General features: G+C 37.3%; 3 protein-coding genes and 1 long non-coding RNA gene across 7 annotated transcripts; 2 read left to right on the forward strand and 2 right to left on the reverse strand.

Moving 5' to 3' along the window:
• The first annotated feature begins 35,852 nt into the window (after nt 1–35,852).
• LOC104238509 (mitogen-activated protein kinase 9-like) lies at nt 35,853–44,553 on the forward strand. The gene is made up of 12 exons (XM_009792881.2): nt 35,853–35,997; nt 36,576–36,635; nt 37,672–38,080; nt 38,178–38,305; nt 38,584–38,643; nt 40,433–40,582; nt 40,679–40,834; nt 40,925–41,062; nt 41,156–41,229; nt 42,928–43,026; nt 43,116–43,431; nt 44,240–44,553. Exons 2-12 carry the CDS (start codon nt 36,633–36,635, stop codon nt 44,309–44,311), a joined length of 1,605 nt encoding a protein of 534 aa, XP_009791183.1. The 5' UTR covers nt 35,853–35,997; nt 36,576–36,632; the 3' UTR covers nt 44,312–44,553.
• A 3,394-nt stretch (nt 44,554–47,947) lies between these two features.
• LOC104238507 (uncharacterized) lies at nt 47,948–50,510 on the reverse strand. The gene is made up of 8 exons (XM_009792879.2): nt 50,390–50,510; nt 49,929–49,972; nt 49,775–49,827; nt 49,267–49,361; nt 49,059–49,121; nt 48,790–48,853; nt 48,274–48,366; nt 47,948–48,162 (listed from the first exon to the last, which is right to left on the reverse strand). The coding sequence occupies exons 2-8, from the start codon at nt 49,952–49,954 to the stop codon at nt 48,137–48,139; spliced, it is 420 nt and encodes a 139-aa protein (XP_009791181.1). The 5' UTR covers nt 49,955–49,972; nt 50,390–50,510; the 3' UTR covers nt 47,948–48,136.
• A 2,546-nt stretch (nt 50,511–53,056) lies between these two features.
• Nucleotides 53,057–58,269, reverse strand: LOC104238506 (uncharacterized). 4 transcript variants are annotated; one of them, XM_009792876.2, is made up of 6 exons: nt 57,911–58,269; nt 56,046–56,144; nt 54,695–54,837; nt 54,338–54,419; nt 54,067–54,183; nt 53,057–53,461 (listed from the first exon to the last, which is right to left on the reverse strand). In XM_009792876.2, the coding sequence occupies exons 3-6, from the start codon at nt 54,814–54,816 to the stop codon at nt 53,411–53,413; spliced, it is 372 nt and encodes a 123-aa protein (XP_009791178.1). In that variant the 5' UTR covers nt 54,817–54,837; nt 56,046–56,144; nt 57,911–58,269; the 3' UTR covers nt 53,057–53,410. The 4 variants fall into 4 exon arrangements, with proteins under 4 accessions (XP_009791178.1, XP_009791176.1, XP_009791179.1 ...); XM_009792874.2 differs by having other exon boundaries at nt 54,695–54,848; nt 57,911–58,268; XM_009792877.2 differs by lacking the exon at nt 56,046–56,144.
• Nucleotides 58,270–69,117: 10,848 nt separating this feature from the next.
• LOC138888990 (uncharacterized) lies at nt 69,118–72,719 on the forward strand. The gene is made up of 2 exons (XR_011406521.1): nt 69,118–69,346; nt 72,496–72,719. It is a non-coding gene; the product is annotated as an uncharacterized lncRNA (long non-coding RNA).
• Nucleotides 72,720–144,179: the final 71,460 nt, after the last annotated feature.

The following is a 144,179-nucleotide window of genomic DNA, read 5'->3' on the forward strand; positions in this document are numbered from 1 at the left end:
CTTCTATTATAATAATTTTAAAACTCTCTACTAATATTCAAAAATATCTTATCTTTTTATTATCTTTGAATTAAAAAAAGTAAAGAGTTTTTTCGAAATAATTTGTTTACATTTAAAAAAAAATATTTCACGTCATACTAATTTTTTCTTTATATATACTTTTTGTTACACTTAAAAGTCCCTATAGAAACTATCAATTAGAAACCAATTTATCTCTTATTGAGTTTGAAAAAAAAAACTTTCACATAATCTAATAATTCAAAATTAATATTTTTCAATGAAAAAATATTATACCCTTGCAATATTGGCTTGACTACAGTTAAATGAAGGGGTTTCACCTTTAAATTCCTTGAATGTGCTAAATTGAAATTAATGATAGCAATTGTATAGCTAAAGTTTTGTTATTTGTTTGATGTCCATTTATGCAAATTGACTCTTCAAACAAATATTCTTCAAGAAGAAAAAAGAAACAACTTTTTTTTTTAATATTGACTGATTTGTGATGTTTCTTTCTCCAGCATGTATGTTTACTTTATTATATATGTAAGCAAACTTTTATTTGGTTTTGTAAACTCTCTTTTGTTATTTAGATAAACATAGACATGTACCCTATATATTACATTATTTTAAAAGAATTTCGTTTTATTCAAATTTAGCTACAGTGTTTCAAAGAACTATACTTATGATTTTAAATGTGAAAGAGTTTTATAGTTATATGGAGTATTTTTTTTTGACTAGAGGCGAAATAGCATGATTGCATATGATCATTAACCGAATTAAGTATGATAACATGATAAAAAAGATAAATTTTATTTTTAATTTAAATTCGAATTTTAGAACTTTATCTATAAATTCAAAATTATCTTTTAATTAAAATTCCGTGTGTGTGTGTATATATATATATATATATATATATATATATATATATATATATATTATAGTATATTATATTATGTTATATTTGTATTTAACTAAAATAGCCAAATATAGAATAAAGTTATCATATACTATTGACATTTATTAGCTTGCCACTTAGCTTAACCATAATGTCAATTATATATGGTAACTTTCTTGCTTTAATATATATACTACAATTAGCACTCGCGCGATGCGCGGACACAAATATCAAATTAGAATTTGAATTATTGGAATTACCTTAAAATTTAAAACTTTCAGATAACATATTTCTTTTTATTTATATTTATATTTTATATCTGTAACAATCTAACTCCTTGATTTAGTACTTGTATTTTATTTTGTGGTAAATATTAAATAATACTAAACATATCACGTTTGTGATATGTCTTGTTTGAGCATATTATTTAACAAAATTCTTACTACCACTTTATGCTTCACCGCAAATTCGAATAAGTCTTATCTGTGAGCACGTGATTTTTGTTTTCGCGCGACAGTCACTCCAAAAGAATAAAATTGGTCCTGCTGTAAAATTTTTGGATTTCTGTGCGGCACTTTGTTGATTTATTTGTGACTTTGGCCCGTTTTTATTTATTTACTTTATTAAAACAAAATTCGAAAAAAAAATGTGTGTACGTGTCATGCATAATCTGAACCGTAACACGGTTTAAATAGAAAAGCATAAACAAGCATCTTTGTCCATGATTTTGTTTTATTTAATTTTACCTGTTTTGAATTATTTTAATGTGTGTGCAAATAATTGTACTAGGTGTTTATTTTTAATTTGATTTCACTTAGTTTTGTATTTTTATAATAAAAGGAAAAAGAAAAAGAAAAGAAAAAAAAAGGGCCTTTCCCTTCCCTTCCGGACTTGGGCCAATTTTAACAAAATTGGCCCAAGCAAATAGCCCAATCCACCGGTCCACACAGCCCACTCCCCAGGCGTCAAAACGATGTAGTTTAACACCAAAACTACGTCGTTTCAATGCCAATCCATCCCAACCATTCAAACCAAACTGATCCAACGGTCCGGATCTCTCACCCATAACCCCATTTGCCCGACCCGTTACCCGAACCAACTCTGCCCCCAACACTTGAAACGACACTGTTTCCCTCAAGTGGAAGGATCCTGGCCCTTCGTCATGCCTCATCCAACGGCTGAGGTCCATCCACTCACTCCATATATAAGCTGCCCCTCATACCCCACCCCCTGTCCAAATACCCCTGCCCTTCATCATCCTCACAAAGAACCCCGGAACCCTAGAGCCTCCCCCATCTCCCTTCACCAGAAACCCGGCGGCATGAACGCCGGTGACCCTACCCTTAACACCATAGAACCCCCATGCCATCCTGAACCCAAATCTACCAACCACACGCTTCGAATCTTATCCCACCTTCTCGAATCTTCATTTGAAGATTCGAGTCGGAACCTAATCTACACCGATCTGCTTTAAATTCATACCAGACACTCCCCAGACCCCCTCGTGACCAAACCATACTTGGTTTGGTCCGAATCTGATCAGGGAAGCCTGAATCCCAGATCTAAGTTTTGAAAGTTTTGTGTTCCTCCGTCACTGGTTCAACCGAAGAGATTAAGGTCTAATGGACTTTAATCAAAGTGTTTCTCATCTGAGAAACACTTCGTTTAAAGTCCGTTCAGCCTTAAGAAAGGCCTGACCAAGTCCGAGTTAAGGTTTTGATCTTTTGCGGTTTAAGGTGAGTTTCTTTCTTTTCTTAGTTGTTTTGGTTCGTTTGATTGTTGTAAGGGTCTGTTCGTTTTCTGTCCTTGACTTCTATCAACTGTGCTTCAACCGCTTTGCCTGAACCTCTGTTTGTTTGTCTAAAATCCCCCCTCCTATTCTGATAGGACATATGTATTTGTTGTACAATAATTGAGCTTCAAATGTTGACTGAGCAATTGGTTCCTCGAGTACCACTTTGCTCAGTCAGTATAATTCGAATTATGGGTCGATACTGTTAAATGTCAGATTTTTGGTTACGATTGTGTATGTTAATGCTAATATAGTCGAGTCGACATGTGTCGTAAATTAGTTTCAACTGTCCGAACAATAACAAATCGATCTACTTCTGCTAAGCATTTGTTGAGTCAATTAAGAACCAGTTTTTGTTTACTTATAGCTGTTTGAATTGATCAGTAATGTAAAAAGGATTGGTTGGTTTAAATTCTGAATTGGAAGGCATGTGCACTCGTGCACAGCATGTGCATTGGTGCACCTCATGTGCTTTATGCACAGCCTGTTTCCTGCATAAAAGGGCTTTTGATTTTAAAATGTTTTGACAGCATATGCTGTCAGATATATCCTACTGCCCATACCTTGCTTTAGTTTAAAAGTATTAAACCCTTTGAAAGTTGAAGCCTGCCAAGGGAATGATGGGGGGTTAATACTTAAACAACTAATTGGAATCTGAAAAGTTTGAAGGCACATGGGAGGGGACTGTGATATTCTGAAAAACAGGCTGTTAAAAGAGATAGTTTTGAGGTTTATAAGGGAGGAGATAGATATACAGGAAAAAAGGAGACTGGACCTAGAGAGCTGAAAAAGAAAAACACATACACAGAGAAGAGATACACAGAAAAAAGGCATACAGAAATAGAGAGACACTGAGAGGGAACATCTGAGAGTTTCAAATTCTGAAAACAGAAACTAGAAAAGATTTCTCTTTGATAACCCAAATAGACTTCAAATTGAGGACTGACATTAGAACGTGAAAAGAAAGGAGATAGGGAAAGGGATATCACAAAATCAGGAATTGTCTTCTTCTTACTGTTTGTTCGATTCTCATTTTGTTCAAACTGTCCAAGTTAGTCCTGTTGTCCTTCAAGTGTCAGTTAAGTCTATTGTTTGGATTTGTGTGGTCTGCTTCTCCTGGAATTGGATTGCCTGATTCTCCGACTCCATACTATTGGGAATTTGCCTCATTCTGCCTTTCCTCCATTGGCTTTACTGGCCTTTTGCACTGGAATTTCTGTTCTATTGGTACCTGCTGTTACTGCTGCTGTTTGGTATCACTTCTATTGCCCTACTGACCCCTTGCTTCTTCTGTTGTATCCAATATCCAGGTACATACTAAGACTCGCATTTGATGTAACAATGAAAGCATGAACCAAAAGAGTTGAAGGAGTTATAATCACCTGTTGTATTGCTTATGAAATTTTTATGTTGTTAAGATATGCAGTTTCTTGGTCTGTTAGCCTAATAGAGACACATTAGTAAGGTTGTACTTAATTAAAGTTTATGCCAATCTGAAACTGTGACATTTTATTCGTTTAGTAGTACATAAGATGTAAATACAATCCATGAAATGTGCAGCCATTTTAATACAATTGTTAACTCATACTCGCTATTTAAGCATGTTTCGAATATGTAAGGGCAAATGATTGTTTAGATCTAGCTAAAGACAATACAGTTTCAAACTCTTGAGTTTCAGTTTGCGTGAAGCAGTTTACAGGATGAGTTTCAAATACCACTAGTCGCATTTCCCAAACAAGCAATTTTAATTAATCTTGTCTGAATAAGTTAAAGTTAGGGAGCTCTTGTAACAGTCGTAGCATTTCGTCAATCTCATATACTTTTCTTTTATCAAGTTCAAAGCATGTTTTCATGAGGTACCATGCTTCTTCATTCCGTAAATAATTAATCGGATGATTAGCTAAAATCTGGATTCGGCAAAAGCATATAGTTAAATTAGCATATACCTTTTCTTCTAGTTTTAGAGACAAATGCATTAGAAATGTAGCCACTTTAGGACATCCTTTCTAAAATAGAGATAAGCCTCGCCAAATAAAGATGCAAAATTGCGGGGCCCTCAATAAATAACCATGATAATTATTTGGAATTCAGGACAGGCCGTTTAGCGAATTTTACGGCCTTCCCAAAATAACAATACGCTAGTTGCTTTAGGCGCACCTTTAATAATTTAACCTTCTTAAACACGGGTGCACATTGATGTGACCCAAATCCGAATCTCAACGGAGTCAAAATGTGTCGACGACCACGGGTGCATTGATTGTGACGTGGTTCGAGATGCATTTTCACGACGTTGCAATTCTATAAAAATAAATGATAATAATAAAAGCGGTTTAAACTTAATAAAAGCACATAAGTCACAACATGTATTTAAATCAGATATTTAGCCATTATAACAATTTAAGCGACCGTGCTAGAACCACGGGATTCGAGGGTGCCTAACACCTTCCCTCGGGTCAACAAAATTCCTTACTTAGAATTTCTGGTTCGCAGACTTCATTTGGAAAAGTCGAAAATTTCCTCGATTTGGGATTCAAGATAAACCGGTGACTTGGGACACCAAAAGCCAAACCTTTCCCAAGTGGCGACTCTGAATTAAACAAATAATCCCATTTCGAATATTGTCACTTAAATTGGAAAAACTCCACCCGCGCATTTAACCCCTCGGGGGCCGGGCGCGCAAAAAGGAGGTGTGACAGCTCTGGCGACTCTGCTGGGGTATATGACCCAGAACCACTGGTTCAGGGTCCAAGAATTCGAGCTTAGAATAATTGTTATATTTGGCTTTATTATCTGATCTTTATTACATGTTTTGCATAAAAGTGCTAAATGTTGTCTTTTACCGCTTTTGATATTATCTGAACTGTATATAAACTGTGCCGAAACCCTTCTTTTCTTACCTCCGGGGAGAAGCTCGCTGGTCGAGACTCCCTATTCTGTTAGTGTCAATACCTGAAATAAGAAAGAGGTCGGACAAGTTACAAAGCCGGACGATCTCGCGGGTCCCCGGTACGTAGCCCCCTCCTCGACTCGAGTTGTCCGCTCGGGTACACAGTCTAGAACAAATACCAAGGTTTAAACCTAGTATAACGAAACTTCATGCCGGATCCCTAGTAGGAACGCTTATTTGCATCATATTGCATTTGACTTAGGGGACTCAACACAGGGGTTGGGTCCGTCTAGGACAGGCAACCTGAAATGGAAAAGACCATCATGCTGCATTCCTATCTGTGTTGTGCATTTATTTGCTTCGGTTCCGCATGTCGACCGGTTCCTAAAAAAAAAGGGGAAAATAGCAGCGTAGGGGAAATAATTACTTATTTTTGGAAAATAAAACCAATGTCCAAGTAGTGTCAAAACCTCGCCGGAATTTTTCTAAAAAAAAACTGTCTTGTTTATTGAGAATTATTAAAAAAAATATAAAAATTTTCTTTTATCACTATCAAAATCAAAAAAAAAGAAAAGGTATTTATTTTAAAAGTAAAAAAAAATCGAAAATTCATAATTCAAAAAAATGTGTTGTTTCTTTCGTAGTACCCCTTTTATGAATTCAGACTAATAGTCCAAATTTTTCCTAAAAAAAAATAATATAAAAATAAATAGTTTCTTTAATCTTTATCTCTTTTCAAAAAAAATGTAAAAAAATACGCATTCCTGATTTCTAGGTTTATTCGATTTTTTTCCTATTTTACGATAGCCCGAACTACGCCGGTTTGATTCTCACCGGATGTGAGATACGTAGGCAACCCTCGTCGGGTTCAACCCCATTTTTGCTAAAATAGCTAAAATCAATAAATAAATAAAAAAGTGTGTCAAAATTTTAAATAAGTCATAAATAAATCAGGTGACGCTATTTTGTCATAAATAGCCAAACGTTCCCGAAAGGGACGCCGGAAGGCTGACTCTGCATAAACAGCCACTTTTGGGTCTTGTTTAGCATTTTTGTCCAGTTGACCCGCACAGCCTTAAACTCTTCATCCCCGAAGTGTTTAAAGGCCGTGTTCAAAACTTGATCCCCTCTGTTTAAAATATTTTGAGTCAAGTCGCTTTGTTAAAATCACCTTAATAAATGTGCAGGATGAGCACGATGCAAAATGAACATTTTTCAATAATGACCAAAATCCTTGTCAAGTTACGGCTATGGTGGAATGATCTAGGTGTTGAAGGACAAAATGAAGTTAAGAAATATCTGAAAGGTCTTGTGGGTCTGTTGGAAGTCCAGCCTCGGGGAGATATCATAAGAGCTTTGATTACCTATTGGGACCCGGCGCACAATGTTTTCCATTTCTCTGATTTTGAACTCACCCCGACTTTGGAAGAAATGGACGGATACATCGGGAATACTGAGCTTCCCTTAAGGGAAAAATACTTGGTCGCCCCAAGAGTCGTCATGGTATATCGATTCCTAGATTCATTGAAGATACCTAGAACAGTCCACAACCCGGACCTGGCAGCCGGATTTTGTACTCCATGCTTCATATATGATAGGTACGGTCATGAGGGGGATTCAATAATCCAATCAACAAACTGTGCAGCAAAGGAGTTCGTCAGAAGTGGGACGAGCACAGACGGGTAGCGTTCATGATAATGTTCCTGGGTCTTCTGGTATTTCCAAGGAAAGATGGAAACGTTGATTTAAAGATATCTGGGGTCGTCAGCACTTTACTCACGCAAAGTGACAGTACTCTCGCGCCAATGGTGGTATCCGACATCTTTCGAGCTCTCACAGCTTGTAAAGCTGGAGGAAATTTCTTCGAAGGTTGTAACTTGCTCCTACAGATATGGATGACCGAGCACCTCTGCCATCATTCCGAGATTTTTAGCCATGGTTCCTCGGAAAAGACATGCATAGAAGAATCTTACACGAGAACCAAAGAGATCAGTTGGCCCAAGGGAGTCCTGGCATGGACCTCGTTCTTTCAAGCTCTTACCGCCAGCCAAATACAATGGACGTTGGGGTGGTTGCCTGTTGATGAGATCTTATATATGTCTGCAGCTAAAACTCATTTCTTATTGATGGGGCTTAAGAGCATTCAACCTTATGCACCCTGCCGAGTCTTGAGACAGTTCGGAAGATGTTAGACAGTACCTCATGAGGAAGATCTTAGCGTTCAAGCAGTTGAGATAAGTCCTAACGGACAGTTCCCAGAAGCAAAGATTCGCCAAATCTGGAATCAGGGTCAATGTTTGAAATCAGATACTTGCGTACGGGATCGAGCCAAAGGAGAAACGGCGCCAGGTTACCTTGCATGGTACAGAAGGGAACTTGAGCATGAAAGGCCAGCTAAGAGACCCCACATCCGGAATTTCGCCGAGTCATCACAAAGGCATTGGGATTGGTTAGCAAAGGAAAGAGGCTATTGTGCCGAAATCAGCAGGTTAAGGCAGCAAGTAAAAGGCATGAAATACGAGCACAACGTGCAAATTGCTACCGATCTGGGAGAGCGGAACAGGTTAATTCAAGAAAATGAAATGCTCAGAGCCCAGATCAAACAGACAAGGTTGGATGCAGATAAACAGCCAAGGCGTCGATCAGACAAGCACCTGATAAAAAGGCTAAAAAGCGAGATCAGAGAATGGCAAGATGGTTTGGAGAAATCTGAAAACGTCATAGCAGAGCTCAAAGCACAGTGGGATACAAAAGCAGATAAGCATCGTCGATACCTGAATCAATTGGAAGACGACCACGAGAAAACTGTTGCTAAAATAAAGAGAGAGATGACTGCACTTGAGATCAAAGCAGTTAATCAGGCCAAGGATTTCCAAATTGAGAGCAGATACTGGTATGACTCAATAGCCCGGATGAAGTTGGAAGTACGGCGACTGAAGCATCAGCATGTACAAGATGCTCAAGTTTTCAAGATATGCAACGATCAGATAAAACGCCTACTCATAGAGAAGAAGCAAACCAGAGATAGGATCAAGGCCATTGCCCATGCCATCACCAGACGATGTCTACGATGTGAGAACATGTCCAGCGTTACCGTCCTCTCGGCAGTAATGGGTTATGTCAAGCAGACTATGCACGAGCTGGAGCAACTTGAGAGGGATCTCACGCCTAGGACCGCGGCGAGGCCGAACGATGCCCCGCGGACACCAATTTTCAAAACCATAATGCACTCATAAGTCAAATCTGTATCTTAGCTTTTTCTGCCTGTTTTTCCCATCAGGGTGATTGTTTAGTCTATGTTGAGTCTAGGTTTATTTTCGAAGTTTGCTTTTTCTTTTGCAAAATATAGTTTGTAATAGACCGCTTCAACAATAAAGAGTTTGCTTCTTTTACGCTCATTTGTGTTTTTCGAACTACGTAATGATCTGATTCACGTAGGCATCGTGATACGTAGGCAATCCTCATCGGATCCGGTCGCATTTCTTTTACTGCAAAATAAAAAAAAACATAAAAGAAAAACAAAAGAGAAAAAGAAAAAGAAAAAAAAGAAAACTAATAAAAAATGCCGGAATGACGCATGCTCTCGTAGCAAACATATAGTAATCCACTTAACTGTATAGGTGCATCATGCCCAACGTGAGATTAACTATCTGTTACTTGCTACAAAATTAACCGTGCGTTTGTCATTGAGTATTCCAGGGTTTTTGAAAGGACGGTTGGTTTGGTGAAAGTCTGGCCTCGCACTCATATTTCACGAGGTCAAGGAGAAGTGTTCAACTACCTGTTGTTAGGGCCAGAAGCAGTACTCACACTTACTTCACCAGGTCAAAAGGAAGTGTGGAAATGTCTTCAGAAATTCCATTGCAAACGATCCCTGTTTCTGAGGAGAGCTCAATCTCAGCCGTCCTCACACCTGAATCCGCAACTGCGGAGGAAAATAGAATCCTACGGCTCCGCATGCTGGAAATGCTGGACGATTGGAATAATGGGAAAGAGCCGCCAAGTGTCGTCCCCGGATTCCCTGAATTATTCTCCAGGTCAAGTGGAACGTCTAATGTCCCCATAAATTATCCTGCTACCCCATTTGGGTACCCGGCCACCTCAGCCTTCTCCGCTGGATCGCCTTCTGAGCCTCATCCCCGAATGTCGGCCACTGATGCAAACATGAACATCTTTACTGCATCACCTTGCCCAGTTACGGCACAACCTACCACGTACAAGTCAAGCTTTGACTCATCCTCTTTTACATTCCAAGCCCCATCGTTCTCAATGGAACCAACTAGGTTCGCTACCAGTACTAATCCTCTACCGCCTCAGTGCGAGCTTGCACCCGGGCAGGATCAGAACCCCAGAATTGCAGAACAAAATGAGATTGCCAAGAGAATGAGAAGCCTTGAACAAAGTTTGAAGAATATGCAAGGATTGAGCGGACAAAAGAGCGTCTCTTACGCCGACCTGTGCATGTTCCCTCACGTGCACCTGCCAACGGGTTTCAAGACCCCCAAGTTTGAGAAATACGATGGGCACGGTGACCCCATTGCACATCTTAAGAAATACTGCAACCAATTGCGGGGAGCCGGCGGAAAAGAAGAACTGCTAATGGCATATTTTGGGGAAAGTCTAGTAGGGATAGCTTCGGAATGGTATATGGATCAGGAAATGTCCCGATGGCATATATGGGATGATCTCGCCAGAGATTTTGTAAAACAATTCCAGTATAACATCGACATTGCGCCAGACCGAAACTCTCTGTCGAATTTGAAGAAGAAGCCTTCTGAAAGCTTTAGCGAGTATGCTATTAAGTGGCGTGAACAGGCGTCGAGAGTGAAGCCTCCCATGGATGAAGTGGAAATGGTCACTACCTTTCTCCAGGCTCAAGAGTCTGACTATTTCCAAAACATGATGTCAGCCATGGGTAAGCCATTCGCGGAAGCGATCAAGATTGGAGAGATGGTGGAAAATGGCTTGAAAAAGGGTAGGATTCTGAGTCAAGCAGCCATAAGGGCAACTTCCCAGGCCGTCCAAATCGGATCTGGAGGAACGACAAGGGGGAAGAAGAAGGAAGAAACGACTATGGCAGCCTCCGAAGCAAGGGAGTATCGTCGTCCCAGGCCCCATTTTCCGGAAAAAGCCCCACATCACTACTATCCCCACTCAAATTTGGCATATGCTCATCAACCTTATATGGTCATGAATGCCCAACCTTATAACCACCCACCACAACAAGCCAACCGAGGCCCAGCTCCACCTCCCAAAAATCAGCCTCCTTACCGCAACCACTATAACCCACAACCCCCGCAGAATAACTACCGCCCCCAGGAGCCACCTCGACGGTGGACTTTCATGCCCATCGGTGAACAATACTCTACTTTGTTCCCTAAGCTAGTCCAGTTGGGTTTCTTGCAACCAATTCCCCAAACAAGGCAAAACCCAACATCACCTTCTTACAAAGCCGGAGTCAGATGCGCCTATCATTCGGGAGCCGAGGGACATGATACAAACGATTGCTGGTCATTGAAAAGAGTGGTCGAAAATTTGATAGAGCAGGGGAAAATAGTGCTAAGGGACGAAGAGATCCCAAATGTGACTAACAATCCATTGCCCGCTCACAATAATGGGCCGCTGATCGGCATGATTTGTGAAGACAAAGAGTTCGACCCTGCTTTGAAAGCCATAATTGCCATTGTCGACACGGGGAAGAGGCCCGAAATGGACCAGAAACCAGAAAAGGGGGAAGAGGCCACAGCTATAAAGACAGTGCTTGAGAAGAAGGTAGAGAAGAAAGTGGTACCAGCAAAAGGGGGAGTTCTTTACATACCACGAGGTCAAGCTGAGAAGACGCAGAAATCCGGGATCAAAAAGACAAAACCTATGTACGTGCCAAAAGGGGCCTATGTGGTCCGGGGGACGATTCAACCACCTCGGCTGAATGAGCCAGTGGTTATCGGACGCGTGCCACAAAAGCCAATGACCAACCCGTCCACAGTGCCGTGGAATTATCAAAAGACTTTGGTAATGTACAAAGGTAAAGAGGTCATGGGAGAACTTCCAGAAAATACTTTCATTGGAAGGTATTCAAATACCCAAGAACTGAACAACGCCACACAAAGGCGCTTCCCGCCAAAGAAGCCCGTAAGTGTTGAAGAAGCGGAAGTGTTCTTCCAACAAATGAAAATGCCGGATTACGAAGTGATAGATCAACTGCGCAAGTACCCCGAGCAAGTGTCCATGCTATCATTATTGATGAGGTCGGCCGAGCATCAAAAGATCTTACTGAAGACCCTGAATGAAGCATATGTGCCAGTTGAAACCTCGGTGGAGCAACTAGAGCGGATGACAGAAAGATTCTTCGCCGCCAACCAAATCTCTTTCAGCAAGAATGATTTACCCCCGGAAGGAGCAGCACACAACAAGGCCTTGCATTTAACAGTTAAATGCGAGGACTACTATGTCAAGCGGGTAATGTTGGACGGGGGATCAGGTGTTGACATTTGCCCGCTCTCCACGTTACAAAGAATGGAAATTGGGACAGGAAGAATCCGACCCAACAATGTCTGCGTAAGAGCTTTCGACGGCATCAAGAGAGATACCATGGGAGAAATAGACCTGTTGTTGGTCATAGGACCAGTCGAATTTCGAGTCACCTTCCAGGTGATCGACATGGACACATCCTACAATTTTCTCCTTGGCAGACCTTGGATCCATGCGGCAGCAGCCGTTCCTTCCACTCTTCACCAGATGGTGAAGTTCGAGTTCGAATACCGAGAGATCGTGGTCCATGGGGAAGACAAGCATGCCATTTATCGGGACCCATCCATCCCGTACCTTGAACCAAGAGAAGGAAGCGAACATACGGTCTATCAAGCTTTCGAGATTGTACTGGCAGAGCAGCACGAAGAGGGAATGCCCTGCCCCCAGCCTTTCCTGTCTAACGCCTCGTTTATGGTGGCCAAAGAGATGATCCGGCACGGATTTAGGCCAAGGAAGGGGCTTGGACGAACCCTTCAGGGAATAACAGAACCTATTACTTCGCCAATCATCAAGAAACCTTTTGGATTAGGCTTCAAACCTACTCCAGCAGACGAAGAATGGGCAAAGAAAAGGAGAAATAAGGGTTGGAAGCTACCTCAACCACTGCCGGATTTATATGCAACTTTCATCAGGCCGAGGTACATTGAAGAAGAAGATGATGAGGTCTTCACAGCTGAGGAAATCGAGGAGATATGTGGGGCAATGAGAGAGATGCTCTACGAGGTCCACATGGTTCAACCAGGTGAAGGCACAAGCACTGCTGGGATGCTGTACATGGGGCCGAACGCCCAACTCCAAAATTGGGAGGCTACGCCATTCCCGACTAGACGGAAGTCCGGGTAGACCTGTCCTGCCACCTTTCCTGTGTCACAAGTTATCTCCAGGACATAACTTGAACGTTTTCTTCTTTGTTTGTTGTTTTGAATCCCTAGTTGTAAACATTGTTGTCTTCTAACTTTCCAAAGAAAATATTAAAAAAAATCATCATTGCTTTCCTATTCTTTCTTTTTTTCTGATTTTTATCATTTTTTCCTTTTATCTTTCTTTTCAGTCCTAATAATGCGGCTTTAAATATGACATGCTTGCGGACTTCACGCCCAGATCACAATGAGTTATTTAACTGCGAATTAATGAACCCAGAACCAGAATATGATGCGGAAGAGGCTTTTAGGGAGATAAACCGAGAGTTGGAATATTTCGAGAATAAACCTAAGCCAAATCTGAATGACACTGAACCGGTAAATTTAGGAACCCCGGAAGAAATCCGGGAGACCAAGATAAGCATTCACACGGACAAGAAAACGAGAGAGGCGATAATTCAACTTCTTTTTGAATTCAAAGACGTGTTTGCTTGGTCATATGATGACATGCCGGGACTAGGTGTCGATCTAGTGGTTCACAAATTGCCGATTCATCCTGATTGTCCTCCAGTTCAACAAAAGCAACGAAAGTTCAAAACTGAGGTCAGTGACAAGATTAAGGAGGAGATCACCAAGCAACTGAAAACAGGAGTGATCCGGGTAGTCCAATATACAACATGGTTGGCGAATGTGGTTCCAGTACCAAAAAAGGACGGGAAAACTCGGGTATGTGTAGATTACCGAGATCTGAACAGAGCAAGTCCTAAAGATAATTTCCCGCTGCCCAACATCCACATCCTCGTTGATAATTGTGCCAAACACGAGATACAGTCTTTTGTAGATTGTTACGTTGGGTATCACCAGGTATTGATGGATGAAGAAGACGCCGAGAAAACTGCCTTCACCACGCCTTGGGGCACCTACTGTTACCGGGTCATGCCATTTGGTCTGAAGAATGCTGGGGCTACTTACATGAGGGCCATGACTGCCATTTTCCATGACATGATGCATCAGGAAATAGAGGTGTACGTAGACGACGTGATAGTCAAGTCCAGGACGCAAGACAATCACATCCAAGACTTGAGAAAGTTCTTCGAGAGATTAAGGAAGTATGACTTGAAGTTAAACCCAGCCAAATGCGCTTTCGGAGTTTCGTCGGGCAAACTTTTGGGCTTCATCGTGAGCAGGAGAGGAATCGAGCTAGATCCAACTAAGATAAAATCCATCAGAGATTTGCCTCCCCCAAGAACAAAGAAAGACGTGATGAGTCTGTTGGGCAGGTTGAATTACATCAATCGGTTCATTGCCCATCTGACAAGCACGTGCGAGCCCATATTCAAGCTGTTAAGGAAAGACGCGGCGATCAAATGGACAGTTGAATGTCAAGAAGCCTTTGATAAAGTCAAAGAATACCTTTCGAATCCCCCGGTCTTGGTCCCTCCAGAACCGGGAAGACCACTTTTCTTGTATCTGACAGTCTTGGAGAACTCTTTCGGCTGCGTCCTCGGGCAACACGACGTAACCGGAAAGAAGGAGCAAGCAATCTACTACTTGAGCAAGAAATTCACCGGCTACGAGGCCAAATACACTCTGCTGGAAAGGACATGTTGCGCTCTCACATGGGTTGCTCAAAAGCTGAGACATTATCTCCAAGCCCACACTACATTCCTCATAAGCAGGTTGGATCCTTTGAAGTATCTATTTCAGAAACCAATGCCTACTGGGAGACTGGCTAAATGTCAAATCTTGCTTACGGAATTCGACATAGTTTATGTCACTCGCACGGCCATGAAAGCCCAGGCGTTAGCTGATCATTTGGCCGAAAATCCGGTCGATGAGGAATACCAGCCATTGGATACCTACTTTCCAGATGAAGAGGTAAACACCGTAGAAGTGATCTCGGAAGAAGCTCATGTTTGGAAGATGTTCTTTGACGGAGCCGTGAACGCCAAGGGTGTAGGGATTGGGGCAATTTTGATCTCGCCTTCCGGTCAGCATTATCCCACCACAGCTAGACTGCGTTTCTTTTGCACAAACAATACAGCTGAGTATGAAGCCTGCATTATGGGCATGCATATGGCAATCGATCAGGATGTCGAAGACTTGCTGATTATGGGAGATTCTGACCTGATCATCCGGCAGGCTCAAGGCGAATGGGAAACTCGGGATGTCAAACTTATCCCGTACCGACAACATGTGGAGGACCTCAGCAAGCGCTTTACATCAATAGAATTCAGGTACATTCCGAGGTGTCACAATGAACTGGCAGATGCACTTGCTACTTTGGCTTCAATGCTGCCCTACCCGGGCAACGCCCATGTCGATCCTTTGGAAATCCAAATCAAGGAAAGACACGGTTACTGCAGTATAATCGAGGCAGGATCAAGTACGCAGCCTTGGTACCATGACATTAGGAAATTCCTGAAAACGCAAGAATACCCAGAGATGCTACTGGAGATCAGAAGAGGACCATTAGGCGACATGCAAGTGGTTTCTTTCTAAGCGGTGAATTGTTATATAAGAGGACCCCGGACCTCAATCTCTTAAGATGTGTCGATATCGAGGAATCGAGAAAGATAATGCACGAAGTGCACGCAGGTGTGTGCGGACCTCACATGAACGGGTATGTCTTAGCGAAGAAAATCCTCCGAGCAGGTTATTATTGGATGACCATGGAAAAGGATTGATTTAGCTTTGTCCGGAAGTGTCATCAGTGTCAGGTGCACGGTGATTTGATTCATGCACCTCCCACGGAACTGCATCCCGTGTCCGCTCCTTGGCCATTTATCGCTTGGGGCATGGACGTCATTGGACCGATTGAACCAAAGGCTTCGAATGGACACAGGTTTATACTGGTAACCATCGATTACTTCACAAAATGGGTAGAAGCTATCACTCTCAAGTCGGTCACCAAGAAAGCTATGGTGGATTTTGTACACTCAAATCTTATCTGTCGCTTCGGTATTCCTGCGACTATCATTACAGATAACGCAGCAAACTTGAACAGTCACTTGATGGGAGATGTGTGCGAGCAATTCAAGATAACACACAGGAATTCCACTCCTTATCGGCCAAAAGCCAATGGTGCCGTGGAAGCGGCAAACAAAAACATCAAGAAGATTCTGAGGAAAACGATCCAAAGTTCCCGACAGTGGCATGAGCAGTTACCTTTTGCATTATTGGGGTACCGCACTACGGTACGCACATCGGTAGGAGCGACTCCGTATCTTTTGGTTTATGGGACCGAGGCTGTAATACCGGCAGAGGTAGAAATTCCTTCGCTTCGAATCATTGTCGAAGCAGAAATCGAGGACAGTGAGTGGGTCAAGACTCGGTTAGAGCAATTGACGTTGATTAATGAAAAACAGATGGCCGCGGTCTGTCATGGACAGTTATACCAACGAAGGATGGCCCGTGCTTACAACAAGAAAGTCCGACCCCGGAATTTCGAAGTAGGACAATTGGTACTGAGGCGTATTCTGCCGCATCATGAAGAAGCAAAAGGAAAGTTTGCCCCAAATTGGAAAGGCCCATACATCGTAAGGAAAATATTGCCAAGAGGAGCATTGTATCTAGGTGATATCGAAGGAAATGACCCCGACACAGCAGTAAATGCAGATGCAGTCAAGAGGTACTACGTCTAAATCATACTCCAGTGGTCCTGACACGTTTGAAAACGGCAAAGGTGTTTATTCCCTGCTACTCCCCAAACACTACCCAATTCCCTCTACCAACTTTTGAGCCGCTTACAAAACCAAAAAAAAAAAGAAAAAAAAAACAACAAAACCAAAACAAAAAAAAAAAAAAACAAAACAAAATTTGATTGAGGCCTGAACTACGTTTGACTTGATTCCGAAAGGATACGTAGGCAGCCTCTCCCTGAGGTTCAGTCGCACCAACAATAAAATCCCATTCACCCTGAAATTGAAACCGGGGCACGTCGAGCAGTTTAGAAGTTAGTATCATCTACCTCTCTTTACCAAGCACAAGCCTTCAAATCAATTACCGAATATGGTGGGGAACCAATAAGCATCACAAATGGAGACCAGCACACTCTGAATTGAGAGAGATAAAATGAGAGAGTCTCGGCGGTGAAAACCTTCGGGCACCACGAGGCGACGGGAGTAGAGAAACCAAAATGAGAGAGCTTGTTTAGTAAAAACTCGCAAAGAGTGCTATCAAGCGATGACAGGAAGAGAAATGAGAGAGGTCAGCCAGCGAAAACCCGCAAAGGGCGCTGTTGGCCGAAAAGGAATGACGCCACCCCAAGAAGGTCTCGGCAAAGTTCCACCAGTTTTGGAATCGCAGATCTGTTTTGGTTCAGGAAAAGCAAGTTCATGGAAGGTCGGACGTCCAGTCCAAAGAGCATGTCATGTCATTCAAAGCCAGCGTTATCTTCCTCAGATAAGTCTTTCTCGTCCCGAAAAGGGTATTCCTTTTCTGATTTGTTTTCCCCTTTCTTTGTTTCTTTTCGAATCCCTTTTTGCATTTTTACCCCGAGTTCAGGACACACCGGAAAGGACAGGTGGCATGGTTTATTTGCACGGAATCCCGTCTCATGAAGGAAAGCGCCTCATCTCGTTGGTATGATTGCCCAAGCATGATGAATCATGACGTTTGATGGCGTTTCAGAGTAAAGAGGAAAGAGAGAAATCTTGAAATCTTCCCCAGCAAGTCCGCCTTCGGACAAACCCCCACAGAGTCTCCCTCTGTACAAATCCCCACAGAGTCTCCCCTTTTGAACAATCTCCCGCAGGGTCTCCCCCAATATACAAAAAAAAAAAAAAATCCCCAGCACATCCCCAGCGAGTCCTTTTGTAAATATTCCCCAACAAGCTTACTCCAACGAACCCTAGAAAGCCCGCTTTGAAACAAATCCCCAGCACGTCCCCAGCGAGTCCCTTTGTAAATATTCCCCCCACAGAGCTTCCTTTTGTACAAATCCCCACAGAACACCTCCAATAAAATCCTCATTGAGAACCTTCAATCAAAACGGGACAAAAAAAAAGGGGCCTTACGAGGCAAATCATCGCAGAATCTGGAAATACAAGCCTGAACAGCCTAGAAGGGTTTCGCCATTCGAATCAAATCAATGGCGGAACTTCACAACAGAAATAAAGACGCAAGAAAGCAACTGGGAACGATCAAGGTCACCAAACCGACCGTCATTTCCGAACTAACAAACGATTCTTTGTTTGAAAGGTTGAAACAGGTCTAATCCAAGACAACCGTGCAAGAAGCAAGTGTCGCCCAAAAAAGAAGGTACACGGGTACAGGAAGTACTTCGGCAATGATGAATTCACTCAAAAGGTAAGTTCCCGCAAAACTCCCTTTTATCTTCTATTAAAACAAGAAAACTCAAAAAATAGATCGTGTAGTATTCTCGAGCTTTATCCCCAGCCAATCAGCAATAGGGTTTTAAACCCTAAACTGAATTTTCCTTTTAGTCAGCATTAGGGTTTTAAACCCTAAACTGAATTTTTCCTTTCAGCCAGCATTAGAGTTTTAAACTCTAAACTGAGCTTTTTCATGCAATCAGCATTAGGGTTTTAAACCCTAAACTGAATTTTCCTTTTAGTCAGCATTAGGGTTTTAAACCCTAAACTGAACTTTTTCCTTTCAGCCAGCATTAGGGTTTTAAACCCTAAACTGAATTTTCCTTTTAGTCAGTATTAGGGTTTTAAACCCTAAACTGAACTTTTTCCTTTCAGCCAGCATTAGAGTTTTAAACTCTAAACTGAGCTTTTCCATGCAATCAGCATTAGGGTTTTAAACCCTAAACTGAATTTTCCTTTTAGTCAGCATTAGGGTTTTAAACCCTAAACTGAACTTTTTCCTTTCAGCCAGCATTAGAGTTTTAAACTCTAAACTGAGCTTTTCCATGCAATCAGCATTAGGGTTTTAAACCCTAAACTGAATTTTTCCTTTCAGCCAGCATTAGGGTTTTAAACCCTAAACTGAGCTTTTTCCATGCAGTCAGCATTAGGGTTTTAAACCCTAAACTGAATTTTCCTTTTAGCCAGTATTAGGGTTTTAAACCCTAAACTGAGCTTTTCCATGCAGTCAGCATTAGGGTTTTAAACCCTAAACTGAACTTTTTCCTTTTCAGCCAGCATTAGGGTTTTAAACCCTAAACTGAGCTTTTTCCATGCAATCAGCATTAGGGTTTTAAACCCTAAACTGAATTTTCCTTTTAGCCAGCATTAGGGTTTTAAACCCTAAACTGAGCTTTTTCCATGCAATCAGCATTAGGGTTTTAAACCCTAAACTGAATTTTCCTTTTAGCCAGCATTAGGGTTTTAAACCCTAAACTGAGCTTTTTCCATGCAGTCAGCATTAGGGTTTTAAACCCTAAACTGAACTTTTTCCTTTTCAGCCAGCATTAGGGTTTTAAACCCTAAACTGAGCTTTTTCCATGCAGTCAGCATTAGGGTTTTAAACCCTAAACTGAATTTTTCCTTTCAGCCAGCATTAGGGTTTTAAACCCTAAACTGAGCTTTTTCCATGCAATCAGCATTAGGGTTTTAAACCCTAAACTGAACTTTTCCCTTTCAGTCAGCATTAGGGTTTTAAACCCTAAACTGAATTTTTCCTTTCAGCCATCATTAGGGTTTTAAACCCTAAACTGAGCTTTTTCCATGCAATCAGCATTAGGGTTTTAAACCCTAAACTGAACTTTTCCCTTTCAGTCAGCATTAGGGTTTTAAACCCTAAACTGAATTTTTCCTTTCAGCCAGCATTAGGGTTTTAAACCCTAAACTGAGCTTTTTCCATGCAATCAGCATTTGGGTTTTAAACCCTAAACTGAACTTTTCCCTTTCAGTCAGCATTAGGGTTTTAAACCCTAAACTGAATTTTTCCTTTCAGCCAGCATTAGGGTTTTAAACCCTAAACTGAGCTTTTTCCATGCAATCAGCATTAGGGTTTTAAACCCTAAACTGAACTTTTCCCTTTCAGTCAGCATTAGGGTTTTAAACCCTAAACTAAATTTTTCCTTTCAGCCAGCATTAGGGTTTTAAACCCTAAACTGAGCTTTTTCCATGCAATCAGCATTAGGGTTTTAAACCCTAAACTGAACTTCTTCCTTTCCGCCAGCATTAGAGTTTTAAACTCTAAACTGAGCTTTTCCGTGCAATCAGCATTAGGGTTTTAAACCCTAAACTGAATTTTCCATGCAATCAGCATTAGGGTTTTAAACCCTAAACTGAACTTCTTCCTTTCCGCCAGCATTAGAGTTTTAAACCCTAAACTGAGCTTTTTCATGCAATCAGCATTGGGGTTTTAAACCCTAAACTGAATTTTCCCTTTTAGCCAGCATTAGGGTTTTAAACCCTAAACTGAATTCTTCCTTTGTTCGGCGTTAAGGTTTTAAACCCTTGAACTGAACCTTTCCCCAGCTAGTCGGTATTAGGGCTCCAACCCTGAACTGAGCATGCATATCCTCTTTCATCAATTTTATGAACTTCCTGGTGAATAATTAACGAAATTTTCCTAGTGAAACTGGGGCAGAAAATTTCGTTCGTTTGTTTTCTCCCGCAGGTCTGACCTCGAGCCACATGGATCGAAATGACCCACGAGATGAATCCCAGTTCGGAATCAAAGAAAAAAAAAAGAAAAAAGAGAAGATGTCCCGAGATATCGGAGTAAATGCAAGGAAGATCGACTCCAACATTTGACTAAGGTCCTAAACCCTGCCAATTGCGTCTCACTCAGTATCCCAGAGGTTAAACAAGTCGCCGCAACTCGCAAGCATCAAGATTCAGATCGGAGTCTACAAGCAGAATCAGCTAAGACCCAAGATCAAGTCGTAAAAGAATCATAGATAGGAATCTTGTAACTAGCAGTTGACATGCATATAAGTAGTTAGTTCAGTTTCCAATTTTCGTTTGGTTGTAATAAGGCGGTCAGTGACGTAGCAGTGACAACAGCAACAGCAGTAGCAGCAAGCATTGCAATCCCATGGTAGTCCCAGCTACCAAAACTTCTCGAACTACATTGACCTGATTCCTGTTTAGCCCAGGATATGTAGGAAATCTTTGAAGCAAGATTCGGTCAGATCTTTCAAAAAAAAAATGCTTCATACGGAGTGGTCTATAGGCAAAAATCGCTCATACACGCTCACTTTATCTTTGCACGAAAACCCTTCGTGTTTCCGAACAAAGAGGGGCAGCTGTGAGCACGTGATTTTTGTTTTCGCGCGACAGTCGCTCCAAAAGAATAAAATTGGTCCTGCTGTACAATTTTTGGATTTCTGTGCGGCACTTTGTTGATTTATTTGTGACTTTGGCCCGTTTTTATTTATTTACTTTATTAAAACAAAATTCGAAAAAAAAATGTGTGTACGTGTCATGCATAATCTGAACCGTAACACGGTTTAAATAGAAAAGCATAAACAAGCATCTTTGTCCGTGATTTTGTTTTATTTAATTTTACATGTTTTGAATTATTTTAATGTGTGTGCAAATAATTGTACTAGGTGTTTATTTTTAATTTGATTTCACTTAGTTTTGTATTTTTATAATAAAAGGAAAAAGAAAAAGAAAAGAAAAAAAAGGGCCTTTCCCTTCCCTTCCGGACTTGGGCCAATTTTTAACAAAATTGGCCCAAGCAAATAGCCCAATCCACCGGTCCATACAGCCCACTCCCCAGGCGTCAAAACGATGTAGTTTAACACCAAAACTACGTCGTTTCAATGCCAATCCATCCCAACCATTCAAACCAAACTGATCCAACGGTCCGGATCTCTCACCCATAACCCCATTTGCCCGACCCGTTACCCGAACCAACTCTGCCCCCAACACTTGAAACGACACCGTTTCCCTCAAGTGGAAGGATCCTGGCCCTTCGTCATGCCTCATCCAACGGCTGAGGTCCATCCACTCACTCCATATATAAGCTGCCCCTCATACCCCACCCCCTGTCCAAATACCCCTGCCCTTCATCATCCTCACAAAGAACCCCGGAACCCTAGAGCCGCCCCCATCTCCCTTCACCAGAAACCCGGCGACATGAACGTCGGTGACCCTACCCTTAACACCATAGAACCCCCATGCCATCCTGAACCCAAATCTACCAACCACACGCTTCGAATCTTATCCCACCTTCTCGAATCTTCATTTGAAGATTCGAGTCGGAACCTAATCTACACCGATCTGCTTTAAATTCATACCAGACACTCCCCAGACCCCCCTCGTGACCAAACCATACTTGGTTTGGTCCGAATCTGATCAGGGAAGCCTGAATCCCAGATCTAAGTTTTGAAAGTTTTGTGTTCCTCCGTCACTGGTTCAACCGAAGAGATTAAGGTCTAATGGACTTTAATCAAAGTGTTTCTCATCTGAGAAACACTTCGTTTAAAGTCCGTTCAGCCTTAAGAAAGGCCTGACCAAGTCCGAGTTAAGGTTTTGATCTTTTGCGGTTTAAGGTGAGTTTCTTTCTTTTCTTAGTTGTTTTGGTTCGTTTGATTGTTGTAAGGGTCTGTTCGTTTTCTGTCCTTGACTTCTATCAACTGTGCTTCAACCGCTTTGCCTGAACCTCTGTTTGTTTGTCTAAAATCCCCCCTCCTATTCTGATAAGACATATGTATTTGTTGTACAATAATTGAGCTTCAAATGTTGACTGAGCAATTGGTTCCTCGAGTACCACTTTGCTCAGTCAGTATAATTCGAATTATGGGTCGATACTGTTAAATGTCGGATTTTTGGTTACGATTGTGTATGTTAATGCTAATATAGTCGAGTCGACATGTGTCGTCAATTAGTTTCAACTGTCCGAACAATAACAAATCGATTTACTTCTGCTAAGCATTTGTTGAGTCAATTAAGAACCAGTTTTTGTTTACTTATAGCTGTTTGAATTGATCAGTAATGTAAAAAGGATTGTTTGGTTTAAATTCTGAATTGGAAGGCATGTGCACTCGTGCACAGCATGTGCATTGGTGCACCTCATGTGCTTTATGCACAGCCTGTTTCCTGCATAAAAGGGCTTTTGATTTTAAAATGTTTTGACAGCATATGCTGTCAGATATATCCTACTGCTCATACCTTGCTTTAGTTTAAAAGTATTAAACCCTTTGAAAGTTGAAGCCTGCCAAGGGAATGATGGGGGGTTAATACTTAAACAACTAATTGGAATCTGAAAAGTTTGAAGGCACATGGGAGGGGACTGTGATATTCTGAAAAACAGGCTGTTAAAAGAGATAGTTTTGAGGTTTATAAGGGAGGAGATAGATATACAGGAAAAAAGGAGACTGGACCTGGAGAGCTGAAAAAGAAAAACACATACACAGAGAAGAGATACACAGAAAAAAGGCATACAGAAATAGAGAGAGACACTGAGAGGGAACATCTGAGAGTTTCAAATTCTGAAAACAGAAACTAAGAAAAGATTTCTCTTTGATAACCCAAATAGACTTCAAATTGAGGACTGACATTAGAACTTGAAAAGAAAGGAGATAGGGAAAGGGATATCACAAAATCAGGAATTGTCTTCTTCTTACTGTTTGTTCGATTCTCATTTTGTTCAAACTGTCCAAGTTAGTCCTGTTGTCCTTCAAGTGTCAGTTAAGTCTATTGTTTGGATTTGTGTGGTCTGCTTCTCCTGGAATTGGATTGCCTGATTCTCCGACTCCATACTATTGGGAATTTGCCTCATTCTGCCTTTCCTCCATTGGCTTTACTGGCCTTTTGCACTGGAATTTCTGTTCTATTGGTACCTGCTGTTACTGCTGCTGTTTGGTATCACTTCTATTGCCCTACTGACCCCTTGCTTCTTCTGTTGTATCCAATATCCAGGTACATACTAAGACTCGCATTTGATGTAACAATGAAAGCATGAACCAAAAGAGTTGAAGGAGTTATAATCACCTGTTGTATTGCTTATGAAATTTTTATGTTGTTAAGATATGCAGTTTCTTGGTCTGTTAGCCTAATAGAGACACATTAGTAAGGTTGTACTTAATTAAAGTTTATGCCAATCTGAAACTGTGACATTTTATTCGTTTAGTAGTACATAAGATGTAAATACAATCCATGAAATGTGCAGCCATTTTAATACAATTGCTAACTCAAACTCGCTCTTTCAGCATGCTTCGAATATGTAAGGGCAAATGGCTGTCTTAAATCTAGCTAAAGCTAATACAATTTCAGATTCTTGATTTTTAGTTTCATTAGGCAGTTTTATGGGATGAGTTTCTAATATCCTTAGTCGCATTTTCTAATAAGGGGTTTTAATTAATCTTGTCTGAATAAGTTAAAGTTAGGGAGCTCTTGTAACAGTCGTAGCATTTCGTCAATCTCATATACTTTTCTTTTATCAAGTTCAAAGCATGTTTTCATGAGGTACCATGCTTCTTCATTCCGTAAATAATTAATCGGATGATTAGCTAAAATCTGGATTCGGCAAAAGCATATAGTTAAATTAGCATATACCTTTTCTTCTAGTTTTAGAGACAAATGCATTAGAAATGTAGCCACTTTAGGACATCCTTTCTAAAATAGAGATAAGCCTAGCCAAATAAAGATGCAAAATTGCGGGGCCCTCAATAAATAACCATGATAATTATTTGGAATTCAGGATAGGCCATTTAATAAATTTCATGGCCTTCTACAAAATAATAACGCGTTAGACTCTTTAGGCGCGGCTTAATTAAATCATATTCTTAAATTCGGGTGCACATTGATGTGACCCAAATCCAAATCTCAACGAAGTCCAAATGTGTCGACGATCACGGGTGCATTGATTGTGACGTGGTTCGAGATGCATTTTCACGACGTTGCAATTCTATAAAAAATAAATGATAATAATAAAAGCGGTTTAAACTTAATAAAAGCACATAAGTCACAACATGTATTTAAATCAGATATTTAGCCATTATAACAATTTAAGCGATCGTGCTAGAACCACGGGATTCGAGGGTGCCTAACACCTTCCCTCGGGTCAACAGAATTCCTTACTTAGAATTTCTGGTTCGCAGACTTCATTTGGAAAAGTCGAAAATTTCCTCGATTTGGGATTCAAGATAAACCGGTGACTTGGGACACCAAAAGCCAAACCTTTCCCAAGTGGCGACTCTGAATTAAACAAATAATCCCATTTCGAATATTGTCACTTAAATTGGAAAAACTCCACCCGCGCATTTAACCCCTCGGGGGCCGGGCGCGCAAAAAGGAGGTGTGACATTATCCTTCTACATTTTCACCCAAAACAACTCTCTCTTTAATCTTTGCTTATAGTTATTGCATTATCTATTACTTAATAATGTTATATTCATGTGATCTTTTATTAGCTTACCAATTGACTTGATATCTTGCTTATTACCCTTTTGATAAACATATATAAATATAAAATTTTTATTTATTTTTGTACTTTTATCCTCTTACTTGGAATTCTATTTTCATTTAAATCTTTCAATAATATTTGTGAGTATTATTTAATTATTTAATATACTTATACTTAATTAATTCAAAGTATAAATATTCTCACACTATCTCTATTTTCCTCTTTATACATCCTCTTCCCTACTATGAATTTTTATTTAGTTTTTTACATTAATATTTTACCAATAAACAAAATATATAAAATCACATTTTATTTTAAGTTATAACTTTGAATTAGTTTAAAATATTAATAGATAATTTTTTTATTATTATACTTTAAATCTATTGAATTTTCTTATAATTATTTTTGTATCACGTGTAATTAAATTTTCTTTCTCTTTTAACATTAGGATACAAATAGACTTTAATTTTCGTTCATAAAATTACCCACACGAGATATTTATTTTGTATTTCTTTAATTTATTATCCAATTTTTATTTTTTTTATCTAGTAAAACTTTAATTTTGTAGTCCTATCCATAGTTTGACCGTTTCACCATAATTTTAATCTAAATCTCAAGTTCAAATCGTCTTTCCCTTCTATTTATAATATTAAATATTTTTAAATTTTTTATTATTGCTATTAAGTTACCTAATATATAATATTTTATTTTCTTATGGCTTTCAGTAACATGCCTCTTTATTTTATATCATAATCTATTTATATCCTTTAATATTATTATATAAATAGATGTATGATTTTTTAATCTTGAAATAAATATTTATTTTATTTAAAATTAATACCCAAAATTATCAAATTCTTTAAATTTATTAATAATATTTTTAAGCATTATATATTTACTTTATTTTATTTTTTATACTAATTCTTAGTATAAATAACCTCACATTATCTCTAATTTATTAATATTTTGATTTTTTAAAATTTTTTAATCTATTAAACTTCAGTTATGTGGCCTTATCCACTTCATGACCATTTTTTATCATACTTAAAAAACATTTATATCAAATTTAAATAAGTTTTATCCTTTTTCGTTCTTTATGATAGAAATTTTTATTAGTTTACTTGAATTTAATATTCACTTTTATCACATTCATTTTAATATAATACAAATGATAAATAAAAATTATTTCAATGGTAACTTTGACTCTATTGCTCATATTCTTAAATATGAATTTTCTTATCATATTAAAAGAAAAGTCCCATATCAAATTCAAATATATCTTATTCTTCTATTTTATCCATTGGACCACATTTCCAAAAATCATCTTATACTTTCAAACTTAACCTAGCAATACTCAATTCAAATATTAATCGTAAAAATTCTAATTGTTGCAACAATATTTTCACTATTATTTTAAGAAATATTTGTTTATGTATAAAATATTTATTGTCTGAATTGTCAATATTAATATAACCTCATTATATATATATATATATATATATATATATATATATATTATTTAATTATTTTTCCTACCATAGTTGAATTATACACAAAATTTAATTAAAGATACCTATAGTAATGTATATTGCTCACAAATAAGATCAGATACAAAGCTTGTACTAAATAAAAAATTATTATTCCAACTTAAAATTAATGTGTAAGATACAAAATAAAAATTTAATTAATTCTTTCTCAAAAAAAGATACCTATCATAACTGAATTATACACAAAATTTTAATTAAAGATACCTACAGTAATGTATATTGCACCCAAATAAGGTCTGATACAAAGTTTGTGCTAAATAAAGAATTACTATTTCAACTTAAAATTAATGTGTAAGATACAAAACAAAAATTTAATTGATTCTTTCTCAAAAAAGGATACCTACCATAACTGAATTATGCATAAAATTTTAATTAAAGATACCTACAGTAATGTATATTATACTAAAATAAGGCCAGTTACAAAGCTTGATCAATTAATTAAAATTCGTCCCTACCATAATTTATTTCGTCCCTACCATAATTATACAAAAAAATGTTAACTAAAGTATACTACTAATAGAGATTTGTATCATAATTAAAAAATAATTCTTATTGAACTACTATTTCCATTAATTATGTTTCCATTTATAATTCAAATTTTTACTGTTGTCTTAAAATTGCCAAGTGACTTTTTTTTAGCTTGCCACTTGGCTTAACCTCATGCTTCATTACTCTCCTTTTAATACAATATAGATAGATAAATATAGATATTTAATTATTTTTTACATTGTATGTAATTTGTATATTTTATGTAAGATATTATTTTGTTGCTTGAATTTTTTTAATTTTTAAAATCAATAAATCTTTAATATCTTAAGTAAATTTTTATTTTATTTTATATTTTAACTTACTCCAAAGTATAGATAGTCCTATGTTATCTCAGTTTACGTCTTTCTATATTTTTTATTTTTTTCTACTATAGTTTTTAAATTAACTTTTTTACCTCCATATTTCTAGCTAATATAGAAGAAAATCTATGAGTAGATCATTATATGATCTAAATATAGTAGATATGAATATAAATATACATATAAATATACATATAAATATAAATATAGATGATAGATTAAATTTGTCTAAGATCTATCTAAATTATGTATAAGATTCATTCAACTACTTCTATTAATTATGTTTCCATTTATACTTTGTAATTATAAATATTGTCTTAAATTGCCAAGTGACTTCATTTTAGCTTGTCACTTGGCTTAACCACAATGCATACTACTCTCCTTTTAATATAATATAGATATTTAATTTTTTTCACATTGTATATAATTTGTATATTTTATGTAAGATCTTATTTTGTTGCTTGAATTTTTAAAATTTTTAAAATCAATAAATCTTTAATATCTTAAGTAAATTTTTATTTTATTTTATATTTTAACTTACTCCAAAGTATAGATAATCCTATGTTATCTCAGTTTACGTCTTTCTATATTATTTTATTTTTTTCTACTATAGTTTTTAAATTAACTTTTTACCTCCATATTTCTAGCTAATATTGAAGAGAATCTATGAGTAGATCATTATATGATCTAAATATAGTAGATATGGATATAAATATACATATAAATATAAATATAGATAATAGATTAAATTTTTCTAAGATCTATTTAGATTATGTATAGGATTCATTAAACTACTTCCATTAATTATGTTTCCATATATAATTTCTAATTATTAAAGTTGTCATAAAATTGCCAAGTGGCTTCATTTTAGCTTGTCATTTGGCTTAACCACAATGCATACTACTCTCCTTTTAATATAATATAGATTATAGTTTTTAATTAATTTTCACCTCCATATTTCTAGCTAATATAGAAAAAAATCTATGAGTAGATCAATATATAAATATAAATATTGAATTATAGATATAGATATAGATATAGATACAACTATACATATAAATTTTTTATAGATATATAGATTAGATTTGTCTAAGATCTATTTAGATTATGTATAAGATTTATTAAACTACTTCCATTAATTATGTATCTATATATAATTTCTAGTTATTAATGTTGTCCTAAAATTGCCAAGTGACTTCATTTTAGCTTGCCACTTGGCTTAACCACAATGCATACTACTCTCCTTTTAATATAATATATATAGATATATATATATATATATATATATAGAGAGAGAGAGAGAGAGAGAGAATATAGATATATTTTATTTTGGAAGATTTGCACAAATAGGATGATTTGAGGAGGCTATTTGAATCTGTCTCCATTTAAGAAATTTGTACAAAAATAACCTCGATGTTACACTATGAAGAATGAAAAAAATACCCTCTATCGCAGAGTATAACTTTAGTATAATCTTCATTCTACATATCTTATTAAACTGTTCATAAATCTTGCCAGATTATTTGCGATACTTGCCTTGTTCGCAAGTGGGCATAATCTTTATTTTATTTATCTTGCTAAATTATTTACAAGTCTTATCGGACTGACAAAATTGTGTTCAATTGTTTACAAATCTTACTGTATTTGTAAGACATGATTCTACTTATCGACTAAACTAATATTATAACTTATAAGCATTAATATTGTAACTTTTTTTAATTATATATTATTGTAATTTAATCAGTTATAACGAGCAACTTTCTATTTTACTCAAATTATCCATCAATAACTTTATACAGAGTTGACTCCGTTAACACAAGGAGTGCAGTGACGTGAAAAAAATTCTTTCATCTTTATTTTGAGGTTTCTGATTTGAGCTATGAAAATGGGCATTTGTATTGATACCCATTTTTTAGGCTGTTATTGAAGTTATACTTGTATTGTATAAAAAATTATAAAATTTATCCACCGAAATCTGAAGTAGTCCTATCCACCCAATGAATTGAGTAAGGAGGGCTCTTGGGAAAATTGCCTCTAGGGTTCTCTAGGTTTGAAATTTTTAAGAAATGAGAGAAATCCCGTCTACTTTTACACAGTTGCATATGTTGCAATTGCGATATCTTGTTCGCAATTGCGAACTCCTCTTAGAATCCCAATAATCGCATTTGCGATGAAATGCTAAGCAAATGCGAACCCTGATGCCCTTGCAAATGCGTACCTTTCTTCGCAAATGAGAAAATCATCACAAAAGGTACTGAGTCGCAAATGCGACTCTGCCTTCACAAAAGCGGAAATGGCAAGTTCGCAAATGCGAACTTTTACTTCGCAATGTGAGTATCCCCTGTCATGCCCAGGCTCGCAAATGCGAGCCGGATCTGCAACAGACACCAGAAACTAAATGCATCAGCTATGTTTCTAAGTCCAGACTCACTCCGTAGCTTATCCGAAACTCACCCGAGCCCTTGGAGCTCCATACCAAACATGCACACAAGTCTAAAAACATTATATGAACTTGTTCGCACGATCAAATCACCAAAATAACACTTAAGACTATGAATCAGACACCAAAATCAAATGAATTTTTAAGAAGAGTTTAGAATTGCTATTTTAACAACTGGATGTCCGAATCACACCAAACCAATTTCGTTTCTCAGCGAACTTTTTGTCACGACTCCAAATACCCAGTCGTGATGGTGCCTATCACATTACCAGGAAAGCCCACCCAAATCATTAACCACAACAAGTTCCTTTTATAAAACCATTTTCTAACACATGTTTATATACCAAATTTTCATAATAAGTGTTTAAAACACAATTACATACGCGGAATGTCAAATAAACATGAAAACTACACAGTCCCAAATATCTGGTGTTACGAGTCTAGAGCATCTACTACATAACTGACTGTATGATACAACATAAGTTTAGAAAATGCGGAAAAGAACAAGATAAGAAGGAGAAGACAGGGATGCGGATGCCAAACCTCTGGATCAGCTGAGGACCCTCACTCTGCCACTCGGGCACCTGGATCTGCACACAAGGTGCAGGAAGTAACATGAGTACGCCAGCTCAGTAAGTAACTAAAGTAAATAAGGTCTGAAAGTAGTGACGAGCAGTTAAAAATCATATAATAGAATAAACAACAGGAAAGCAAGTCCATTTCACAGTTTAAAACCAGTTTCGTCGTAAAATTATCAACTTGAGTTTAAACACTTGAAATCATATACTTGGCAATTTTTCAACTGAGGCTTATTTTAAAAGAAGAGCGAAATCATTGAAAATATCATAAGTGGGCCCCTCGGGCAAGGTATCACTCAGAACATGGCCTCTCGGGCAGCCTCTCAGTCACTCGTGACTCACTCTCGTCACTCAGTACTCACTCTCAGCACTCAGGCGCATTAATATCTCATAATAATAGAAATCATAGTAACCACTGCGGCGTGCAGTCCGATCCGTAATTTATAGTCGACTACGCTCACTGGGGGTGTACAAACTCCGGAGGGGCTCCTACAGCCCAAGCATCATATCGCTGCGGCGCGCAACCTGATCCAATATATATATCGTTGCGGCATGCAGCCCGATCCAATATATATATCACTGCGGCATGCAGCCCGATCCATAATATATACATATAATAACCTCACTATTAGGTTCTCAACCTCTCTCAGTCATTAACCTCACAGCTTCTCGGGCACAACAATAGAAATTAGGGAACTCAGCCCAAACAGTCCTCACAATTAGAAGTGGAGTGATAAAACCAATTTTAAACATTTAAACAAGTAAAACATGACTGAGGATATGCTTTCAATAAGTAGAGTGAGGAAAACAGTAAAAATGCCCCTAAGGGTCTCAACAGGTCAGCACAAGGCCCCAAACATGGCATATAGCCCATAATATAGTATAAATAGCTAAAGTACGGAATATCATAAGGTTCCAAATCAAATACGCGGATTAATAGCCGCTACGGGACGCACCAAGTCACAATCCCTACCGGTGCACGCCCACACGCTCGTCACCTAGCATGTGCGTCACCGTATTTATAAAAAACAAGTCAAATACTCAGTTCCAGATTTACAATGGTTACTTACCTCAAACCAGTGAAAATACTACTCTGCGACGCCTTTGCCCCTCGAATCGGCCTCCACTCGCATCGAATCTATCCAAAATCAGAATCACGCGTCAAAATATGCTAAGAGAACGAAGCACAAGCGAAAACAATCAAAAAATACCAAAAATCCCGAAATTACCAAAACCCGACCCCCGGTCCCACGTCTCGGAATTCGATAATTTTTACATCAATAGATTCCTCATCTCCTCACGAGTTCATACATATCAAAAGTTCTGAAATCCGACCTCAAATGGTCCTTCAAATCCTCAAGCAAAGGTCTAAGTTTCAAAGCCCTAGTTTTCCCCAAATTTTCACCCTTAATTTCCATAATTTCTAGCTCTAATCCGTGAAATAATGGCATCGGAACGAGTTTTAGGTCCAAATTCCTTACCTCAATGAAGTTCCTTTGGAATCCCTCTTTCAAATCGTCCCAAAAGCTCCAAAGCCGAGATAAAAATTGTGAAATTAGCTAAAATTCGCGAAGGCCACAATTTATACCTTCTGCCTAGGCATTTTTGCATCTGCGGCTCTATTCACCGCTTCTGCGGTACCGCATATGCGGCCAACTAACCGCTTCTGCGGTTCTTCACTTAACGGTCAAAACCGCTCCCGCGATTAATATTACGCACCTGAGCCTTCGCAGGTGCGGTCCATCAACCGCATCTGCGGTCCCTGACTTCCCAGGCATTTTCGCTTCTGCGACCTCCCTTATCGCACCTGCGGCATCGCACCTGCGGTCCCCAATCCGCAGGTGTAGAAATACTAGAAGCAGCAAATTCAGCAGCTGCAACAAAGTTTCAAACTCCCTATCAACCATCCGAAATCACCCCGAGGCCCCCGGGGCCTCAACCAAAGGCACCAATATATCCCAAAACCTTATTCAAACTTGTACCAATCTTCCAAACGCCTCAAACAACATCAAATCAATCAAAACACATCAGATTCAAGCCTAAGTTTCCAAAATCTTCCGAATTCCACTTTTGATCAAAACCCCAACCAAACCACGTCCGAAAGACCTAAAATTTTGCACACACGTCTCAAATGACACAACGAAACTATTGCAACTCTCGGAATTCCTTTCCGACCCCTATATAAAAATCTCTCCTACCAACTGAAAATCGCCAAAATATCAACTTCGCCAATTCAAGCCTAAATCTACTCCGAACCTCCAAAACTCATTCCGATCGCGCTCCTAAGTCTTAAATCACCTCCCGAAGCTATCCGAACCATCAGAACTCACATCCGAGCCCTCTAACACATAAGTCAACATCCGGTTGACTTTTCCAACTTAAGCTTCCTCAAAAGAGACTAAGTGTCTCAAACATTACCAAAATCATTCCGGATTCGATCCGACCAACCCGAGACCACATAACACGGATAAACAAAGCATAAAGAAGCAGAAATGGAAAAAACGGAGCGGTAACTCATGAGAAAATGGCAGGGTCGTCACACTTTTAGATTCATTAAGCCTTTAAACTTTTAAATTTCGACAAAAAGTGATAACTCGAGCTAGGGACCTCCGAATTCGATTCCGGGCATACGCCCTAGTCCCAAATCATGATACGGACCCACCGGGACCATTAACACACAGATTTGGGTCCGTTTGCTCAAAACGTTGACCGAAGTCAACTCATGAATTTTAAAGGAAAATTTCATATTTTATCAGTTTTTAACATAAAAGCTTTCCGAGAAAACACCAGGACTGTGAATGCAAATTGAGGAAGGCTAAAATGAGGTATTTGAGGTTTCGAAATACGAATTAGGGTTTAAAATTCTAGATGACCTATCGGGTCATCACAAACATAAACTTGTTCTTCGAATTTCAATAATTCAACACACGATTCAATGTCCAAATCAACTCTAAATAAGCTTAAATTTGAAATATAACTTTTAAATACCATAAAAAAACGAACCCCAATAATCAAATTATCACAACAACAATAAATATAATAAACTTATTTTGGAACTATGAAGAAGAAGAAGAAATCTTAAGCATAACCTACAATGATATTTTGCAAACTAAGAAGGAGAAGAAAGAGAAACCCTAAGCATGCATTGATGTGTTGCAAATTAAGAAGAAGAGAAAAGAGTATGTATATGAAGTTACCAAAAAGTTAAATATCAGTTAATTTTTTTTTAAAAGTTGATACAAGGTAAATGAGGGTGACCAAATAGGGTGACTTATGAAACTTTTAATCTAAAAATGAAGAACCCTACCAAATGGTTATAAGGAAAAATATGTTGTTATTGATGTGTAATTAATGTGATTGACTAAATATTTTTTAAGTGCATAAAACTTAAATTATTAAGCAAGTTGGATCCTGTGGTTTGAAGAGCAAATGATTAATCATCATAACAACTTGCATATCACAGTAATGGCTGCGGATGATCTGCCTATTCTATAGGTTATTAATATTAAAAGTATTTGACGCGTTATTCTTAAGAATTTATCAGACTTTCCTCTATCCTTCCTTCCTTATATTATTCTGATTCTGAAACTGAAACTGAAGGAGCTTAAGCTTAGGTCAGTTAACTTGCTTAAACTGAAGGACACAGACAAGTTGTCAGGAAAAAAAGAGGGAAGATAAGATAAGGCTCGCAATTTAAGGTGTCGGACGTTCCACTGTTTACGCATTCAATTTACAACTCTTGTCCTGTAGTTTAAGCTCTGCATCGGATCCTACTCTTTCATTATTCATCAATTCTCCATTTCTATTTATTTTATTCGATTTTTTTTTTATAAATAAAAATATAGGTGCACCCGGATCGTTTGGTTTGTAATAAATTATAACTACTAAATTTAAATTGTCGAAATTTTAATATGTAAAAATAAAATTAATTAATAGATCTAATTTTATTATTTTTTTAATAACCGTGGTGTTCGTACCTTGACTAATTCCTCGGCATACCTGTCGCGTCCCACCATTAACAGATACAAGATAACTTTATCCACCAAGACTTAAACAGATGAAAAGAAATAACCTACTCCATCCGGTCCACAATGAGTGATTTTTTCGCCTTTTTTTTGTGGTCCAAAATAAGCGATTTTTCTAGATTTTAAGAATGAATTAATTATTTTTTTTCTACATTGCCTTTAGAGTAAATAGTGTTGAAGTATGTGTTAGGAGTGTTTATGTGAAGAGATAGAAAGGTTATTATGGTCAATTTTATTGCTAATTAATGTTAAAAGGTGAATTTTTTAATCTGCGTGAAAATAACCAAAAAATCACTTATTGTGAATCGGAGGGATTAGTATTTTTTGCTTTTGCTGGAATTTGAACGTAAGAGCTTATGATTCTCACCTATTTTATTGACTAAAAATAAGACACACGATCTATAATATAAAATGGGCATTTTTTTCTTCATAAATTAGGATAATTCTACATTTTAATTTTAACCTGACTCTCTTGAAAAACTTTAACATAAGAGTTTTCGAAAAGAGCGTCTTTGTCATTTTAGTGTTTTATCTCGAAATTAATAATTCCAAAATATTATCTCACATTGAACATCTTATAAAAACAATACCTCAATTAAGGATCATTTGGTTACGGGACAAGAATTATGGGGTAAAATATGAGATTATACTTATCTAGTATTTAGTTATGGGTATTAACTAATGGTAGAAACTTTTTTATACAAAACTGGTGGATTAGCTTATCCCATATAGAATGTAAAATAGCTAATCCATGAAATATTCTCAGGATAACTTTGTCTATCCCACAATTGAATCAAACGACCTCTTATCGTATAAATAATTCTAAAATTAATACGTATTTTATTACGGAAGTTATATCCTTTATCCGTTCAACCAAAACATCACTACGTATTTATATGCTGGATTGGATGGCGAACGATGTATGTACGCCCATTTCGTTGTTTATTTCTCCCTATGTTTTTCTTATTTATTTAAATCTAAACATCTCTGTCCCCACTCTAAAGCCCATTTCTTTATTTATTTTCTTTAAAAAAAACAGCTAGTGGGAAAGATTTTTGATAAAGACAGCTGACATATTCAATCTTGGCTTTTTCTTCAACTTTTATTTTTATTATATTTAATCAACTTGCCATAAATATAAAGCGTTTTCAACTGGGGTTGGTTTTACCTGTTCATTTCTGGAGACTTTGTACCTTTTCCTGGAATTATAAGTAATACATATATAATAATTGTCAATCCCTTAAAGCTTGGAACTTGGAAAAGGAGTATCAAATTAATAAGCTGTTTTCCCTCTCTTTAGAGACCCATTATTGAGGTGAATTCTTTCATTCAAGATCTAATCTTTTGTTTGTTTTTGCTTGTTAATTTTGTTGTGTTTTTATATATAGTTTTTTACATTAGAATTACTTGTTCATTTTTTATGCAGTTGGATGATTTATAGAGGTATTCTTTGATTCATGATTCTAGTTTTATTTTCTTGTTGACTATACTCTGAATATTTGGAATGTGGTTGAATAGAATATGAATGTTTATGGTTGGCGTTTTTGCTCATTAAAAAGATTAATTAGCTGATATTTAGAGATATCTGTTGTATTAGTACTTAGCCGAGTTTCTATCGGAAACAGTCTCTCTGCCCTTCCAGGATAGGGCTAAGGCGGGGTAATGCGGCGTATATCCTACCCTCCCCAAACTTCACTTGTGGGATTACACTTTGTTGTTGTTGTTACTGGGATTACACTTTGTTGTTGTTGTTACTGGGATTACACTTTGTTGTTGTTGTCGTTGTTGTTGTTGTTGTTGTTGTTGTTGTACTCAGGGTTTTTAATCAGTGAGTAATTAGCAACTGGAGTACTTAATTGTTATTTAGTTCTAATTTCATTTGATGCATTGCAGGTCTTGAAAGTGGTTTAAACAGCATCCATCTTCTTTACAAGTCTAAGTACCAAAAAAATGGTAAATTTTCTTATTCTTCTTCGTCATCATTTAATTTATCTTTCTTTTTCATAGTTGGTTGGGGGGTGGGGGTGGTAAAGCGAGCAATTCCCCTGAGGGCGTTCAAGATTTAATATATTTGTGTAAAAAGTAATATTTGACATATATATGCATAGTATAGTATTCCGGCGAAGGGTGTTCGACTGACCACCCTAGAGAACCTTGGGGGGTTGAAGCGAGTAATTCCCCTAAGAGTGTTTAAGAATTAATATATTTGTGTAAAAAGTAATATTTAACCTATATATACTTAGGATCCATGTCATATCCTTAACTTCTATCTGTTTCATGTACTTTTTGTGACACAGTGTTAAGAATGTTCAGTAAAATTATATTTGTTGCACTGGAATATGTTGTTTAATGTGCGGGATAGAGCTTGGCATTTAGACCATAGTTGCAAGAGGAAAAGAGAAGATTTCACTCCAGATTTATATTTTAAAGTTATTCAAAAAATGTGGGATATTGATATCCTTCTGCATCTTTTATGGACCTTGCCAGTTTGTCTAAAGAGGAATTCTAATCTAAGTTACTCACCTGTGTCGACACAACAATGGGTGTGGGTGTAGGATCCGTACCGGAACTGGTCAACTGATTTATGGTACTTTGACCAAAATTGATGGAGAAATTCCGGAGATATAAAATGATTTCTCAAATCAAAACAAAAGCTGCAGTGAAAGTGAAGTAGATGGAACAGCTTGTATATAGAAATTTTTTTGTCAATCCTTTTTCTTTTATCTCCTTCTCGGATTCTCCTCTTAATCAATATTTTCTTCTTCTCCGAATATCTTGTAAGTTTTTCCCCTAATGCCCCATAACTTTGACATATTTTTATAACTCTATTTTTAGATATTTGAATAATTTTTAGCCGAATCCCTGCACCCGTACCTCGAATCTTAAAATTTAAGCCATGAAGGATCCGACTTCTACATCTGCACCCGTATTGGATACTCGACCCGAGTCCGAGCAACATAGATTCTAATAGTATCTCATAAATCTGCAGGTGATGGATTTCAAAGAATTCTTCACTGAATATGGTGAAGCCCATCAATATGAAATCCAAGAGGTTGTTGGAAAGGGAAGCTATGGCGTTGTTGCAGCAGCAATTGATACTCATACCGGAGAAAAGGTAGCAATAAAGAAGATTAATGATGTTTTTGAGCATGCTTCGGAAGCCACCCGCATCCTTAGAGAAATAAAGCTACTTCGGTTGCTTCGGCATCCAGATATTGTAGAAATAAAGCATATATTGTTGCCTCCATGTCCGAGGGAATTCAAGGATATATATGTTGTCTTTGAGTTGATGGAATGTGACCTTCAACATGTAATTAAAGCAAATGACAGTCTCACTCCTGAACATTATCAATTCTTTATGTATCAGCTTCTTCGAGGTTTAAAGTATATGCATACAGGTTGCGATTTTCTCTTTCTGTTTTCTGGTAAATTGAAGACCTTTTCTGTTTTTACATACATTATGATGACTCATTCTCACATTTGTTGATTTAACAGCAAACGTGTTCCATCGAGATTTGAAGCCAAAGAACATTCTAGCAAATGCAGATTGCAAGCTGAAAATTTGTGATTTTGGGCTTGCTCGGGTATCACTTGGCGATACCCCATCTGCTGTTTTCTGGACTGTATGCTTCATCTCTCTACTTCTAAATTTTTCTTGGTCTATCTTTATTACAAATAGCCACTAAAAATATCTCAAGGCTGTCAGTGAACGTGAAGTGTTACGTTAGTATACCTGCGATTGATGCCTGATTCTTTGTGCTTTCAAAGATGAAATGGTCTTCTCTCTTCTATTCAGTACTTCACTATAGTATGGAAAATTATATACTAACATAATTCTTTAAGTTGTTAATTTGTTACCCCTGTAATTCCAAGTAAAATGCTTCATGCTTTTTCTCTAAAGGACTACGTGGCAACTCGTTGGTATCGTGCTCCAGAACTTTGTGGTTCCTTTTTCTCCAAAGTAAGTATGATTTTATACAGGTAAATATGCATGTTTGTATACATTTAGTTCTCACTCTGTTCTCATCTATTGCTTGTAATGTTCAGGTGCGTGCTCTCATGTTAAAATTGGAAACTTGAATTTCATATTGTGAAACTTCTTTAGTTAGCATGGGATTTTACTTTTCAATATTCGTTCATCTAATGAATTAGTGTCATTGTTCTTTAGCTTCCTCATTTCTTGTTTGCAATCTTCATTTTTAAGTGTGTGCTCTATATCAAGTCAGTTTGAGAGTGAGTGATCAGCTAATATTTGAAATTGATGCATCAAGATGTCATACCATTGTAGAAATCCTTTTCAACTGCTTAGGGAAAATTACTTTTATCCCATGCTTCCTCTTGCTCTATTTTCTGATGTTATACTTGATTTTATGTTCTCTAAGCAAAAAAGATGTTACCTAAAAATCTTGTGATATAGCAATTGCTTGTTGCAGAGAAATGTCTATCGTTAAGCTTCATAAAAAAAAAGAAATGTCTATCGTTAAGGAATAAGTATACATCTAATCTCCCTGTCCTTTACCATAGCGTGGGCCACTTTTGATTTGTAACTGCTGTTGAGAAACTGCTCACCACTTGATGTTTATAAAGATACTCTGTCTTCCCTTGACAAAGAACTCAAGAACGGTATTTTGGATGCTGTCTCAACAATTTGATCTCGAGTACTAGCGTCATCCTCTTCAATTCCAAAATGATATATATTTTATAGCTCATAACAGTAGATGTACGGCTGTAACTCCCTGATTATGAAGAAAGATATCCTCTCTCGTTTCTTTTTTCATTCACCTCAGAATAGCAAGTAGGTAGTTCTATTCTGTTCATTTTTATCTTTTCTGTAAACTGATGGGGGATGCAAGACCAGAGGTGGAGCCAGGGTTTTAACTTTATGGGTTTTGGATTTTAGAACGATGACTTCAAGTGCTAATAACTGGGTTCTAAATTGAATATTTGTACATAGTTGGCAGTGAAGTTCCCTGTTTCTACTTGTTGTTTTTGCTCATTTAAGGACATAGTAGTCCGATGGAAAATATCACATCATTGAAAGAAATAACAATCATACAGTAACACTATTAATTTAAGTGTGTCAAAATTTTGGGATCTCCCTAAACAGAAATTTTGTCAATGTAGGGAGAGGGGAAATAGGAAGCTAGGCTCATTGGAAAGTTTGACCTTGGGAGATTGGAGTAAAAATATCCTCTCTTATATGCTTTTCTGTGTTTTTGAGAAGTTTGTCCTTACGGGCAAAGGGAGAAGATTAGTTTTATGAAAACTGTACTAGTGAGATGGCACACTTGACACGATTTAATGAATGCCCGATATTTGAGCAGAATAATCTGTGCACGAGAGTGAGAGAGGGTGTGTGTGTGTTGGTTTATTTTTTTTTGTTTGGGTGGTGGTTGGGTTGGTGGTGGTGGTGGTGGTGGGGGGGGGGGTTGGAGCTTGCTACTGTGCATATTCCATGAACCTTCAAGGACTTTTTCTCCTAATCTTGGATGAGTTTTCAACAGTTTTCAGTTTCTATGGTATCCTTGTCATAAGTGGAAAAAAGAGAAGTGCAAGAATGTTAGATAAACTTCTGCTTAATAAAGTTAGACTGTGCCAATGAGCATTAGGTTTGGTACTCTAATCTGAACTTAGCATATGCCTAAGGAGATGGTGTGTACGCCATCAGTGTTTCTCACTTGTGGTAACTTTATTATGCAAATGATCTTCAGAAATTTGTACAAATTCTAAAACAAAAGGCTTAATTGCAGTACACCCCAGCAGTTGATATCTGGAGTCTAGGATGTATATTTGCAGAAATGCTTACAGGAAAACCATTATTTCCGGGAAAGAATGCGGTTCACCAATTGGATGTCATAACTGATTTGCTTGGTTCGCCGTCGACTGAGGCCATTTCAAGGGTTTGTTCTTTCTATCCATCTGTTACAATTGATAAACATATTATCTAGTAACAAATCTTGAATATATCTTGTTTCCAATTTTCCTGATATCTGCAGATTAAAAATGAAAAGGCAAGGAGATATTTAAGCAGCATGAAGAGGAAGGCACCTATTTCTCTGTCAGAGAAATTCCCGCACATTGATCCACTAGCTCTAAGGTTACTTGAGCGTTTGATTGCATTCGATCCCAAAGATCGCCCTTCTGCTGAAGAGGTAGGATGTAACAGTGTCATTAGGCATTTGTTTTTAGTTTGTAATATAACTTATCTTGTACTAATACTAGCAATTCATTAATCCCCTCAGGCGCTAGCACATCCATATTTCCGTGGTTTGGCAAACAAGGAACAGGAACCATCATCGCAGACTATTTCAAAATTTGAATTCGACTTTGATCGAAGAAAACTTGGAAAAGAGGATATTAGAGAGCTCATCTATCGGGAGGTATGTGCATTAACAACCAATCTCATCCTCTCTTGACCTTCATTTTGCACTTTGTTCTACTACTTACAGTGTGCATTGTTCTCAACTGCGCAGATTCTGGAATATCACCCTCAGATGCTGAAGGAGTATCTTCATGGCAATGATCACACTCACTTTATGTATCCAAGGTACTGCAAACTTTTTTCTCTAAGTAGTATATACAATTTCTAGCAAGCTATGGCTCAAACACCATTTTCTCTGATGATCTAACTCATTTCACCATAGTCTTGGTGAAATATGTCCTCCCCCCCCCCCCCCCAAAAAAAAAAAAAAAAAAAAAACACCTATATGCTATCATACATTAACGAGAAATTCATGATCCGTGTATTGTACTTCCAATAAATACTTAGTTGAACCTTTTAGGATGAGGACTGGCAGCCCTATAGTAGTCGAAGTCATAGACCTCTGTCAATGATTCTACTTTCATATCCTTCAGTCTACATCATTGCGTACTAATGTTCTCATACAAAATTTATTCTTCATTTACAAACTTAACATATTTTTCTTACATTGGCACTTCATTTCCATCTGATGCTTGACGCATATAATCTAATATATCTGTAATGGATACTTCATGGTGATACGAAAGGAGAAATCTGCTGCTAATGAGAGTTACAAGTGTTTCTAGTTTCTGATATCATTCAACACACGTGTTGACTTTTTATTTTGATCGGTAGACGTAATGGACTTATAGAATAATTGTGGCTTGTGATAGAAAAATATTCAGTGTGTTGAATGAATGGATAATAATGTCATTGGAGTAAAATGAAGTTATTAGAATACTGCTTGCACATAATTAAAAGTACTGGATACTGATGGAGTTATCACTTACGCAAATTGCGGTTAAGATGTGATCTATTCCCCTTACATATCCAATGAATTTCCATGTCTGCATGTGATATAGGCCATAGGCCGTGGATTCATGCTTGAAACTGTGTATTTTTTTCATTTTTTAATATTGGTAGTTTCAGCTACCATAGTATCTGCCATCTACTGCTATATCTACAAATTGATTGTGCATTTTGAAGCTTCACAAAACACGAAGTTTGGGAATGAATCCCAAATTCGTTCACTCCTTGGATCCAAAGCATATAAATAATACATATCTTTTCCTATTAGGGGTGCATATTAGATTAGCACCCTTTTCTATTATCAACGTCATTTAATCATATCTGCATACCTTGTATGCATGTAAAAACTGTCACTTAAGTTGTTGTACCTTTACTCGAGTATAGTCTGAAACAGTTAGGACGACAATATACCGTGTAAGACTATTGCTTACCATTTTACGGTAATTTCTCCTAAAGATTTATACCAGTAAATATGATGATTCTATCTTAGTCGTGATCTAATATGGTGATTATACCTTAGTCAAAGATGACTGGTCATTTGGCAAGACCAATCAATTTGATAAGGAAATTGCTTTACTTTTGGAGGTAACAATAATGTTTGTCCGCTGACATTTGTAAAGCTGCTACATTTTTTTGGGGATTGGTATCATGATCTGACTTTTAATACTTAAACGGAGTGATGGACAAATCACGTAATTTGTTCATGCATCACTTAGTCTAGGGGAAAGGGTTAATCAAGTCTAACAAAGATAGTGAAGTGAATCGTTGATTTTACCTTCAGAATCATGGGACCTAAATCCTTCTCGAAAACAGGAATCACGGGACTTAAATATCTGAGGTTTCCTGTGCTTTCTCCTTTTGCTTGAAAGGCTTCTAACAATTCGCCTACTTTTGCTTCTGAAGTCCTCCCTGTTTCTGGTGAGTGCACTGCATTTCATATTGAATTATTAGCTAATTGAAAAACTACATTTTTAGTGGGGTTGATTGCTTCAAACAACAATTTGACCATCTCGAGGGACACAGTGGTAGAGGTGGAAGTATTCTCTTTCCAAGACGATATGCCTCCTTGCCCAGGTGAAATATCCTTGATGTTCTCTTCTGTTTTATATAGTAAATAGTTTAATGAATTTGTCTTACCTGAATAGCCTCATAATTATCTGCAGAGAACGAGTTTGTGCTTCGATAGATGAGGAAACCGATAAGAATGGTGATTTTGAAAGGCAAGTTGTAGCTGCTGTGGCTCATAGATGCCTTCCAAGCCCCCCGAGCTCCCCTAGGGTCAAGAAATTGGATGCTGCTAATACATTCGAAGGTCAAACTGAGACTAGCCATTGTGCACCAATGAAATTGGACACTGCTAATACAGTCGAAGGTCATAGGGAGACTGGCCATTGTACACCAAAGACTACCGAACGTTGCATGCTTAGAAGTTCTAGTATTAGTTTTTCCAAATGTGTTGGGGCCATATGGGATTGCGAGGTAAGTGTTTTCTGCTCTGTAGACTATAAAATTTCACAAATAATAATATCAATATCCGTTCAACTATGCCTCAATCTGAATTAAAAATTGGACTTCTAAGCCTGTATTGTAAATATGCAGTTACGAATAACTCAGCCAAAGTATAGGAATTAGACCTAACACGCTTCCAAATAGAAAAAAACTTTTAGCATTTTTCTTTGTTTGAACAAAAGAAAAATGCGAGCTCTTCATACCTGAACTTGAAAATTGATATTTGAAATGCTCCTATTTATTTTTTAACTTGTTAAATATCCTACTTGTCCCCTCTTTGTTCCCCTCTTCTCCTCCTTATGGGGCAGGATGAAGACTAGGCAGATGTATTAACATCTTGTGTACATTTTTTTTTCTTTGATAGTACTCCATCCTGTCCCAAGAAACAAATATTTGACGCTTTAAACAAAACGAGAAGCATGTATTACTTTTTTTGGTTCCAAATTCACACTTACTATTCTAATTAGTGTAGATTTAACTAAGTGAGGTGCTTAAGAGATAAATGATAGTTTAAGATAAGATCCAAAGAAGTCTATACCTGCAGATGAAAGAAGAGCTTCTACATAAGCATTTCTAAATATTCTTATGATTAAAGTTATTAAATGTCTTTCTTATTGTATATGCAAAAGCCTTAGAAGACAGATAATATGGACTGGAGGTAGTATTTTTCAGTCGTGTTTTGCTCATAAATTGCAAATATAGGAGAATAAAAGGTGCGCATGATAATAGGACACTGTAGAATTTGCTGCTTTTACCGTAATACCTGCATTTCCCTCAGGATACAACCTGCAAGCCATATCAAAATGGGATTAGTAGATCATCGAACAAGCCAGCAGCTTTGTATGCTTGAATATTTTAATTCTGGATGGACAAGTTTTTGCTATATTTTCTGGTAAGTGACACTGATTGTAATGCAATTGCGTATGTACTCCTTTAGAATCATGGTTGGTTGTAATGTGAACGGTAAACAGTTTAGCTATAACATGGTTACTACATAATTTGTTCGATCCCATTTGTTTTCTTTTCTGTAAGAACCTTTTCTTGTATTTTAATGCTGTGGTTCAGATGCAATGAGCATAACTAGTTGAGCTACTTTTATGATGTATGCTCACTTTTTCCCCCTTCTTTCTTCAGTTGAATGTTAACTTGTTCAGTATCATCTGTTTCTGAATTGAACTTCTCAGTCTTACAGAAACAGAAATTGGCTCTTTTGTCTAGTTCAAGCACTTAGTATCTAGCAATGTTCAATTAAAAGCTAACAGAAAAAAGGAGATGTTGGTCTTCAACTTCTGGTACCCTTTTCTGGGTTGGAAAGTTCCCTTGATATTACTGATAGAATAATATATTACTTTTACTGTCATAATTTAGGTTTTTACTTTTGTAAATGTGGTTACCTAATTGTACAACAAGTTCTATTTCTATCTATATCTATATCTATATTTATACTCTATACTATATTAAAAGCACCAAGACCCTTAGCGAAATGTCGTCTGCCTTTTTTACCCTTAAAAAATAGAGTTTACCCTGGTAAAATAGTCTTTTTGATTATTTTCCTAATATTTAGGAATAGTCATTTAATTAATTTCCTACTATTTAGGAATAGTTATTTAATTAATTCATACTTTTTAGGGATAGTCATTTTATTATTCTCTTTCTATTTGTAATATTTATTTTTTCAATTCCTTTCAACTCTAAAATTTCAGGCGCTTTCAATTTACACTAATAAAGTTTCCTTCACTTTCTACTCACTTTATACGTAGGAGTATATGTATGAAAGTTACGTTCAGTTTTAGGATTAGGAGGTTTTCAGTACTACTTTATTAGTATATGTAGGTGCTAAATTGGTTTTTAGTTAGTTTTGCATCTATATGTATAACGATACTATTGTAAAAAATTTCTATTATTATGTTAATTCCAACAGGATATAAATTAAAGGATTTTTTCATAATTGTAATCAAATTATAAATGATGGACATTTTGGGTTAGAGCAAAATCTCATGTGCTTTCTTAGGATCTCATAGAAAGAATCCTCGACATTAACGGAAAAGAAGTCCTAGACATTAGGTATAACATTTCTTCAAAATAATAATAATTTAAAACATACTAAAACAAAAGATGAGCTAATAGTAAGAAATTGAATAAATTTTTTATTTTCTTCAACATTGAAAACAAATAATAAAGTGTTTGAACGAACTAATTAGCATACGAATCCAATTAAATTGTTTTCGAATTTTAAAATATGTTATATTAGTAAAATTATTTTTCACGAAACTCTTAGTATATATATATAAAAAATTCTAGATTTTCAAAAGGAAGAAACAAGATATGTATTTTTATATTTAACATGAAAGATATTATAGTTACATTACATAGTTCAAATAAGATAAGAAATTTATATTAGGTAAAATTTAATTGATTTTAAAGTTCTAAATATTAGGAGTCCTACATTGTTCGGGTTTAGGAAATATATTTAATAAGGAAAAATTTATTTAATTTTCAAGTCCTAAATATTAAAAAATAATTAAATAAGAATTTTATTGCAAAATCTATTTTTTTAAAAGTAAAATAATTGATCAATATTTCACGCATGGGCTTAGTACTTTTATAATAATATAGATAGATTATAGATTTATAATCGGTTATAGAGTTAAGGCCAATTTTTTATATAATTTAATTATATTAGTAAAATAAAAAATAAAAATTGAGGTAAGTTTTGTGAAATATTTTATTTGATTATCCGGGCATATAATAACATGTCCATTACTCTTTAGTCAAATGCTCCTTCCAGAAAGTTTATGTACCAAAATATAAGTAACATTCTAATAAATATTATAATTAGAATAAATCATTTCAATATCTGTAATTATTATACTCTTTATCTCAACATCAAATTTTAGAAATAATACTAAATAATTGCACGTCAGATATACATAGTTATTTTAAAATTTTATACTTATTGAGATAGGGTACACGCACAAAGCGCGTACCCTAAAACTAGTACTATATTAAAAGCACGAAGTTCCTTAACTTTTTTATCTTTTAAATAGATTTTACATTGGACAAAATTATAATTTAAGTTAATTTTTTAATATTTGTGACTTTATTAAATCTGGATTTTCAATCAGCTAAGTCCGATTAATAGTCCAAAGTGCAATCCTTGTGTTAATTCCAAGCTGTTGGGCAAATACATCCAACACTGTTTTCTTTGAATATCACTCGAGCACAGTGCCTGTAATATTGTATCATTTTGGCTAAATACATACTTAAGCACTTAACCCATTAACCTTGTCTCCAAATTCCTCTTACAGACCTCTAAAATACGGGAATAATATTATGCACAACTTTTAAAAGTGTCTATTACACACCTCTTTTGCCATGTGTCACACTAGTGTATTACACGTAAAAGAGATGCGTGAAAGCTAAAAAATTCATGTGAAACTAAATTTTTTCCTCCCCCTTTTTTTAAACTATTTCCTTTTCAAATTAAAGAAAAAAATAACTCATGTCTTCTTCCCGACCCCAAACCCCACCCTAGTTTTGTCTACCCCTCCTGTTTCGTCTCCCCAACCCCCATGACTAAGAAGAAAAAGAATAAGAAGAAGAACAAATGTGTTTATGCCACAATCAACAAAGCAAACTTTTGAAAGTTGGTATTTTTGGAGAGTTGACAAATTCATCCTAGAAAATGGTGGCTGCAATTTTTTGGTGTATTTGGAAAGAAGGGAACCGAAGATGTTTTGATGGCATATCAATATCAACTCCACTCTACTCCCTCAAGGTTGCGTGTTTAGTTAACTTATTTAGCTGGAACTATCTCATCCCTGTTAATAGTGCTGATACTTTTGTGGATTTCATTAGCTCCCTGATAGTAGCATAGGCTTTTGTAAATAGAGCTAATTATCCTATCTCTTTTGTATTCTTTGCATCTTCTTGATGCCCTTTAATGAAACTAATTTACTTCATCAAAAAAGCAAAAGAAAAAAGAAAAAAGAAAAAAAAAAGAAGAAGAACAAATGAGTTATTGAGTCTTGTAAAAATTACCATTATTGACCTTTTGGAAAAAACTTGAAAATTTAATCGGGTCTTGTTGATTTTGGTGTTCCATGACCTAGAAAATTAGTTTGGATTCGTGATTATTGTTGAGTTAAAATTTGCTTAAAACATGCTGAAAAACTTGGTGATTAATTTTGATAAAATTCAAAAAACACCATTAACAAGTATGAAGCTTTGGGTTTGAGCTTGAATCTGAAATTTGTTATAAAAATGGGCATTATAGCATGTCAATAACCTGTTATCTTTGTCAAGACAAACAGTACATACTTGAAAAAATCCAGAATTCTTAATATACCGTTGTTTTGCCACCGTGTTTGGTGAAGCCCTACATCCAGCAGCTGCCAGATGCAACTGAAAAATAAAGGGGGAAATAAAAAATAGGACTAGTACTAACGTACGTTAACTTCAACGTGCAATTAACCATATCCTTCTTCTTTGTGGTTAAAACACACACACACACACACGTACGTACATACATCCATTATATATAAGAGTGTATGTATAGTCATCATAGGCCTGAGAGCTTAAGGAAGTTTTTCTTCTACAGTTACAAGCGTAAGAAAGTATTCAATGATAAATCCTGAGTAACAAGGTAGTGAACTGGTAGATCAGCAATCTTCATTCAAGAGCTAGATTGGCCAGAAGATCCTAAAAACAACAAGAATATCGTCTCAGTTAGTATTACTTCACCACTAAAACAGTTCATGACTCACTTCCTTCATATAAGAAACAAAATGCATGTTAAAGAATTAAACAAACCTGCATCAGAAGTTTTTGGATTAGGAAAAGAACTGTCTCTAGAGGGATTGACAGTTGGTTCTGTCTGCATATTTCTGGATTGGTTGGAAGTGCCTAACAGCAGACTATCCGTTAATTATTAGTTTGCCCATTAAACAGATAACAATATTAGTTGTACTTTACTTTCATAGATCACCAAAATCCAACATTGTTATAAAACGACGACAACAACAACAACAAGCTCAGTGTAATTCCACGACTGGGGTTTGGGGAGGGTAGTGTGTACGCAGACTTTACCCCTACCTTAAGAAGACAGAATGCCTATTTCCGATAGACAAGAATGTGTCTGTAGTTCAATCTTTAAAGTGGTATTTTTATGTTCAAATAAGTCTAGCTAGCTCAATATGTATTTACTCCATTGCAAATCAATATAGATTTTATTTTAATGTATTGGTGTGTCAAAATATACAAATTCTAATTGACTTCATATCAAGAGAAAAGGATTCTAAAATCAAAATGTAAAATATGCAAACAAACCTGCATCAGATTTTCTTGACATAGGACCATAGGAAGGTGCCACATTCTGCACAGTCTGTGTAGCCTAAAAATATTAACAACACTAGATTCAATTCACAATTATCTAAGTGGCAAAGCAGTCCGGTGCACTAAGCTCCCCGCTATGCGCGGGGTCCGGACCACAAAGGGTCTATTGTACGCAACCTTACCCTGCATTTCTGCAAGAGATTGCTTCCACGGCACAATTATCTAAGTGGAAACATGAAAATAACTTAAGATACATTAGATACCACAGTATTAGGACCATAGGAAGCCATTGCAGGAGAGTTGTTAGGTGCGACATTCTGTATAGCCTGAAATTTTTTAACAACATTGCATCCATATCACAATTATCTAACATGAAAATAACTTAAGACATATTAAGAACATTGCATACAACTCAAAATAATCCAAGTGGAAATATGAAAATAATTTAAGAAATTTTTTCGCAAGTAATACCATAGCAGAGGATTCTTCTGGATGCCTAGTGCTGCCAGTTCGATAGACATTATGCCACCACACAGGCAGAAATCCCTCACGAGGATCATACATAACTGAAACAATATCCCCGATAATATTATTAATCATGATTCTATAGTTTAATTATCAAAATAAACATGTCGTTCCAAAAACATGATATTCTTGAGCGAGACCTCCATTCTAAATATATTTTAGGAAATTTCCAAGCAGTAATATGACAAACAAATTGTTACTGAAGGAAGAAGCAATTTAGTTGTGCATATCATTCTAAAACAATAATGGCCAAACTTTTCAAGAACATGTGCAGAAATTAAAGAAAATAACCTCAATTCATTTGCAAAACTAACAGGAAGAACATGATGTATCATATTGAGCAAACATATATGAGAAATTTCAAGAAACAGAACTCCCCCCATATTCAAGCAATTAAATTAAATAGCCAGTCTCCATTAAAGCAAATTCAAACTACTAACATTTATTGACTAACCAATATTTGGCTGATCAACATTAGCTTCAGTATTATGCATTCCCTTCTTATGTCTGAAAACCAAGAAAAGATCAGAAAACAGAGCAAGAAACTAACATTAATCCCAAATGAAGAGAAAAAAAAGAGTTAATGTGGAAAAAACGTATAAACTCACAGATTTTGTTTCTGTTCGTCGTCCATTATCACAGCAATGCCTTACTAAAAATGCGGAAAAGAGAGGAAGTGGGAGAGAATAAAGAGAAAACTGACTTTATGGGTATGTTCGTTTTGTAGAGAAGGAATATATTTAACTGACAAACTAACAAAGTTTTGGCGGTGATAACGGTATTTTGGAAAAAAGAAAAAGAAAAAAAAAAAGAGAGAAAAACAGAATGAATTAAATTAACTCGACATAAGCACTGCCCAGAATGTATAAGATATTACACAATCGACTTACTTGATTGGTAATTATATGTAAATCTTTTATAATATTAATTATAATTTAATAAAAATAATAACTAACATGCAATTACATATTAAAACTCACTAATAATTTAAAAGAATCTTTATGTTGTCAAAATTTCTTTTTGTCATCCTCCTATTAGTGGCTAGGGCTGTCTATGGGGAGGGGAGTACCCGGAATCCGATTCGTACCGGTATCAGTCCGTCCTGGTCGATTGGAGGATAGGGGTGGGGGATTTAGGCAAAGGGAACGGGGAATGTGAGGTACCGGAAAAAGTACCAGTAAAACCGGTCTGGTTGGTACCCTTAAGGTACCGCATCGGTACCAAACCGGTACCTAGAATGTTTTCATTATATTTTAAATGTAGCCGTTTTTTACCGTTTGCCAACGATTATTTTTAAAAAATAGTCGTTGGCAATAACCAAAAACGACTATTTTTGCCTCCCAGCCTCCTAACACCCCCAACCCCCTAATTTATATTTTTAACCCGAAACTTTACTAAATATACCTTTGACCTATTTTAAAACTATAAATATCCCATTTCATTTTTTTAATTTTCACACAAAACTCTCCTATCTCTCTAATTCTCTATCTCTCTGTCTCTCTAATTGCAATTAACATTCTAGCTTTATTTTGCATTTATTTTGTTATAAGTGTTGTTATTTTAATTATTTATTAGTAAAAATGGCTTCTAAACTGGTAAAAAAAGTGTTTAATAGATTGACTGAGGGTAATACTAAGGAGGGGGGGTCCCGGTTTTGAAGCAAATCCTTATCAGTTTGGGTTTATTGAAACGTATATTTCTACTTTTGAAGGTTTTCCTAGAACAACTGTTAGAAATGATGTTTGCAATGATGAAGGAAATGAAGACTTGCTGAAATATTGGATTAAAGCGGAGAGAAGAAACTTTGGCCTTCCAAAAATAATTTAAGAAGACGATGATGCCTATAATGAAATATTATCTACCGGACACAACGAGGACATAGAAGAATAAGTGCTATCACTTTCAAGTGAAAAACCATTAAAATTATTGAAAATTCCGTAAACCATTCAAAAGAAATATGTAATTTTATTTTTATAAATATTGAAATACAAATAAATACTTATCACTTGTATTAGAAATCTAATATTTCTATTGCATTAAATAAAATAAAAGGAACTTCATAGCCTTGAATTTTTTTCACCCCGTAAAGATGGTGTGTATTTAATTTTTTTTTTTAAATTTTAATTTAAAAATATCCCTAAGTACCCTTACCATCCCCTTAAGTACCCTCCCCTAGGACCAATAGTAGTATTGGCATACAATTATTGTATATCACTTGAACCTCGGCATAAATGATCAAATTTAGTTAAGTTACTTAGATAACATTTATATTTAATTTATAGTGTACAAATATATAATGTGATCGTATATATCTTACCTAATACTGATTTTTTGGTGAAACCATTAAATTATCATCACATTTCAACTCCTACATTGGCTAATCAATTTTTTTAATGCTACTTGTGTTATGTAAAATGAGCTCAATGGACATATAGTTTTCAATTTATTATCCTGAGTAAATAAAACAGAGAACCACAATTCCTCAATAGCTTCCACGACAAATGCGAGAATTTTAAAACAAGAATATAAGACCACTTCCTTTAGTAATATAGCTTACTTAAAGTGATGAACTGTAGTAATCATGCATGGGATTTAAATCTTCGAGAACTAAAAAATTACATGTTTATGTATTTAGTATGACAGAAGTCATTTTCTTTCATAGAAAATATTTTTCATTTAAAATGGCAAATTGAATTCCCTCACTTACGGGGAAAGTTATTTTCCTTACAACTATAATTTTTAACTCCATATTACTTGCTTCAACTGACAATTGGACATTATTTTTACTTTTAGTTCTAAAATAATATTTCTCAATTTGCTAACCAAACATCAAAAAATATTTCGATGAGAAATGACTTTATATCATACCAAAGACTCTTTTAATGTCTTAATCCAATGTTTTCAAACAACGGTAGATTTTCACCTTCTACCACGTCCATGAGACTATTCCAGAAGTCACTGATAGGGCATCTCTTTTTTATGTTTCTATGACTTATTTTCTTGAATAGTTGGTCAAACTGAACCAGTTTATAGTGTAGATTCAGACCTTGATTAGTTCAAAGGTTTAGATAAAAAACGTCAGTCCAACATAACAAAATAGAGCATAGATTAATATATTTCTCCGTTTTTGAAATATTGTTAAAAGGTAGAGTTTCCCACTCACATAACAAAGAATACAGAAGAGAACTATACTTGAGAAACATTGGATTCATAATTAATTAGGTGGAGTAAAGTCGCGACTCGCGAGGCTGCAGACTAACATCCTGCAGTAGGTTTTTCATGGTTAATAAAACAAAATTGGGAACTACGTCCAACTGTAACACCAAGTTTAACTCCACGGAAATGTCAGCCGAAGTACGGGTTTCGTCAAACCCAATAATTTTTGTCCAAACTCTATATATATTAAAAAATTCACTTAAAATATGTACAAAAATAAAATTCAGAACCCAATTACTAACACCTTATGTTGCTATCATAGAATTTAAAACCCATAAAGTTCAAATCCCGACCGCCTCTGATTCACTCTCTAACTTCAAGGAAACTACTGGGAGCTAGAATTGACTCTCTTGCTCTCGAAGAGAACTGAAGCTACGTACACTAAAGCTCAGACAGAGAAAACTTTGGATTGATGATATTGACCAGACGTTAAGGCCATATATATGTACATCGTTCAGTTGTAAAGACAAACACAACTTCTACAAACTTTAACCAAATAGACTTTAACATTGATACACTATAGGAATAACCACCCTCAATTTATAAAAGGAGCACAAATTGTGGAAGTTTCAATTACAAAAATGTTCGCTAATATGAATTTTTATTTAAGAGTATTTATTCAAATACTCCCACTCCCCACTCATCATATTGATTTGAAATAAGCTTACACTAAGAGGTTAGTATAACATTTTCAGCATCGTTGGATTGTATAAAATGTGTTCCGTAAAGCCAATAAATGTCAGGGCGTAAGAAGTTACTAACAAAGCCGCAGCTGCATAAATTTACTTCTAGCATTGATTTAAGGTTGCTCAAGATGTAGATGAGAGGTGTTGACTCGTCAGTAAAGGAGGTGTTTGCTGCTATTGCGCTCTCGCTAGCCACTTCCATCTAGCTGTCCATGAGAAACGAGGTGTGCCATGTATTGCTGGACAATCATGCAAATGAAAAAATAAGATTAGAGGATTAGTTCACGTCATTATGTAACTTCCTAGATTCCAATGTGGAATACATGATGAGCTATAAGGATTTTAGTCTATGACTACACTTAATGGGTCATCTTAGTGCATCTTCTTTTTAATTTGATAAGCCGGGATCATAAGTTTCATTCTCCTTTTCTTTATTTATGACAATGGTGTATGGATCAGCTTGCGTGCACCTCAATTATTTCACCGGGTACATGCTACCTCCCACCAGTACAGTAACTATGCACACAAAGGCTTTGGAAGAAGGGAAAAAATCACCAAGAATTTTTCCTCACCTATATCTTAAGAAATACAAAAGTGCGGGTTTCAAACATCCTAGACCTTATAGATATTAGCAGTTTGCAACACCCCTTCTCTAATGTCTTATAGAAATCTAGCACATGAACAATTTACATGCTGGAACTAGCAGCCTCAAAATAAGGGATTTTGCACTATGCATGAAAGGAAGAGACATTGCTATGGCATTAAGTATAAAATAAATAAGGCATCACAAACTAGTATAAAATGTAAATTTGGGAATAGCATAATTATGATATCATTAACTTACAGAATGATATGCATATGGTGATTTCCCTTGTCGTTCAAAATGTTTAGCCAGGACGCACCATTCGATTGGTCCCCATTCTTCCTCTTCAAAAACATTGCCCAATGCTGCTTTATATAACTAAGAATGAAAAAAGAAAAAACAAATTCCACAAAAATCAGTAATGAAACAGAAAGAGCTCCATGATAAGTGAAATTTTTCACATCATCATGAAATCTGACTTCTTCGGCCCGAACCGAGGAATCCCTTAGATATGATGCAAAACGACATAGACCTTAGCTGTGTCAGTAAGGAGCTCTGTTCCAGCCGGATAAGAAGCATAGAATTGGTCATCTCTTGAGTGCCCCGCTCTAGTCCTGCAATACCCAAAACCACATAGTGATTAGAAACAACATATCTCTGAGAACAGCTATGTGAACGCCAGAGGTTTGTACAAAGATGCTTTCAAGTCAAGTTATATCTTAGCATATTAATAAAGAAGATCTGCAAAAGATGATTATAACCAGCTATACAGGGTTACAATGATCAAAAGCTCAAACCTATTTACCACTTCCCTGAAAACCAGAAAGCTATGAGTTCAACTTCTTATTGCAATTAGATATAAGTAATAAGAAACTCATAAAACACTCACGTATTGTTGGTGTATGCATATGTGATGAGCGCAGTGAAACAATAGAATCCAGTATAGGACACAATTCTCCGGAACTTTTGGATCTTCAGAATCTCTTTCCATCCTTCATACAGCTGCCACATTTTTTATATTCAGGCGATGAGCTGGGAAATACCTTCAACAGAAAGAAGCTCAATGAATGTTACACTGAACACAGCCTACCCTTCTTCCCATATTTATTAAGATTGGGAATTTAGGGTAGATTGATCTCAGAAGCAGTCTAAAGGATGTTATATTATGAAAAGAGAGCTATATAAACCATGAAGACACAACATGGCAAATAACAAGACAAAACTATGAAGGATGAGCATGATAAACAATTGGTTTACTGAAGTAACAAGGTTTTATTATGAGTTAATTCATTGAAATTCTGATTTGCTTTGCAAGTTTAGTTCATGTTCAAAGTGGTGATTTAGCAAACAAGCTTGCCCGTAAGACCATAACCAAATCAGTCGAACAGATGCAGCTAAACAAACATATTGTACAGCATTCACGAAAAAGATACTCCGAACTGACTTTTTAGCTTTAACATCAAATTTGAAGGAAAGGAAGCATATATCATTTATATTGACAAGTAGTACTTCTTCCATCCAAAAAAGAGTAAAAGGTTCATCGTGGATTTTGACATTAGTTCGTTAATTTTTTTTTTTTTTTTTTTTTGGAAATAAAGTTTTTACAGTTAGAAACTACATTAAAGTTCAGTAGATTTTTATAAAAATGTTCAAAAAACAAAGTCAGGCAACAAAATGTTTGGTATTTTAAATAGTAACTATATCATATAAAATGAATCATAGTGAGCATTACCTCTCAGTATATAGCCCCATCCCCCCCCCACCCCACCCCAAAAAAAAAAAAAACAACACGCACATTTCATCGAACAGGTTGTGTGCATAAGTTCCAACAAAATATTCCAGTACATGAACTACGCGAGTGAGTAAGAGGATCAGTCTGTATCTGGACTACAGACGATTTTCCACTAGGTAGAAACAAAATGGGGAATACTAATATGGGTAACTGAGAACTATATGAATCAGACGGATAGAGTAAAAATTCACACAGAAATAACAGCGTGAGCTTCTCTAATTGCAAAAAAAAAAATAAAAAAAAAAATTTGCTTTTTACTACCTTAACATCACTACGAAATGTCTAAAATTAACTTTCACAGATTTTCTTTTTCCCATTCTTTCAAGCTTGACATTGGGTTTTCCCATAGTTATCGAACAATCATAACTCGTGCGGTGAAAAAAAAGGTGGAAATTGGGGATAAAAATAGCAATTACAGAACAAATGAGAAGGAGGATAGCAAACTTACGAATTTTCAGCCACTTCCCTGGTCAGCTTCTCTAGTTTGCTTTTCTTTTTACCTTTTTCTTTTTCTCTTAAACCTTTTGGATTGATTTTGACAAAATTCCTAAATGAGGAACCAATATTGAAAAAGGAAAATTCAGGCTCAACTTTTGAAAAATAGTAAACTATAAATAGAGTATTTTCTGTATTTATTCTATACACACATTTTTTTATACCTTTCTATGTTAAGAACACTATTTTTCTCATTTTACTATTTTTGGTATGTTATATATGTCGCGCCTGGTTTTCTTGCGAAATTAGGTTTCGACAAGTGACAACTCTCTAAATAGGATTAAAAGAGAAGAGTCGTCACCTAACGATTTTAAGGTGAGTTATGGAACCTATTTGCAAATAACTGCGATTTAACTAGTCAATGTCACTAAAGATCGGGTAAGGATTCAAGTTACCTCGAAAAAAAAGGTGTTAGACACTCTTCAGGGTCCACAAATATGGTTCCTAGCCGAATTTTAAACTATGTGGGATTATTGAGTAATAGGCATGTGAATTAGTTAATTAATTAAGACTCATCTAACTGGCCTACATGATTGAACATACAAGTTAATGCCAGAATATTTAACTCAACTAAACGTTAAAGGAATAAGAAAGAAATGACTAAGTAATCGTAGAAAGAAGTTGACTTACACATAAGAAAGAAAAAATAGAAGAAGAGGCAAATTTCAACTTTCAAAACAATATCATTTGAATAAAGCCTATTTATCCCCGCCCAGTACAATTGCACAAAAATAGATAAATAAAGTGCGGCGAGGTTAATTAGTAGGGGGTCCTAAATTTTTAGGTCTAATGGATCAACTCCCGTGCAAAGCCTGCTAAGACGTTTATAGCCAAAAGTGTAATGGCTATTCGGGTAATTTGTGTATCATCTCCAACTATCCTCATTACTATATTTAAGTTGTTAATCTAAGAGCGGACTAATTAATTATAAATCGCGTCTTAATTTAAAACTATTTGTCCCTTCCTATAGTTAAGTTGTTAAGGGCAGATTTTTCGAAATCCTTTTAAGCAAGAGTAAGGTAAGGAGATAAGTCTCTTTTAAGACCTAAAACATGGTTCCTAGTTGACAGAATGATTGAAAATATTCAGACGGATGAAACAGTTAATAATCCTAAAGTAAGGTTCTCTAGCGCACAAAAATACGACACAAAAATAGAGTTAAGCATACGAAGGTTAAAAATACCCGGGCATTTAAACTTGGCATGCTTTCGATAGAATGTCGCACGACATTAAGCATAACCAAGTGCGAACAACACGCAAGAGCAAGTAAAAAGGGACGAAAATCATAGAAGAAAACCAGGGGCGGACCCAAGTGGTGAGAAGTGGGTTCAACTGAACCTGCTTCGTCAAAAAATAATACTGTGTATATGTATAAATTATGGCTAAAGCAAAGTAAATTTTGTATAGAAATTATTTTTGAACCCGCTTATACGGCTTATACCGCTTATGTTAGTTGCTTATGTTAGTTATGGACTTCTCCGACTGAACCAGCTTGCACAAAATACTGGGTCCGCCACTGAAGAAAACTAATCTATTCTAGCAAATGACTAGCACATAAAAGAATTGTAATGCATCGTTCACGAACTAACCAGTTGAAGAGCATATCAGTAATAGAATCAATCAGATGTTAATCTAATTCAATATAAGTGTTAGAGAAAACCCGCAAAATTAAGCTGTCACATAATTAGAGTAAGAATCTATGACATGAAAGCAAAGCATTTGAATAGAAAAAAGTACAAGATCGAGATTTTGAAAAATCAAATTGATAGAACGGGAGCCAAATCAGTAAAAGAAAAGAGAAATTCTAGAAATACTTACCCACTTTGTGATACTTTTTTTGAACCTGGACTGATTCTTCCATGAAATTCGTACCCAACTCTTCCGCCAAAATTCGTTCTTTAGAAAATAGTTTCTGATTTTGAGTGATTAGGGAAGAGATTGTGCTATGACACTTAGTAATAAAATGGTAAAACAATTAAGGAAAGAAAATAATAAATTTAAATAAGGAAATAAAGAGACTAATTATGAATTAGAGAAATGAAGGACAGGGAAAAATGGGTATTGTGGCGAGGAAGATAACGAGGAGGAAGATGGTGAACTGGTCTGGGGTTTTGGGATTAATCTAGAGAAAGGATTCTTGTTTGGAAAATACTGTCAAGGGCCGAATGGGTTATAGGGCTTAGTTTAGTCTACTACTAAAACAAGTCATTTGCATCTATATTCGCTATTTGGGTCACGTTTTAACTTGTGCCCGCTTTACAAAAAAAATTACAAGCATACCTATTTTTTCGCTTAACTTCAGTATTCGGGGCTAAAGTAGCAAAGACAATACTTCAGCATTCTAGTACACGGGACTGACGTACCAAGTGTGCTGAAGTTTTTGTTTGTAATTGCTGAACTTAAGCATAGTAGCTGAAGTTTTGTTCTCTATTTGCTGAAGTTTTTGTTTGTAATTGCTGAAGCTTTTATTTATGTAACTGATGGACTTCAGCTCTAGATCTGAAGTTTTTATTTTTGTAACTGGGAACTTCAGCTCTAGAGCTGAAGTTTTTGTTTTGTAACTGGCGAACTTCAGTTCTAGAGGTGAAGTTTTTGTTTTGTAACTGGCGAACTTTAGCTCTAGAACTGAATTTTGTTTGTAACTAGCGAACTTCACCTCTAGAGCTGAAGTTTTTGTTTGTAACTGTCGAATCTAGAGCTGAAGTTTTTGTCTATAACTGGCGAACTTAAGCCTTCTTAGAGTTAAAGTTTTAACTAACTTTCCATATGATTCGAACGTTGAAAGTATTCACAAATATGTTTTTCTTTTGGGTAATCCAATTCACATGCTGCCTGCAATGACTTCTACTTCCCTATCTGAGGCAAGCCTCAAGACTTCCTCTTGAAAAATAATCCCCAATTCCCACCACCGCCAAAAGAAAGAGGAGGGAAGGGAAGAGGGACACAACAAAAAGCTAGTGGAGCTTTGACGTAAATGGAACTGACACCATCTTGGCAACATGCTTAAAAAGCCAATTTAAACAGAAAAAGCAAAACAAACTCTACCTGATATAATCCTGTATCCACAACAATAATATCTAACTTTGAGGGCGGATATAACTCTGAGGAGGAGAAGGAGGAGGAGAAAGGGGGCTGAATTTATTTAAAAAGTGGGTACAAGTTGAAACTTTTTAAAAAACCTGTGCAATTTTTACACTAAAACCGGGAGAAATTCAAATATAGCCAGATTTATAAGTGGTAATTGAAAAATAGCTACAGTTTCAAAAGTAATCGAAATTTAGCCATTTTTCATCTAAAGATAAATCTGAATGAAAATAATGTTCAAAATCCGAAAAATATTCCAGCACTGGAGTTCAGATTTTTTACATGTGAACTTCCAGCATAATAACTGGAGTTCCAGCATAATATGCTGGAAATTCATACACAAGTTCTCTAATCTCCAGTATATTATGTTGGAACTTTCCGTGTGCTGGAATTCCAGCATAATATGATGGAAGTTCATACATAGTTGCACCAATCTCCAATATATTATGCTGGAACTTTCCGTATTGCAGTAATATAGTGACTATTTTTCAATGACTTTACAAATGCTGGTTATTTTTCAATTACAGTTCGAAAACTGGCTAGTCTGTACTATTTTCACAGTAAAACCGACTAAGAGCAGTAGATGGGTTTAATTAACAGAAAATGGGTTACCCAGATGAGAAAGCTATGAGCTACTATTTTAGTTAAGTGACCATAAATAATTTAAAAAAAACTAACTAATAAATAATAATTAAATAAAATATATAAAGTGAGAAATTATATATTTTTTAAATTATAAAATAAATGTTACTTTACATAAATTCTTGGACGGGTTAAAATAAATTGCAATGCCTTATGGTTTTCGAAAATTATTAATTAATGAATAAAATATGTAGTAAATTTTTTATAAACATAAAAAAATAAACTTATAATACTTGTAATAATAAAATGTTATAAGTATCACCATGACCTTTTAAAGTAAAAATAGTAGTTCAGTGGAATAAATTCAATGATAAAATTGGGTGTAAAATACATAGCTTTAGTGGAATAAATAAAATACATAGCTTGATGATGAGGTTGGTTGGATGAGTTTTCTTTAGAGTGTTTTTCTTCTCTTCAATCTTGTTTTTCTTCTGCTTTCTTCTCCTTTTTATAGCTAAATTTTGGAACGAATTTGAAAACGGATTCCAAACTCTTCTGAAATCTATCTTGTCCAGCCTTGCAGGGTACTTCATTGGGCCCCATCTTCACATGGCTTGGTCGGAGATTCCTTCCATATTTGTAATTTTTTCTTCCACTCAAAATTTTAACTTGTCTTTTAACAACAACTAACATTACCTCTTGTCACATCTTCTTTACTTTATGTCACTTGTCACTTTTGTCTTTTAGCACAGCTAGCATTTCTTCCTGTTACCTCTTCTTTTCTTGTTTTTCTCGTTGGTATGCTATCATTATTGCTCTATATACCAGCCTTGTTTCTTTTGTCTTTGGTGCTCTTAACTGAGACTTTGTTTTAGGTGTCTAAATTATGTATAACTATTGAATCGAAACTCATTTCTGACTCATCTTCATATGGATCTTGAGCATCTTGATAATTTAGGTTGTCTTCATAGTTATCATCTTCTCCTGAACTTTGGGTTCTTTCTAGATTTGGACTTGGACTTGGATTCTTAACCATGTGTTTGTCTTGTTCTTCCTTTTCTTGAAAAAAGTTTTCTAATGTCTGTTTGATTATATTTTCTAATTTTTCATTTTTTTTCTTTTTTAAAATTATACTATTCTTTTTTAACGCTTCTCCGTGTGTTAATGTTCTGGGTAGTCTTCTTCTTGATGAACCTTCATCTTCACTTTTTGACAAAGTGACAGCCATAAACGGATTTGATGTGTCTTTACCGGTTACCGTTTGAACCGGACTAGCTGTATCATTATCCAATACAGTGGATCTTGCTGCATTCATTGGGGAATGCACACTCTTCTCATCCATTTTTGTTTGAGATGGAGAACTCTATTTTGGACTGTTCATCTCTGTATCTTGTTGAGAAATAACTTGAGTCTGGGATAATACAAATCTCAACGCTTGTACCCTGTGTTCCAATACTTTTACCTGCTCCATAAGTTTTGTCTTCTCTTGTGCCAGGGTTTCGTTTGTCTGGTTTATTCGTTTAAAGGCTTCTTTCATTGATGAACAATGATCACATAATATTATCTTGTCATTGTCTTTTCGGATGTTGTATTGAGGAATTTTTCTGTGTTTTGTCTGAGTGCTGGAGAGATATAGTAGTTTGGTCCTAGTATTCCTCTTGCATAATCTAATGCTTCAGTAAAATCATTAAAACCTTTGAAAAGTGGTTTCTCTATATCCTTAATAGAATCTAGTACTTCTAACCATGTCTGAATAATATCATTTGTCTTACCATGTATAATCACATAATACTTAAATCTTTTGTCTTGGTTTTTATCTGTAAAATATTGTCCTAAGGCATTAAGAGACGCTATAAAATATTTAGTGTCTTTCTTATTATATGCTATCCATAAGTTATCAATTAAACACCGTTGAGGTCTGTCTATGACACATTTTGGTAGGACTCTAAATGACATGTTTGATGGTGAAAAAAATATTAAATTATATTTTCCAAAATTTATTCTTTCCATATTGGTCTGTTCTCCAAAAGGATGTGGCTTAAAATGAAGATTACCTAATACTGTCTGCAAGTATCTGTCTGAGGGTGAGACTTGAATGTCCTTCCCTTTGTCTTCAGTCATGGAAACTGTTGGTCTCATGCTGTACATGTAAAATACTTGTTTATTAATTGACAGTAATTTTAAGCCTACTTAACTGATCTGCTAAATTATTATCTTTTCCTTTAATATGTTCAAAAACCAGATTATATATTGATATAGTATCAATAAAATTTAACCATCTTCTTCTACTACTGTTCTTTGCATTTATCTTCTGGTGAAATTTAACTATGGCTTCGCAATCAGTTCTAATTGTTACTTCTTGTTTATTTAATATATATAATTTAAAACTATTTAATCCGTAAATTACAGCTGATATCTCTGCATCTATACTACTCATATTTCCTTTTTCTTTATATTTACCACTTTGATAAAGCACATTTTTTTATGTGTTTTATCACTATATTTATTTGGTTTTGCTTTTAGAACTGCTCCCCATCCTTCAAAACTACCGTCTGTTTCTATTATCAAGTAGTCTGTTTCTAGTGGCATATTTAAATTAGGAATATTTTTTTTCTTTAATTTCTTGTACTAATTTAATGTCTTCTGTGTTAAAATATTTTTGTCTTGTAGCTCCTGTCTTAGCATATAATGGTCCTGTTATTTTTCCTAAGTCTTTAATAAAGTTTCTCGCATAATTTACTATTCCCAAAAATTTTTGTAGCTCTTTGGTACTATCTAATTTATCTGGCATTTCTAGGGCCTTTTTAGCTATATGGGGTTGTAATTTAATTTTTTCATCCCCTAAGATTACTCCTAGAAAATTTATATAATTCTTACATAGTTCCATCTTCTTTTTACTAATTATTATTCCATTATCTACAAATAATCTAAATACTGTCTGTAAATGTCCTAAATGTTCTTTAATATCTTTACTAAATACTAGTATATCATCTACATATATTAAAACAAATCTCTTATATTCTCCAAATATACTATCCATTTTTCGTTGAAAAATTGGTGGACCTGTTTTTAGTCCGAACGACATTACTAGCCATTCGAAGTGTCCTTCTGGACAAGTAAATGCAGTCCACTCAATGCTTTCTTCATGCATCTTTACTTGCAAATACCCTGATTTACAGTCAAACTTGCTGAATATCATTTTTCCTTATATTCTATTTATTAGTTCTGTTTTATCAGATAACTTATATCCATCTGTTCTAGTGTTATCATTAAGTCTTTTGTAGTTTATTACCATTCTCGCTTTTCCTCTTACTATCTCACTATGGTTTCTAACCATAAAGGCTGCTGACCTGTGTTTAGAAGTGGATCTTCTTATTACTCCTAAATTTATAAGTTCTTTAATTGGAATTTTGAAGTCTTCTAGATCTTGATTTGTAGCTTCTATTGAGGCTGTTTTAATTACATATTCTGGATTAATTATATCTAGTTTACACATAACTTTATTGTTTTCCCAATGTTTTAAAGGTTTTTCTCCTATTATTTCTATTTCATCTAATATTTTTATTATATTATCTAGATCCTTTTCGTTCTTTATTATTCCTATTTTTTGTAGTCCTGTTTTAAAATTGTATAATTCTGTTTCAATATCTATTAAAGTATAGTCTTTTTCTAATATATCTCTATCTTCATTTTCTTCTAATATTAAGGTTTTAGATTCTTCTTTAATCTTACATCATGTATTTTTATCTTTACACTCTTTACAACATTCTTTTTGATTTTCTTGCAAGTTTTTCTGGCATGCGTTCAGTCGTGTTCTTATCCTGGTTGCAGTTTCTATTGTTTGTACTGGTGTTTGTGTAATATTTTTAAAGAATATTACTCCATCTCTACTGAGTAGACAGCTACCATTATTATGTAATATAAAACTTAATCCTAGTACAAAGTCTACATTTATGTTTAAGTCTCTTACCCATATTTTATCTACCTTGTAGCTGGGTTTATAGAAATCTAAACATGTATTTATAAAGCTAATCTGTGATTTATCTATATAATGTCTGTATATATTATGGGCTCCATCCATCTGCATAGCTGCAACTAGCTTTTCTAAGGTTTTGATTAGATTTGGGGGAACTATCTTTTTTATTTATTATACATCTTGTGCACCCGGAATCTATTAGAGCTAACGTTTCTATTTCATAATCTTCTATTTTTCTTGCTAAAATCTTTATTGTACTTAATTTTTTATCTTCATTATATATTAGTGTATCATAATTTTCTATACTCATTAGTTCTTCTTCTACTGTTGTTATGTTTTCTTTTATATTTTCTAATTTCTCTTTCCCTTTTTCATTTTCTGTATTCTTTTTTCTAGTTCATTTATTCTAGCTTCTAATGTCATTATTCTCAAATTCATGGTATGCTCATTTATTTCTTGGTATTTTTCTTATTTATTTATTTTTGTTTCAAAATCTTTTTCTATACATGAAATGCATCCTTCTAGATAACATAATTTACATTTAGCTCTTTTATTTCTGCTAAAGTGCCATTTGCATATAAAATACTGATTACTATCTAATCCTTTATTTCTTTCAAAATCATGGGTACATTCTTCTGATATGTTTACAAAGGTATTTTCTTCTAAATCTAATTTTTCTAATCCTATTTCATTTATTAATTCTTCCTCTTCCTCTTCTGATTCTGAGGTATCTATTTGAGTTTTTTCTTCCATATCTACGCTTACTATAGAGCATATACTTTCGTTATCTGACATATATTCATCTACATTTATTAGGGTTTCTTGAAAATATTCTATTAACTGTGAATTTCTTGTTTTATTATTAATTCTTTTTGGGCATGTATTTGCTAAATGTTCTACACTACCGCAAGTAAAATATTCTAGTTTATTTTTATAGTTTCTATCTGTTCTATACTTTCTAACATGTCTATTCCTATCTAGGTAGGGTTTTCTAGCTGATGATTTTCTAAGATAATAATTTTTTCTATTGTATCCCTTGTTGTATTGAGGTCTATATTTTCTATATTTCTTCTTTCTATATTCATTTTTGTCATAGCTTTGTGTTGTATACACAGTTGATCTACAGAAACTCATATTATTCTATTTTAGTTGTTTTTGTATCTGTAAATTGGTATATTTTTCTTGTAGTATTTCCATTATATGTTGTACTTTGTGCCCTATAGGCCATTTTGCATGTGGATTTTGTATTAGACCTTCTCTTTTATACCATCGTTCTTCTATTTCTCTTCTTAAGACTCCTGGTAGTTTATTAAATAACGTTTTACCTAGATCTTGATCAAAAGCATTTTCACTAATAGTACAGTAATAAAAATAATCATTTAATTTTTTTTATATGAAACCAACTGCTTATACTTAATTGTTCTAATTTTATTAAAGCGTTCTTTTGTAATACTACTAATCCACTATTTGGATCTTCGCCTGTAATCAAGCTATGTATTTTATTTGTAAAATTATAAGGATTTGGTCCCATTGCTATTAACAGTTAAAAATCTTGTGGAAATTCTGATTTATAGGCTTCCCATAAGCCCTTTGTTGATTCTCCTAAGAAGGTCTCCATATATTTATACATTATTTCTGCGTCTGTGTCATTATAAGTTTTTATAAAGTCTGCTACTACTATTCCTTTCCATAGGTCTATTACTGAGTTCCACATTTGTGGATCATGAGCTGCTATATTTAATATTTTACCCTTACTTCCTCCTTCCTGTAGTCTTATAGGTTCTTCTATATGCATTTTTTCCTGATGGTTTTACATTTTCTATTTCTGTTTCTTGATCTATTCTATATACTCTTTTTCTAGGTACATTTCCTGTGCTAGTATCTATGGTACTTTGGTAAGTTGTCCTCTGAAATGGGCTTGAGCTAGAACTAGTTGATTTCATTAATTCTTTTAAACTTATTAGAGATTCTGTCTCTGTTTCTTCATAACTATCTTGTATCTCTTCAAAAATTTTATCGAATTTATCTGATTTTTTCTGTGAAATATTTTCTTTTCTATATCCCCAATTATCTGTTCTTAATTCACATTCCTTGAAATGCTCTTCTACTTGCCTAAAGTTAATTTTCCAAGTTTACACTCCTTACATTGGAAAGTCTTATTTCTATTTTCTTTAACTAGCCTTCTTGCTTTTTCTAATGCTATGTCTACCTCGAATTCGTCTTGTATTACTTCAATATTCATAAATTCAGTACCATTATCTTCCATCGTACTTTCAGTTCCATCGTCTATTTCTCTTTGGGTAGAATAATTATAATTGGTAAACCTAATTGATGTTTCTCCTTTAGAGTTTGTATACATTAAGTGAGATTCTGGTTTGAATATTTTTGGCTTTGCAAAATCTTCTAGATTCCATTCTAATCCAGCATATTCTTCTGGGTTTATCTTAATAGGTTTTATTAATTTTATCCCTTTATTTCCCATTACTTCAACGACATCGTCTACCTTATTTTAAATTTTGTATTACTATTTGTTGCCATTTTTCCTATGAAACCTACACATATCAGTAAATTATTTTCATTATTCATTTCTTCATATCCCTTAGTCTGTATTCCTATTTTGATATTTTTTCCAAATTCTGCTAGATTTATCATGAAATCTAGGCTAATATAAAATATTCCTCCATTATTTGTCATGTCTACTTCTATTAAACTTATTATAGATTTCTTTTGATCTGACCATCTGTCATCATATACTACTATTAGTACTTTAGTTCCTAAATTCTTTCTAGTTATTCCTTTTAATCTGATTACTATTAATCCCATATGCATTAAATTCCTCCTTTTATAATTCTTAATCCAGAATCAGTACGACAAACAGAACTAATAAATAGAATATAAGGAAAAATGATATTCAGCAAGTTTGACTGCAAATCAGGTTATTGACAAGTAAAGATGCAAGTTTGACTATAAATCAGGTTATTGAGTGGACTGCATTTACTTGTCCAGAAGGACACTTCGAATGGCTAATAATGTCGTTTGGACTAAAAACAGCTCCACCAATTTTTCAACGAAAAATGGATTGTATATTTGGAGAATATAAGAGATTTGTTTTAATATATGTAGATGATATACTAGTATTTAGTAAAGATATTAAAGAACATTTAGGACATTTACAGACAGTATTTAGATTATTTGTAGATAATGAAATAATAATTAGTAAAAAGAAGATAGAACTATGTAAGAATTATATAAATTTTCTAGGAGTAATCTTAGGGGATGAAAAAATTAAATTACAACCCCATATAGCTAAAAAGGCCCTAGAAATGCCAAATAAATTAGATAGTACCAAAGAGCTACAAAAGTTTTTGGGAATAGAAAATTATGCGAGAAACTTTATTAAAGACTTAGGAAAAATAGCAGGACCATTATATGCTAAGACAGAAGCTACAGGACAAAAACATTTTAACACAGAAGACATTAAATTAGTACAAAAAATTAAAGAAAAAATAAAAAATATTCCTAATTTAAATATGTCACTAGAAACAGACTACTTGATAATAGAAACAGACGGTAGTTTTGAAGGATGAGGAGCAGTTTTAAAAGCAAAACCAAATAAATATAGTGATAAGGGCACATAAAAAAATGTGTTTTATCAAAGTGGTAAATATAAAGAAAAAGGAAATATGAGTAGTATAGATGCAGAGATATCAGCTGTAATTTACGGATTAAAGAGTTTTAAATTATATATATTAAATAAACAAGAAGTAACAATTAGAACTGATTGCGAAGCCATAGTTAAATTTCACCAGAAGATAAATGCAAAGAACAGTAGTAGAAGAAGATGGTTAAATTTTATTGATACTATATCAATATATAATCTGGTTTTTGAACATATTAAAGGATAAGATAATAATTTAGCAGATTAGTTAAGTAGGCTTAAAATTACTGTCAATTAATAAACAAGTATTTTATATGTACAACATGAGACCAACAATTTCCAAGGCTGAAGACAAAGGGAAGGGCATTCAAGCCTCACCCTGAGACAGATACTTGCAGACAGTATTATGTAATCTTCATTTTAAGCCACATCCTTTATACATGGTAAGACAAATGATATTTTTCAGACATGGTTAGAAGTACTAGATTCTATTAAGGATATAGAGAAACCACTTTTCAAAGGTTTTAATGATTTTACTGAAGCATTAGATTATGCAAGAAGAATACTAGGACCAAACTACTATATCTCTCCAGCACTCAGACAAAACACAGAAAAAACCCCTCAATACAACATCCGAAAAGACAATGACAAGATAATATTCTGTGATCATTGTTCATCAATGATAGAAGCCTTTAAACGAATAAACCAAAAAAATGAAACACTAGCACAAGAGAAGACAAAACTTATGGAGCAGGTAAAAGTATTGGAACACAGGGTACAAGCGTTGAGATTTGTATTATCCCAGACTCAAGTTATTTCTCAACAAAATACAGAGATGAACAGTCCAAAACAGAGTTCTCCATCTCAAACAAAAATGGATGAGAAGGGTCAAGATCCACTGTATCGGATAGTGATACAGCTAGTCCGGTTCAAACGATAACCGGTAAAGACATATCAAATCCGTTTATGGCTGTCACTTTGCCAAAAAGTGAAGATGAAGGTTCATCAAGAAGAAGACTACTCAGAACATTAACACAGGGATAAGCGTTAAAAAAGAAGAGTATAATTTCAAAAAAGAAAAAAAAAATGAAAAAATAGAAAATATAATCAAACAGACATTAGAAAACTTTTTTCAAGAAAAGGAAGAACAAGACAAACACATGGTTAAGAATCCAAGTCCAAGTCCAAATCCAAGTCCAAATCCAGAAAGAACCCAAAGTTCAGGAGAAGATGATAAATATGAAGACAACCTAAATTATCAAGATGCTCAAGATCCATATGAAGATGAGTCAGAAATGAGCTTTGATTCAATATCTATACATAATTTAGACACCTAAAACAAAGTCCCAGTTAAGAGCACCAAAGACAAAAGAAACAAGGCTGGTATACAGAGCAATAATGATAGCATACCAACGAGAAAAACAAGAAAAGAAGAGGTGACAGTAAGAAATGCTAGCTGTGCTAAAAGACAAAAGTGACAAATGACATAAAGTAAAGAGATGTGACAATAGATAATGTTAGTTGTGCTAAAAGACAAGTTAAAATTTTGAGTGGAAGAAAAAGTTATAAACATGGAAGGAATTTTCGACCAAGCCATGTGAAGATGGGGCCCAATGAAGTACCCTGCAAGGCTGGACAAGATAGATTTCAGAAGAGTTTGGAATCCATTTTTCAAATCCGTTCCAAAATTTAGCTATAAAAAGGGGAAGAAAGCAGAATAAAAACAAGATCGAAGAGAAGAAAAACACTCTGAAGAAAACCCATCCAACCAACCTTTTCATCATCAACCCCCTTTCCAAAATACTTTGTAAAATATTTCCTTAACTTTTGTAGTTCCTCCTCTAAGCTTGTAAAATAAATAAGGCCTTATGCTTATGTGTGATCGTTTTTAATTCCCAAAGTTCAGTAGACTTTTTCGGGTTTCCCGAAAGGGAAATCTCTCTCCTATAAGCATGTAAGTTACTCATCTTTTATCTAAATTATGTTCCTGCTAGATATTACCCCTGTTTTTTTTTGTTATTCTGTATAGTTTTATGTTTCATGTTTATATGATCGATTATTAGATATCACTCTTAGTATATGGTTAGCTTCCCAATTTCTTAACAATTATGATGGATTAACCTGTAAATTCCTAGGAGAAACTGGTTAAGTAAAACCCGAAAACAATTAAAAAGGGTATAAGTGTTTAACCATAGCCGGGGTGAGGTTAAAAAAATAAGAGTTAAGAAAAGTGTTAAAATCTTTAAAAGATTGGGAAGAAGAGATAAACATAGTGGATTAAAAAAAAGAGTAGTAAAGGGGTAATCTCAGTTCATAATTTAGATAATATGGTAACTATACAAGTCTATAGAATAAAAGAGAGAGAGTACCGAGTAGGATTTTCACAACATAAGAGTTTAATCGCAAAAAATAATTTTATTGTTAATGTCCAACAATCGTAATAGCTATACAAATCCAGAAAGTTTTGCTAGGAGCCTTACTCAAAGTTTTGAAGAATTTATAATAGACATAGAAATCGAATTTTATTTGATAGTAGATTTGGCAGTACATTTTATATATCTAGAATACAATAGTAGTATCTGTTCAGATAGAAATGCCAGATAAATTAGATAGTACCAAAGAGCTACAAAAGTTTTTGGGAATAGTAAATTATGCGAGAAACTTTATTAAAGACTTAGGAAAAATAGCAGGACCATTATATGCTAAAACAAGAGCTACAGGACAAAAATATTTTAACGCAGAAGACATTAAATTAGTACAAAAAATTAAAGAAAAAATAAAAAATATTCATGATTGAAATATGCCACTAGAAACATACTAGTAGTATAGTAGTTAAAGTCATAGTTAAAATGTGACGACCCAAAAGGTCATCACCTGTTTTCTTATCCATTCCGAGCTTTCGAGGCCTTGAAAACCTCATTTACAGTTGCCTCGATTTACGTGCACAGTCTGGGCACGTAGCCGGAAGCTCAAATATGAAATTCTGTGAAAATTTTCGATGTTTTGATATTAAAATGAATAAATTTGACTTCGGTCAATATTTTGGGTAAATGGACCCGGACCAGTGATTTGACAGTCCCGAGAGGTCCGTAGGAAAATATGGGACTTAGGCGTATGCCCAGAATCGAATTCCGAGGTCCCAGGCCCGAGAAATGAATTTTTGAGTAAAATTGTTTTCTGAAAATATTTAAGGAAAATGGAAATGAAATTTGATTAGAAAGTAATGGTATCGAGTCCGTATTTTGGTTCTGGCGCCCGGTACAGGTCTTATACATGGTTTAATACTTTATGTAAAGTTTGGTTGAAAACAGACGTCGTTTGACGTGTTTCGGACTCAAAATGGAAAATTTGATGTTTTATGAAATTTGGAAGAATTCTTGGATTTTAAAGCTTAACTCGTGGTATATGATGTTATTTTGGCGATTTGATCACACGGTTAAGTTCGTAGGATGTTGTTGAGTTAGTGTATGTGTTTGGTTAGGAGCCCCGAGGGCTTGGGAGTGTTTCAGAGGTGTCTCGGAGTGATTTCGGACTTAGGAAAATTATAGAAAATTATAGAAAATTGCAGAAATAGTACCCGTGAACAGTACCCATGAATAGTACCCCGTGAACAGTACTCCCAAATAGTACCCCGTGAACAGTAGCCATGAACAGTACCCCGTGAACAGTAAAAACGCGTGTACAGTTACCCCGAAAACATTCTGGGCACTGGGCAGAATGTAACTTCTCCATTTTTAGCAAATTGGTGCTCGGGGAGAGGCGATTTTCGGGATATTTTCAGAGGAAACAATGGGGTAAGTGTTCTTAACTTAATTTTGGTTAGATTACCCCAATCTATTACTAGTTTTGGCATTTAATTGGTGATTTTAGTTGGGAAAATCTTGAAAACCCTCTTGGTTTAATTTGAAGATTTGAGGGTCGAGTTGATGTCGGATTTTGGTAAAATTGGTATGGTTGGACTCGTGGTTGGATGAGGTTTCATATTCCATAATTTTTATCGGGTTCCGAGACGTGGGCCCCACAGGCGAATTTTTAGTGTAATTTCGGATTTTAAATGGAAAATGTAGAATTTCATATGGAATTAATTCCTATAATTTTTATTAACTTAATCGAATTGTTTATGACTATATTTGAGAATTTCGGGCACGAATTCGCGAGGCAAAGGCTTGTTGGAATTTTGAATTGATTGCAAAGCGAGGTAAGTGTTTGGTCTAACCTTAGCTTGAGGGAATAAGAGCTGAGTCTTAATTGCTACTTGCTATTTGTCGAGTACGACGTATAGGCATGGTGACGAGTATTTATACGTTGGTGTCTAACATGACCGTAAGTCCTTATATCGCGAATGATCGAATTTGGTTATATCTTCCATGATTAAATGATGACTTCTATATGTTGTGAAGTGCATGTGAAAGAAATGGTGATATTTAATATTTAAGGAGCGTTGGCTCAAGTTATAAAATGAATTACTAAGTAAGAAATGAAATAAAGAGAAAGAATTATTGAATTATTCCCTTGCCGAGATAATTGTGGAATTGTTGATATATTCCTTGCCGGGAATTTTATTGTTAATTGTTGTGCCCTTATTGGAATCCCGATTATTATCCAGTTTACTTTCTTGCCCCTTATCTGTGATTGTTATTTGTGTGAGGAAGAGTAATAAAGCACAAAGGGTGATGTCGTGTATTGTTTGATATGGTGATGAAATAGTGTAAAGCACGAAGGGTGATGCCGTGCCGTACGATGTGCCATTCCGTACTGATATCTATTGATTATATTGTGAGGAAAGAGAGTAAAAGCACGAATGGTGATGCCATGCAAATTATTGATTTCTTTTGATACTTGTTGATATTATGACTTTGTTGTCTCCTTCTTTTATTGAATATTTCTATTTGAAATTGTTACCTCACCACAACATGTTTCCCCTCCCACATTGATTGGTTGCTTCCAGTACTTCCTTTGTTATCTATATATATACTTGAACTGCACATGTTTATTTGATTGTCTGGTCCTAGCCTCGTCACTACTTCGCCGGGGTTAGGCTAGGCACTTAACAACACATGGGGTCGGTTGTGCTGATACTACACTCTGTGCTCTTTTGCACAGATACAGGTTTCGGACAGCAACAGCAGTAGTGCGGGTGTGAGCAGTTAGACTAGTGAGACACCGAGGTAGCCTTGCAGGCGTCTGCAGGCCCGACGTCTCCTCTATCTATTATTTTAGTCTGTTATCTCATTGTATTCGAGACAAACAGTTTATTATTTTCTTTCAGACGATTGTATTCAATATTCTTAGAAGTTCGTGAGTAATGTGACACCAGTTCTTGGGTAGAGATTTATGTTGGATTCCGCATTTACATTCAATCACTTTAAATTAAGTCTTCCGCATATTTATTTAATTCAGTCATTTTTTATGTTATTACTAATATTTGATAAAAGAAATAATTTATAAAAGATAAAAGTAGTTAAGAGTTATCTTGCCTAGCTCTCATTAGATGGTATAGATGATATGACTGATGGTATGATATATTAACAATAGTAGTTAATACAATATAAGAGAGGTAGTTAAAATCGATGGTATGATGATATTAACAATAGTAGTTAATACAATATAAGAGAGGTAGTTAAAATCGTCTTCTTCGTCTTCTTAGATAGTATAGTAGTATAGTAGTTAAAGTCGTAGTTAAAATCGTCTTCTTAGATGGTATAGATGATATGACTGATGGTATGATAATGTTAACAATATCAGATGTAGTTGTTTTCTATATATATCTGAACATATAATACTATTGTATTCTAGATATATAAAATGTACTGCCAAATCTACTATCGAATAAAATCCGGTTTCTATGTCTATTATAAATTCTTCAAAACTTTGAGTAAGGCTCCTAGCAAAACTTTCTGGATTTGTATAGTTATTACGATTGTTGGACATTAACAATAAAATTATTTTTTGCGATTAAACTCTTATGTTGAAAAAAACCCTACTCGGTACTCTCTCTCTTTTATTCTATAGTTACCATATTATCTAAATTATGAACTGAGATTACCCCTTTACTACTCTTTTTTTTAATCCACTCTGTTCATCTCTTCTTCCCAATCTTTTAAAGGTTTTAACACTTTTCTTAACTCTTATTTCTTTAACCTCACCCTGGCCATGTTTTTTTTATATTTTTTTAAATCCACTCTGTTCATCTCTTCTTCCCAATCTTTTAAAGGTTTTAACACTTTTCTTAACTCTTATTTCTTTAACCTCACCCCGGCCATGGCTAAACACTTATACCCTTTTTAATTATTTTCGGGTTTTACTTAACCAATTTCTCCTAGGAATTTACAGGTTAATCCATCATAATTGTTAAGAAATTGAGAAACTAACCATATACTAAGAGTGATATCTAATAATCGATCATATGAACATGAAACATAAAACTATATAGAATAACAATTTTTTTTAAAAAAATAAACAGGGGTAATATCTAGCAGGAACATAATTTAGATAAAAGATGAGTAACTTACATGCTTATAGGAGAGAGATTTCCCTTTCGGGAAACCCGAAAAAGTCTACTGAGCTTTGGGAATTAAAAACGATCACACATAAGCATAAGACCTTATTTATTTTACAAGATTAGAGGAGGAACTACTAAAGTATTCATAAGGAAATATTTTACAAAGTATTTTGGAAAGGGGGTTGATGATGAAAAGGTTGGTTGGATGAGTTTTCTTCAGAGTGTTTTTCTTCTCTTCGATCTTGTTTTTCTTCTGCTTTCTTCTCCTTTTTATAGCTAAATTTTGGAACGGATTTGAAAAACGGATTTCGAACTCTTCTGAAATATATCTTGTCCAGCCTTGCAGGGTACTTCATTGGGCCACATCTTCACATGGCTTGGTCGGAGATTCCTTCCGTGTTTGTAACTTTTTCTTCCACTCAAAATTTTAACTTGTCTTTTAGCACAACTAACATTACCTTTTGTCACATCTTCTTTACTTTATGTCACTTGTCACTTTTGTCTTTTAGCACAGCTAGCATTTCTTCCTGTCACCTCTTCTTTTCTTGTTTTTCTCGTTGGTATGCTATCATTATTGCTCTGTATACCAGCCTTGTTTCTTTTGTCTTTGGTGCTCTTAACTAGGACTTCTTTTTAGGTGTCTAAATTATGTATAAGCTATTGAATCAAAGCTCATTTCTGACTCATCTTCATATGGATCTTGAGCATCTCGTCTTCTTAGATGGTATAGTAGTATAGTAGTTAAAGACGCAGTTAAAATCGTCTTCTTAGATGGTATAGATGATATGCCTGATGATATGATAATATTAACAATAGAAGTTAATACAATATAAGAGAGGTAGTTAAAATCGTCTTCTTAGATGGTATAGTAGTATAGTAGTATATATATATATATATATATATATATATATATATATATATATAATATTCATCTTATGTTTCAAAAGTGATTCTTTTTCTTAAACTTTATACCCAATCAAAATCTCAATATAACATGTTTTCAGATGAAGTATTTTCTTCTTTCGCTTGAAAAATAAGTGTAGGATTTGAAGTACAAATTTCAGTAAACTAGCTTATTATTGTGAATTTCGACATCAATTTGGACGATAAAAAATAACTCTTCCTTCCCAATTTAGGGGGAACTCCTTTCTTTTCAGTCGGTCTCAAAAAGAACATCACTTTATCGTCTTTAAAAATAAATTACTTTTTGAATTTCTATGTTATCCTTACTGCATTGACTTACAATCACGCAAATATTTATGATTTGTGTATATTACAAGTTTCAAAATTTTTCTTTCTTTCTTAAATTTTGTACCACATCAAACACAACCAAATAAATTGAGACAGATGAAATTTTCTTTTATTACTTATAAATATTCAAAATAATTGCAGTGAAAACAAATGAGGTCTAAGTCACCCGTGTCTTCCTCCCTCTTTCCATCACTAGTCCATCACGTTCACGACCCTGGATTCATTGAAATAAAGATTTGGACATGAACTTGAGACAGCATTCAACTGTGTTTACTATTCCCAAACTACTTGTTGGTTTCTCATCAAAAAATTGTTACCCCCACGGAAGGGGAGTCCGGAACCTAAATATTATTTTTTTTTCTACTCAAATTACCTTAATAGGTGTTTAAAAAAATACATTTTTATATATAGCGTGCAAATACAAGACGCTATACATTAACGGTAACGTCTGCCGTTAAGGTATAGCGTCTTGTATTCATACGCTATATGGTCTGACGATTTGAGTGCCATATATAGCATCTTGTTATTGTACGCTATATATAGCGTTTTCTTTTCATACGCAATAGCCCCATTTAAATACTGCCTTTCGTCTTCTTCACCGACCATCCTTTCCCCCATTTCTTTTAAAACCCCATTTTGGTCCCCCCCCCCCACTGCCCGTTATTAAAAAAAATTGTGGGCCCCTCCCGTCACACAAAAGGTTAAGAACGTAGGTCCCACATCGTAGTAGAGCATTGTATTGTTGTGGTTTAACTCCATCGTCTTCAAATTTTCACACAAAACACTCACTACATCGAGGTATTTCGATTTATTTTATGTCCAAACTTGTATAATAATGTATATCACTGCCTATTGAATGTGTTTCCATGTCGTTTTGTATTTTATTTGCGAAACTAGTATGTTATATTTATCCGGACTTAGATATTAGTGTTCTAAAAAAATATAAAATTGAGATTTAATTTTTATGTTAATATCCGAATTTAGATATTAGTGTTTCCATGTCGTTTTGTGTTTTATTTACGAAACTAGTATGTTATATGTATTTTTGTTAATGTTATGTGATTAAAATGTATTTGTTGTTTATATTTAGTTTATTTATTAGCGTAGTAAAATGTAGAAACTTTTAGCGTAGTAAACTGTATAGTATTTTAGCGTAGAATCCTTATAGTTTAAGTATTTCTTATAATGGTAGATTGTTATATACACTTTGTACAATTAAATAATCAAAATTATAAAACAAACACACACAAAATTATCAAAAAATTGAATTTGACACACATAAATATTCATGATAAGTTGGTGCTACTGGGCCTCAAATATCGAGTCTGGAACCCAATTGTTATATATACTTTGCACAATTAAATACTCAAAATTATAAAACAAACACACACAAAATTATCAAAAAATTAAATTTGACACACATAAATATTCATGATAAGTTGGTGCTACTGGGCCTCAAATATCGAGCTTGGAACCCAATTGTTATATATACTTTGCACAATTAAATACTCAAAATTATAAAACAAACACACACAAAATTATCAAAAATTTGAATTTGACACATATAAATATTCATGATAAGTTGGTGCTACTAGGCCTCAAATATCGAGCCTGAAACCCAATTGTTATATATACTTGGCACAATTAAATACTCAAAATTATAAAAAAAACACACAAAATTATCAAAAAATTGAATTTGACACACATAAATATTTATGATAGTTTGGTGCTACTGGACCTCAAATATCGAGCATGGAACCCAATTATTATATATACTTTGCACAATTAAATACTCAAAATTATAAAACAAACACACACAAAATTATTAAGAAATTGAATTTGACACACATAAATATTCATGATAAGTTGGTGCTACTGGGCCTCAAATATCGAGCCTAGAATCCAATTGTTATATATACTTTGCACAATTAAATATTCAAAATTATAAAACAAACACACACAAAATTATCAAAAAATTGAATTTGACACACATAAATATTCATGATAGTTTGGTGCTACTGGGCCTCAAATATCGAGTCTGGAACCCAATTGTTATATATACTTTGCACAATTAAATACTCAAAATTATAAAACAAACACACACAAAATTATCAAAAAATTGAATTTGATACACATAAATATTCATGATTGTTTGGTGCTACTGGGCCTCAAATATCGAGCCTGGAACCCAATTGTTATATATACTTTGTACAATTAAATAATAAACATACAATTAATGTTGTTTAATTTACAGTTGACGACATGGACGCACCTATACATCCCGGCCCTTACTCTCGTGAGGTATTAGTGCTTCAGGGCGATCATAGGTCCGCCCATATATGGGAGGGAGAGTTACTGTCCCAAACTCTCCGCGCTAGGAGAGTGGACGACCTATGGGATTTTCTAAGACATAGAGTTTTCCACGAGCGTGTAGTCCATCGCCTTCAGGCCACGAGATTCTATAGGATTATTGAGATAAGTCGGATACAGGTTGACTAGGCTTTGATCACGGTGTAGATTGAGCGGTGGCGACCGGAGACGCACACTTTTCACCTTCCCATTGGCGAGGTTACCATCACGCTGCAGGAAGTAGAGGTTTTATATGGCCTGCCCGTTGATGGCATGCCCGTTTCACTGCCTATTGCTATGAGATTTATGTCGTGTGATGCTTATTTGGACATGCTACAGCAGCTCACGGGTTTCAGGCCACAGGACGAGACTGCATCGTCGGGTGCTAGTCGGTTGATTTTGAACCCTATTAGACAGCACCTGGAGCTACTCCACCCCAATATCACCGACGATACAGAGGAGGTACATATATATCACCTAGTATAAATATTCATGATTGTTTGGTGCTACTGGGCCTCAAATATCGAGCCTGGAACCCAATTGTTATATATACTTTGTACAATTAAATAATAAACATACAATTAATGTTGTTTAATTTACAGTTGACGACATGGACGCGCCTATACATCCCGGCCCTTACTCTCGTGAGCTATTAGTACTTCAGGGCGATCATAGGTCTGCCCATATATGGGAGGGAGAGTTACTGTCCCAGACTCTCCGCGCTAGGAGAGTGGACGACCTGTGGGATTTTCTAAGACATAGAGTTCTCCACGAGCGTGTAGTTCATCGCCTCCAGGCCACGGGATTCTATAGGATTATTGAGATCAGGCGGATACAGGTTGACTGGGCTTTGATCACGACGTTGATTGAGCGGTGGCGACCGGAGACGCACACTTTTCACCTGCCCATTGGCGAGGTTACCATCATGCTGCAGGATGTAGAGATTTTATATGGCCTGACCGTTGATGTCATGCCCGTTTCACTGCCTATTGCTATGAGATTTATGTCGTGTGATGCTTATTTGGACATGCTGCAGCAGCTCACGAGTTTCAGGCCACAGGACGAGACTGCATCGTCGGGTGCTAGTCGGTTGATTTTGAACCCTATTAGACAACACCTGGAGCTACTCCACCCCGATATCACCGACGATACAGAGGAGGTACATATATATCACCTAGTATACAAGGTTGTTGTTGCTTCTTCTATTTGTAGGGGTCTTGTTTCCGAACACTTCGGGGAACCTAGTCAGCCTGAGATTTTTGCATCATCTTCAGTTGCTAGATGAGTTACCCTATTACAGCTGGGGTGCAGCTGTTCTCAGCTACATGTATAGGCAGATGTGCCGGGAGAGCATGGGCACTCAGAGAGATGTTTGTGGTTTTATGCCGCTTCTACAGGTGACAACATATTCAAATAAAGTGTTCATCAGTTCCAACTCTACCTAGTTAGACTTTATCTTAAACATTACGTCAACTTTGTATGTTATCAAGGTAAGGAATTTCCCTTGAATGAAACGACACTTGGGACTCGTACACTCTTCGTCTAGGGGGTAGAGCATACTCTCTCATCAAATCAGGTCCTTCCTTCTCATCCTCCTCATCACCATCCTCACGAAGAAAGAGTGTCTCGTCTCCAGATTCATCAGCATTGTTGTCGCAATCACTGTTCTCTTCCTCACTCTGTGCATCTGCCAGATCCCGATTTAATACGTCATCTTCGGGCAATTAAGTGAGTACATTTGGTTCAACTTGCTCGTTTTCACTGCACAATCAACAAAATAATAAGATGTTGAATTTAATAAATACTTTCCATATAGCCGTATCACTTCACTTACAAGTCGTAATGTGATGAAATTCCATGATGGACATTTTCATTTAGGTGATGGCTCCCGTATGGATCACCATGATCCAACACACCAAAACTATGCTTGGGTTCAAAATTTGTAAAATTCATATCCGGCCTGTACCCTTGTTAAATATATGAGCGTTAATACAAATTCAATACAACAAAAATGTACATCATAACACAAAGGAAAGTTGAAGCTTACCGCTCGTCTTGTGAATTATGTAAAGCAGGCGGGGATAAGTTTAAATCAAGGAAAACTCTTTCATCCGGAACCTATCCGGCAAAAACTCCTCCAGAATAGCCATCCGATGACTGGGAGTTATCCGGAACCTGTCTGGCAACCTCATTGTTTGGAACGTCTTCGACCTTGACGTATATATCCAACATATTTATTACAAGATATTCCCGGTATTCATCGGGAGTCCTCAGAAAATCCCTCAAAGTTTCATCATTGTAGATGTTTAACTCCGAAAAAATCAGCCCCTTGCAGAGTGACGGAATACGGATATCTTTCGATTACTTTAAGTATCACAGAACGTTTCCTCACACCCATTTTTTTTGCATAACAACGATATCAATTTATCATATTCTATTATAAGTGGTAATTTAACATGACCCTGTGGAGATAAATTATACCTCACAGAGTTATTCTCCATCAGAACCTCAACCCCCTCCCCCCCAATATAATAAAACTCTTATTCTGCGCTCTTCAGACATTACGAAAAAAATGCTTAAGAATTTAACAACAAGAAAAAATTGAACGTGAGTTAGAATTTTATGTGAACGAATTTTCTTAAAATCCTAACCACTTTATATAGGAAATGGCTAGCCTGGGATATGAAATTTTTTTGCCGTATAGCTAAATATATGCTATACACATTTAAATTATTGTGTTTGTCAGTTCACTTATTGGTGGGTCCATATTCAAGGTATAACATTTTTTTTGGGCGTTATATGTATCGCGTATGAATACAAGATGCTATACCTTAATGACATACGTTACCGTTAATATATAGCGTCTTGTATTTACACGCTATGTATAGAAATGTATTTTTTTTTAAACACCTGTTAAGATAATTTGAGTCAAAAAAATAATATTTTGGTTCCGGACTCCACAGGAGGGCTTGGAAAGTAGACAAAAGGACCTAAGCTACTAATGTTTTTGTTACCCAACTAAAGCCTAATGTAAGACATGACAAGACCATTCTCTGAATCGGATGACTTGGAAGTTGGAAACATGTAATTACATAGCACAAGAGACAAGATTGATTTCATAGTTTGATTGATGGTTAAAGTTATGCAAATACTAATAATGTAGGGATCAATTTATGCAAAGATTAATTATACAAAGGCTATTTATGCAAGAATAAATAATGCAGAGATTAATTATGCAAATTTAGTTATCTTACTCCAAAATAATTTATATTATTATAAAAGCATGAATACAATGTCGGTTTACTAAAATAGCCTTATAATATTAATTATAATAACTCCCAAGGAAAGGCCATAACCGAAATTCCAATGTCGGCCCTCTAATCCTATTAGCCGTAGGACACATACAATCCACATGTCCCTAAACCTAATACCAGGAACACGTTAAACTAAAATATTCCTATATTTGATACCCCTAGTTATATTGTCCAAATCCCAAACTAATACCAATACCTCTAATACCAGGAACACGTTAAACTTAAAACTTTCTATATGTGACAACCCCTAATTATATTGTCCAAATCCGAAACTAATAAGCATGAATACAATATCGGTTTACTAAAATAGCCTTATAATATTAATTATAATAACTCCCTAGGAAAGGCCATAACCGGAATTCCAACGTCGGCCCTCTAATCCTATTAGCCGTAGGACACATACAATCCACATGTCCCCAAACCTAATACCAAGAACACGTTAAACTAAAATATTCCTATATTTGATAACCCCTAATTATATTGTCCAAATCCCAAAATAATACCAATGCCTCTAATACTAGGAACACGTTAAACTTAAAACTTTTTATATGTGACAACCCCTAATTATATTGCCCAAATCCTAAACTAATACCAATCTATCTATTTATATCTATATCTATATCTATATCTATCTATATCTATTTATATTATTATAAAAGCATGAATATAACGTCGATTTACAAAATGAACCTTATAACATTAAGCATAATAACTTATTATAAAAAGGACATAATCGGAATTCTAGATATTAACCTTATAATCCTATTAGTTTTAGGACTAAGAACATGAATACAATGTCGGTTTACAAAATAACCTTATAATATTAAGCATAATAACTTATAATAAAAAGGACATAATCGAAATTCTAGATATTAGCCTTATAATCCTATTAGTTTTAGGACATAATACTACACATTAGGAATCCCACATGACTACTGTCACACCTCCTTTTTCCGTACCCGCGAGGGTACAAGGAGTTTTTCCAATTAAAGGACAATCGAAACGGGATTTATTTGTTTGTTTCAGAGTCGCCACTTGTGAGGTTTTAGGGTGTCCCAAGTCACCAATTTTAATCCCGAATCGAGGAAAAGAATGACTCCATATTAAAGTTTGCGTACCAGAAATCCGGATAAGGAATTCTGTTAACCCGGAAGAAGGTATTAGGCATTCCCGAGTTCCGTGGTTCTAGCACGGTTGCTCAACTGTTATATTCGGCTTGATTATCTGATTTTATACAAATATGAATTTATGTGCCAATTTTATCTTTTGACCGCTTTTATCATTTACTGTTATTTTTATCAAGAATTGCAACATCGTGAAAAATACACCTCGAACCATGTTACAATCAATGTACCCGTGGTTAGAGCTACGTTTCAACTCTGTTAAGATTGGGATTTGGGTCACATAAATGTGCACCCGAGTTTAGGAAGATAACATTATTAAATACGCGCCTAAAGCAACTAGCGTATCATCTACTTTGGGTAGGACCGTGGAATTTTGCTAAACGGTCTATCCCGAAGTCTAAGAAATTTTAAAGTAAATATTTACTGAGGGCCCCGCAAATTTGAATTTTTATTTGGCGAGGCTCATCTCATTCTTATTTTTTAAAAGGAATTTGCAACGTCATGGACACGCATCTCGAACCACGTCACAATCAATGTACCCGTGATTAGAAACGCATCTCGATTCCGTTGAGATTTGGATTTAAGTCACATAAATGTGCACCCGAATTAAGGAAAGTAAATTATTCAACTAACGCGCCTAGAGCAATTGCGCGTTTACAACTTTGTGAGGGCCATAGAATTTGCTAAATGACACGCCTCGAATTCTAAGGATTAAAATACTAATTAAGTGAGGGCCATGCATTTTGAGATTTTATTTGGCACGACACACCTCAATTTTATTAAAGGAAAGGCATTCAACTAAGTGAATTACGGATATTCATTTTAAACCGTACTCGTATCATGCGATCGTGTACACAATTACAATAATAGATTGAAAATGCACCTAAGAGCATGCCAGCGATGTGAACTAACCGACTTGATTAAATTACATTGATAAAGACAATAAATTTTACAATATCCGAAAATTAAACATGAGTAAGCTTAATAAATTCTTTATTCAATACAAAAACTTGACCCAAACCACGATTTCAATTAACTCCTATTCAAAAGATAAATGACGCCCTCATCAATCCAATTAAATGAAACAACCAAAGCTGAGAATTAACACAAATTTCATGCACTAACATTACTGCAAAACTTCAAGAACATCTACTATTACACAATTTTAAGCACATGCATTACTCTGCCAAAAGAGAACAATAGATACCCGATTCATGACGAAATGGAGCTTCAAAATTAACAGCATGAAAAAAGAAGAAGGAAAGAACGGTACCTGTTAATGTGTTAAAGCAATAGTACATGGACAGAAATCGAGCAAACACTACAACCCAAGACTCAAAACAACTGACGCTTGAACCAAAGATGCCGGACAGATCTCAAATCGAAAACAAACAGCGACGATCTCAAACGGACCTCTCCCTGGCCAGAAATTGAATTCGAAAACTGTTTTGAAGAGCTGGAACTTTGAGCTCTCTGAATTCTTAACCTATAAGGGTAGTAAAAAATGAGTTTGCTTCTTGGTGTTAATGGTGGAACGCAACTGATTTTGGATGGCTTTCATGACTAATCAACTGTTGGTTTTGACGACGAACCGGACGGAAATGATGGTGGTCGCAGGGACTGTTTGGATTGAGGAAGGAGCAGCTATGGAGGGTCGTTTGGGCAGTGGTCGATTGAGGATGCTCGCAGCAGCAGCAGTAGCGCAATGCAGGAAGGAGCAGCTGTTTGGATTGAGGCTGGACGACGCAATGCAGCAGCAGCAGTAGCGCTGCTCGCTGGTAAGGGACAGTAGAGTCGAGGGCAGTGATCGATGGAGGGAACTGGTAGCGAGCCTGTTCGGTGGTGGTGTTTTCGACGTGAGGGAGTGGGAGTCTCGCTGGTTCAGCTGGTGAGGAAGGAGCAGCTATGGAGGGTTTTGACAGTAGGGTTGCGGGTGGTTGACGGAGGTGGAAGGGTCGTTTGGTGGTGGTTCCGGCGTCGGGGGGGGGGGACGACTGGTTTGGGTGAGGGTTTTGCTAGGCTTTTCCCTTTGTTTTTCAAAAGGAGGAAGAAGATGAATAGTGCTCCTATTTTTTCAAAAATATCTGTCCCCCTGTCCCCTTCACTTCTGTTTTCCCCGTGCATTTTGTAACCTTCGCCAAGAAAATGGACCCCACGCGTGTAGGGGTCTAAAATGTGTTCCTCATGCGTGGTGGGGTTCCCCATGTGTCGTGTTCCGTCCGTGTTCCCCATGCGTGGTGGGGTTTCCCGTGTGTCGTGTTCCGTCCGTGTTCCCCACGCGTGTCCCCCATGCGTCCGTGTTCCCCACGCGTGTCCCCCATGTGTGGTGGACTCGGATTATTATGGGCTAGGCCCGAAAATTAGGCCTAAAAAACGGGTAGTTTGAACCCGAATATTATTCTTTTGTCCGGACCCGAGATTAAGAACACGACGTTGCTCAACTAATCCTATGTAAGCAAAATAACTATCAAAGGACTAATATTTAAAATAAAACTATATCTTTTTTAATATTTTTTTAAAACTATTTTTGTAATTTTCGTTTTTTATATAAAGATAAAATATGAAGTAATCTTTTTTTGTATTTTTCCAAAATTAAAATGACTACAAAACATTAATAGAACTATATTTTTTGGTAATTTTCGAAATTATATAAAGTACAAAATTAAAGTACAGTTTTTTTGTATTTTTTCAAGTTTATGAGAAATACATAAACTAAAATTCATATATATATTTTTTGTAATTTTTCTTTTGCGACGAAATAAAGTAAAATAGTTAAAATAGCTATATTAGACCCAATTTCAAATATTCACGCTAAAAATGTGAAAATTCTCGGGGAGGGTCAAAAATAACGCGTCTACAACTGCCCCTCTTTGACTGGAAACACGAAGAGTTTTCCGACAAAGAACGACTAGACATGTTTTTGACCCGATCATTATTTGGAGGGACTACACTAAGGAAAGGAAGGGAATGTGACCGAGCCCTGGTATCTGAGCTGCCTACATATCCTTGGTTATACAGGAATCAGGCCATGTGTAGTTCGGAAATGAGAGATGGTAGATTGTACCGAGGTGAAGAGCCGATCGAGGTGCCGTTCCGTTGAGGTTCCGGTCCGCGGTCCTGTCATTACATCAAAAATGAAAACTGAAAAAGACTAACTAAGCCTATCAGCTACTAGTTACAAGGATTCCTATCTTTAAGTCTTCTGAAACTTGGTCTTGAGTCTTGAATGGTGCTTCATACAGACTTTGGATTTGAACCTTGATACTTGCTAGTTGTAGGTGCTAGTTCTTGAGCAGACCACATATGTTCTCCACTTCCGTACTTTGGATTCATTTTTTTTTCTTTTCTTGTTTTTTTTTTATTTGTTTTTTTGTGACCAGCTTTTGTTGACCATCTCAGACTGTTGACTCGCATTCTTGAGGCGAGCTTCTGCTATTTATAACTTGGTTGAATGCTGGGGATTTTTGTTGTAGCCTTCTGCTTCCTGGTGCTGGGGATTTTTATTGTTTGCTGCTGGGGATTCCTGTTGTAACCTTCTACCTTCCGGTGGGGTTACTGATTTCCAAAATATGCAGTATAAGACTAAAAAGTATTCCTTTTGTTATACAGGTGGGCGCCTGAAACATGAAATGTAAAGACTGAAATGTATTCCTCTCGTTATGTAGGTGGGCGCCTGACATGAAATGTAAAGACTGAAAAGTATTCCTCTCGTTATACAGGTGGGCGCCTGGCAAGAAATTTAAAGACTGAAAAGTATTCCTCTCGTTATACAGGTGGGCGCCTGGCTTCAACACTTGTAATGAAAAGATTGAAATGTATGCCTATGTTCTATGGGCGGGCTCCCAACTTCAACACTTGAAATGAAAAGACTGAAATGTATGCCTCTGTTACGGGCTCCCAACTTCAACACTTGAAATGAAAAGACTGAAATGTATGCCTCTGTTCTATGGGCGGGCTCCCAACTTCAAACTCTGGTAATGAAAAGACTGAAATGTATGCCTCTGTTCTATGGGCAGGCTCCCAACTCCAACACTTGTAATGAAAAGACTGAAATGTATGCCTCTCGTTATACAGGTGGGCGCCTGGCTTTAGGAAAAACTAAACATTGATAATCTTAAGAAAACTAAAAATGACTCTTTTTTTTCAAATTCAAACGTTGTTTTTTTTTTCAAATTATCCTAGGAGAAAATTCGTCAGACTAGGTTTTTTTTTTTTTTTGGTATCTTAGGAGAAAGATTCATCAGACTAAGATTTTGATCCTAGGAGAAGGTTCATCAAACTAGGTCTCTATCTTAGGAGAAAAAATCATCAGACTAAGATTTTTGATCCTAGGAGAAGGTTCATCAGACTAGGTCTCTTTTTTTTGGTATCTTAGGAGAAAGATTCATCAGACTAAGATTTTGATCCTAGGAGGAGGTTCATCAAACTAGGTCTCTATCTTAGGAGAAAAATCCATCAGACTAAGATTTTTGATCCTAGGAGAAGGTTCATCAGACTAGGTCTTTTTTTTAGGTATCTTAGGAGAAAGATTCATCAGACTAAGATTTTGATCCTAGGAGAAGGTTCATCAGACTAGGTCTTTTTGTTATCTTAGGAGAAAGATTCATCAGACTAAGATTTTGATCCTTGGAGAAGGTTCATCAGACTAGGTCTTTTTGTTATCTTAGGAGAAAGATTCATCAGACTAAGATTTTGATCCTAGGAGAAGGTTCATCAGACTAGGTCTTTTTGTTATCTTAGGAGAAAGATTCATCAGACTAAGATTTTGATCCTAGGAGAAGGTTAATCAGACTAGGTCTCTTTTATTTTTGGTATCTTAGGAGAAAGATTCATCAGACTAAGATTTTGATCCTAGGAGAAGGTTCATCAGACTAGGTCTCTTTTTTGGTATCTTAGGAGAAAGATTCATCAGACTAAGATTTTGATCCTAGGAGAAGGTTCATCAGACTAGGTCTCTATCGTAGGAGAAAAATTCCTCAGACTAAGATTTTTATAACAACTTAGGAGGAAATGCCTCTCCTATAGGAAAAACAAACTTAGGAGGAAATGCCTCTCCTATTGGTAAAACAAAACTTAGGAGGAAATACATCTCCTATGGGTAAAAACTAAACTTAGGAGGAAATGCATCTCCTATGGGTAAAACTCTAAATTTAGGAGGAAATGCATCTCCAATGGGTAAAACTCTAATGATTTCAAACTAGGAAGTGCGCCTCCTATTAATGAAATCTTCGCTTAGGAAGTGCGTCTCCTATGCGTGAACCATTTCCTTCTTCCTGAATTATTTACTTACCTGTGTTGTCTTCCCTTAAAACTGCTGGGGATTATTTTGATGGGGATGACTTTTCCCCCTTTTTTCCTTACCCACTCTGGGTTGCCCGAAACTCTATTGAGGATTTTTCTACATCTCGATGATCCGCTGGGGATAACACTGCTGAAGATAACTCTGCTGAGTAAATATGTTATCTTACTCCTTCCAAAATTACTTCCTTTTAAGTAGGATGTTTCATTCCTCCGCAAACTGCTTCCCTTTTTTCTCTTTTTTTTTAATTCTTTTATTCTTTTTTTTTTTGCATAGCTTCTTCCTTCGAAGACTACCTCCCTTAAGACTCGTTTTGCCTTTCCCCGAAAGGAACCGCTGAGGATACCGATTTTCACCAAACTTGTGTTGGACTCCTCGAAACTGCTGGGGATAACACTATTGGGGAGTTATTTACTTACCTGTTGGGGGTAAAATGTTATCAGCTGGGGATAACGCTGCCGAGGATAACACTGCTGGGGGATTCTGATTCCTTTAGAACTAGCGCTTCACTCTTCGGAAGGCTGTTGGGAATGATGCTGGCCTCTTGCTTTTTCTGAGCTCAAGTTTCATCCCTTTGTTCTGTCCGATGGGGAACAACTTCCTCTATTGAAACTTATTATGTTGGGGGAAACAATGGTTCTAAGACCACTTCCCTTGAGACTGGCGTTATCTTTATTCTTCCCCGAATGGGTACCTGACTTCCAGAAAATAAATGGAAGGAAAATTTTCTGCCCCAGTTTGATAATATCCCTTGTGGCATGCATTTCTGGCATCAATGCCATTTCCTTTACCTGCTTCAAATCAAACAAAATTTGTTAATTTAAAACATGGTGGTTGGTTGTGATACTCCTACTGGGATGGCTTTTCCCTTTCTCCTTCCTTGCTCTGCGTTCAACAACTTGTTGGGGATGGTATTATTTGTTGGGAATAATCCCTTCCTGCTCACTGCTCTCCTTGCTCTGTTCATGGGCCTTGGCCTTTGAGGTTTATAACCTTGGTTTTGGCAAGGATATCTCTCTTGACGCTCGTCAATCCTTCTGTCAATTCCCTTTGCTGGGGATATCTTTTTGACACTGGCCTCGCGCTTGTTCCTTGCTGACTATACCATTTGGATATACTAGTCAGATCTCATCTTGGAAAGATGATGGCATATTTTGAAGTCATTTCATACTTGTTCTGACCGGACAGACTCTATTGGGGAAATTTTTTATGAAAGGAGAAAGATAACAGAAACAAAATAAAAGACAAAGGAAACGATGACTCTTTTACAAAAGAAACTATAAATAAAAACCTATCAAACGCAGATACCGACTCTAATGGCCATGACATGCGTATGTGGCCTATCCTCTGCCGTCAATCATCTTTTAAGATCTTCCATTGGCGATTCCCCCTCTGATTCTCAATCTTATTCGACTTGTAGTGCCCGAAGGGTTTTCACTATCAAGTCTCTCTCATTTTTGGCTTTTCTCTCAGCTTTCATCGCCTTATGGTGCCTGTGAAGGTTTTCACCGATAAGACTCTCTCATTTGTATCACTTTCCAGCTGGGGATTTGGAGTGTCGCCGGTATGACTCTTTCTGCTGGGGATTAGAGTCCTTTCTGCTGTGGAACAGAATGTTATGTTCACCGTTAAGACTCTCCATTTGTCTGACTTGGCATCTTTTGAAGACTGATCAGAAGGTCTTTCTTTGGATCGTAATGTGGGTTTTGGATAGGGCTAGAAAGAAGGGTATTAAAGGCTAAAAAATGCATCGATTTTGGGTTATTAATTACAACCTTCGGAACTAGATTTATTTACAACAAACACAACATTTGCCCCAGTTTCTTGTTTGGGGATATTTTAATTGATTGATTTTTTTTCATTTTTCAAAACTATGACCGAGCCGTGAAACGCCTACGTATCCTCTTTGAGGAATCAGGTCAAACGTAGTTCCCAATTCCTCTGTTTCATTTGACTTTCTTTTGTTTTCGTTATCATTTTTTTTTCATCTCTCCTTTCTTTTCGTCATTTTTTTTCTTTTCTTTCTCTTTTTTTTTCTTTTATTCTTCTTTTCTTTTTTGCGTTTTGTTGTTTTCTTTTTTTTTTTTTATTTTTTTTCTTTTTATCTTCCATGTTTTGTGTTTCTAATATGTTGTTACCGATTCCGAATGAGGGGTATGAAAGAAAAATAAATAAGGCTCAAAAGGGGTTAACGAAGGATAAAGTGTTTAGGTAGCAGAACAAAATACCTTCGTCATTCCAGTCTTCAAAACTTGCCAAATGCAAACAACACAACAAAGATTTGTAGCCTTTTCTGAGGGTGCTGGACTTGACAATTATATTCAACATCTGCTTGTTCATTTGTCACTTCTAAAGCACCGTTGGGCGACACTCTCACTCTTATTATCATGAAAGGTGAATCTGGCTTTAACGGTTTTCTTTATGTTTTACTTGCCCCAGTTCCACATGACTCGAGCTCTGAATAATCTCAAACCGTCCTTATTTTCTTTAAATGTTCTGATCACCTCTCCTGGGTTCTATGATTATATTTAAAGACTAGGCCCAAACTGTGTGCGCATGTCATGTCACTGGAATCGACGCTGAACAAAAAATGATAAAAGGATAAAGATGGCTGGAAATAATAAAGGACTGGATTTGCTTTAGACTACCGGTGAAATGGTTTGAATAACAAAACAAACAAAACAAACCAGAATAAAATCCTAAAACAAACTGGACAAAATTTAAACAAATTGCTATGACAAAATGGAAAGATAAGAAAGTTTGACACAAGACAGTATTCGGATTACAACCCTAAGAATAATCCGGACAACAGAAATGACAACAAAATAAGCCACCAACAACTTCTCTCTTTCTAACCAAGGAATGGAGCGGCCTCCCACTTTATCAAAAACTGGCATCTTAGCCACTGAGCTTTGCATCAATACTGCCAAGACCATTACCAGCTTCAACATCATCAACCTCTGTCAACAAGTTCTCGATAGGGTTCGAGTGCTCCATGTCACTGTTATTGATCACAATCCGCCCTTCTTGGATCATTTTCTCTACTTCCCTTTTCAAATCCCGACAACTTTCAACATTGTGCCCATGGGCATTGGAATGGTATTCACACCTTTTAGAAGGGTCAAGCGTCTTGTACGTGGGTCCACACGATTTGGAGGAATAAGTGCAATCATGTCATGATTCTTTAACTTCTCAAATAAGCTTTCATAGGACTCTCATATTGGTGTAAAATCATCTTTCAACCTTTGTTCCCCTTTATACCTCTGGCTTGGATGTGGGTTATAGGGCACCTGAAAATTTTGTGGAGACTTCTGGAGATTTGTGATGCTCGTGCTCGCCTCCTGGGGTGTTTTGGTGGCCGGACAACATACTGAGGTGGAGCGACAGAGTATTGAGGGTTATGAGGTGGATAATAATGCTCAGGGGAGCCATAGAAAACCTGAGGAGGCTGCTCATACCTTCGAGGTGTTCTCCTGGGACCTCTTCTTGACCCTGATGTCATCATGATTTATTCAATTTTCTCATTTGTGTCGCTAAAATTATCAGACTCAGCCCGGACAACCTGAGTTGCGGCTTTAAAAACTGCTTGACTTATAATTTTGCCTGTCCTAAGACCATCCTCTACCATTTCTCCAATTTTGATTGCTTCCGAGAAGGTTTTGCCAACTGCGGACACCATGTTTTGAAAGTAATCTGGCTCTTGAGCTTGAAGGAAGACAGTAATTAGCTCGTGGTCATCCATGAGTGGCTTAACTCGAGCTGCTTGCTCTCTCCATTTGATGGCATATTCCCTGAAACTTTCACTTGGTTTCTTCTTCAGGTTTGAAAGGGAAATGCGATCTGGGGCAATGTCGATGCTGTATTGGAACTGTCTGACAAAGGCCTGTGCCATGTCATCCCATACATACCAGCAAGACATGTCTTGATCCATATACCATTCGGAGGCTACTCCCGTAAGGCTTTCCACAAAATAAGCCATCAACAATTCTTCATTTCTTCCCGCACCTCTCAATTGATTGCAATACCTTTTCAGGTGGGCTATGGGATCTCCATGTCCATCGTACTTTTCAAATTTGGGAGTCTTGAAACCAGGCGGCAAGTGGACATCGGGGAACATACATAGATCTTTGAAGGCAACACTCTTTTGACCTGCCAACCCTTGCATGTTTTTCAACCATTGTTCTAAGCTTTTCACTCTTTGGGTCATTTCTTCCTGTACCATCTTTCGGGCAGGCTTCTCAATCTTTGCAGGAAGATCAAACGAGTACGAGTGGTACTCGGGAGAGTGGTACTGCTCTTATTGTGTCGCGAATTGTGACTCATGACGAGGCTGTCCTTGACCACTGGCCCATGCTTGACACATTTCGGTCATTTGCTGTTTCAATATTCTATTTTCCTCAACCATAGTAGACTTTTGTTGAACCCTCCGACCCTGAGTCTCTGGAGCACTTGTAACAGCTTCGACGTCAGTTATCATTTTTCCTTGGATCTTGTGTTGGCCGCTCACCACAAACCGACCCCCTCAACTTTCTTCACAATTCAAAACAGAACATGTTAGAATGGACTTAGTCGGTCCTTATTATTATCAATATATTTTTTCTCATCATTTTTTTTGATTTTTTTTTCATTTTCTTCTCTTTTTTTTTCCATTTTTCTTTCTTTTGTCGTGGTCGAATCTTATGGAGATTGCCTACGTATCATGACCCCGCATGAATCAGACCTTGCGTAGTTCGGACCAATAAAGATAAACAATACTAAACATTTGTTTTTCAATTTTCATATTAAAATAAACTGGGTTTCAAAGGTTTGAAAATGACCTACAACTCGAAAATCAAACAACCCACATATTCTAATCAAAAGATTTATAACCTCAAAACAAAAAGGCCTGCCTCCTTCCTCCGTTTGCTAATTTTAACCAAATGGTTGTTTTTGCAAACGTGGCCCCTTCCAACTTTCACATGAATTTTGAGGCCGGGGAGGATTATTTTATGACACTTTACCAACTTGTCCGTTCTTTTACGAAAATAGCCTTTCGGCAACTGAAAGATACTCTAAGGCTATTTCGGCAAGAACAGTTTAAGACGCGGCCGAAGCTGGCTCGACTTATTTTTGACTAAAAATTCAAACGGTATTCACCTAACCGCTGACTCTTTGTTTTTTTTTGTTTTTCAAAATTAAAAAAAACCTGGTGTTGCAAACACGGCCCTTCAGCGCCTCGGGGACGAAGATTTTTAAGGCTGAGTGGGTCAACTAGACAAAAATCCTAAAAAAATGACCCAAGGTGGCTGTTTATACAAAGTCAGCCTTCCGGCGTCCCTTTCGGGAACATTCGACTATGTCTTGATAAAACAGCGTCACCCGACTTCTTTATGACAAAATTAAAATTTGACATATTTTTTTGTTTATTATTATTATTTATTTGTTTTTTGGCTTTTTAGCAAAAGGTGGGGTTGGACCCGATGAGGGTTGCTTACGTATCTCACATCCGGTGAGAATCAAACTCGCGTAGTTCGGGCAAATAAACTATTTTTGAGAAGACCTTTTTCCTTTTTCTATTTTTTCACAACAATCAAACAAACTATTATTTTCCATTCATAACAAACAAACAAACTAATAAAAAACATAAAACATTCCTTCTTTTTTCTTTTTTCAAAATTTCGGTAGAGTTTCGACACTACTTGGACATTGATTTTTTTTCTAAAAATAAGTAGTTATATCTCTACACTATTATTTTCTCCTCTTTTTTTACGATTTTCTAATTTGTGGAAAATGATGACAACATACAAAATCTTTTTGAATTTTTCAATGCTATTTTTTATTTATTATTATTTTGTTATTATTTTTAAAAATGTGGCATGAGGGACATAGGGAATTCCAAGACTTCTTGGATTCCACAAATGTTCCCCATGTGCTTTTTCCCAAAAATGAAGCGTGGGGGACATGGGGAATTCCAAGACTTCTTGGATTTCACAAATGGTCCCCATGTGCTTTTCCCAAAAATGAAGCATGGGGGACATAGGGGATTCCAAGACTTCTTGGATTCCACCAATGTTCCCCATGTGCTTTTCCCAAAAAATGAAGCGTGGGGACATGTGGAATACCAAGGCTTCTTGAATTCCACAATGTTCCCCATGTGCTTAATTAACATAATAGCATGCTTGTCTAAAAAATCGTGCAACTTTCTTATTTAACATGATCAGCATGATAAGGAGTGCCCTTTGTCCTCAACTATCATTGGTCCGCCAAATGACCCATTCACCTTTGAATAAATACAACAGGTAGCACATAGGATGCCAAAAAATGGTCTATTATTTTCAGGTTGCTTGTCCTAGACGGATCCAACCCCTGTGTTGAGTCCCCTAAGTCAAATGCAACGTGATGCAAATAAGCGTTCCTACTAGGGATCCGGCATGAAGTCATGTTATTCTATGTTCAAAAACCTGGGTCGGTGATCTAGACAGTGTACCCGAGCGGACAACTCGAGTTGAGGAAGGAGCTCCTTTCCGGGAACCAAAAGGCCAGCAGGCTTAGAAACTTTCCGAGCCTCTTTTATTTAGGGTATGACACTAACAGAATAGGGAGTCTCAACCAGTAAGTACATCCTCGGAGGTAAGAAGAGAAAGGTTTCGGCACAATTTATATACAGTTCAGATAATATCAAAGCGGTAAAAGCAGCATTTAGCACATTAGGCTCAAAATATGTAAAAATCAAATAAAGCAAAATATAACAATTTATCTAAGCTCGAATTTCTAACCCTGAACCAGTGGTTCTGGGTCTATTCCCCAGCTGAGTCGCCAGAGCTGTCACACCTCCTTTTTCCGTACCCGCGAGGGTACAAGGAGTTTTTCCAATTAAAGGACAATCGAAACGGGATTTATTTGTTTGTTTCAGAGTCGCCACTTGGGAGGTTTTAGGGTGTCCCAAGTCACCAATTTTAATCCCGAATCGAGGAAAAGAATGGCTCCATATTAAAGTCTGCGTACCAGAAATCCGGATAAGGAATTCTGTTAACCCGGAAGAAGGTGTTAGGCATTCCCGAGTTTCGTGGTTCTAGCACGGTCGCTCAACTGTTATATTCGGATTGATTATCTGATTTTATACAAATATGAACTTATGTGCCAATTTTATCTTTTGACCGCTTTTATCATTTACTGTTATTTTTATCAAGAATTGCAACATCGTGGAAAACACACCTCGAACCATGTTACAATCAATGTACCCGTGGTTAGAGCTACGTTTCAACTCTGTTAAGATTGGGATTTGGGTCACATAAATGTGCACCCGAGTTTAGGAAGATAACATTATTAAATACGCGCCTAAAGCAACTAGCGTATCATCTACTTTGGGTAGGACCGTGGAATTTTGCTAAACGGTCCATCCCGAAGTCTAAGAAATTTTAAAGTAAATATTTACTGAGGGCCCCGCAAATTTGTATTTTTATTTGGCGAGGCTCATCTCATTCTTATTTTTTAAAAGGAATTTGCAACGTCATGGACACGCATCTCGAACCACGTCACAATCAATGTACCCGTGATTAGAAACGCATCTCGATTCCGTTGAGATTTGGATTTAAGTCACATAAATGTGCACCCGAATTAAGGAAAGTAAATTATTCAACTAACTCACCTAGAGCAATTGCGCATTTACAACTTTGCGAGGGCCATAGAATTTGCTAAATGACACGCCTCGAATTCTAAGGATTAAAATACTAATTAAGTGAGGGCCATGCATTTTGAGATTTTATTTGGCACGACACACCTCAATTTTATTAAAGGAAAGGCATTCAACTAAGTGAATTACGGATATTCATTTTAAACCGTACTCGTATCATGCGATCGTGTACACAATTACAATAATAGATTGAAAATGCACCTAAGAGCATGCCAGCGATGTGAACTAACCGACTTGATTAAATTACATTGATAAAGACAATAAATTTTACAATATCCGAAAATTAAACATGAGTAAGCCTAATAAATTCTTTATTCAATACATAAACTTGAACCAAGCCACGATTTCAATTAACTCCTATTCAAAAGATAAATGAAGCCCTCATCAATCCAATTAAATGAAACAACCAAAGCTGAGAATTAACACAAATTTCATGCACTAACATTACTGCAGAACTTCAAGAACATCTACTATTACACAATTTTAAGCACATGCATTACTCTGCCAAAAGAGAACAATAGATACCCGATTCGTGACGAAATGGAGCTTCAAAATTAACAGCATGAAAAAAGAAGAAGGAAAGAACGGTACCTGTTAATGTGTTAAAGCAATAGTACATGGACAGAAATCGAGCAAACACTACAACCCAAGACTCAAAACAACTGACGCTTGAACCAAATATGCCGGACAGATCTCAAATCGGAAACAAACAGCGACGATCTCAAACGGACCTCTCCCTGGCCAGAAATTGAATTCGAAAACTGTTTTGAAGAGCTGGAACTTTGAGCTCTCTGAATTCTTAACCTATAAGGGTAGTAAAAAATGAGTTTGCTTCTTGGTGTTAATGGTGGAACGCAACTGATTTTGGATGGCTTTCATGACTCATCAACTGTTGGTTTTGACGACGAACCGGACGGAAATGATGGTGGTCGCAGGGACTGTTTGGATTGAGGAAGGAGCAGCTATGGAGGGTCGTTTGGGCAGTGGTCGATTGAGGATGCTCGCAGCAGCAGCAGTAGCGCAATGCAGGAAGGAACAGCTGTTTGGATTGAGGTTGGACGACGCAATGCAGCAGCAGTAGTAGCGCTGCTTGCTGGTAAGGGACAGTAGAGTCGAGGGCAGTGATCGATGGAGGGAACTGGTAGCGAGCCTGTTCGATGGTGGTGTTTTCGACGTGAGGGAGTGGGAGTCTCGCTGGTTCAGCTGGTGAGGAAGGAGCAGCTATGGAGGGTTTTGACAGTAGGGTTGCAGGTGGTTGACAGAGGTGGAAGGGTCGTTTGGTGGTGGTTCCGGCGTCGGGGGGGGGGGACTAGTTTGGGTGAGGGTTTTGCTAGGGTTTTCTCTTTGTTTTTCAAAAGGAGGAAGAAGATGAATAGTGCTCCTATTTTTTCAAAAATATTTGTCCCCCTGTCCCCTTCACTTCTGTTTTCCCCGTGCATTTTGTAACCTTCGCCAAGAAAATGGACCCCACGCATGTAGGGGTCTAAGATGTGTTCCCCATGCGTGGTGGGGTTCCCCGTGTGTCGTATTCCGTTCGTGTTCCCCATGCGTGGTGGGGTTCCCCGTGTGTCGTATTCCGTCCGTGTTCCCCACGCGTGTCCCCCATGCGTCCGTGTTCCCCACGCGTGTCCCCCATGTGTGGTGGACTCGGATTATTATGGGCTAGGCCCGAAAATTAGGCCTAAAAAACGGGTAGTTTGAACCCGAATATTATTCTTTTGCCCGGACCCGAGATTAAGAACACGACGTTGCTCAACTAATCCTATGTAAGCAAAATAACTACCAAAAGACTAATATTTAAAACAAAACTATATCTTTTTTAATATTTTTTTAAAACTATTTTTGTAATTTTTGTTTTTTATATAAAGATAAAATATGAAGTAATCTTTTTTTGTATTTTTCCAAAATTAAAATGACTACAAAACATTAATAGAACTATATTTTTTGGTAATTTTCGAAATTATATAAAGTACAAAATTAAAGTACAGTTTTTTTGTATTTTTTCAAGTTTATGAGAAATACATAAACTAAAATTCATATATATATTTTTTGTAATTTTTCTTTTGCGACGAAATAAAGTAAAATAGTTAAAATAGCTATATTAGACCCAATTTCAAATATTCACGCTAAAAATGTGAAAAGTTTTGGGGAGGGTCAAAAATCACGCGTCTACAACTACCTTTAGGAATTTTATTTGTATAATTACTTTCAGGCGGTCTAATTCATATAAAATTAAACAAGTAAATATCTTTAGTCATGCAATCATATTACTTTTAGGATATACTTCTTAAAAATTTCTATTACTTATTTAATTCAAAAATGTATTATAATGTCCTATTACTAATTTAATTTGAGAACGTATTATATTGTCCAAATCTATTTAGAAAAAAGAGAGTCTATTTTATTATAAAAGTATGAATACAATATTAGTATACCAAAATAGCCCTAAAATATTAACCGGAAGAACTCATAGGGAAAGGACACAACTACAATAACCTATTTTTTAGACTACGATACCTTCTTTGCTAATTTTTAATATTTAATATTTTAAAATTAATAAAATTTTATCTATTAAATTCTTATTAAAAATATGTAGGAAGGTTTAATAAAATCACTTTCATAAGAATCCTCCGTATTGGCAATACATTACCACTCCATAATGTTCAATACCAAAAAAAATATTAAATGGACTGCATAAAGAGTTGAAATTGAGAAAATAAATACCCCCACGATTATATATTTTTATATAATATTTGAACTATTTTCATACTTAGATAATATTTTTTTAATCAATTTTATGTGTAGTATTGAAAAATACCCAATTACTAAACAACAACTAAAAAATATTTAAGAATATAAATGTGTGAGAAAGAGGAAAAAAATAGTTGGTAAGGGTCAATACCACTAATGATTCTACAAACATAAAGATCTAAAACTGAAATGTTATATCAATCTTTTACTTTTTGAAAATAAAATTTATAGTGAACAAAATTATAATTAAGATTAAATATTCAAAATAAGAGATGAGCTAATATTAAGATTTGAATCAACATAGAATAAATTAGTTTTTATGTTAAAATCAAATAATTAAATCTTTTGATTAATTATTTAGAAAGAGAATCCAATTCAATTTTTTTAATTCATCTTTCATCATATGAGTAAAATTCTTATTCAAGTTAAAAAAATCTTAGGATACTGGCACGATCCAAACCCCGACCCGGTCGTGATGGCGCATCTCGTGAAGACAAGGCCAGTCAACTAAACCCAATTCACCTTTCAAAACAGTTAAACAATATAAAAGCTGTCTAGACATGATTTAATAATAATAAGTAGCGAAAATACAACCCGACATAGCCCTAACTGGGGTGTCACAAGTCACGACCATCTACTAGGGTATAAATACAACTAAAGGCCTAAAGTGTACAAATACGGAATGATGAAATGAAGAGAGAAGAGCAATGTTGCGAACGTCGACAACTACCTTGCTAAACTCCGATGACCCTGCCTTCGATCAGCCAAAACCCACTACCGGGTGTATAAATACCTGAATCTGCATGCAAGGTGCAGGAAGTAAAGTGAGTACTCCAACTCAGTGAGTAACAAATGTAAATAAAGACTGAAGGCAAGAAATCACGTAAAGCATATCAAGATGCTGTATAGAAGCAATTCAAAAACCAGTAAGAAAGCAGTGAAGCTGTAAAATCTCTAAAACCTCTTAGCCCAGTTTAAACTTCTTTGAAAATAAATTTTCAACGGTTACGAAAATGAATGCAAAACAGTTAGTGCAGATAAGCACAAAAATCCGCCCCTCGGGCACAAATTCTATAGTTTAACAGGTAAATGACAAGTAAATATGAAAGATAAACACATGAAGGTTCGCCCCTCGGGCACAATTTCAACAACTCCGCCCCTCGGGCAATATCTCAGAACAATAACAGCCCCTCGAGCAATCACATAGAACGCTACCAGCCCTTCGGGCAAATCACATAGAACAATACCAGCCCCTCGGGCTATCATATAGAACAATATCAGGCCCTCGGGCTATCACATAGAACAATATCAGCCCCTCGGGCTATCACATAGAACAATATCAGCCCCTCGGGCTATCACATAGAACAATATCAGTCCCTCGGGTTATATCTCACATCACAATGGGTACCCGCGCTTGCTGGGGGTGTACAGACTCCAGGAGGGGCCCCTTACGGCCCAAGCGCAATATCAAGCCATCTCGTGGCATCAAATCTAGGCCCTCGGCCTCATATCAGTCAAGCCACCTCGTGGCGTATATATCTCAGGCCCTCGGCCTCATGAACAATATCAACAAGCCACCTCGTGGCGTACATATCTCAGACCCTCGGCCTCAAATCAGTATCAGTGTTTCCTCACAACTAGGCCCTCGGCCTTACTCAATCAAAAATACTCACAAGCCCCTCGGGCATTAGTAAAACAGTATTTCTCAGCCCAAAATATCATTTAAAATATCATTTAAGTCTCAAAACTGAGTAAAAATGGCTGAGTAGTAAAACAATGAAAAATAACATGACTGAGTTTAATTAATAAGTCAAAACAGTGAGGAAATAGTAATAAAAATCCCCGAAGGGTACAAATATTTGGCACGAAGCCCAAATATGGCGATCAGCCCAAAACATGATGATAACAAATAAGTTTCAGTCAAATACGTGGTAAAATTATCAATCAGGACGGACCAAGTCACAATTCCCAATAGTACACGACCCCACGCTCGTCATCGAGCGTGTGCCTCACCTCAATATAGCACTTCGATGTGCAATCCAGGGTTTCAAACCCTCAGAACATCATTTACAATCATTACTCACCTCGAACCGGCTAAATCTCTACCTCGCGATGCCTTTGCCCCTCAAATCGGCCTTCACGCGCATCGAATCTATCCAAAATCAGAACAAATACGTCACAATATGCTAAGGGAACAAAGCCCAAGCGAAAACAATCGAAAAATACCAAAAATTCTGAAATTAGCAAAACCCGAGCCCCGGGCCCACTTCTCGAAACTCAAAAATTTACACATCATTAGATTACTTATCTCCCCACGAGTTCATACATATCAAAAGTTCTCAAATCCGACCTCAAATGGTCCTTCAAATCCCAAATCAAAAGTCCAATTTCTCAAGCCCTAGTTCTTCAATTTTAGGCTTAGCTTTCATGATTTTCTAGGTGGAATTCACAATATAATCGAGTTTTTAGTCCAAGAATCTTACCTCCAGGTGATTCCCCTTGAATCATTCTTCAATCCTCTTCCAAAAGCTTCAAAATCGACAACCAATGGAGGAACTTAGCCTCAAATTCGCGAAAATGAGCTTTTAAAACATTCTGCCCAGCTCTCATTTTTACTTAATCGCGATCGCGGAAAACCTATCGCGATCGCGAAGCGTAGCCCATAATTTACTCTACGCGATCGCGTATGCCTTCACGCGAATGCGATGCTCAGAATTTTCCAACTACACGATCATGAATGATACCACGCGACCGCGATTCACAGCAACATAAACCTACGCGATCGCGACCCTATCTACGCGAACGCGAAGAACAACTGGATGCCCTCCAAAATAAATCTACGCGACCGCGAGCCTCCTTACGCGATCGCGAAGAGGAAATACCTGCAATAGAACTGAAGCCAAACCTGCAATTTTCTGCTATCTTTTAAGGCACAAAATGGTCCGATTGACCATCCGAAACTCACCCGAGGCCCTCGGGACCTCAACCAAACACGCCAACATATCCCATAACATAATTCAAACTTGTTCCAACCTTCGAAACGCTCAAAACAACATTAAAACACCAAATTCGCATAGGATTCAAGCCTAAGAATCCCAAAATCTCCTAGATTGCGCTTTTGATAAAAAAACCCAACCAAATCGCGTCCGAATGACCCGAAATTTTGCACACACATCCCAAATGACACAATGGAACCATTGCAACTTTCGGAATTTCATTCCGAGCTCTATATCAAAATCTCAACTATCAACCGGGAAACGCCGCAATCTCAATTTCGCCAATTCAAGCCTAAACCTTCCACGGACTTCCAAAATGAATTCCGATCATGCTCCTAAGTCCCAAATCACCTAACGGAGCTAGACAAATCATAAAAACTCCGATCCGAGCTCATATACAAGCAAGTCAAATCTTGGTCAAACCTTTCCAATTCCAAGCTATAAACTGAGAACTGTTCCTCCAAATTCATTCCGATTTTTCCTGAAAGCCAAAACCAACGATATACATAAGTCATAATACATCACACGGGGCAAGTTGTGCCCGAGAACTGGCGATCAAAGTGCAAAAGCTCAAAACGACCGGTCGGGTCGTTACATCCTCCCCCACTTAAACATACGTTCGTCCGCGAACGTGCCCAGAGTTGTTCTAGAAGCCAACCAATTGCTGAATAACTTTACCATGCATATACTCGGTGGTGATCCCATGTCACCCTATCTCACATAGGTCCGATAACACAATATGACTAAAATTTCACAACACAATCTAGCCCATAAACTATAGAACCATATTTTCACTTCTAAAATCATTAATACGATCAAAATCCCACATTTATACTGTGAATAAGTCCGAACAAGCTGGAACAAGCCACATCTGCTATCTCAGGTGCAATCCCATGATATACCTCATAACTCATACACTTGTAGTGATAACTTCTAATCACAGCAGCTGCACACAACGCCCGAATATCGATAGAAAACTCTTATCAACTAAAGTCTCATCCCAACACTTTCATATACTGCCAATAATCACTAAAACACGCAGTAAGCCATAACCATTTCCCAGATCAACCATTCACGAAGCCACTTCTCCTTTGGCGAATACCATAGTAAATTTCTGAGCCGAGGCTCGATATTATCCTTCCAACATGCTGAAATCAAATCCGTTCATATTTATTAATGATCCCAACGATCTCCTCTAATCCGGCACATTACTCTGGTGACATGACACACCAATACAGGCCTAAGCCACAACTTGCACAATACACGCACCAATACGCAACAGTCTGAACCTACTCAAACCATGAAAATGACTCAAATGAAAGAGCTGTACCTCAAGCTCACCAGTACTACCACAACACAAGGTTGAGAATCCGTCTCACATCATAGGAATAGAACACACGAATCTAACCCGCAAGGTCATACCTCCACATAACTTCACTGCGATGTACAATCCTATCTAAACACTGCTCCACATGAAACACCTCAGGTCACTATGCTCGAAATCGGCAACCACACACAATTTGATGTCTGGAACCAAAGGAAATCATCATACCCACGGTGGAGCAAATAACATACAACACACAAACCCGAAAGGACATAATCGATACACCATTCACTGAGCAACACCCAATTATTCTTCCCTATCGACTTCCACTATGAAACCCCAATAGAACCGCACCATACGTGCCTATAACCAACAAATCATAACACTTCGCAACACAGAAGGGTAACTCATAGACCTTATCAGATTACTAATAAGCTCAATAACAATCGAATCAACACATCCCTCAACAATACAATCCGGAGCCAACCAAGCCGACTCAAATTAGAACACGCATCCACCTTGGCCTGCCAACGAACTCTTTATCAAGAAAATCCTTCAGCTCCCCCTTTAACTCTGCCGGCACCATACTATACGATGCCCAGCATCAAATCAATACCGAAATTAACAACCTTGCTTGGCGACATGCCCGACCACAAGAAACATATCCGAAAAGTTCCTCACCACCGGAACTAAATCAATATGAGGCGCCTCTACACTGACATCCATCACGAGAGCCCAAATAAGAAAGACACTCCTTCCCAGCCGTCCGCTGGGTCTTCGAAATATAATACCACTCTACTAGGACATAATCCGTCGAACCTTGCCACTCAACCCGTGGCATTTCCGGCATAGCCAACAGCGCCGCCTTAGCGCGATAGTCCAGAATGACACCACACAGAGACAACTAGTCTGAACCCAATATCATATCCAACATCTAACATACCAAGCAACAACGGATCAGCTCGGGTCTCCAAGCCCCGATAGTCACTACATAATGCCGATACACGCGACCCACAACCATGACATAGCCTGAGCATGAGAACTCCCAGTCTCCAAATCCATATGGCAAATGAATCACCATATCCGATCCCAATTCCGCTGTCCAACTACATACCACACCACTAATACCCAACCATTGCACGAGAGATAATCTAGATTTCCTCTGTGCCACCAAGCAAACTCGAATATCAGTAGTCGATAACAAGAAAATGCCTCAATACTACCGAAGTACCATCAACTTAATCACATTGCCTTTTCTGAAACATATACCCTCGTCAAATCACTCCAATTAGCAATACCTTTTCCTTAATCATCTGAAGATCATCCCCCTAATCATCTGAACTCATTCTTCTAATCATCTGAAACTGCCTGCTGCCTAAGGATCTTATGATCTTCCTTTCAGAACTGAACCAAGACCTTACACATGCAAATCTCAGTCCTACACAACATACCACATATATCATAGCATTCTAGGACCTGAAATAGTATGATAAAAAACCCAACCAAACCGCATCCGAATGACTTGAAATTTTGCACACACATCCCAAATGACACAATGGAACTGAAACTTTCGGAATTTCATTCCGACCTCTATATCAAAATCTCACCTATCAACCGGGAAACTCCTGTTGATATCCAATTTTTCCCTATGTATTTTTATATCCAAAACACTTCCAAAATAACACATATGTGCATATATAAGCACACCAAAAGATTTTGGCATTTTAATGATTTTTAAACCAATTTATGGCATATATTTACACCATTAAGTCCCATAATTATTCCCAAAGCTTGCCATTTTGGAGGATAATTTATTTCATTCTCAAATTTACATCAAAATATAGCTAACATGATTTTTGCATATTTTTACAAATTCGTTTGGTGTTTTTAAAACTAAATTGCATATAATTGCAATACTAGCCTCTTTAAGATTTTATCGCATTTTATAATTATAAAAATTGATCCCAGTATTTTAAATTAATATTTATATACTATTTACTGATTTACTTTTAATTTAATTTCAAAATCATTTTTTGCTATTTTTATAAAACAAAAGGGAAAAACTGGCTATTTAATATGTAGCCCCATTTACCTTTCAATCTTAGCCTAAATTAACCCCATTCTTAACCCCCAATTGGACCAAAATCCCCAACCCAATTACCCAATTAACCCAACCCAATTACCCAATTAGCCGAACCGGCCCGTGTTCCTTTTAATCTGAGCCGTTGATCATTTTGATCAACGACCCAGATTCCCCCTTACCTTAATTAATTCCAACGACCTTATCCCTATCCCCATTCTCTCCAAACCCGCCGCCTTTGGTTCCCTCGTCTCTCTCGAACTCTCTCAACCCCTGAAACCCTAGAAGCCACCTACCCCCTCTCCGACCCAAAATCCACCAGAATCCATGGTTAATCTAGCCATGGACGATCTCTACTCACCATATTCTGCTCCTATACGCCTGCTCACTGAAGATTTGAGGCTAGACCTTAAAGGTCTTCATCTAGACCTTGGCCGATTCGAGATTCTTTGTCTGTTTCCGGCCTTACTTCGGCGTACTTTAGCCTCTTGAGTTTGGATTCGACCTTATCAGCTCAGATCCGCTCTCGTGACTTCCAAGCCTTCTCGTCCTTTAAGGTTCTTAGAAACCCTAACCTATTCGAGGTTGCTTTTCGTTTTATTCTTTCAGATCTGTGATAGATCTATGCTATATTTGATGTTTTGAGTATTTTCCCAAAAATTCCTTTTCAAAATCGTTGGTTTTTCAAATTGGGGTTTCTGAAAATCTTTTGTTTTTTGTGTTCTTTTCTTTCAGCTGTTTGTCTGCAGTATGCTCGTATGTTCTCCTCCTCTATTTACGCATGTATTGTCTTCCTAATTTTATACGTATGCTCACATGATTAGTCTGTGCTCTTTTTTTCTCACTCTTTACTATTGTGTTTCTCGATGTTTTGCTTTTCTGAACTATGTTCGTGTTCTTGTTAAGCATGTTTCGTCTGTTCTGTTTAAACCCCCATCCTTTCTTAAGTTCCGAAGTTGTCTGAACATGTTCTTCATGCCTTAAAATGGTTTTCTTTTCTTTGATTGTTTCAAGCCTTCTATTGTATTTGCCTGATTCTCATAAGACTCCTTGAGTCTGTTCACTTGCCTTCTCATTTCTGTGTTTGATTCGATGGGGAAACCCTAGAATTTGGGGGTTTTTCTTGGAAAATCAAATTAGGGTTCCACTTTGGGACCCTGTACCTTCAGACTCACTATGAGTCTCTGGTTGAACTTGTATTCTTTTGTTTATGATTCTAAATACTTCGATGTTAGACTCTTCTGTTTGAAGTGTTTGCTTTATATATGATAAACTCTTCTTTCAAAAGGTCTTTTGCCAACTTGTGATTGATTCCGAATACCTTTTTATGAGGATTGATTGAGTGTTACTTATTTTCTTTAAAATAAGTTTCTCTTCACCTTTTCTGGGTTGGATCCGTTCGTGCTAAGGCTCAAACCTTGATTTTTACTGACTGTTGATTGATTGCCTTTCCTTATTTGCCCAAACCGTGTACTACTAGACTCTTTCCTTAAATAAGTTTCTGTGTATTTACCCTTATTCTACTGCCTTAGAAAAGATTTTAAAATCAAAACCTTTCCTTATTTGTCATACCCGTTTGAAATCAATCCCTTGGCTGAAGGGAAATCTGTGTGATTGACTTTAAAATTATTTTCTTACCTTCTTCTCAATTGTCTTCTGCACTATAAAAGGGGCTACCCCTTTTGCACTTAAGACAAACATACACAGAAAGACTTTGAACTTTTCAATACTTTCTCTACTACTACTTTCTCAACCTCTAGTATTGAGCACTCTGCTCCTCTTCTCTTTCTACTTTCTGAAACATTCTTGAGTTCTCTTTGAACTCTCAAGTATTTGTTGAAGACTCGATTTTTCTCCTGTTGACTTCTGGCTGTGTACTTGATTTTGTTGTTCTGCTATTCTAGTACTTGCAACTGGTATGTCATTCTTAGTTAAATAATGCCCCTTAACTATGTGTTTATTTTCTAACCTGTCATGCTCTCTCTTTTATCATGTGTTTACATCTTAGTCTGTTATACTTTCTTTCCTTATGTTTATGCAACTCTGTATGTGCTCTTCTCATGTGAATCCCTTCCCTTTACCCCTTTGTATGAGAGTACGGTTCTAGCCATGACATCACTTTGTTATTGCTGCCCATGACTTTGAACTAGGTTCTTTTGAACTCTTTACTCGAATCAATTCCCACTTCCCTTTTCCCCTTTATATGCTGAGCCTGATTTGGGTCTGGTGGTGTCCTAATCACCATCTAGACTCAGGTCTGACCTCTAAGGTCTACTCTTAACTTGTTTGGACCAAACAAATGGTCAGGGGTGTGCCAGTCAACACCTATGGCGGGGTATGACCACCATTTGCTATGGCTCCCTAATCCCTCTTTCACTTTGCACTCATTCCTAGTTCTAAGTTTTGCCCCTCTCTAGCAAGCCATGCTTTGGGACCCTTGAGCTCCCACTGAACTTGGATGCCTGAGAGCTGGCTATTCCGCACTGCACTATTCTAATTCTAAATGGTATCCTGAGTGTAAGTAATGCCGGGAATCCTTGAGATTCCTTGGAACTTTGAAACACTTTGGATAAAGAGAAGGCTTTGGAAATTCGGAATTGGTTAATCACATGTTATTGGATATTAAGATTGAATTAGGCTGCTCGGATCTAGCTGTTAGTTTTTAATGTATTTATTTTCTTTCTTTTGGTCTGTAATAATTTGTATAAAGGATTTGGGGAATATAGTAAAAGGGTGTGGGAGGGGTTTTACATTCTTGCATCAGTAGGGGTAGAAACCATGCTTTAGGATTTTAATTTTTTAGAAATCCTGCCTATAAGGCTGTTCAATATTTCTGGTTCCACATCACCTAAAGACCATGCCTATAGGGTCAACGCTTCATTGTGTTACAAATCACATAGCAATCATGCCTATAGAACTTAACGTTCATGTAATCAATGCATGTAGAGATCATGCCTATAAGGAATGCATATGCATTAGGCAAACAGTAGGGTTAATTAACACAATTATCTTTTACACGTTCCATAACAGGTTTTAAAAAATCAAAAAATAGATATCATGCCTATAGGATCAGCATCAAACTAGTCTGATTCGCTTAAAGTAATAATAATCTATTAACTGGTCCTTAACGTCTTAATACAACAACGATTTCAAAAGTCTTAATTCTTTGACAAAAACTCTCCTGACTCAGTATGCTTTTAAATCTCTCAAATCGGCATCTTTTTCTGAAACAGTTTCTTTCTAAACGTTTTACTCAGACCCTGAAATTGTTTTTTAAAACAGTTGCAACTTACCCTTTCCTTAGATATGTCTATCTCTGAAACTCTTTAACAACCATTTTTGTGTTTTATTTTTACTGCAGTCCATACTTTCCTTTCAAAACTCCTCTGCATTAGACTACTTTTTCCTCAAACCAGTACCTTTTAAATCACTCGCTTGAAATACCTTAATTTCTGACAATTGGATCCAAGTTTCCTAATGCAGACTTTCTATCTAAACATATGGGTTGAACCAGTCCATTCGCTGTTTAAGTTTAATTTAAAGACCAAATCAGTATGTGCCAAGACATGCTAAACTAAGTGTTTGTTTGATTAAGAGGTTTACTTGAGCCTTACCTATTTGTTTTGTTCATCCTTATATTTGTTACTTGTTTTGTATGTCGCAATTAGAATTTTAACCTTTGAACTCCATATATGCCTATATCCCTTTCCTTCCCCTTTAGGATTAGAAGTCCTGATACCCCGAGACTGATAGGTTGGGACGGGTACTAGCATGCAATAAGTAAACGAGACTGATCGCGTTTAAATACCTTAACGGGGTGGGAAGGGTAGATATGAATATGATGACCGATGTGCTAATATCACGTGCGACCCCTCTTCTGAGGAGTGATCGCTGGGTATTGTATTGAAGTGATCCATATTAATTATAAACTTAGGACTCCCCTCCCTTTATTTGCTTTCATCGCTTCTTGTAAAACTGTTCAAATATCTTTTTCATGAATTTCGGCCCTCTCTACTTACCTTCGAAAATTTTCAACTTGGTCGCAATGTTATGTGCGAATCCTTATTTGAGCCTTGATTGTTTACTTGTAAAGTCACAATTATAACATGGCCGGGAACCACACTAGTGGATCTTGAGGGGTGCCTAACACCTTCCCCTTGGGATAATTTCTAGCCCTTAACCTAATCTCTGGTCTCTTCATCTCAAACCCTTCTTAAAGTGTCCTAATGCACTATAATCATTAGGTGGAGACTCTTCAACTTCTAAATCCAATTCTCGAAAGGGAATAGAGTTGTCCTCCCAATGTCGTATACCCGATTTCTGACCCTACGGTTAGAGAAAAAGGGGGCGTCGACAACGCCGAAATCTCAATTTTGTCAATTCAAGCCTAAACCTTCCACAGACTTCCAAAATGCATTCCGATCACGCTCCTAAGTCCTAAATCACCTAACGGAGCTAGCCAAATCATAAAAACTCCGATCCGAGCTCATATACAAGCAAGTCAAATCTTGGTCAAACCTTTCCAATTCCAAGCTACAAACTGAGAACTGTTCCTCCAAATTCATTCTGATTTTTCCTGAAAGCCAAAACCAACGATACATATAAGTCATAATCATCACACGGGGCAAGTCGTGCCCGAGAACTGACAATCAAAGTGCAAAATCTCAAAATTACCGGTCGGGTCGTTACAGATACATACATTTATTCCATAAAAAGAGTGTTAGAACACAAAGTAAAAAGGTTAGTATATTATTAAGAATTAAAGTGCTATACAAGTGAATGAGGAAGCACAATCAAAGCTAAATCCTAATCAAGAACAAGCTTTCAAGACTATATTATAAAGAGTCAACTTTGGTATAACATGATTATTCTTTGTAGATGCCTCCGACAGAAACGAAATAATATTTGTATGTTATGCATTATTTGCAAATAACATATCAATAGGCATGACGCTGTTAGCAATAATAGCAAGTGGTGTACCAACAATAATTTTTTTTGTAAGACTGCCAACTTTAGATTTGATATACCTCTTCGAATAGATTAAATAACCATCACAAATATATCAAAGAAAAAAATGGTGCTAAACTTATAAGGAAACTAAATTGATAATATGGGATGAAGCTCTTATGGCAAAGTATCAGACGATCGAAATAATTGTCCAAAGTTCTTATTAATGAACCGTTTGGTGGAAAATTAATGGTGTGTGAGGTGATTTCTATTAAGTACTACCAGTAGTTCCAAAATCGACAAAAGCAAAGACTGTAAAAGCTTACTTGCCAAAATTATACTTCTACCTCAACTAGCATAAATGAATATGTTGATCAACTAAATAAAATATTGATTGCAAAATTTTATAATAAAAATAAATATTTTTCGGTTTTTGAGTCATCAGAAAATGATACCAACAATTACCACCAAGAAGAATACTTAAACACTTTAATACTAAATGACATTCTACCGTATATGTTTTTTGTCAAGTTTATTATTTCTTACGTATGTTAGTGTCACAGTATATATAATAGACTAAGTTAAAATTGATCTTCCATTGTATATAGGTTAATTTTGAAAAAATATGTCTGTCATGCTACTAAAAAATTTAAATACACAGAATAGCTTATGTAATAGCACATATGGTATAAAAAAGTTTTGACAATAACATCATACATGCAAAAATTATGATACTGGTCAATGTGCTTCTCTGTATATTCTTATACCTAAATTCAACTTTCGTCATCCGAAACTAAGGAGTATCCTTTTAAATTTGTGTGAAAATAATTTTTAGTATATTTATGTTTTGCAAATATAACAAATAAAGAACAAGGACAAACATTCTAAATATTGAACTATTTTTACCGCTATATATTTTCTTGCACGAACAATTGTATTGCACTTTCAAGAGGGATATCGAGTTCGACAACAAGAGTTTTGGTTAAGCCAGAGCAACCAAAGCATTAGGAAGAAACATATACAAAAAAATATTGTCCACAAAGAAGTGTTCGTTAATATACTATCACATTAAATACTTTTAAGCTATAATACATAATTATCTAACTAACATGACAAAATTGATCATTGTGTGTAAGTTTTGATGATGTCCTTTTATTTTAAATTCATGTATTATGCTAATGTAATAATATTTTTAGCATTTAAATGATTGTTGTATTATTATATATGAAAATTTTCTCATTAATTAATTTTTTTTGTTCCTTCATATAAATAAATATTTAAATCATCACGTGTCATTATTAACGTGCAACGCATATTTATAGATACTAGTACTATATAATTTGCTCATAACTTACTTATACTAGTACTTATTTCATTTATGTGGGATTGTAAAATGAGAATCATAACACTGTACCTGGTGTGCTAAATTTTATACAAAGCAACTAAAAAGCTACCAAACATGATATTAGCTATGCTAAGTGTTAATACATAAATAACTTTGTTTCTAACGAGCAACCAACCGATGATTTCTGTTCACATAAATTCGACAACCAATTCTTCTTTCTATTTTCTTTTTCTAGTTCTTACTGTGAAGGAGAAGGACCTATGAACAAAGGAAAGTAAGATAGATTAAGGAAGAGAATTTAGTGGGATAAAAGATGCTTGGGTTTGAGCTACACCAAAAAGCCAAAGGCTATTATTCAATTTAGCAAATTAGCACCATGCTAGATTCCTTACGTACGAGTATAAAGGTTGTGTATATTATTTTTTAACATTGATTATTAATTGCTATTCCTAAAGTCATCTTTGTGTGGCTATATGTCACAAGTTCAAGCTGTGGAAATAACCAGCAATATTTGCATTAGGGTAGACTATCTACATCACACCCCTTAAGGTGCAGCATTTCCCAAGACCCATGGGTATACGCAGAGGTTTTTAGAAGCGGTATCGTATTTATATAAATAAAAGAAAATATCATTTAATATTATTTTACCTCAAGTTGAAAGCCTTCGTAGACTCAACATTTTTAACAAAAAAATGCTCCTCTAAAATCTTCAAAAAAATATAATGTCTAGGTATAGATTCAAACCAACGACTTTTACAAGGCCAAATACAAGCTTGACCAGCGAACCAAGAAGCACTATCTGCTGGGAAGCTGTGTTTACTATATATTGCTTTATTTTTGAAGAATATTAGTATAAATATTTATTTATTTCGGAGACACTGTTTCTGCACATATGCATCCGCTCTTGCCAGGACCCTGCTTGAACACAGGGTGCTTTGTACATTGGGCCCCTAAGGATAAACAAGAAATAGCTTTTTGTATTCTCAATTTATGAAAAACATTAGATATAACCCGTGTGATTCGAGATTTCATCTGAACAATAAAATCGAGTATAGAAGATATGATTCTTGAAGATAGCAAGCTAAGTAACCCCCTACACCCCCCCCCCACCCCCCAAAAGAAAATCTCATAGGTGGAAACCTTATTCCTTTTGGCTTCCATTTTCTAAGGAGGAGTCTTATCTTAGTTAAGTAACATCCAAACAATTTAATTTAAATTGGAGTATCGAAGAAGATCTGCAAATATAGTGGGTGATGAGGGAGATGTATAGAAGCAAAAAAAAATTTAACTTTTTTAATGAGAATGATAATGTTACTCAATCATAAAGGTTGAAAGGTGAATGATATTTTAGGTGCACGAATGTGTACAGATGTTAAGTATATTTGCTAACAAACAGAAAAAATTAAGAACGACCTTACATCTGTAATATGCAAATGATTTGCAAAAGAGAACTTTCCTTGTAGTTGCCGATTATTGGGTTATTTTTTGGCTAAATCTGAGGGCTAGCTTCAATTGGATATTGTTCGATCTCATTTCACATGTCTCGACCTCATTCACTGTTATTAGCGACAAACCAGTAAACAATAACTTAATTGACCACATTTTTTTGGATTTATTTCTGATTAATTATAAATTTATGGTGGCCTTGTAACTAACATTTATTTAATTATATTGGATCGAAGAGTCGTTAATAAAATCAAATGTGGGTCTGGTCTCTCGGACTGAACTTAAATGTCACCATAGAAATGTGCCACTTAAATGTGGATAAAGAACCAAACCGTATAATTATAAACTCATTTACTCGGTTCTAACTCGGTTTTTGTGTTTTCAGAAAGTAGTTATATTTTTCTTAAAAATATAAACAATTCAGTCAAAATTGCAGCAAATTTGACTTCCTCCTTCGATATAGGTATTTACGTTGAAAATGGTAATTACAATTAAATTTGGTTTTGTGATTCTAAATTATGCTAATTGTTAGGCAGTAGATGCTAAGTGTGAGACTAGAAAATATGATAAGAGCTTGAAGGCAGTGTGTCAAGCAAACCGAGTGGCTGGGATTCGCCTCGAGCTGGCCTATACAGGGCCTAGAGGTCGAGCTAAGCGTTAGGCAGTGACCGGTCGATGAAGGTCTAACAATTCTAAGAGCTTTGATAAGAGCTCTTTATGATCAATAATGAGTAATAAATGAAGAACAATTAATGAAACACAATAAATATAAGTAATAAAATCAAAGGAGAATGTGCTTAAGTTAGAGAACAGAGAATGTTCTTGTATTGAATGTTGTATATGTAAAAAATAGCAAGGGTCCCCTTTATATAGGAGGAGAAATTCCAACATAGTACACATGCATTTATTACAAAGATAAGCGGCTGGTACAACCATTTAATGCCACTGTACGGCTAGTACTTATTCTTGTGGACTTAGTCAGCTCTAACCACTTGCCTTGGGAATCTCCCCCTTGTTTATCATAGCCACCGATCTGTACTGCCCCGAGGTCGAGCATAGGGAATCATCGGGGTCGAGCCTCGAACTGTGCCTCGGGCCTTCTGAAGGCGGACTATGGGATGTCGTGGTGATCCCAAAATCGGACTCCCCGATTTTAGCCATGTACAAATAGTCCCCGCGTTTCTTAGAATAGAATGATATGAAACGATTTTGACATCGATTTCCTCGAGCCTCTCATGATGACTTTACGCTTATGACGTAAGCTTTTGTGATAACTGAAACGTCCCATCGGTTCATCTTTCCAGAAGTGTTCAATGCACCCCTGGTTTATTTTCTTAAAGCGATAATATCGCCGCCGATCCATCTCCCAAAAAGCATTGATTGCGCATGTCGATACGTTTCCCAAAGGAAGTGATTGCGCCGTCGGTTCCGCTACCGCCTTTCTATAAATGGAAGCTTTCTTGAACCAAAACTCCATCCAGTCATTCTTCAATAGCCTTTAACTCTTTTCTTCTCTTTATCCTCATCCAACTCTATTTTCCATGTTTCAAGCCTGTGACCGTAAGGTCGCACGACATCGATCTCGCCAGTTATGTCATGGCTCTTTCTCAGAGCTTTTTCCCACTGAGTGGGATTGTACTGGTTTGTTGTTATTGTTGTTGGCCTAAAATAATGAGAGAGGGGTTTTGAACTATTCCCGTATTAGAGGATATGTGGACCATGTGCTTCTGCTCATCTCTCTTAACTTCAACCTGGTGTGGCGCTTCACTTATTTTGCTCTCCATGGAGTGAGGTGGCGCCACCTACTAACTTTTGCATCCCACACCAATGCAATGTCTCAAGAAGTGGCTTCCCAATAATAGTGCTGGCGAGACCCATACTCGCCAAATTTTTCACCAAGCCACAATTTTCCTTTCCTGTCAAAAGCTTTTCTTCTTTGATAGGCTACAACCTATTCCTCATCTTTTTCTGCTTCGGAGGAGATTCTCGAAGACGTTGTTTTTGAAGATCGAAATGGGGTCCCCGAGGAAATGATTCTCGCTGATATTGCTTCCGAGGATGTGCCTCCGAGAGTAGATTAGACTTTTAGCTGTTATTTTTTGCTTATTTGTGTCTGTGTAAGGACCCCTCGTGGGTTTTTGTAATCATCGTTTATTGATACAAAAATGTTTCTTCAATTTGTCTTTGATTTGTGCTGGATTTCCCTTTGTCTTCATTTGTAAAGAATTTGAGCATGTGACTTTACCGATCAGTCTGAATACCGGACTCGGGCGTAGGTATTCCCTTTGTTCTTGATATGATATTCCTTGAAAACCTTTGCCGTTTCTCTGACTAAGTACGGATTGATTTGATATAAACCTAGGCCGCCGGAACCTCTGACTTTGAATTGAGTGAGAGTGTGGCCTTGAATTTTAGAACAGAACTTAGCCTTTTTAGGCTCCCCTCGAGAGACGGAGTTGCTTGGTCACCTGAAAATACAGACAGCCCACAGCCCTCGGGCCTTTTCAAATAGTCCCCGAGTGAGAATTTACCTGAACTCGGGCTGCCTCGAAAACTTGTTTTGAAAAATAAAGATAGCCCTTCGGCGCCATAGAAAGACCCTGAATGAGGATACGCTTGAACTCGGATGGCCCCTGGGCTAAAGTAGCCGAGAGAGCGTTTAAATTGATCTGAAGGCGAAAAATCCCTGAGGCTTCATTAATAATCTCGAGTGAGAACTGGCTTGGCTCAGGTAGCCCGAGGGACAAGGAATCGGGTGAATGACCCGCACTTGTAATAGCAGAGATCCTCGAGATCGGGTACCATCTCGAGGCTTAGGTTTATGTGGATAGTTCCTTAGAGCTCATAGGTATATTAATGGAGATCTTCGAGATCGAAAACCACCTCGGGGCTAGGTTGACCCCCCTTTTGGAGCCCATTCTGTAGTATCAAAGGTCCTCGATATCGGGCACTATCTCGAGGCTAAATTGGTGTCGACGGCTCCTTAGAGCTTATATTCACTTTGACAGAGATCCCGTCGGTATACTTCCCCGAAAGTGATAATGGCCCAGTTAGAATTAATTGGCCTTCAGAGTAGGTGGGCAGTCGCCGCTTGCTTTATTTATGAGTTCGCTCTCCCCTTATTTGAGGGTTCCGCTACTTTGAGCAGCTATCCTTTTTATAGAGCTCTCCTTCCTTGTGTCAGCCTTTTCATCATTTTAATTCAAAGTTTTCGCCTAAGTTTTCATTTCCCTTCTCTTGTTTTATCATAGTTATGTCTACCACGCCCAAATCCGTTCACCAAGAAGAGGAGGGTTCCGCCTTTGCTTTCCGATCAATCGGTGGCACACCGCTGACGTCTGGCGAGCTAACCTCAAGATGCATTGTATCGAGGAGGGACCTTTCGTTAAAGAGACCTCCCAATGTTGAGGGCCATTGGGATCATGCATCAAGGTTCACTTCATCAATAGGAGAGGGACACCTCGAGGTAGTGAGAAGAGATTGCGGATGGGGAGAAAGGTGGTACTGCAGGTACCTTCCCCGGAAGAGAACATCACAGTTCATGCAGAGGGGTTTTTGAATGTATACACGTACCCTTTCACGTTGGGCCCTCTCGATAGGGTCGTGCTTGACTTCTGTCGAAGATATCAGGCTACCCTGGCACAGGTTCACCCGTCGTTCTAGTGATAGTATTGATGATGAGGTTCTTTGTGGAAGAAGCCAGGCTCGAGTTCACCCTTAGCCATCACATCAGATTGTACCGACCCTTTTATTGTCGAGGCCTGATAGCTTTGCGATGCCCATCCACCAGACCCTTTGTTGCCGACGATGAAGAAAATGGGGACCGAGGGTGGATGAATCGATTTATCCAAGTGTGGGCTATCAATATTATCCCTGTGGAGTTCCTGCCATTTCCCGAGTAATGGAATTTCACACAAAAGTGGTACACTTGCATTTTTATCATCTTGCTCATGGTGGAGGCAGACTCCGTAAAGATGTTTTCCTTTTCCTATGTACAACAATCCCCTAGATGCCATATGAGGTCCCCGACCTGTCGGACTGGTCTTGGAAGCTCGTAGCTCGCTTGACCTACAATGAGCGCAAGTGGCGAGACCTGTCAAAGGGTAGATGGGAGGCAAAACACCACGGTACATGCTGAGTAGTTTATTCTCTTTGAAAGGTACTTTCTTTTATGTGTGTTAATTCCGTCGCCACAGGCATTGGAGAATTTCCTAAGGTGAGATCGTGCTCCCTCAGAGAGGAGGAAGGGTCGTCGGCTTCAGGGCCGAGGAGTAATAACAAACGGAAGGAGCCCTCACAGGGTGAAGGTGCTCATAGCGAGACAAGTCTTGCCCGGAGGCCCAGAGAAGATATCTCGGCTGAGCCTGCAACACCCGAGGCTTCTAGCCTTAGAAAGATGGTTCCTCCTTTGCCGCCTACTTCTTTTCACGTCGAAGGTACTTCGAGGGACAAGGAATTTCTACCGCCATCTTCTTTTCCTGTCGAAGGAACTTCGAGGGGTGTTCGAGAGCAGGGGCCGCCTAACTCAAGCGAGGTCTCGAACGATCACATTCCTATTGGGAGCGGTTCTGCTGGGGCCGATAAGACCAAACTAGTAGGTGTGCATTCAACTTTTGAGGAGGCTCAATTGCTTTGTTCTGTGGTGAGTTTTGGCCGACCGTATTGGGTTTTCAATTTTGCACTTTCATTTCCTTATTGAGCTCCTTTTTCGTAGGCCTTTAACAAGCTTAAGTCCGAGCTGCTTCGCCGTGAAGCCAGGTTGTGAAAAGCCTTGGACGGGGAGAAATCCCTCAGACTTCTTTGTGACAAAAGGGGAGAGGAGTTGGTATACCTGCGGTACGAGGCGAATCGAAGCCTGAACTTCAAAAGCCACCTTGAGAAATAGGTAACCTTTGCTCCGATGGAATACATGCTTCTTCTTTTATTCTCAAAGATTAATGTTTTGATACTTTTAGTTGCAGAGCAAGACAAAGGATCTGGAACGCCTTTGGGGTGAGGTTGGCCATGCCAAGTATGAGTGTAACGAGCTAAGGGCTTAGATAGATGCTCATGTTACGGTCAAGAAGAATGCTTTGGCCAAGGTTTCTGCCCTTGAGGTGCAGCTCTGGAACGCCCGTGAAAATAGCTCAGTTCAGACGAGCAGTATTGCAAGGCTCGAGTCTGACCTTTTGGATATGAAGGTCGAGGTCGTGGACGCCTGGGCTAAAGCCTAAGAGATTCTGGCTAAGGCCGACAAGAAAGTGTCCGTCTATTAAAAAGACACTGCTGACGCTCGAGTTGAACTAAGAGGGGGTTCCGATCGAGAGAGCAGAAGCAACGAATATGCCCGGTGCAAATATCGGAGGGAACCCTCGAAGAGATTCATGCTAGGGTCTTCGATCTCTCGGAAGAGATAGTACAGGCCAAGGTGGATGAATACGGCGGCAAATTCCTCGTATCTGATGCCGAAGATAATGGAGAGGAGGCCGACGGGGCCGCAGTCCCCGATGGAAAAATAGACTAGGTTTTTTCTTTTTGATTCTTTGTACAGTGTTCTTAGAGACTTTTGTAAATGGAGCTTTTGTATTTTTTTCACGCATGCATATATAAAGAAACCTTTCAGTTTTCTCCTTCTACGGCTTTACATTTGCTTGAGTATATCTTTCTTTGTTTTGAATTTACTCGTTCGTCGATGATTGGCCAGGTGAACTGAACTTTGAGGTAAAACCCTTAGGTTTGCAAATCGGCCCTGAGGCTTGTTGGGCTAGCTCATAGGCTCTTACGTATTTGCCCTTAGGCATTTTTAGTTAACTGTTTTGGGCTTAGTCTCTAAATCGGATTTCGACTCGAGCTCATTGACCTTTAAGTTTTTGAATTTTAAGTTGTCTCTTAGGCTCTTATGCGTTGGGTCGGAACGACCTTTAATTTTAAGCTAGCGACAATGCCTCTTATGCATTTGGTCGGTAGGACCTTTAATTTTAAGCTGGCGACAATGACTCTTATGTATTGGGTCGGTACGACCTCTGATGTGGGCTGGCGTCTGGGATCTTACACGTTGGGTCGGTACGACCTCTTATGTAGGTTTTATTTTTCCCTCGCTAAAGGCTTTTTTGAAGTTTTGTGTTCGCCCGACTCTTCGATGGCTCGATAAGAACCTCAATTGTGAGCCATTATGTAGCGATAAATGAGCACCTCGAGAGGTTTCGCTCGATGGCTGAATTGTTTTTGAACCCTATTGTTTAGAGATGACATGATCGAAGCTCTTTTGCTTATGCCGAGGGTAGCCTAATTAACCGATTATTTTTGAAGTATTTTCGAAGTAATTTGAAGGCATATTATTTTAGAGCGACGATCAGGCGTCCTGAGTCACGTGAGTTTGGTCGGAGTCTTGTGACCGTAGTCATTGCGTTTGGCCGTATCCTTTCAGTCTCCGAGTGAAGTAGTTTTGTCATTTACATCGAGGGTATGCCTTTTTAGGGGTCTTACAAGTTCGAATGTATAGCCTTAACTTTAAGATCGAGATTTATGCCTTTTGTAAGGTTTTATAAAAATATATCATGCCTTGCTCAAGGTCTTACAGATTTGGTTACTTGGTACAAGCATAATTCACGCCTTGCCTGAGGTCTTACAAATTTAGTTGCTTGGTACAAGGATAATTCACGCCTTGCATGAGGTCTTATAGATTTGGTTGCTTGGTACAAGTATAATTCACGCCTTGTTTGAGGTTTTACAGGTTTGGTATTGCCTTATGAAGGTCTTACGAGCTCAAGGTTTCCCGCATGGGGTCTTATAGCCTCGGGTTCTTGACAAATTGATGGGGTGACAGTCGACGATAGTCCCCGAGGCATTGAAAGTTTCTTGGCTCTAGAGCCGTTCCTTGTAAACTTGGTATTGCCTCGTTGAGGGCTTATGAGTTCGAAGTTTCCGACCCGGAGGCCATATGACTTCGAGTTTTTGACGTCATTCCATGAGTGTTTGGGAAATTTCTGGATCTAGAGCCGTTTCTTGTAAAAAATAGCAGACTTCTTTGAAGCATAAAGCGTTTTGATGGAGGAAAAAATATTTTTTGATTACTTGGTACAAGTATACATGTTTTTGTTTTCAAGGGTTCGGTTATTCTATGCGGACACAGTTCATTCGCCCGTTTGGACCAATACATCGTTTTCCTATGGAGACCCTTTTTGGCACATCTTTGACCTCTCCGAGGAGATGATCTCCCGGGGGGATGCCCCCCAATATTCGAGGTTGATTGAATATAAGCCTTGAATACTTGCTAAGTTCTCCTTAGGTAGTATATAGGTGTTGCCTCATTAAGAACCTTGCCGGTAAAACCCTTCTTGGGATAGAATCTGATCGAAGGAAAAGAGTGCAACGCATGCTTTAACACCTAAGGTCTTTGAGCTAGACAAAGCTTCAACTGTTCTGATCGGACACCTGCACAAAAGTTAGTGTAAGATGTAAATAAAAAGGGAGATGGTTATACCTTAGTGGTGATGGCGCTTTGAGCCTCGATATGCTTCAAACGTTTGCTTTGGGGATGCGGCACAGTCCTTTGCTTGTTTTATTCGGGTGTAGTCGACGACAGTCCCTGAGGCATCGGGTTCTTATAGCCTCGGGTTCTTGACAAATCGATGGGGTGACAGTTGACGATAGTCCCCGAGGCATCAAAAGTTTCTTGGCTCTAGAGTCGTTCCTTGTAAACTTGGTATTGCCTCGTTGAGGGCTTATGAGTTCGAAGTTTCCGACCCGGAGGCCATATGGCTTCGAGTTTTTGATGTCATTCCCTGAGTGTTTGGGAAATTTCTGTCTCTAGAGCCATTTCTTGTCAAAAATAGCAGACTTCTTTGAAGCATAAAGCGTTTTGATGGAGTAAAAAATATTTTTTGATTACTTGGCACAAGTATACATTTTTTTGTTTTCAAGGGTTCGGTTACTCTATGCGGACACGGTTCATTCGCCCGTTTGGCCCGATACATCATTTTCCTATCGAGACCCTTTTTGGCACATTCTTGACTTCTCCGAGGAGGTGATGTCCTGGGGGGATGCCCCCTAATATTCTAGGTTGATTGAATAGAAGCCTTGAATACTTGCTAAGTTCTCCTTAGGTAGCATATAGGTGTTGCCTCATTAAGAACCTTGCCGGTAAAACCCTTCTTGGGATAAAATCCGATCGAAGGAAAAGAGTGCAACACATGCTTTAAAACCTAAGGTCTTCGAGCTGGACAATGCTTCGACTGTTCTGATCGAACAACTGCACAAATGTTAGTGTAAAATGTAAATAAAAAGGGAGATGGTTATACCTTAGTGGTGATGGCGCTTTGAGCCTCGATATGCTTCAAACGTTTGCTTTGGGGACGCGGCACAGTCCTTTGCTTATTTTATTCGGGTGTAGCCGAGAATGTGTCTCGTGATTGCTACTTCAATGTTTTCTTATCTTTTTTGCTCCTTCTATATTGAAGGCATCGATGTCGGTGCCACGTCGTGCACCGCGAACATCTCCCTCACTGCATGTTGTTCCCCATACACGGTTTTTATTCCGTCCTTCATCGGAAACTTCATCATTTGATGAAGGGTTGATGGTACTGCTCTTATGCAGTGTATCCATGGCCTTCCGAGCAAGGCGTTGTACCTCATGTCTCCTTTGATGACATGGAATTTGACATTTTGGGTCGTGCCAGCCACGATGAGCCGGAGGGTGATTTACCCTTTCATTGTTTCGCTCGCTATGTTGAATCCGTTGAAGCTCCCTAGTACAGATGAGGCGATCATCCAGTTGGTGGACCCACCGGAGGTTCCCTCAAGTCAGCCACAAGATATTCTTGATATTCAGCCCGTCCATGTCCAGGCCCTAGGCCCCAGTCCCAATAGCTGAGCAGCAGGAGACCGGGAACCAGTCTGAGGTTCCCGCGCATATAGAGGACCCAGGGACCACTGATGATCCCATGCAGACGGACACAACTTAGGGAGTTCCCATATCCTTTCCTTATACTTTTTGGTGCTTATTTGTTTAGTTGGCATTGGGGACAATGCCAGCTTTTATTTGAGAGGGTGCGCCCTACATTTTTGGATAAATGTATATATTGTTACATTTTATGTCTTTTTGATTTTCATCCTTGGTCTGTATATAATTTTACGTTTAGTTACTTTTATCGCACTTTTTATCTTTCATTTGGTCTGTATATATAAAGTTACATTATTGTATATATTCATCCCCATTGTATATTCAAATCCCCTATTGTACACATTCATTCTATTTTCTATTTTCATAATTTTTTTTCGTTTTTAGTTCCTTAGATAGGCTCGTAGCTTTTTGTTTTGTTTTGGCGCTTTCAATAAGCCTTTGGTTTTCTTATTGCCACGGTTCTTTCCAAAGGTGGAGTATTGTGTGAACCGGGTGGCTCTTCCCGATGATGGATGGCGTGACAACCTTCTTAAGGGTTTGAGTTCGTTTTTGTTTCTATTTTTGGTAGCTTGTGTGAGCACGTGAGTTCTGCCTCATATGAATTACTCCAAAATAATTCGAAAAATTAGGTCTTTTGTTTAATTATGTGTTATTTTTAGGAATTATGTGCTATTTTCCTAATTGTTTGCATATGTTTGTGTACATGTTTAATGCATTAAAAATACAAAAATTTAGTATCTGCATTTAGGATTTAATTTTACATTTTTTTAGATTAATTAAGTGAATTGTTGTTTTACAAAAATGAAAAAAATTAAAAAAAACGTATTTTACATTTTTAGTGTTTAATGTCGAAATTTCGTGATTTTCCTTTTGATTTGGTAAATAATATTTGGGATAATTATTATTTAGAGTTAATTAGTATTTTTGATAGGATGATTTGGTTTTATAATTTAGGATTTTAGTTTTAATTTTTTGAAAAAAAAGGAAAAGAATTAAAGAGAAGGAAATCGGAATTGGGCCAAATTCAACTTAAGAAGCTCAAACAATTACCCAGCCAAACCTGCCCGATCCAGCCCAAACCCGTGTCAAAATCCGGTCCATCCTAGGCCATATCAAACGACGTCGTTTGGTATAGTTTGATCAGGACTGTCGATCTCACTTGATCGAACGGTCCCTAACCTCGCCCATGACCCAAGCCTGACCCGCCCCTGAACCAGTCCAGCCCCACTTAACCAAAATGACCCCGTTTCAATCAACGATACAATCAGAGCCGTTGGATTTCAATCATCCAACGGCCTTAATTAAATCATTGATTTAATATACCTAAAATCAGAACCCCCCTATTCGTCTCTCACCTCTCTTCAGAGACGACCCTGTCTCACCGCCACATTCCGCCCGCCGAAAATCGTCCACGACGGCGGACGGTGGCCAATCACCCCCAAAAATACACCATAGACTCATCTCACCCTCCCCTTTCCAAACCCCTAATTCATTTCTTTCGAATATCCCTGGAGCTCTTCGAATATCGATTCGAAGGATGAACCCTAGCGCCGCCCTAATATTCTCCGGTGGCGGCGCCACTTCCAATCAATCCTAAATTAACAGCAGGGAATCCCCATGCCTCCCTTATCCCTAATCTCCAAGTATTTTCCCTCAAATCCGTTCTAAACCCCTCGAATCTTAAATCCCAAATCCGGGTTCCAAGAGCCAAACCTAAAACTCGAGGTTGATGATGATGGTTCCAGTTTTAGAGCTGATTTTGTTACAAAATAATGTTACTCACTTGTTTTGACAAAGAACAAGTGACTAACATTATTTGGCGATGAAATCGGAAAGTCAGGGTACCAAGTTGATTTCCAGCTTAGTCGGTGAGTTTCCCGGTATCATTTCTTTTTATTTTTATGCCTATTCTACCTCTGCCTCTTCTTCTTCTCTTCTTTTTCTTTGAACAATTTAATTAAGTTTTGAATTAGGTTTAAAATTGTGAATTGTCCATTCGTTTTCTTTAGTTCATATTCATGTATGTCGTTAATCAATCTAATAGCTGATTTTGATTTTTCAATCCAGCTGAAGGTTTTAGTCTTTTGTTTATTATTTATTATAATTGTGATAATTTAAAACTTAGGAAGCTTCTCAATAGTGGTAGGGTAGAAATTGCATTACTGAATTAATTAAAAGCACTAAACTAGTGGATAATTAAGAAATGAAAAGTTGAATTGATAGTGGTGAATGCACTAAGTTGAACAATTATTTATAGACACTAAGAGACACACTGAAAAATAGGCTGAATACTGAAGAATACAGAGAGATATAGAAATATAGAAATTACAGAGATAGAGAACAGGGGAAAAGCCAAAAATACAGAAAATACAAACAGCTGATTTTACTATTTTGTTGAACTCTTTTTGTGATTTCTTCTGTTTCTAATTCCTGAAATAGTTTCTGATCTATCTGGGCTGAAACGTTTCAGTTTGATGGTTTAAAAGGACTTGGTTTGAAGTTCTCGTTGCTTGTTTTGTTTGCTACACAACAATTCTTGGTTTAAAGTTGGTTCTGGGAGGTTTATTTTTGTTGCTGCTTACTGTTGTTGTTACTGCTGACCTTACATCCCCTTTCCTTTCATTTCAGGTATTTGTCAATTCCATGGACACCACTTAAATATAGTCTGAAGCTTGAATCTGAAATATGAACAAATTGGATGATGGTTGCTATTGAATTCTCACTCCTGTCTCTTTCAATTTCATGCATAATGCGTATTACTTAGTTCAGAAATAGCTTGGTCAAGTATATTTATGGTTGAATATAATATAATTATGTTTGTAATCATCTTATTGTTGGGTATACCTGCTAAGTTCTTTGTTCTAGAATTAGCTTAGGTTTGAAACATGGAACAAATTATGGCTTAGCTACTTGGATTTCATGGGTTTGAATTGGTGTATATGTATAAAGGGAGTTTCAAGGACATTCGTAATAGGTATTTGCATATGCAGTATTCTGTATTACTTTTCTGAATTTCAGTTGTTTGTTTGAAGTTTCCTTTTAGGAGTCTGGGTTAGTAATTTGTTTACTGGTAAAGACTATTGGTTGTATTAGATGCTGAATGACCAAAAATAATTTGATATTGTAACCTCTGTACAAAAGTAATGTGATTAGCCGTGTTGTTATGACGTTGAAACTGTTAAATTCCGCTGCCTACTATTAGTTATTAGAATTGGAACTCACAATTGCTTTCAAGATCAAATCATTATTGGATGTCATGTAATTGGCTATTGATAAGTTAAAGATGATTCCAAAGTTTGCTTGCATATGTATTAGTCTCGTTGTTGTCCCTTTGAATTCATTTGCAACTTCAAGCTTGCTCATACATTGTAAGGATTCGATGTTGAACCTAGTGCTCAGCAGCTGCAGGGCTCCGAACTTGGGCTCAATTATGAGGCCCAATTCTGAAAGTTCTTCGAACGAGATCCGAGCCATTTCTTTCGTTGGAACATCAATCCTCTTGTATTGTCTCAAGTCTTTTTGCGTAATGGATTGGTTTTCCCTCACACAAACCATCTTAGTTAGTTTAAATGGAACCTTTAACTACATTTAGTGTTAATCAATTAGGCTATTAACTAGTTGGGGCGAGCCATATTCAATAACATAAATGATTTATGGCCCTCCAAATATAGTTTGAATTCCCTTTTAAAAATTGGAATTGAGGTGCGCCGCGCCAAATAAAATCTCAAATGTGTCGCCTGCTTTTAATTATTTCTTTTAAAATCCTTAGAATTCAAGGCGTGCCATTTAACAAATTTCCATGGCCCTCATAAAGTTAAAATTGCGTAGTTGCTTTAGGCGCGTTATTTTAATAATATTACTTTCCTAAACTCGGGTGTGCATTTCATGTGAACCAAATCCAAATCCTAACAACGTTAAATAAATATGTCGTGGATCGCGAGTGCATTTCATGGCGTGATCCAAAGACGTATTTTGTGTAACGTTGAAATCTTCCTAAAATGAATTAAAAGCGGTTTAAAGTAAAAATGCACATAGGTTCAAAATTATTTTAAAATCGGATAATAGACCAATTGTAATAGTTTAAGCGACCGTGCTAGAACCACGAAATCCGGGGTGCCTAACACTTTCCCTCGGGTTAACAGAATTCCTTATTCAGAATTTCTGGTTTGCAGACTTCAAAAGGAAAGTCGAATTTCTTCGATCTGGGATTTTAAAATAAACCGGTGACTTGGGACACCAGAAAACAAACCATCCCAAGTGGCGACTCTGAATTTTAAATAAACAATCCCGTTTCGATTGTCCTTTAATTGGAAAAACTCCCTTATATCCCTTACGAGTGTAGGTAAAAAGGAGGTGTGACAGCTCTGGCGACTCCGCCGGGGATGGAACCCAGAACTTCTGGTTCAGGGTTCAGATTTCGAGCTTGGAATAACTGTTATAGTTGGCTTTTATTTATTATCTGATTTTTACGTATTTGAACCTAATGTGCTAAATGCTGCTTTTTACCGCTTTGATATTGCTTGAATTGTATATAAAACTGTTACGAAACCCTCTTCTCTCTGAGTCTTCTAAATCATGGAGAAGGGTGCACTTCGTGTGGCTTCTCTTATGTCTAGAGTCTTATCCCATTTTAGAACGAGGTTCGGACAAGTTGCAAAGCCGGTGAAACTTATGTATTCCAGGTACGCTGCCCCCCTCCCCGGCTCGAGTTGTCCGCTCGGGTAAGCCAGATCTAGAACAATAAACCCAGGTTTTAAACCTAGAATAACTCAGCCTCATGCGGGATCCCTAGTAGGAACGTTTGATTGCATCATGTGCATTTGACTTAGGGGACTCAACACAGGGGTTGGGTCTGTCTAGGACAGGTGTACCCATAATCAAAGACCATACTGATGCATATTTTACGTGCTACTTGTGCATTTATTTGCTTTGGGTTCGCATGCTGACTGGTTTTTGAATAATGAGAGAAAAGTTGGAAAAAAAAATAGCGGTATAAGGGTTGAGTGAGTTAATCACATGTTTTGAAAAAAAAAAAACCAATGTCCAAATAGTACTGAAACTCCGTTGATTTTTTTTTTTGAGAAAAATGAAATAAAAAAAGAGTTTTGTTTTCAAAAATAGTTTTATTTTCCCAAACTACGCCAGTTTGATTCTCACCGGATGTGGGATACGTAGGCAACCCTCATCGGGTCCAACTTTCCCTTTTTGCAAGAATAGCCCAAAAACAACAAAATTTTGATTTGTGTCACAAATAAGTCGGGTGATGCCATTATTGTTTAAAATAAGCCGAATGTCCCCAAAAGGGTGCCAGAAGACTGTTTTTGCAAGAACAACCACCTAGGATCATTTTTAACGGTTAGCAGGCACAACCTTAAAATCTTCTTCCCCGAAGTGCTAAAAGGCCGTATTTGCGAAACCAAGTTTGTTTTTGAAATGAATTTTTTTTTGAAAAATGATGTTACTTTTTATTTTTGGGTCAAAAAAATCACCTTAATAAATGTGCAGGATGAGCACAAACGAAATTGAACCCTTCACAGTCCTTAATGAGATCCCCTTAAAGCTCCATATGTGGTGGAATGATCTAGGAAAAGGTAGTAGAGAAACAGTGGTAAAAGTTCTGGGAGGCCTCGTCGGACTATTGAATGTCAAGCCAAGGTTGGACATAATTGAAGCTTTAATACCTTTTTGGGACCCGACTCGCAATGTGTTCCGCTTTTCTAACTTTGAGCTTACACCTACATTGGAGGAAGTTGCGGGTTATGCAGGCCTTAACGGAAACCTTAGAAGTCGATACCCATTGGCACCAAGACCGGTACCCCCCCACAGATTTCTGGATTTGCTAGGTATTAGTCGGGATATTCAGGACGGGAACTTATCTGAAGGGTATTGCACGCTCCAGTTCTTGTATCATCGATATGGTAACCCCTGAGGTTTTGAAGAACCGAACACTGGTCTAACCCATGCCGAAAATAAAGACAAATTGGAGGCAAGGCGAGGTTTAGCTTTTATGGTAGCCTTCTTGGGTGTTGTGGTTTGTCCGTGAAAAGATGGTAATATAGAGATAGGTCTTGTGGGAATGATCGATGTTGCAATCAAAAAAGCCAACAACACTGTGGTTCCTCTAATCTTATCTGAAATCTACCAAGCCTTGACTATCTGTCGGGAAGGGGTGAAAGTTCTTCCAAGGCTGCAATTTGTTGTTACAATTATGGATGCAAGAACATATCTGCCACCGGGTTGGGTATATGAATTACGGTTTGACCGGTTTGAGCTGCATTGAAGAATTCGGAAGCCGGGTGGCAGGTATTGAATTCCCCAAAGGAACTAAAGCTTGGCTTACACATTTGAGATCCTTGACTGCTAATAAAATTGAGTGGGCATTCGGATGGCTTCCTATCACCGAAGCAGTGTACACGTCAGCTGAAGTATGTTATATCCTCTTGATGGGCATCCAGAGCATCCAGCCTTATGCTCCCTTCAGGGTTTTGCGCCAATTAGGAAGATTTCAAAATGTCCCCAATGATGAAGATTTGAGTAAATATGCCATTGAACTTGCCCCAAAAGTCGCATTTCCAGAAGGGAAAATTCGCCAGATATGGAATGAATGTAGGTTTATTGAACCTAAAACCATGGTGCGAGATTTAGCTAGAGGTGAAGTGGACCCTAAGTACAGTGTTTGGTTCGGCAAAAGATTCCAGATCCCCGAGAGGCCCGCAAAGAGACCCCATGTCCAACAATTCACCGATGGGGCACAGGTGCAATGGGACTGGTTGACCAATGAAAACAAGTACAGGGCCAAAATAAGCCAGTTGGAAAGGCGAGTCATGGAGCTTCAATTTGAAAATGGTGTTCAAGCCGCTGCAGACAAGGGTGAAAAGAAAAAAACTAGTTCAGGAAAATGAGGCCCTCAAAGCTCGGATCCAGAAGATGAAAATAGCTGCCAGCCGGGCTGATAAAAGACTCATAATTGGTCTGAAAAAGAAAGCCCTCAAGTGTCAAGAAGACCTAAAATAAATCTGAAGCTAGTCTAGCAAAAATCCAGGTAAAATGGACAAAGAAGGCAGAAGAGCGGGCACGGTTTATGCAACAAATAAAGAGGAACTATGAATGGACCATCACTATCCTAAGAAGAAAGATAGCCACTCTCGAGAATGAGGCAGTCAAGCAAGCTAAAGATTTCAAAACGGATAGGGAGCACTATTACGATCTGATGGCTCAAATAGAGGAAGGAATGCAGCAGTTGCAAAATCAACACCTTCATGACTCTCAAATGTTAGGAGCCCGGAATCATCAGATAGGGCGGTCGCTTCAGGAAAAAGGCAGAATTGGAGAAAGGATCAGAAACATCGCTGACTACATTATCATGAAGTGCCAAGCGTGCGAGGACATGACTCGTACCACCTTTTTCGCTGTAGTGATGACTTTTGTCCACCAAGTTATGAGTGATTTGAAGCGACTGCAAGGGGATCTCGCATTTAGGCCCGCGGCGGGACCGAATGATGTCCCGCGGGCATCAGGAGCATTAATGTATTCTTGATTTTACTTGAGTCTGTACCTTTTAGTCGGAGTCCGTAAGTCAGTTAGTGAGTCTGTATTGTCATTATGTTGTTGGAGTCTGTTGTTTTCCTTTTGAGTCTTTTAGTTTTGAATCGTTCAAAAAATTTCCTTTTTATGAGAAGAATTGAAATCCAAAAATATTTTGCTATTCATTTTTACACTTTATTGCACCAGAACTACGCTCGGTCTGATTCATACGTGATCATGATACGTAGGCAATCTCTATAGAATTTGACCACAACCAAAAGGAAAATAGGCGTGAGTGATAGTAAAAGGAGATGTCATAAATAAGAAAAGTCGGGATGACATAAGCAACCGAGCAAATACATGATAGAAATGACTAATTGCTTAAGGTGCATTGCATTCCTATGTACGATTGCCTATCTGTTAAGCTCTAAATCCCTAACAAGTTTTGTTGGTCAGAATTCAAGCAGTTAGTTAACCTAGCATACTGGCAACTCACCCATACCAAACCAGATCCAAAGGCAAAATAATCACGTCTATCCCAGATGTAGACTCTAGTGTCATCGATCCTTCGAGAGGAGAAGAGTTGGATGTCAATGCCATGAAAGAAGAGATGTACAAATTGAAACAACAAATGGCCGAAATGTATCAGGCCTGGGCTAAAGGACAACCGCCATCAGCTTACCCGGCTAACCCTGCCTTCACCCCACCACCGGCTCAGTCTCAGGATCATCTTACCACCGATCTGTCCCCGAGTTTTCCCATTTACCAACACTACCAGGGCACCACTTCTCATACACCATAATCTCCACCCCCTAACCCAATTCTATACCCTCCTCCACCAGTAATTCCTGTCTTCGTAGCACCTCCACCAGCTACACTCCACAAAATCTCCTAGCGAGCCTATGTTCCAGGCCCAGGACAACCAGTACTACCCCTCGGAGCCCCCTTTCAAAGCTCCATAAACCCAATCCTATACTCCTCGCTTTGACTTCCCGATAGAAGCTGATAAACCATCCAAAAATCTTGAACAGGAAGAGATGTTCAGGAAAGTCAGAAGCTTAGAACAATCATTCAGGGACATGCGGGGATTAAGAGGTCAAGTAAGTGTGGATTACAAGGACCTATGTCTATTTCCAAATGTGCAATTACCGACAGGTTTCAAGATGCCCAAGTTTGATCTATACAACGGGCACGGTGATCCAGTCGCCCACTTGAGAGGTTTTTGCAGCAAGATGAAGGGAGTATGAGGAAAAGATGAATTTTTAATGGCTTACTTCAGTCAGAGTTTGAGTGGATCAGCAGTGGAATGGTATACCCGCAAAGATCTCGGAAGATGGTACACATGGGATGATCTGGCACAAGCGTTCGCTTGTCACTTCCAGTACAATCTTGAGATCATTCCAGATCGACTGTCCTTGACTAAACTAGAGAAAAGCACAGCGAAAGTTTCAGAGAATATGGTTTCTGATGGAGGGAGCAAGCAGCAAGAGTAGACCCCTCGATGAAGGAAAATGAGATGGTGGATTACTTCTTATAGGCTTTAGAACCTACCTACTATGGCCATCTGGTCTCAGATGTGGGGAAGTCATTCAATGAAGTGGTGAAGATGGGGGGCATGGTAGAAGAAGGCCTCAAGTCAAATAAAATTGTGAGCTATTCGTCTATCAAAGCAACTACTTAGGCTATTCAGGGCAACATAGGAGGGATTGGGAAAAAGAAGAGAGAGGACGCGGCAATGGTTGATTCAGGAACTTGGTCCGGACCCAGAGGCTCACCTTACCTCTATAATCAACCTCGATCCCACGATCAAACTTACCACCACAATCCACCACAACACTATTATACCAGAACCTCATTTTTCCGTCCATCATGCACAAGCATACAACCAACCTCCCGCCCATACGCAATGGCGTGCTCCCGTTCCACAAAATATTTACCCACATCCACTAGCCTACCAAAACACTCCTGGACCAAGTTTATGGCCTAATCAAGCATTCAAGGGTGAAAGGTTGCTGTGAGCACGTGATTTTTGTTTTGCGCAACAATCACTCCAAAAGAAATAAAAATAATAACAAATGGTCTTGCTGTACAATTTTTGGATTTTTACGTGGCATTTTGTTAGTTATTTGTAATCTTGCCCGTGGTTATTTTATTCAAACAAAATATAAAAAATATATGTCGTGTGAACCGTAATCCGTTTATTAAAATAAAAATAAAAATGTGTGCATCTTTTATTGTATTTTGTCATTAAGTGTTTAGTGTAATTAAATTTTAATTGTGTGATAATTGTTGTTCAATGTTTTATATAGTATTATTTGGCAAATTAATTTAAGAAATTAAAGAAAAAAAAAAAGAAAAAGGAGAAGGATTTTCGGATCAGGCCAGTCCAAGTTAAAACAAAACAGGCCCAAAACAGAACCAAATCAAGCCCAAAACCTGTGTTTTTGCCCGGTCCAAACCAGCTGACCCTAGGGGCATCCAAACGACGTAGTTTCGATATTGATTGATCTGGGCCGTCAAACCAAATTGATCCAACGACCAATATCACATACACTTGCCCGTTTGTTTGGACCCGACCCATTCCACCCGGACCGACCCAACCCCTTTTAAGTTGAAACGACACCGTTCCCCACCAGTTGAAAGATCCTGGCCTTTCATCTCGCCTCATCCGACGGCCAGGATCTATTCCCTCATTAACTATATAAACCCAAAACCCTTCACCCCACGCCTAAGCCAAACCCCCCTGCCTTAGGTCGTCCTCACCACAGACCCAAACCCACAGAACCCTAGCTGCCCCCTTTCCCTTCACCATTAATCCCGGCGGCATGGACGCCGGTCACCCCCACCTTAACACCCTAGGACCACCTTGACACCCTGAACATAGATCTGCAAACCATTGATCTCGAACCTTCCCCCATCGTCTCGAATCTTCATTTGAAGATTCGAGTAGAACCTCGACTTACACCGATGTACCCCAGCATCACACCAGACAGTCCCTGAACCTCCCTCGTGACCAAACCATGCTTGGTTTGGTCCGAATCTAACCATGGAAACCAAAATCCCAAATCTACCATCTATGAACCCCAGAAACCCCAAGCTTGGTCTGTGTCCGTTTGAGCTAAAGTGATTAGGGTCTAATGGACCTTAATCGAAGTGTTCTCAGCTGAGAACACTTCGATTAAAGTCCGTTCAACCCCAAGAAGGGTCTGTTCAAACACAAGCTGATTTTTCTGATTTTTTCTTTCAAAGATTTAAGGTAAGTTTGTTTTCTTTTCTTTATTTCAGTTCGTGTGTTTGTTAAAGGTCTGTTCGTATTGCCAAATGTCTTGTTTAATTTGTGTTTTGAATTTTACCAACTATTTTTGCACACCTTGCCTGGACCTCTGTATCTGGTCAAATGTTTCCTCATTCACCGATAATGTATGTGTATGTAAACTGCATAATCGACTGAATTGAAATTGTTTGAGTAATCAATCCCCAAGTTAATCTCTGTTTCGACAGTGCAATCTGAACCCTTGGTCCAATACTGTTTGATTCCAATCCTTGTCTTTGATTGTATATGTTGTAATTAGTATAGTCGATTCGATACGTATCGTCAAATAGTTCAGCTGTTTGAATGATAACAATTTGATCTATTTCACTGCTGAGTTCCTACTTAAATCAAATTAGGAATTGAGTATAACTACGAATAGTTGTTGTATTTGAATCAGAAATTTAAGGGTCTGGTCTATAACTGCAGTCTGAATTGAAGGGCATGTGCACTTGTGCACAACATGTGCATAAAGGCCTTTGTTAAGATTAAAATAGTTTGACAGCATATGCTGTCAGATTATATTCTGCTGCCCATATCCTGCTTTAGTTTAGAAATAATAAACCCCATTTAAAAGATAGATCTGTCAGGGAATATAATGGGAGGGTTTTCTTTTTCTTATTTTTAAGTAGTTGAAGGGGAACCGGAAAAATGAGGAGGCCACATGGGCAGGGATTTCTAATGTGTTTAACAGGTTGTGAATAGCCTGATGCTAGGATATAAAAAAAGGAGGCAGAACTTCCATTGAAGAGGGGATTTTAGAAAGCATAGAGAGAGGGAGAGATACCACAAAATAGGATATACAGACACACATTGAGAGAGGATATATACAGATAGAGAGGGAGCAAGAAAGAAAAACATACAGAAAAATCAGAAACTGTTTCTTCCTATTGTTGTTTGGATTTCATTTGTTGTCAATCTGTTAAGCAGTACTGATTCTTCCAAGTCTCAACTGAGATTACTGGTGGTGTGTCGTATTAGTTTATTCTTGAAGTTGGTCCGGTCTGGAGTTCTGCTTCTACTACACTGCATACTGCTTTTCGTTCAGCTACTTTTTCCATCGGCTATAGTTGCATTTTGCACTGGAACTTGTCCTGCTGCTATTTATCCGTTACTGCTGATGTTTCGTTTACACTACTGCTCTACTCATCTCCTGTTTCTTCATTGTAAGCATCTTCCAGGTACACATTTCGAACCCCCACATTGGTGTAACTGATTGTAACAATGAAAGGCATGAATTGAAAGATTTGAAGAAATTATACTCATCTGTTTGTTTTACTTACAGCCCTCTATAAATGTTGTTAAGTTATGTAAACTTTAGTCTGTAGTTCAATAGAGAATGTATTAGTAAGTTTGTACTTAATCGAAGCTTATATTGATCTAAAACCTCAATATGTGATTCGTTTAGCGGTATACAGGAGGTGACTATATAATTTATGTAATGTGTAACCATTTAATGTAATCATTAATTCGAACTTTCCTTTAGTTGTATTGAGCATGTTAGGGAGAATTGGTTTTTCAAATATTGTCGAAGACGACACAGTTTTAAATGTGGGAGTTTCGATTTCGGTAGGCAGTTCCTTTTAGGATGAGTTCCGAATATTATTAGTAGCACCATCTAATGAGTAACTTTATTAATCCTGTTCAAATAATTTTAAAGCTAACTCGAGGAGTATTTGGGGTTAAGTGTAGCGTTCATCAATCTCGTATATAATTCTTCTATCAAATTAAAAGCATGTTTCATGTGGTATAACGTTTCTTCACTTTGTAAATAATTAATCAGATAATTAATAAGAATCTGGATTTGGCCAAAGCACATAATTGAATTAGCATGTATCTTTTTCTTCTATTTTTAGAGACAAACACATTAGAAATGTAGTCGCTTTAGGATATCCTTTCTAAAATAATGAGACGAGCCTCGCCAAATTAAAAATGCAAATTGTGGGGCCCTCAATAATTAACCATGATAAATACTTGGAATTTGGGATGGACTGTTTAGTGAATTTCACTGCCTTCCCCCAAAGATAATAACGCGCTAGACTCTTTAGGCGCGACTCAATTGAAATTACATTCTTAAATCCGGGTGCACATTGATGTGACTCAAATCCAAATCTCAACGGAGTCGAAATGCGTCAAACAACTACGGGTGCATTGATTGTGACGTGGTTCGAGATGCATTTTCACGACGTTGCAATTCTATAAAAATAAATGATAATAATAAAAGCGGTTTAAATTTAATAAAAGCACATAAGTCACAACAAGTATTTAAATCAGATATTTAGCCATTATAACAATTTAAGCGACCGTGCTAGAACCACGAGATTCGAGGGTGCCTAACACCTTCCCTCGGGTCAACAGAATTCCTTACTTAGAATTTTTGGTTCGCGGACTTCATTTGGAAAAGTCGAAAATTTCCTCAATTTGGGATTCAAGATAAACCGGTGACTTGGGACACCAAAAGCCAAACCTTTCCCAAGTGGCGACTCTAAATTAAATAAATAATCCCATTTCGAATATTGTCACTTAAATTGGAAAAACTCCCTCGCGCATTTAACCCTTCGGGGCCGGGCGCGCAAAAAGGAGGTGTGACAGCTCTGGCGACTCTGCTGGGGAGAAGTTCCAGAACCACTGGTTCAGGGTTAGAATTCGAGCTTAGACAAATTGTTATATTCGGTTTTATCTGATTTTTACATGTTTGAGCCTAATGTGCTAAATGCTGCTTTTACCGCTTTGATATTACTTGAACTGTACATATAAATTGTGCTGAAACCTTTCTCTCCTTACCTCCGGGGAGAAGCTCGCTGGACGAGACTCCCTATTCTGTTAGTGTCAATACCTGAAATAAGAAAGAGGTCGGACAAGTTACAAAGCCGGACGATCTCGCGGGTCCCCGGTACGTAGCCCCCTCCTCGGCTCGAGTTTTCCGCTCGGGTACACAGTCTAGAACGTATACCCAGGTTATAAACCCAGTATGACAAAACCGCTGCTGGGAAATTAAACCCAAAACCGCTGGTTCAGGGTTCAAGGATTCGAGCTTAGAATAATTGTTATATTTGGCTTTATTATCTGATATATATTACATGTTTTGACATGACATACTAAATGTTGTCTTTTACCGCTTTGATATTATCTGAACTGTATATAAACTATGTCGAAACCCTTCTCTTCTTACCTCCGGGGAAAAGCTCGTTGGTGGAGGCTCCCTATTCTGTTAGTGTCGATACCTGAAATAAGAAAGAGGACGGATAAGTTACGAAGCCGGATGGCCTTTTGGTTCCCGGTAAGTTGCCCCTCCTCGACTCAAGTTGTCCGCTCGGGTACACAGTCTAGAACATCTACCCAGGTTATAAACCTAGTATAACGAAACCTCATGCCGGATCCCTAGTAGGAACGCTTATCTGCATCATGTTGCATTTGACATAGGTGACTCAACACAAGGGTTGGGTCCGTCTAGGACAGGCAACCTGGAATGAAAAGACCATCCTGCTGCATCCCGTTTGTTTTGCACATCTATTTGCTTCAGATCTGCATGCTGACCGGTTTCTGAAAAATTTTCAAAAAAGCAGGGTAGGGAGATAATTACTTATTCTTTTGAAAAAAAAACCAATGTCCAAGTAATGTCAAAACCTCACTGGAATTTTCTTAAAATATATATATATATATATATATATATATATAATGAAAACAAAGCTTGTCTTTCAGTTTGACTATTCCTTTTAATCACTTTCAAAATCCAAAATATATATAAATAATTTTTTTTATTGTAGTACCTCTTTAAAAGATTTTCGAAATTTCAAAAAAAAATAAAAAAAAAGAAGAAGTTTAAAATGTATAAATATTTCCTTGGTCTCTTTCAAAAAAAAAATATAAATAATAAAATAAAATAAAAAAAAACATATAACAAAATTCCAGAAAAAATTGTTATTCTTCTTTTCTTTAAAGGATTTTATTTTGTTTCCCCTATTTTGATCACCCGAACTACGCGGGTTTGATTCTCACCGGATGTGAGATACGTAGGCAACCCTCATCGGGTCCAACCCCACCTTTTGCTAAAAAGCCAAAAACAAATAAATAATAATAAAAGAATAATATGTCAAATTTTAATTTTGTCATAAAGAAGTCGGGTGACGTTGTTTTATCAAGACATAGCCGAATGTTCCCGAGAGGGACGCCGGAAGGCTGACTTTGCATAAACAGCCACCTTTGGGTCATATTTAAGATTTGGTCCAGTTGACCCACACAGCCTTAAAAATCTTCGTCCCCGAGACGTTGAAAGGCCGTGTTCGCAATATTGACTTTTCTAATTTTGAAAAACGATAAAAAGAGTTATAAATAAGTCAGGTGATGTAAAAAATAGTCAAATCTTTTGGGCCGAATCGTTTTGCTTAAATCACCCTAATAAATGCGCAGGATTAGCCCTATGCTAAATGAACATTTGTTTCTTTATTTTTATACTTGTTAGTTTCGAAATACGTAATGATCTGATTCACGCGGTGTCGTGATACGTAGGCAATCCTCATCGGATCCGGTCACATTTTTACTGCAAATATTGAAAACAGTAATAAAAAAGAGAATAAATAGATAAATAAATAAAAAAAAAAAAATATAAAAAAAATGAATAAAAGGAGGAGCCTGAAGGAAGCCATAGTAACGCATGTCTTCGCTGCAGACGTGTGAAATTCATTTAACTGTATAGGTGCATCATGCCCCAACGTGAGATTGCCTATCCGTTATTTGTTTCGAACTAACCACTTGTCTACTAATGAGTCTTCCAGGTTTTAGAAAGGTAGTTGGTTTGGGGGAAGTCTGGCCTCGCATTCATATTTCACGAGGTCAAAAGGGAGTGTTCAGTTACCCGCTATTAAGACAAAAGGAAGTATTCACACTTACTTCACAAGGTCAAAGGGGAATATAGCGATGTCTTCGGAAATTCCTTTGCCGACAATTCCCGTCCCTGAGGAGAGTTGGATCTCGGCCGTCCCAACTTTCGAGTCAGCAACTGCTGAGGAAAACAGAATTCTGAGGCTCCGCATGATGGAGATGTTGGATGACTGGCATAATGGAAGGGAACCACCAAGTGTTATCCCTGGATTCCCTGAGTTGTTCCACAGAACAAGTGGAACTTCGAACATTCCCATAAGCTATCCAACTACCCCGTTCGGGTACCCGACCACTTCAGCCCACTCCGCAGGATCACCCTTTGAGCCTGGCCCTTGGATGTCAACAACGGATGTCGCTACAAGCATTTTCACCGCACCGCCCTGTCCAATCATGGCACAGCCCACTACACACAGGCCCAATTTTGACTCTTCCTTATTCACCTTTCCAGCTCCCTCTTTCTCGTTGGAACCAACTCGACTTGCCACCAACACTCCCCCTCAACAACCTCAATACGAGTTTGCACCTGAGCAGGACCAAGGCTCCAAAATTGTTGAACAAGGTGAAATGGCCAAGAGAATGAAGAGCCTTGAACAAAATTTGAAAAACATGCAAGGTTTGAGCGGACAGAAAAGCATCTCCTATGCTGATCTATGCATGTTCCCTCACGTGCATCTCCCTGTGGGTTTCAAAACTCCAAAGTTTGAGAAGTACGACGGGCACGTCGATCCCATTGCTCATCTCAAAAAGTATTGCAACCAACTGCGGGGAGCCGGAGGCAAAGAAGAATTGTTGATGGCATACTTCAGGGAAAGTTTGGTAGGAGTCGCTTCGGAATGGTATATGGACCAGGACATATCTCGCTGGCATATATGGGATGATCTTGCCAGAGACTTCGTAGGGCAATTTCAATATAGTATTGACATCTCACCAGACAGAAATACCTTGTCAAACTTAAAGAAGAAACCCTCGGAAAGTTTCAGAGAATACACCATCAAATGGCGCGAACAAGCGTCAAGGGTAAAACCTTCCATGGATGAGATAGAGATGGTGACTACTTTCCTCCAGGCTCAAGAGTCTGACTATTTCCAAAACATGATGTCAGCCATGGGAAAGCCTTTCGCAGAAGCGATTAAGATTGGAGAGATGGTAGAGAACGGTATGAAAACGGGAAGAATTTTGAGTCAGGCAGCCATAAGGGCAACCTCCCAAGCCGTCCAAAGCGGGTCTGGAGGGATGGCAAGAGGGAAGAAAAAGGAGGAAACATCCATGGCGGTATCAGAGGCGGGAGAATATCATAATCCCGAGCTTTGTTCTTCGGAAAGAACCTCGCAACATTATTTCCCCCACCAAAATGCGACCTACGCTCCTCAACCCTACATGGTCATGAGTACCCAGCCTTACATCCAGCGGTCACAGCCAGTCAATCGGGGGCAAGCCCCACATCCTAGGAATCAGCCTCCTCACCGAAACCACTACAATCCTCGACCTCCTCAGAATAATTTCCGTCCTGGGGAACCACCCAGGAGACTCAACTATACACCAATCGGTGAACCCTATTCCACCCTATTCCCTAAGCTTGTCCAGATGAATTTGTTGCAGCCCATACCACCAAACGGGCAGAACCCGGGATCACCATCATATTAGCGGGGTGTCAGATGTGCATACCATTCAGGGGTAGAAGGGCACGACACCAACAACTGTTGGACATTGAAACAAGCTGTAGAGAATCTGTTAGACCAAGGGAAGATTGTGTTGAGAGACGAGGATATCCCAAATGTGACCAATAATCCGCTGCCCGCCCACAACAACGGGTCGATAGTTGGGATGATTTGTGAAGACGAGGAAGTTGATCCGGCGCTTAAAGCCATAATTGCTATTGCTGATACATAAAGGGAGCCCAGGGCAACTCCGGAGCAAGAAAAAGGAATAAGTGATGTATTCAAGCAGGCCTCTATGGTATGGGGGACGATCAAACCACCTCGGCCGAACGAGCTAGTGTTTGTCGGACGCATACCACAGAAGCCAAAATACAACAAAGAGGAAGATGATAAGGTGTTCCCGCTCGAAGAAAGTGAGGAAATATGTGAGGCGACGAGGGAAAAGCTATGCGAAATACACATGGTCCAGCCAGGAGAGGGCACTAGCACCGCTGAGGTATCATACATGGGACCAAGCACCAAGCTTCAAAACTAGAAGGCTACACCATTCTTGATCAAACAGAAGTCCTATTGAACTTGTCTTGCCACTTTCTCTACATCACGAGCTACCCCAGGGTGTGACTCAGATGTTTTTCTTTAGTTTCATGTTTTTAATTTCCTGAATGTCAACCTTTTTCTTTATCTTCCCCAAAATGCCAAGAAATGAAATCATGTTTCATCGCTCACTTTCTTCTTCTATGTTTTCCTTTTGTGTTCTCTTCAATTCTGATAAATGCAGCTTTAAATAACATGATATGCTTGCGGACTTCATGCCCGGATCACGAGAACTCCGTCAGACTTCAAATAATGAGTCAAAATTTGAGATGTAAAGAATTTGAAAAGTAGGAAGAACTAAAGATAATTGGTTCATGGTTTGGAAAATGTCCGTCACTAAAGCAGAGTTTGAGGGCAATAAATGGGTTTAGACCCGTACAGAATGTTAACCTTAATGACTACGGTTTGTCACAGCAATTGTACCAACAAATAAGGGTCCATACGTCATTTAAAAACATTGCCAAGAGGAGCATTTGTATCTGGGCAGCGTCGAAAGAAATGACGTCAGCCCTGCTCGGAAAGCAGATGCAGTGATATGTCCAAATCGCTTTGGCGATATCGTTGCACAGTTTTGAGATGACGAAGGCTTTCATTCTCGTCACCCAAACACTATCAACCCCTTGCAAACCCATTTGAGCCGGTTACTCTCCTTTGATTACCCTCTTTTGGAACCTGAAAATATTATTGAAAATAAAATATAAAAAAAAGAGAAAGAAAGAAACTGAAATGAAAAGAAAAAATGAAAAAAAAAGGAAAAGAAGAAGAAAAGAATTGGAAAAAAAAGAAAATATATAAAGGGATAATGAAAATGAAAAAGGGAAGGGAAGTGAGTAAAAAGCAAACCAAAAACAAAAAAATGTGCCTGAACTACGTTTGACTTGATTCCGAAAGGATACGTAGGCAACCTCTCCTTGGGGTTCAGTCACACCAAAACAAAAATCCAGAAATTCCCCGAAAGTAAAACTGGGGAAGAAGTTATAATGATTCGGCAATGATCCCGCCCAAAAGGTTCCAAAGTTGTAGTTCAATCCACATTCTTTTCACCCCAAGCCTTTGTCCAAGTCCTTCTGATCAATCAGCAAAGCGTTTCAAAATGGGAAGATGGAATTATTTGGGTCTGATACAACAAAATGAGGAGAATGAAATGAGAGAGTCTTGTCGGTGAAAACCTTTTGGCACTGTGAGGCGACGCGAGAAGAGAAATTGAAAATGAGAGAGCTTTTTAGTAAAAACTTGCAAAGAGTGCTGTCAGGCGACGGTAAGAAGAGAAATGAGAGAGGTCGACTAGCGAAAACCCGCAAAGGGCGTTGTCGGCCAAAAAGGTGATTCCACCTCAGAAAGTCCTGGCAAGGTTCCCGTGTTTTGAAAACACAGATCTGTTTTGATTCATGAGGAAATGCAAGTTCTTGGAGGTCGGGCATCCAGTCCAAAAGGCATGTCATGCCAGTTTGAAGTTGGCATACACTCCAGATAAGTCCTTCTTTTCTCCCCAAAATGGGCGCTTCTCTTTAAACTCATATGCTTTCCTTTACATAGTTTTCTTTGAGTTCCTTTTGATCTAACTCTTAATCCCGTAATAATCACAACGAAAGGTGGCAGGACCGGGTTTTACAGGGCCCCGTTTGGCAAAAGTAAAAAATGTACGGCCTCAGTGGCGCGTCAGTCCCATCCCGACTGGCCATGGTAGTTGATTTGCTTCCAAAGTAAAGACGTTCGAAAAAAAAAGAAGAGCCTACGAAAGCAAAATAAAGTTGGAGAGGTTAAGTCCCACGCGATTAGCCACTACGTTTTAGGTTTGAGGATCAAAATCCCCGACATAAAACCGACAGATCCCCACAGGGTCTCCCTTTGTTACAAATCCCCACAGAGTCTCCCCTTGTACAAACCCCACAAGAGATCCGCCCCAGCACATCCCCAGCAAGTCTGCTTTAATCAAAAAAAAAAAAAATCCTCACAGAGTTCGCATTGGACAAATCCCCACGGAGGTTCTCTTGTACAAATCCCCACAGAGTCTCCCTGATAAAATCCCCACCGAAAATCCCCAAGCAGAACGGGACGGAAAAACCAAAGCCTTACAAGGCAAATCATCACAAAATCTGGAAACGCAAGTCTGAGTCGTCTAAAGGGTTTCGCATGTGAATCCGATCAATTGTTTCTCAACAAGAATTAGGCCAAGACAAAGCAATTGGAACGGTCAAGGCCCCCAAAACCAACCGCCATTTTCAAACTGACAATGTTTCTTTGTTTAGGAAATTGAGACAGGTGCGACCCAAAGCAGCCATGCAAGAAGCAGGTGTAGCCCAAAAGAAATAAAACGCGCAAGCATTGAAACAACCTTGCAGCAGGAAAAACGACCAAAGGTAAGTTTCCCAAAAAATTTTTTTCGTGCATTTTGATAAATAAAAGGAAATAAAAGGGGATGAACCAAAGAAAAGAAAGAAGACAAGAAATAAAAATGAGCATCCCAAAAGAAAAACAAATCATGGTAGCGTAGGACCTCATTCCTCGACTACCCCGGTATAAACCACGGATCTCCCTGGCATAACCCAATGAGCTTTTCCTACCCAAATCCCCGGCATAATCTGAGGACTCTTTCCCTTTTCCGGCATAACCCGATGAATCTTCCCGGCATGTTCCGATGAATTTTCCGGCATGATCCTATGAATCTTCCGGCATAACCCGATGAATATTTCCGGCATAACCCGACGAACCCCCGGCATGTTCCGATGAATTTTCCGGCATGATCCGATGAACCTTTCGGCATAACCCGATGAATCCTTTGGCATAACCCGATGAATCTTCCCGACATGTTCCGATGAATTTTCCGGCATGATCCGATGAATCTTCCGGCATAACCCGATGAATATTTTCGGCATAACCCGACGAACCCCCGGCATGTTCCGATGAATTTTCCGGCATGATCCGATGAATTTTCCGGCATAACCCGATAAATCTTTCGGCATAACCCGATAAATCTTCCCGGCATGTTCCGATGAATTTTCCAGCATGATCCGATGAATCTTCCGTCATAACCCGATGAATATTTCCGGCATAACCCGACGAACCCCTGGCATGTTCCGATGAATTTTCCGGCATGATCCGATGAACCTTTCGGCATAACCCGATGAACCTTTCGGCATAACCCGATGAATCTTTTGGCATAACCCGATAAATCTTTCGGCATAACCTGATAAATCTCCCCGGCATGTTCCGACGAATTTTCCGGCATGATCCGATGTATCTTCCGGCATAACCCGATAAATCTTCCGGCATAACTCGATAAATCTTCCCGGCATGTTCCGATGAATTTTCCGGCATGATCCGATGAATTTTCCGGCATAACCCGATGAACCCTCTGGCATAACCCGACGAATCTTTCCGGCATAACCCGATGAATCTTCCGGCATAACCCGATAAATCTTCCCGGCATGTTTCGATGAATTTTCTGGCATGATCCGATGAATTTTCCGGCATAACCCGATGAACCCTCCGGCATAACCCGACGAATCTTTCCAGCATAACCCGACGAATCTGTCCGACGTAACCCGAATAGTGTCCAGCATAACCTGGCAGCCTTCCCAATTTAGGGCTCCGATCCCTAAGTTGAACTTTGTCCCCAGCTAGTTAGCATTATGATTTTAAACCCTAAACTGAACTCTTTCCTTCAGTCAGCATTAGGGTTTTAAACCCTAAACTGAACTTTTTCCATTTAGTCAGCATTAGGGTTTTAAACCCTAAACTGAACTCTTTCCTTCAGTCAGCATTAGGGTTTTAAACCCTAAACTGAACTTTTTCCTTCAGTCAGCATTAGGGTTTTAAACCCTAAACTGAACTCTTTTCCTTTAGTCAGCATTAGGGTTTTAAACCCTAAACTGAACTCTTTTCCTTTAGTCAGCATTAGGGTTTTAAACCCTAAACTGAACTTTTTTCCTTTAATCAGCATTAGGGCCTCAAAAACCCTAAACTGAACTTTTCCCTTTAAACAGAATTAGGGTTTTAAACCCTAAACTGAACTTTTCCTTAATCAGCATTAGGGCTCCAACCCTAAACTGAACTTCTCCCCAGTTGGTCAGCATTAGGGTTTCAACAATAAACTGAGCTTCTCCCCAGCTAGTCAGCATTAGGGCTCCAACCCTGAACTGAACTATTTCCTTTCCGCCAGCCTTAGAGCTCCAACCCTAAACTGAGTATTCTTACCTTGCGGCGATATCGTCGATCCAATTCCTTCATCAATTCTATGAACCTCCTGGCAAATAACTCACGAAATTTCCCTAGTGAAGCTGGGGCAGAAAATTTCGTTCATTTGTTTTTCCTCGCAGGTCTGACCTCGAGCCACACGGATCGAAACGACCCACGAGATGAGTCTCAACTCAGAATCAAAGAAGAAAAAGACAAAAAGAAGATGTGCCGAGATATTCGGAAAGGCGAGGGGCAGATCGTTCAAAGGTTTGATCAAGGTCCCGAATTCTACCAACCTCATCTTACCCAGTACCGGAAATAAACAGGCACCTACAACTTGCAAGCATCAAGATTCAGATCGAAGTCTACAAGCAGAATCAGCTAAGACCCAGGATCAAGTCGCAAAAGAATCATAGATAGGAATCTTGTAACTAGCGGTTGGCATGCATACGTAGTTAGTTCAGTTTCAATTTTCCTTTGTTTGTAATAAGGGAGTCAGTAAGCAGCAACAACAGCGACAACAACAGTAACGGCAAGCATTGCAGTCCCATGGTAGTCCCAGCTACCCAAAGTTTCCCGAACTACATTGACCTGATTCCTGTTTAGCCCAGGATATGTAGGAAATCTTTGAAGCGAAGATTCGGTCAAATCTTTCAAAAAAAAATGCTTCACACGGAGTTTTTCGATAAGCAAAAATCGCTGATATCCGCTCACTTTATCTTTGTACGAAAACCCTTCGTGTTTCCGAACAAAGAGGGGCAACTGTGAGCACGTGGTTTTTGTTTTGCGCAACAATCACTCCAAAAGAAATAAAAATAATAACAAATGGTCTTGTTGTACAATTTTTGGATTTTTACGTGGCATTTTGTTAGTTATTTGTGATCTTGCCCGTGGTTATTTTATTCAAACAAAATATAAAAAATATATGTCGTGTGAACCGTAATCCGTTTATTAAAAGAAAAATAAAAATGTGTGCATCTTTTATTGTATTTTGTCATTAAGTGTTTAGTGTAATTAAATGTTAATTGTGTGATAATTGTTGTTCAATGTTTTATATAGTATTATTTGGCAAATTAATTTAAGAAATTAAAGAAAAAAAAAAAGAAAAGGAGAAGGATTTTCGGATCAGGCCAGTCCAAGTTAAAACAAAACAGGCCCAAAACTGTTTGAGTTGAAACGACACCGTTCCCCACCAGTTGAAAGATCCTGGCCTTTCATCTCGCCTCATCCGACGGCCAGGATCTATTCCCTCATTAACTATATAAACCCAAAACCCTTCACCCCGCGCCTAAGCCAAACCCCCCCTGTCTTAGGTCGTCCTCACCACAGACCCAAACCCATAGAACTCTAGCCTCCCTCT

Source organism: Nicotiana sylvestris, chromosome 4, assembly GCF_000393655.2.
Source record: "Nicotiana sylvestris chromosome 4, ASM39365v2, whole genome shotgun sequence".
Lineage (NCBI taxonomy): Eukaryota > Viridiplantae > Streptophyta > Magnoliopsida > Solanales > Solanaceae > Nicotiana > Nicotiana sylvestris.

Excerpts from the sequence above, each read along its gene's own strand:
- LOC104238509 (XM_009792881.2), top strand. Across the intron at positions 38,306-38,583 it reads CATCTGCTGTTTTCTGGACT|GACTACGTGGCAACTCGTTG; the intron begins GTATGCTTCATC and ends TTTTCTCTAAAG. Across the intron at positions 43,432-44,239 it reads GGGCCATATGGGATTGCGAG|GATACAACCTGCAAGCCATA; the intron begins GTAAGTGTTTTC and ends CATTTCCCTCAG.
- LOC104238507 (XM_009792879.2), bottom strand. The coding sequence starts at position 49,954 with ATGGACGACGAACAGAAACAAAATCT. Across the intron at positions 49,122-49,266 it reads CAGAAGAATCCTCTGCTATG|GCTATACAGAATGTCGCACC; the intron begins GTATTACTTGCG and ends AAAAAATTTCAG. Across the intron at positions 48,163-48,273 it reads TCCAAAAACTTCTGATGCAG|GATCTTCTGGCCAATCTAGC; the intron begins GTTTGTTTAATT and ends TGTTGTTTTTAG.
- LOC104238506 (XM_009792877.2), bottom strand. The coding sequence starts at position 54,816 with ATGTGGCAGCTGTATGAAGGATGGAAAGAGATTCTGAAGATCCAAAAG. Across the intron at positions 54,184-54,337 it reads TCCTTACTGACACAGCTAAG|TTATATAAAGCAGCATTGGG; the intron begins GTCTATGTCGTT and ends TTTCATTCTTAG. Across the intron at positions 53,462-54,066 it reads CACCATATGCATATCATTCT|CAATACATGGCACACCTCGT; the intron begins GTAAGTTAATGA and ends ATGATTGTCCAG.